Raw genomic sequence first — 130,792 nt, forward strand, 5'->3', positions numbered from 1 at the left:
CGACAGGACAGGGGATATAAAATCTAGGGTTAAAGGTAGTATGTGTGGGGTTGGAGTCCCCATTATTTTTCACAAAATTAGTGTTCCATTATAGACATAGAAACGATAATGGAAGATTCTTGCATAATAAAATAGTACTTCAACAGTTGTAACTTGGAGTACGTGTGCTAGCTAGCTACACTATACATATTTCATGCCCAAATATTGATTAGACGCATGAAGTTGGCTTGGGTGGTTAAATATATTGTACTTTTTTTCCATTTATCTAAAATTAATATATTAAATTAATAAGTTGATCTGCTTCATACAATCACTTTAATTTCGTCACCATTTTGTAAAAAATCGTTAAGAGGTGATGCAGCTAATCACAATAAATTAGTAGTGCACAAGAAGTACGCGCAAAAGCACTGACTGCACATAGAGTTTTTGTAAATTAATACCCACATTATAGTTTTATTCCTATAATGAGAGATTGCCTTCTTTGCATCATTATTTAAAAACTTTATTCATGCTCTTCAATTTAATTTAAATCCTTCTTTCCTGTAAGATAATAAACTGTATGCATTTCCCAAATACCTTATTGAGCTAAATATCTATATATCATTTTTCAGATACTTCATATATATCTTAAACTATTGCAATTGAAGGGATCTCATCTCCAATATTTTTAAATTACTTTTGATCAGATTTTGAACACAATTTCTGTGTATTAATTCTGAGTACTGATCAAAGAGTTAAGTACTGATCACAAATTTTCTTTAAATAAGTTCACATCATGATCATGAGGACACATGTCAATAAACAAACCCACCACATCTTCACTACATAAAGTACCCTATATAAATATACATATATTATTATATTTTGTATTTAATATTACATGTTACATATAATTATATACATACACATGACACATATACATGCAGTAGATGCCACACAACCTCCTATATATATATATATATATAAGCCTCATCAGTACTGTAGTAGCTGGCACGACTCCGCTTATAGTAGTAGTACTCTTCCCTTGAGGGCCGCTAGCTAACCGCGGGCATGGCATACCCACGAATTGGTGTCACTGGCGCCATACCCAATGGTGTCACCTCAGTGGACTGCCAGAAACAAGTCCGTTCATGGAGGTTTCTGCGCTCTCTCCTGGAGCTCCTCATCCCAACCTGCAACTGCACCACCTTCGTAGAAGATCAAGATCATATCAAACAAGAAGAAGAAGACTACTTTCATAGAAGACCAATTAGATCATACCAAACAACTGCACCACCCACCTTCATCAGTACTTCTTCCACAACCATCATCGGCACCATTTTCGGCTATCGCCGCGGCAAAGTTAGGCTCTGTATCCAAACCAGTACTTCCAATTCCATCATTAACCCAGTTGTTCTCCTCCTTGAACTGGCTGTCCCAACAACAACCCTAGCTAGAGAAATGCGAGGGGGTATTCTTCGAATTGCACTAGAGTGTGCCACACCACCGGGATATAGTACTGCTGGTGGTGGTGTTTCTGGCTCTCTCTTGTCCATGCCATTGTGGACAATGTACTGCAATGGGAGGAAAGTTGGGTATGCTGTTAAGCGGCAGCCTTCTGAGGCTGATATGGAGGCACTTAGGCTACTGAGTGAGGTTGTTGTGGGTGCTGGCATTATAAGTGGTAAAGAGCTTAATAGAGAAGATGATGATGAGGTATTGTACCTTAGGGCCAACTTTGAGAGAGTTTTCGGGTCAGCTAATTCTGAGTCCTTCCATTTGATTGATCCTGACGGGAGCAATATTGGTCAGGAGCTTAGTATTTTCCTTTTTCGCTCAAGGTGATCATGACCACCTAATTCCCATTCATGACTACTTAAAGATATTATAAATATATCCCAAGCAGTACTGATCTAAAGATCATCATGGGTTATAAACTATATTTAACCTGATCTCTCTCCATTTTGAGCTATGTTTTGTAGATTGGCTTTCATTTTATGAAGTGTGGCTTTTTTTCTTGTCAGGAGTAGTTGGCCTGAAGAGAAAGTTCATCTAAAAATCTTTTTTTTTTTTTTTAATCTTCCCTAAGAATAAAATGAATACAAAGAGTACTGCTACATCACAAAAAAAATTATATAAAAATAATTTTATAAATTGATGTGATTATATCTGATCTGTTAGATCTATTTTATAATAAAAATAATTTTATAACCTGATACGACGTTCACAGTAAATCATATCAATTTATAAAATTATTTTTATATATTTCTTTCGTGACTAATTAAGTATTTTTCAAAAAACAAATGCAATATTTCTTCCTGCATGGCCAAGATACTTAACCAATTATACCAAAGAGCTAGGAGATGAAAGACCGGATTGGAGAGGTTGGAGGTACGGCAGCAATGGCCATGGCCAATATATCATGATAGCTAGCATATCTCATGATCAAATTAAAGGTGAAAGTTGTCGATCATCAATATTTAGGTAGCCAATTTTCTGGTCCTTCTTGTGGCCCACTATCATCGATTAATTGATTGAACAGATAAAGATCAATTACTACTTGAATTAACAGATCTTCATGGAAATGATATATATAATTAATTAATTAATTTGGTCAAATAACATCATTAACTCACTAAACCTGCACCGACTTTAATTTTCATAATTAATTTCATGACAAGCTGGTTCATACAGCTGCCAAATTCTGTCTCATCATTTTTAATACTGACCCACCTACGTATATATATAATATATATATATATATATATTAATAAATTAGTAAAAACAAGATGGATTTTGCTATATATGCATTTACAGGATCGATCTAGTACGTACTCTTGATCATCAGGAGGCCGATCGAACAACACCAATATTTCCATGTGATCTCCACCACCAAGCTAGACTAGAACATGTTACTTTGATCGATTGATCGAGAAGTTTAATTTTCTAGATATTAATATCACATGATCGATATATAATTAATTAAATTATTCTTGCTTTTCTTTTTAATATATTAAGTACTACTTTAATTTGTGTGGGGTTTCCTGGCCTTCAAAATGGGCAAGCATGCAGTTGCATGAGCTGTTATGCTAGCTAGCTGATTCCCGGTGTCTTTCCACTAAGAAATGGGCATGAATATCCGACTCTGATTTTGTGAGATCGATGCACGTAGCCCTCATGTCATGTATATTGATCATTCGAATATATATATATATATATATATATATATATATACACTTTCGCTTGTCATGTATATACGTACATGTATTCATGTGACTTCTATATATTGTGGACATGACCACCTGCAACAAATTTCCTTTTGCGACGAATTCCTTTTCCGCGGATTAAAATTCATTGCAAATTTGCATCGTTTTCGGAAAATTTTGGACTTTCTGCATGCATGCAAAATGAGTACTGGTATTAATTTCCGTCCAATAAGTTTGACATAAACTCCATTAATATTACCCTAAAATCTCTTTCCCTCCCCTCAATTCACATCGTTCTCCCCCTAATTAGCAATATTATTTGAGCTCTTTACCAGAACAGAGACCCCTGCACGCAAGTACTGCAAGGCCGTGGGTCTCCTAGGTCAATTAAAGATGTGCGAACATGACTATAAATGGCCATTTATAATCGAAGCTCGACGTCCATTGCATGCATGGCCATGGGTCTCGATAACCGAAGCTCGACGACGTCCATGCAGCATGGTCATGGGTGGCTTGATAATCAATTAAATCCTGCAAATTAGCTGGAAGCTTTTCCAACACGGATTAGACACAAATTAGGTTTCGTATACTAGGTTTCATGAAAGAGCTAGCTCATGTTAGTTCGTGTTATTGTGATTATTAATGTTAATGTCACATGAGATCAGTTGTTTGATAAATTCCATCAGTCTAATTGTTAATTTGTCTCAGAAAAACTGCATATTTATATTAATTAAGAAGACCGGTCGGTGTTATGTTTTATATTTTCTATTAATTACACTTTTAATATGCACTTAAAATATAAAATTAATCACTGAAAATAATAATATGCAATGCCAGCAGGCAATTATAATTAAAGATGAAAAGATTTAATATTAAAATTAACAGGTATATATTTTTCATGGGTTTTCATGTTCCTTATTCTATTATTCTTTTTTTTTCTATTTAGTTCTTCGACTTTTTTATTAAAAAATAGAAAATCCTTCGTGCCAAGAAAATAAAATAAGATCATTTCAGTTTTGTTTATTTATTTTGAGATGTTCATATACCTAGCTATTACAGGTACCTTCTTTCTCACCTGAGCCCAGAGGCTCGGGCCTCACATCTATACGAAGATGGGCCTTTTAAATTGTGTCTTGGAGTTCTATTCAAGCCACTCTCTTGAACTAAAAACATTACATTCCACGTTGGAATTGGTAAAAGCCCAAAACCCTGCTCCAACCGGCCTCCAAGGCCTCGTATTTTGGCTCAACGGTATTCCATCTTAGAAAAACACTCTCTCAAGAGAAATGGGGATTGAGACCGAAGAAAATGTAGAAGAATTTCAAAGAATGAAAAATTATTAGAGAGAGAGAGAGAGAGAGAGAGAGAATTGAGAATTAGAGTTAGGGCGGTACAAAAAACGGCCACACCAGCAGTCACCAATGCGAACCGGCCGAAACTGGCAGAGAAACGGTCAGATGACGACAAAAAATATGAAAACCGACATCAATCGGTTCGATCTCAATTTGAATTTAGTTCAAACTGCTAAATTGGCCGATTATATATATATATTGTGCGTATATAAAACGACGTCATTTCACTTAAGTTAAACGACTTCATTTTAATTCTGACATTTATAAAAAGAATTATATTAAATGGCGGGCACAGTTTCTAGTCTTTCAACCTAGAGTTTAATAAACCCACCCACTCCCCTCCCTCTTCTTCTCCTTCCCGATTCTTCTTCTTTCTTCAAAATCTCTCTCCTCTCACATACGTAGCCCAGCAGCGTCATAGTTTTCTGCTCCTCTCTTCCTTCACAGGGCCATCAATAGAAAATTGAAGAATAGACTGGAATCACACCGACGCTGTTGGTTTACTTCCCCTAATCGGCTTGTTTAGCCAGTTCTAAACATCTAAAAAATTCCTCGGTGCGGCGTTGGTTTTGGACCGAAACCGCACCGACGACGTCGATTTTCACCCTTAATTAGAGTAGGCCAATGCTACAAAATATTATAAACTGATATTTTTTAATAGAATTACAAAAATAAGATTATAAATTGATTTTTTTAATGTGCTACGTTATATCTATTATAAATAATAATAAAAATTTGTTGGCAAGATACATTTCATGTGTTTCTTTGTAATGAGATTAGAAGTAAATTACCAAACTAACACAAATCCTAAACCATGCTTCCAAAGATGATAAAAAAGTAAAATGTTTCTAAATTCAAATTCAACTATAGCCAAATTGTCTTTTTTTTTTTTTTTTGTTTCCTAACATTTGACTTATTGTTGGAGACAATTAAAACTAAAAATGATTATATATATGTAGAGTTACTGATGTTTGATGAAATGTCTGCCTTACCTTCAACCAAGATATAGGCTTGTATTTATAGAAATGAATTTGTACAGAAGCTAGGATCACATATTTGAAATTACAACAGAATGTGATAAGCTAAATGAGATAAGATAAATACAATTGAAGTTTAACAAACTTTATCACTTATCACTATCATCAGTTTGAACTAGTCTTTGTGTAGCAGATAAGTGCAACCTTGATCTGTTTGTTGCTGATCTAGATGAACTATATATATATATATATATACACACACTAGGTCAGGAGCAAGTGCAAAGCACGTTTGCCTAGTTGGGTTAAACATGTTTTTTACAAAAATAATATGGTTTGTTAAAAAAAAACTTGATTAATGAATAATTTAATGCATAGAAACAAAAAAGCAAACTTTAGCAAATATCTTTGGATAATAATAGGTCGGTAAGTATAATAATTACATATTTGGATACATTAGAAAATAAAAAGATTAGTTCAAAATTAAAGTCGAGATACATTAGAATAACATAGACAAATAAAAATAGCACCATTGCAGCCACAATAAATACTACCACCACACTAAAAGAAAGCATAATACCAAGATTTTAACATCTAAGCATAAAGTAATTAAATAAATATACAAAATAATTACAATCTGTTCATAAAGTAGAAAGTGCAACATTATAAAATTAAAACAGACCATAAATTAATGCAAGTTTAGCGAATAAGCAACCATTAAAACAAACCCAATTAATTCAAACCATATGGCTTTCAGTGATAAACAAGTTAATTAAAACCCAATTGCACTAAAAAAAATCACCAACCCAATTTAAAACAAAGCTAATTTTAAAAACTAACTTATGGGAATTAAAGCCCACGAAAATGCTTTTTTTAACACACTTTGTTAAAGCTTTATCATAAAACGTTTAAGTCCAAAACAAGTTAAGCCCGTGGGCTTTAAGGGCATTCTTGTCATTTTGAAAACAGAAGGTTGAAGCCCTAAGCATTCTGCTCTGGCTGCTCTATAGCGAAGAAGAAGACGCGTGCGGCAGAGACTTACCCCAGGAAAGACAGAGGCACCAAGGGGGAAGTGACGCGACGGAGATGGGCTGCCCGATGGTGGCTAGACGACGGTGGAGAGCCCAGTAACTTCACGACTTTTTCCTCAGCCCGTTATCCCCTGTTTTCCCACTCCCAAAACAGAGCAAACCATAAACTCAAACCTGTTAGAGATTGGCCTCTGTTGATTTCAAACATGTTGGCCACCGTTCTTAGCTGAGCTTGGAAGTACCATAAACTCAACCTCCGTCGCGTGGTGCCGCTGCTTCTTCTTCCTTCATTGGGTAAGTTTCGGCCACCCAAAGCATCTCTCTCTCTCTCTCTCTCTCTCTCTCTCTCTCTTTCTCTCTCTCTCTCTCTCATCACTCTCTTTCTCTCTGTTGTTCAGCCGCTTGCCAACGTCACTCATCTCCGTTGCACGCCTCTCACGGTCTCACGATGAGTTCCCTCTCTCCCTCACGCCGTGCTTTCTTTCCTCCCGTAATCTCTCTCCTTTATTAGTTGGTCTCTCTCTCAACAATCTCTCTCTCAGTATTTAGCCGCCACCTCGCCGACGTAATCTTCTCCACCTCCCAGTTCTTCGCGCCACTCCTCCACTCTTGTTGAGTATGTACGTCTCTGTTGCATGGTTGGTCTTAGTAACGGGTGCACTGGAAGGGTAAGAGTAACGGAGTTAATTACAATATAAACGGAAAAACAAGAAAACTAACAGAAAAATAACAAAAATTATTGAAGGAATTAGATATCCACTTATTATAATAGAAAAGATATATATATATATATATATTTATATATATTAGGAAAGGACAACATGCAGTTGAATTTTACATAATTTTTTGTTTTCTATAATTTTACATAATGAATTATAAAAAAAAAAATTTAACTCATCATCTTCTATACTATACAATAATATGCGATTTCTCATTTTTATCATTCAATTTAAATATATATATTGATGTTTAAATATATGTGTTTACACATCAAGAAAAAAATAAGAAATCACATATTAGTGTGTGGTGTGAAGATGGTGAATATCATTTCTTTTAAAAAAATCATTTTAAATCTAATATTTTTATTTTAAATCTAGCCAATGACAATCCTAGTTTTATGTGTTTTTATTTATTACTACTATTAATAGTTGTGGTATTATTTTTTATCATTATTATGGTTGATGTAGATTCTATTTTATTTTACCTTGTATTTTATTTTTGGTAGGGTGTTTGTTCTATAGTGGTTTGTGTCTAATGTTTTGAGTGAGATTTGTTTGTTTAGGTTAGTATGTTTGTAAATTAGGGCCCAGCTTCTTTACCCTCTTAAGCCTGGGCCTCTAGGCCCACCCCAAAACTAAGTCATTTTGGTGGTTTAAGAATCAAATGGAACCCTAGGGTTCCATCTTATTATTCTCCTCTCCTTCATTTTGCCGTCGACATCACTTCCTTTTTTTTTTCTTCCGTTTTTTTATGCTTCATGTCGAAGGCTTTGCCTACTCCATTGTCGCTCTCTACCAACGGCTCACCACCACGCGTGAGCTAAGTAGAGCCCTTCCACCTCCGAAGTCATTTTAGCAGAAAACGTTCTCTCTCCCACACTTCATCTTTGACATTTTTATCGGTTTCTCTTCATTTTCGTTTATTCTCTCACGACTCCATTTGAATTTAGACGAACGACATTAACTTTAACGGAAAAATAATAAAAACTATTAAAACAAGATTTGTCGTTTGATAACCACTTTATATATATAAAGAAATTATACTGTACAAATTATACTATATCCTCAATCTTTGCGCTCTCTTCCCACTCTCGTTGAAACCGCAAATTTTTAAAAAGCAAACACTTATACATATGGGCCATACTTATATATCCCTAAAAATAAAGAAATTAAACTTTAAGTCCATTTGTTTGTATAGCTTACAACTCATTTAAATAAGTGAATTAAAGAGGTAATAACCATTAAGAATGAGATTATATGTTTAATTGTACCTTTTTTTTCTCTCTCTCTTTTCTTTTTCTTTTTCACTCCTAAATGGATATCTTTAAAGGTTTTATTTTTCTTGGTAAAACTCTCTTTTCCATAGAACTCTATAAATCTTGAGGACTATTCCATCATAAAGCACAAAATATATATTTGATCTGTTGAATTTGAAATTTTAATAATTTCTCTTAAAAGTTTAGAAATTTTTATTAGTAATCTATAAATGGATAAGTTTCTGACTGATTGCTTAATGTCTTAGGTTGAAAGAAAGATCGTGACAAGATTTTAGTAAAGAATCTGAATCACTCATGGATAATATTTAAAACTAAAAGAATGTGGGTTGATTTTGACAATTGATGGATTTGAGAATTGAAATATATACATAAATTTTCTTTTATATTTAGTAGTAATATTCTTCTAAACATTAAAGAAGTATACAATTAGTTATAATATGTCAAGTTTTAATATACTTTCATCTTCATGTTGTAGCTTTTCCAGAAAAGAAATTTTCAATTTGTTTCTGAAAATAAAAGTTTAGTATAAAACATAATATATGTATAGAAAAATACTAATTATATTTAAGAAAAACTTATAAAAAAAAAACTTATTTCTTTACCTGTCAGTTATTATGAAATTTGAAATTTGAATTTCAAAATAAAATTGACAAAATAAGTCTTATATGTAAGCCTTGATTTGGTTGATTTCACTCACTAATACCCCTGATATCATTAATGAGGACTTTTATATTAAAGAAACTGATAATGTTAATTTTAATAAATGAAATATTCTAAATATTGATGCTAAATATGGCTAACAAAGTCATATTATGGATTCATTTTATTTTTTCTTTATGTTCATTCATTTTGGAAAATGATGGTATTACTACTGACTCTTTTGGTCATAAAGTAAAGTTTAAATATGCTTCAAAATTTGATATTGATATTGATAAAAGTTTAAAATCTTTACTATACTAAAACAAAACATTTGAATTTCCTACTACAAGAAATCAAATACAAAAAGATTGCTGAACATTTTTTTGGTAAATTATTACAATCAAAGATCAATGATTTTAAAGAAAATTTGATTGAAGATGTTTGTTCTAATCTTCCAAATGCTTTCTGGCATAGGAAGAAATATGTTGTTATTTTACCTTATATTAAATATTTTTCTAAGAAAAATATTCCCACCAAAACTCAACCTATCCAAATGAATAGTGAGATTTTAAAAATTTTCAAAACTGAAATATAGGATTTATTTGCTAAGAATATTATTAGACATAGTAAGTCTCCTTCTTCTTGTGCTGCATTTTATGTCTAGAAAAATATAGAGATTGAGAAATGGACACCTCGATTAGTTATTAATTACAAACCATTGAACAAAATCTTAGAGTAGATTATGTACTCTATCCCCAATAAGAATGATTTGATTCATAGACTTAGTAACGCAGTAGTGTTCTCCAAGTTTGACCTGAAATCATGGTTTTGACAAATCTAGATTAATGAGTCAGATAGATATAAGACTGCTTTTATTACTTCATTTGAACATTGAGTGGAACGTAATGCATTTTGGACTAAAAAATGCCCATAGTGAATTCAAAAACATTATGAATGATATTTTCAATTCATTCACTCATTTCATTATTGTTTACATTGATGATATCCTTATTTACTCAAAATCTATTGATAAACATTAAAAACATTTAAATTATTTTCTATTATAAGACAAAATGGTTTTGTTGTCTTTACTAAGAAAATCAAATTATTCCAAACCAAAATTATATATATAAACATATCAATAACTGACATGTAAAGAAATAAGTTTTTTTTAATTATATTTAACATTTTCCATATATAAATTTTACGTCCAAATACGAAACTATGAACTACATTTAGTGTTTTAAATCAAATAAAATAATTTTCCATCTTTGTTTAATTAAAATAATAATTTTTACAGCTCTAAATGTCACTATTAACTTAAATTATTATTATTATTCATAAATTATCTCACTATTATTTATAAATGTCTCACATTTATTAAAAAGAATGCACAAAATATATACATCTTAAAACTGTATCTAATATCACTAAAAAATACTCTTTAAAAATTTATGCGTTTACGAAAAAAGAAAAATTGAAGAATTATCTCTAAACTTAAAGCCCTTTTATTTCTTTTTTCTCAAATTGTTTCCAAAATAGGTCGATGTCTGTCGATGTGTATTTACTGAATTCTATGTAATTATTATTTGAGTAATTCTACATACAACCGTGAAATGCGTAACCGTCGCGTAATCGCTTTGAAAAAGAGTGAGGTCCACTATTAAAAAATTAATTTTTTTTCATGTGGGTCCCATGTTTTATTCATTTTTTTCAAAACGATTACGCGGCGGTTACGCAATTCACGGGTTGTAAGTATATTTTCTCTTATTATTTTATTCAAAATTTTGAAAGTTGGTTTTCTGGGACAGTGCGTCTAGCCGGCAACTGCACCAAACGGTCGTCTGAAGTCTGGTAGTTGAAGATCAGCAGCAACAAAGTCCTTTGGAGAGAAAAGTTAAAACACCAACAAAACGGTTGACTCAGAGCCTCAACCATTAAGATCTCTCACCTTATTAACTCCATAAAAAACTTTAATTAATTTTTTAATCCACTTTTTTGTTCCCCATCGATCTGTTTCTCTCTCTATACCTTCTCTTCAAATCTTCAAACCACCGCCCCACGACACAAAATGCTTGCTTTCACTTGCCATCGACATCATCATCATCTTCTTCTTCTTCTTCTTTGTTCCTCTCTTTCATATTTGTGTATTTCTGTAGCTCAAGAAGTGTTTGGCTCTTATGGGACACAAACTTTCCACCATATTGAACGCAAGTAACATCCAAAGATCACTTCCCATTTCCCATCCCGCTCGCCAAACTCTCCTCAACAATAACGACTCTGGTGTACCCAGAAATGGAACTTCCAATTCGGTTTTCGGGTTTCTCCGCCGGCTTATGTCCGGAGGTGTGTTTCAGTGCTTTCTTTATTTACTTTATGTATTCTTTTTGGAGGGTTTCGATATCCACAGGAGGTGTGTTTGGTATGTGTTTGTGTTTATTTCTCTGTTAAATGTGTAGGTAAAATTGATGGGGGGTCACGGACCGAGGCGGAAGAGAAGGTTTACTCGTGGCTGTATGCCTTGGCAATGTCGGATAAGTACTTGGTCTTTGAGTATGTAGGATCCACTGAAAGAGGTGATTGTCTTCGTCTTTATTGTTTAATATTTTAGTTTCTTAGAATATCTTTCAAATTTTAATGCAATGCCAAGAAATTGAAAAATTGCGGTCGGACATGGTTGGCTGCGTTACCAAGTTGCTGCACTGGTAGCGAGCATGGATGTTTTGTGCGAAGTGAGCAGGGATCCTTCTTGCGAAAGGTTCCCCCTTTTAAAGGAAAAAGAATATCTGATAAGAAGTGTTCAGGATTGCTAGCCCCCTGCTATAGACCTATTCGATATGGTCTACTAGCCTCCCTAACAACCAAATTTTGTTTATTGAAAAATCAACATAACTTCGATCATGACTTCTTTTCCTTTTAATCTTTATATCTTACAATAGGAATTGTAATTTGTAGTGAAATGAAATACCAAGGAAAAAAGCAACTAAACTCATACTAATAGCATGAGTGAAGTTGATGTCGAATGCCTACCCCCGCCCCTCCCTCTGCCTCCCCTTCCTTTTTTTTTTTTTTTTTTTGAAGTAATGGAGAATGCCTACCTCAAAAAGCTGTTTTGCTGAGTATGCAATCAAAACTACTTTTTGAGGTAGAAATACTTCTTGTATTTCTGTGGCCAGATGCACTATTTCAACAGTGCACTGAAAGGTTTTATGTACCATTCCAAAAGTTGTATAGCCACATCTGGTAGAAATCATCGATAGAGGTTGATGTCTGGTGTGGATTTTTCTTCTTGTGCTTGGGCATTTCGAGCCTTATACTGTAAATGCAAGGAAGATAAACATCAAACCCCCATTTTCGACCAATACCATGATGTTTGGACACAGAGATGAGACATGAAATTCTCAAAATTCTCAAAACTACTCATAATTACATTCCCAAACATCACTCGAACACAAACCACTTTTTAATTTCAAATTTTTAAATTTTTCATCTAATCATTACCTCATCATTATCTAATCACAAAAACCAATACAACTTTTACAAACTTCAAAACAAAACACAAAAATAATACAAATTTTACAAACTTCAAAATAAAAATTTTATTCAAACATTTTTTTAAATTTATAATATTTTTATTCAATTTTTTCTCTCTCCTTTTCCAAAATCCAATAAAACATCTTAACTTAAATTATTTTACTACTATTCACAGAATTCTGAGATATTCCAAGTCTCCAAATGAGCCCTTAGTCATGGTATATTACCCTACCTCGGGTTTGTGCTACTTAATCAACAAAAACTAAAGATTAAGATTAAGAAAAGATGCAAAACAGAGAGAAAACTCAAAAAAATATTGATTAATGATAAAATTCGAAATTATGAGAGTTTTTCCTAAAATGAAAAATCCAAATTATTGCATGAAAATTAAATACATAAGTAAGTAAGAATCCTGCCAAAAATTTGGCCAAAATCAAAATCAAAATCACTTCCAAAACTTGAATTGAAATATTTCCTAAGAAGGCAAAAATGAATGTAAATAGATTATTTGGGAAAAAAACGAACTGATATTGCCCCAATCCAATGAAAATTAAACTTTTACTGCCATATTTGCGTAGATTTACGCTCTTAAGGTAGCTCAGTATAATCAACGTAGAATATGACTGGATACCCCATATTAATTTAGGTCTGCATCAGTCTGGCTCAAAATTGGCCTCTCTCACTCTCTCTCTCTCTCCCCCACCCCACCTCCCCTTCCTTTTTTTCTCCTTTTGTTCTGAAGTAATGGAGAATGCAGAATGCCTACCTCTGCGGCCAGATGCACTATTTCAAGCTTCAATGATTAAAATTGGATGACTTGGAGATAATACAAACAAATTAACAAAAAGTTGTTTGCTGATTATGATGCTATATTGCAAATGCACCAAGATTTTGCTTTTGTACGTTTAACAATTTGTCAATTTACCCATGAAGTTAACTTTTAAGAAATTTGTTTTAGGAGTGGATCTAGGTTCTTTTCAGTATGACATGAGATATTCTCAAACTTGATCACATTGTGATTCCCTTAAATACATATAAAGTATAAGTTTGTAATAAAATATCACTAGCTGAAGTAGAATATAAAATTTTCACACTGATTTATGAAGGACATGAAGAGCACGGGAATAGATCAGTAAACAAGCATAATTTATTTTGTATTATTATTCTCAGCATCTATTTATTAGGTTTTCTACCGATAATTTTCATAAAATGAACATATGTTGAGACAAAGAGGATCAGGTTCCAAAGCATTTATGTCTTCTGATTTTCTGATGGGAATGATTTTGTCTTTTCCTTTTCTACTTCACCTACATTGTCAAATTTCATTCTGTTAATTCTTTATTCTTACGTTATATTTACTAAGACACTTAAATTCCTGTGTTCTATTTCCTATGATGAGTTGGCCTTAGTTTTTCGTTTGCTTCTGTGCAGGCCTGAGCTTCACTGAAGCTGAGAGGAGATTGAGAGAAAATGGCCCAAATGTTCCTCTTGATTATTCTTTTCCAAGATGGTGGAATCTTCTTTGGACTGCTTTTTTTCATCCTTTTAATATCATTCTGATTGTTTTGTCTGTGCTCTCATACATAACCAGTGATGTTCCTAATGGATGCATCATGCTTGTATTGGTTTTTATTAGTGTCTCCCTTCGATTCTACCAGGTATCTCTTTGCTTAATTAGTTTGGTTAAATTGGTGCCATGCATTTCTTTTTCACAAACGTGATCTTTACTAATTCTCCATGTGCCTTTCAGGAATACAGCAGTTCAAAAGCAGCCATGAAACTTTCACAATTAGTAAGATGCCCAGTCAAAGTTCAAAGATGTGCAGGAAGAGTAGTTCAGACTGAATTAATTGTTCAAGTTGATCAGAGAGATGTTGTTCCTGGTGACATTGTCATTTTTGAACCTGGGGACCTTTTCCCTGGAGATGTGAGGCTGCTATCTTCAAAACACCTTGTTGTAAGGTATGCTACCCGTAAACATTTATCCTTTTCTGTGGCTTAGGGTTTTTGAGTTCGTTCATTACAGTTCATTTCATCACATCCTGTTTCTTGAACAGCCAGTCCTCGCTAACAGGGGAGTCCATGGCAACAGAAAAAACAGCTGACGTCAGAGAAGATCAGGGCACTCCTTTACTAGATTTAAAGAATATTTGTTTCATGGTGGGTATAATTGTCTGTTTATTTCTATTTTTGGTGAAGTTATAGCTTCTCAAATTTCCAAACTGGGATTTCAGTTGGGAAGAGTTTTCTTTGCATCTGGATTTTATTGGGAATTATCACGAATACAGGAGAAAATATACTAACCAGGAAAGGATTGCATGTTATCAAATAGCAGCATTTCCTGGAATTTTGCAAAAAAGAAAAAAGGGAGTTTCTTTATTTCTTCAATATTCACTGAGGTTTTTAATTTTTAAGTGGATATATCATACGTGATATGCTTAGGTTACATGTGTGATTGAAAGCAATGTGTGGCATAATGCACAAAGAATACTTTCAAGAATCCTCAAATATGGGGCTTTCTCCCCTACCTTTTATGGACCCATACTCCATGAACAACAGTCAAAAGCTTCTGGTTGTACTTGGTAGATTTTTGGCTCCATTGGCATTTCCGAGGAGCAGATAAACTTTTTTAAGCCTGTAATTCCAGCACTAAAATTAAAAAAGTCTTGATCAGGATGGTTAAGATAGGTTTTTTTATTTAAAATTTTAAAATTTCTTCTTTTCATATATAATCTATATGTTTTGACTTTTCATCTCATGTTATCTGAGTCTTTGATACAACTGTTTATCTGTATTTTTTGTTCTACCTTTCTTAACACTATAATGTTAAAAGCTATGAAATACTATCACCACAGGTCCAATTGGATATGAAACACTATTCACCATCATATAAACATATTTTTTCTTCATCCTCGAAACATAAATTATAGACTGTTAGTTCCTAAATCTAGGGTGAAATAACTGAAGATGTGATCTTTTGATGCTGGTTAGCATTCTTTTAAATTCTTATATGAACTGCTCTCATTCAAAGTACCAACTGGTGACAGAATTAGGGGGTTCATTTGTTTATTATTCTTCCCCTCAGAAGATCATCGTTACCAGACATACCAGATAAAGGAGTTAGTAGGGTAATTTTCTTTGATACAACAGAGTTTTTTATGAATCCAAGAACCCAAACTTATAAATAACTAATCAAAAGCATAGATTTGGGGGACCCAAGTGACAAACAGGAATGAAATTCTAAAAATTTGGCTACTGCACCTTGGCTTAGGTGGAGTGAGGTGGGTTAGGATCAGATAGTATCCATTCCTAAATTTTTCCTTACATGTTCCTAACAAGTCGGCCTTCTCATCAGGGATATGTTTTATTTTTCATCAGGGCCCTCTCATAATAAGTTGTCCATTCTTTGTTATATTTGAAATCATGAAAGTATATGGGTTATCATTATATTTTTCAGGGAACAAATGTGGTATCAGGTAGTGGAACTGGCCTAGTAGTTTCTACTGGATCCAAGACATACATGAGTACCATGTTTTCAGCCATAGGGAAGAAGAAACCACCAGATGACTTTGAGAGGGGTGTCCGGCGCATATCTTATGTGCTAATTGCTGTTATGCTGGTAGTAGTCACCATCATAGTCCTAATTGACTACATCACATCCTATAATTTGAGTGAGAGTGTTCTTTTCGGAATCTCAGTTGCAAGTGCACTCACTCCTCAAATGCTACCCCTCATTGTTAACATAAGTCTTGCTAAAGGAGCACTTTCTATGGCCAGAGAGAGATGCATAGTCAAAAGTGTAACTGCGATCCGGTACATGGGATCAATGTAAGTTTATACTTGTCGTATATCTGCACAATGCAGGGAATAATATAAGATTTAATTAATAATGCGTATTATTTTAAGTAAAACATTGATTTAACTAGATGAATTAGTGTTCATTTAGTAAGTTTAAATTGATTCCATATATTATTTATTTTTCCTTAAACAAGAATACAATTGGAGGAATGATGTGACTTTATAGAGGAGATAGTGGATGAAATGACTTCATGAGAGCAAGGCTTTTCTTTGATAATAATACAGTTTATAGATTTACTTGATAATTTACTGGGTGAACAATTACGTAAACACATATATCTACAGTTTTTTTAAACAAGAGCAGGGTGGTGTCTGTCCTGAAAATCATCATTAAACTTTATTCACTGAGTTGGACCAATGTGACCAGATATTTTTTTAAACTTAGCATTGCACCTGGCATGATTGCTTGAAATCATAGAAAAGAGTGGATAATTCTAAATCCTTTTAACTTCTTTTTAAATTTCAATTTATTTCTACTTTTTGGTTCTTTTTTATAACCAGGTCATAGAGATTGTCTAGACTCCGATGTTGATTTCCGAAACATTTTCTTTCATATAATCCAAGTTCACATCCTCAGAGAATAAAAGTGCAATTAACTCATTTTATCATATTAATAGGTCTATCCAAACAATTGGATGGAGGACGACAAACTGTTCCAGTACAACATGAATTAAGTCTAGGCAGAAAGAGATACCTTTGAGTCTTAACCTGGTTCCTATCATCCTCTGTAGTTCTTAATGCGACAACATTTACATTTTGAAACTACAACAGTCCAGTCTTATTTTTCATTCATATGTTTTTTTTCAGGGATATCTTGTGCATCGATAAGACAGGAACACTCACCATGAACCGTGCAATCATGGTTAACCATCTCGACAGCGAGGGTTCATCCAGAGAGAAGGTTCTACAATTTGCCTTCCTTAACTCCTACTTCAAGACTGACCAGAAGTATCCTCTGGATGATGCAATTTTGGCATATGTATATACAAATGGACACAGGCTCCAGCCATCCAAGTGGAGGAAGATAGATGAGATACCTTTTGATTTCATACGAAGAAGAGTATCTGTCATATTGGAAACAGACTCACATGCAGAATATGGAAACCTCCAATTATGTGATAGATTCATGGTAACAAAAGGAGCACTAGAAGAAGTAATGAAAGTTTGTTCTTTCGTTGAGCATATTGATAAGGGTGAAATTACAAATCTCTCTCCTGAAGATCATCGGAGGATTCTTAGTATGGCAGAAGAAATAAGCAATGAGGGACTAAGGACCATAGGAGTAGCAATAAAGAGGCTGAAACCGGTGTGTCTGGATCTCTTTTAATCTCTCCTGCCTTTTAAAATGTTTCAGTCCAATCCAGCAGTATTTGTGAACTTTACAACTTCCATTTGCTTTATATACGTGATCAAATTCAAATTCCACTAGTTGATATTCTGATTTCTTATTTCACATGAAAAATAATTAGTGGCACATTAAACGAGCCTTATTATATCCATACTTGAGGTCCTGATTAGAAAGTCTTCGAACTTTGTTTTAACTAAAACTACCACTGTAACAGAAGTTTGGCTCTCATAGTAGTTATCCACCGAGTTTGAATTATCTACAGTTCCAAGTTACATCTAAAGTAGGAACCCACATAAATTAGGAGCGTTACAGTTCAATAGTTACCAGTACCTGGTTATGCAACCTATGCAAATTTTACCCTTATTCCTATTTTCTCTTTGGAACTTTTTTTTTTTTTTTTGGCTGTCGTTTTTATCTTATATTTGGCAGAGATAAAAAATCTAAGAAATCTTCATTGTTTGGAAGGAACTTCAAGTACATAATTCTATCAGTACTTGGACATAGTTATAAACATATATGCACGTGTCTGTACCAGAAATCCTTATAACAACCTTCCCCAGAATCCCCACCTCCCTGAGGGTTATCATCGTTGCTCTTTTAGAATTAATGTGTTAGAGTTCCTGGGACTCATATTGATTCCACTTTTGATGCCATTATGCCAACTGGGACCTTATAGCATTTACTCATATTACTGTTTTATTTCTTATGTTGCAGAAAAATGGTGATGGAAACTTGGTTGATGATGAGACTTTTGAATCAGACATGGTGTTCCTAGGCCTCATAACATTTTATGACCCGCCCAAGGACACTGCAAAGCAAGCTTTGTGGCGGTTGGCTGAGAAGGGGGTGAAGGCCAAAGTATTGACCGGTGATTCACTCTCCCTAGCAATAAAGGTTTGTAAGGAAGTAGGCATCAAAACAACCCATGTAATTACTGGACCCGAGCTAGAGCTACTGGACCAGGATTCCTTCCATGAGACTGTCAAAAGAGCTGCAGTACTAGCTAGGCTCACCCCAACCCAGAAATTCAGAGTAGTAAAGTCATTGCAAACGGTTGGTAACCATGTTGTTGGTTTTTTGGGTGATGGTGTAAACGACTCCCTTGCATTGGATGCTGCCGACGTGGGTATATCAGTTGACTCTGGGGTATCAGTTGCAAAAGACTTTGCTGACATCATCTTACTTGAGAAAGATCTCAACGTTCTTGTTGCTGGAGTTGAGCAAGGCCGACTCACTTTCGGGAATACTATGAAGTACATAAAAATGTCAGTTATTGCCAATATAGGGAGTGTTGTTTCACTCCTAATATCAACCCTGGTCCTCCAGTATGAGCCATTGACTCCAAGGGAGCTTCTTACACAAAACTTCTTGTATAGTGTAGGCCAAATTGCCATCCCATGGGACAAGATGGAAGATGATTCTGTGAAAACACCACAGAGATGGTCCAAGAAAGGCTTACCCATGTTCATACTATGGAATGGACCCGTGTGTACTCTTTGTGATGTAAGCACCCTCATGTTCATTTGGTTCTATTATAAGAGTAAGAGTAACACGGTAGAAGATATGAGTTTCTTTCGTTCCGCTTGGTTTGTGGAAGGGCTTCTCATGCAGACTCTAATTTTCCACTTGATCCGGACAGAGAAAATTCCCTTCATTCAGGATGTTGCTTCATGGCCCGTCATCTGTTCTACAGTGGTGATTTCTGCCATCGGAATAGCAATTCCATTCACACCAATAGGGAAGGTCATGGGATTTGTTCACCTGCCATTATCATATTTTGGATTCTTGGTTGTTCTTTTTCTTGGATACTTTTCAGTTGGCCAGGTGGTCAAGAGACTTTACATCTTGGTTTTTAAAAGATGGCTTTAGATATCCCCGACTGAATTCACATGATGACAAAAGTGCATCTGCACAAAAAGCTGATAGGAAAGTGACATTGATTGGGAAGATTTTTCTTTGTATATTATTGAGTGTAACACATGGTAGCCTCGAGGTTTTTGCAGTTTTATCAACACTTTCAACTTGTACTCTCTGATTCAACAACATTGTTGTGCTTTGCAATTTTGCACATAACAGTATGAACTTGATGGTTTGAGTGGCCAAAAACAAAGAGAGTCAGCCGCATTGTAAATCTTCCTGTTCAATATGGGACTTGATGCAACTCAGGTGTGACTTTGCCTACTTAGAGATAGTTCTTTATGTTCCATTAAAAATCCCAGTGCTTTTTACCATTTTTAATTTTCACATAAGCTCATCCAAATGAAACTGCATCATAAACCTCCAACCGAGACCCAATTGTTATTATCATAGTTATTATCATTAGTGAACTTTCTGTATGTGCTTCATCAATCACACGATGCATCGAATACTGTTGTAACCTCTGATGTATGTATTCTTTAACATACACATAAATACAGTGAGGGACACACATAGCATTTGAAGTCTAATATATGATATCCGTTTGGACTTTGCTTTTAAAGATCATAGCATGCTTTATTATTTCTTTGGAGTACAAGCTCTACCTGTGTCTCATGAGCTTCTCCTGACCCAACATTGCTATATTCTTCCTCTCTCATAGTGGCAAAAGCTTACTCTCTTTGAGGGCAACCCTTTTTTGAAGCACAACTAGGAATTTGATAGCTGGGGTAATCTAGACATTGGATTAGAGGACATTCTTTCTTTACTTGCAAAAATGATAGAACAAAACTTTGATACAGTTGTTACACAAATTGCCTGGCTCTATCATTTGATAATATTTTTTTTTTTTATTCACCTCACATTTCAAAAATCGAGAATATATAACAGTACTGCCACGTAGGCAGGTTGTGTAAAAGCTATGTCCTTGTCTTCAAGTTAAAACAGTTCGATAATTCAGTCATATTATTTGGACCAACTTTATTAGAGTTCCTTGAAGTTGACTTAAATTTAATCTAAGGGAAACTTTCGTTTTGCATTCCTAAATTATCACTGCCTTTTCCATTTGCATCCTAAATTATTAAACTCTAGTAAACTACACTCATAATTATGATCTAAGTATTAAGTTTCTCCTCTTCCGTCCTGTCATGTGATTTTTACTGCATCAACAAAGATCATGAAAAACAAACAGGTGGTACAATCTTACTGGTCAATCTTACCATTCTGGGTGCATATTGCAAGAGCAATAATACTTTGGGAGTTTAAAGCTTAATATTTCCTTAATCCATTGATGGATAGGGTTTTTTTTTTTTTTTAATTGTAAATGAGGTCTATTATTTGAACTTTGAAGAGTAGAAGTTTCTGATATTAATCATTGTCCACTAGACTATAAATGTAAAGTAGTGACGAAGATGTCACTAAATCTGGTGAGCTTATTGTCGTAATAAATACAATATAATGAAATGTATTTTTTAGTTGGAATAAGTCAATAAAATAAAATGAGGGAGTGAGGTGGCTCAATGGAATACAAAGAGGGTGTTTCATAAAGTATATAGTTAAAGATAGGTTTTTACATAATTAATTTTCTCATTGAATGTAATTGGAGCATTTATCCAAAATGTGATTAGTTAACCTAACTCTCTCAGTTATATACATAATGAAACTTACCTGGAATTATAATTCCACTTAACAAGGAATCATCCTTGCACTTGATACTCAAATACACATTCATCATACTTATTCTCCCATATCACATACTTCACCCCATCCTACATCTCAACAATAAACTGTGTTTGGGAAAAGAGTTGTTCTACTTGCAAATCAGTGTGCATGATCTCTATACCTCTGAGATAATAAGGTTTGATTTACAATATAGGTTCAAAATTAAACTATCTTACAAATAGAATTATATCATATCAGTAATTTGAAGGATGTATCCTCCAAACCAAACTTACAAATATATTTCTTCTTAGAGAGAAATCCAAGGACAAGGGCACCCCATCTCTGTGAAGGCAGCCGACTAGAGATCAGAATTTTCATTCCCAATCTTAACTTGATTACAGCATGTGTTCCTGAAAATTGAAAAGGAAGCATAGGTCGTATCGGCTAAAACAACAATGAGCTCAGCAAAAGAAAATGACGACGAAGAAGAACAAGAAGAAGAAGAAAGACAAACAATATCATTTAGACTAACTACATTTTTAGAACTTTTTCTGAAAAGTACAAAATTTTAGAATATTACAACTATTCCATCTCCACTTTCCCTCTTGGAAGGGCCAAACAAACACCCTTTCCTTGCAATAAGGATACGTTTCATTAACATCACCGGTGACCAGAATAAACTCCCATCCTCGATGCCTTTCAAAGTTAACTCCTATATCCTAGAGCTTGAGTCTGAAGATTTTGGTTGTCTTCTAATAGACGGTCATATTCAAGAAGTAGATCTGCAGCTTGTTTTTGAAGGGATGCAACATGGCTTTCAGCAGTTTCAACCCTCTTATCCTTTTCCTCAGTTTCTAGCTTCAGCTTTTTCAAATTCTCTGATAGGGTTGCAATTTCTCCTTGCAGCAGCTTTATCTCCTTGGAAGCTTTCTCTTCTTTTTCTTTGAACTGAATATTTTCTTTTTGAAGCCTTTCAACTTCCTCTTTTGAAGCTCCCACACTACTCCTCAACTGGATAAGCTTTTGGAGATAATGGTGCATACGGTCAATCATGAATCCAAGAAATAGGGTAAAACCTGCAAAATTAATTGAAGGCTTTCAGAAACACAGGTTGGGCAGACCTGAAAGGAATTAAAGCAACTATAAAATTTAACAGTTGCTTCAGATATGGTCCTGTCAGCGATAGCAATGCACCAAACACATCACCCATAATAGAGGCATCGATTAATAGTTGGTAAAGGAAAACGAGGAAAACGCAGAATCAACTAAAATGCTCATTGTACTTTCTCAACTAAGAGCAGTGTGCTGATCTAAAAAATGATGCGTCACACTCTAATTGGCGAGCATGCAATACCAGAGAAGCTCAAATTGGAGAATATCGATCAAAACTAAGAGCCATGGCTTCTAACCACATTCCTACAGAAGAAAATATTTTAAAAGATAAAATGAAGCAGCACTATTCCATCTCTCAGCCTAGGGTAAAAGAGAATATCCTACATCATATAAGCAAAAGGTATGTAACCTAATGCGTAATCTAAAATAAGCATATCCTCCTCCTATATGCCGCCACCTTATTTAAGTCCCAGCGTAAGCAGTGGGAGCTAGCCCTCTATGTCTAGCTTTAATATTGAAAAATCCATACCAAAATCCTACTTATTCGCTACACATATGTTAGCTCATTAAAAATGTAAACTTAGGGGTACTACCCATCTTCGCAATCACTTGATCTCACTGCAATATTATATTTTTGCACTCCAAATGACATACAAACGCGCAGATTAAATATTTTTGTTTTGGTAGGTATGCAGATTAAATATTAGAATCAAACTATTGCAGGGAAATGAAAAGGAAAACATTGTAAATAGAATTTGCTGATAATCCAATCTTTTGAATGCTTATTGACCTTTCAGACTGACTACTGAGCAACTTAATGTATCAGACGGATTTCAGATAAATTAATTTTCTTCAAAGGAACATTTAGTGGATGAGCTCATTAGTTCAAGGAACGCGCTTGCAACTAACCAAGAATACTCTCAAGTAAAATTTGTCGCCATCTTCCTAAGATATTTGGAGAACAACAGATTAACATTTATTATAGAGTTGATACTTCAGCCAAATATGATCAATGCTATGTGCCCTTTCGTTCAACTAGTCTAACAGTCTTCAGGTCAGGCACCATGACTAAAATGGGTTTCAAAACAATGTGCACTGAAAGCCTGCAATAAACTAATCAACAATACATTTTGCAAGCTCATGATTCATCCAGGTTGATACAGTAGGATGTAATTATCATGATTATAATTCCTTTGACATGGTTAGATATGAATGAAAGAAAAACATCAGTGAAGGTCACATCATGCAAGATCCCATAGTGACATCCACCCTCAAAACAATAATGGGTTTAGGATGGTTGCTATTCTTCTACAAGTAGTACTGCAAAGAGAAAAACGTAGGTGGACTAGTCAATTGAAAGTGTTTGGAGATGAAAACATTAAGTGGGAAGTCTAGGAAGGTGCCAACAAGTTTAGCTGGTATAGTCTCTCGGCAATTAGAGACCATATTGAATCCACCTTTACCTAGGTTTGAGAGCTTATGGACAGGAGGTCCCAGCCTTATATCAAAAAATAAATGAGCCAAGTTCATTACAATGGTAGAAGCAGTAATTTGTCTTTAGATGATTGGCAATGAGAAAACTTATATAAAATAATAATTGGCAATGAGACGAGGATAAAATGATGGTGAACAAGAGTAGGTAGAAATATACCATGTAATTGGGATAGCAGCCTGCCAAATAGTGAAACATACATACATTTTTTTACTCGTATGTTTATATGTATCATATATTTTTTACACAGATCAAAAACAAATTTACACGTGGGGAACATATATGGATTAGTGAATAGAAGATAAAAAAAAAAATTAAGAGAAAAGTAGCATTTAATAATAGTTGAATTATCTCTCTGCAGTGTTCAATGTCTACATGGTTAAATCTACACCATGAACTGTAAAATATATGCACACAAACACACAACAAAACAAAAAAACAAAACAACACAATAACTGTATCACAAAGCAAGCACATTCCATACACAAGAATTTAGATGAATTTAGATGGGGATATTTTCTAGAAATGGTACATACAAAAAACCTAATATTTTAAAAAGCTTATAGCACGCTTGCTTTAATGAAATAAAGTAAAAAACAAAAAATTAACAAAAATGAGGTTTTAGTTCAAGCTTCTCCATTTAAGTCACACTCCAAATTGGTGCTACACCAAGGTTGTAATTACCGAAGGAGATCCAAGTCGCATCAGAGCATATACTCCAAAATGACTAGTCAGGTTGGAACCCTTTGGAATCATTATAGAGCAATAACTTCTCTCTCCTAAAAATTAAGGATTTTCACCTCCCTCCTATACTCAATCTATGGTATTACAATACCATTTGTGATGATCCAAGGAAAACCAACCTACATATGAATACTTATACTCTAAAACAACAGTAAAGATTACAATTGAAAATTTTTGGAATCGCTATAAAAAGCAATCTAAGGTTTTTTGGGATCCCATTCACCTCTTATTTGCATATGACACATATTTTGCAGGGCCAACCAAGATCGCATTTGAGCTGAGAGCTCTTCTTCATTACTTTGAAGCTGCTTCTGGATTGACAGTTAACCTAGCCAATTCAGAAATAGTCCCAGTGGGAGATGTTCCTGAGATGGAGACTTTGGTCCAACCTCTTGGGGCGTAAGGTATCCTTTTTGCTAATGAGATATCTTGGCCTCCCCTTGGGTGCCTCATTCAAGTCTAAATCTATTTGGGATGGGGTGATTGAAAAAATGGAGAGAAGGTTGGCTAGTTCGAAAAGGATGTATGTATTTTGGGGTGGGGGGGGGAGGGAGGGCTGGTTTACTTTGATCAAAAGTACTCTTTCCAGCTTAAAAAGAGGTAAGGAATTTACCGCCCACCAATCTTGTACCATGCACAATGTCAATACCTTACATTATTTCATCATATAAGCACAGATGCTAGCTTAACCGAGTTTTCTGTGATCATTCTTTTCTTTTCTTTCTTTCTGATTCTTCTTTCTCTTGCCTACTCTGTTTCTAGCAAAGCTTTTTTCACCAAAAATTATGATCATTAGTAGACACTCACATCTACACAAAAATGGCTATCTGGCAGCAACTTCCTTCTCCTCCCCCTCCCCAACCCCCCAACTTCCTTGAGCAAAAAATCTCATTATATTTCATCCAAGTCCAAGCACACAAACACACACGCACACATGTATGTACATATGTTTGTATACATAGAGAGTGTATAATATGTACACGTATTTATATGCTTAGTTGCATGTGCACATGTATTATCTATGCATTTTAAGGATGACTAAATGTATAATTGGTATATTACTTTCCCATACTCTTACGACTCTGGGGGAAAAAAATTATTTTTTCTCTGCTTCGGAAAAGTGACGTCTTGATGCTAAGCAGGTTTAAGTGAACATGAACCAGTAATTAACACGGGACACACTACTTCAATAAATTTCAGTATTTCACTAGGAAGTATTGTTTTATTATTATTATTTTTCTATCTGTGTAGAACTGCATAGAGGTGAGATGTCCAAAATCAGAAGGTTGAGGATCATATGATTATTTCAACTTTCTGCAAAAACACCACCTCTTCCAGTTCAAAGGGCCTCGAGTATCTCTAGCCAGCTACACGCATATGCTTTGCCAATGTACTCCATCTAGGGCCACATTTTACGGTAAGCTTTTATGTCGTTTTCTCATTGTCTCGGCTCACATGGCTCTTATCTAATTTCAACCATTTTTCTAAAAGTAGTTTAGACACTTTATACACTTAGCCTACATAATTAATTCAGTAACAATCAAGAAGCACAGCCTCAAAATAAAAAGAAATTTAAATGCCTCATTTAATAAGGGGCCTGGGTGGAAGGGGGGAAGGGGGGAGGGAAGCGTACTTTTCTTCTTGCTATCAACACTTAGTCGTGAACCTCAGTCTTTTCGATTTCAAACCATGGCACTGTGCAAAATATAAATTCTTAATGGTGAAATAACAAACAAGAAAACGAATCCCAAAAGGAAAGAGAGAAGAAACATACTCATGAGAGAAGCCTCGAGCAAATGGGTCCTCCATAGAACCTGATCCATGGGTGACATGGTACCCAGCTTTGCACCCTTGTTCTGGATCTTAACAATGCTCATAAGGCTGGACAGGAGAATCACAGACATAGTACCAGCTATGGTTTTCATCGTAGCAGGACCTCTCCCCATCTTCAGTTGATCCAAAGTCTTCATCACAAGCTCTCTCAATGGCCCAATCTTGATCAATAGAAGGAATGCCAGAACAGCCTCAGCGAACAAGACCAAGAACAGCAACTGAATCATTTCTCTGCTTAAACAGAGCAATACAGACCTCGTTGCGGCTTTGAAAAACCCTTTAGTTTTCCTCAATGCCAATTTACAGAAAGCCACTCAAAGAAACTAGTTTTATGCTTCAAATAAACGAATCCATACATCCCTAGACCCATCCACTAATAGAAAGAACAAAGAAGAAACTTCCTATTGCAACAAGAGCAACACCCGAATTACATCTGCTCTCAACAAAAACAGGAACCACTAATGCAAAGCCTTAATCTTTCTTAAATGGGTTTACACTTTTCACAGAATTTAAAGGAATCCCACCTCACAAAGGATCAACCTGGTTTCATCCCCAAGCAATTGAGGATTTTAAGGACTGTACAGATCTGTGCATTCAGCAGTTAATGGTAAGAAAGAAGTTCTTTTTTTTGCAGAGAGCACGGTTAATTATTGGAAGATGGAAAGTTCTGCTTTTATTATATAATATTATTTTAATTAAAATTGATATTTATATAATTGGTTTTAATTATATAATATGATATAATAGAAAGAGATATGTCATTTGTACTCCAAAAATTATAACAATTTTCTAAAAAAACTTCTCTATAATTTCCTCTTTTAAACATTTGACTTTAATGAAAAAGAAATAAATATGATACGTGATTCCACAATTTCTGTGGTTGGATATTGAAATTTACGTTGTTTATAGAGAAATATTTATGATCTATTTATTGTAGTTATATATTTAAATTATAAAACATATTTACATTAAATAAATTATAAAGAATTGAATTTCAGAAAGAGACAGAGAAAGGAAAAAAAAATAGAGAGAGAGAAGGAGATCAGACTCATAGTCACAGACTCACAGTCAAGAAGTGGAAGACTGGAAGGAATTAAGGGAAGAGAGACGAATATTATCGTGAGTAGCAAAGCAGTATAATTAATAAGAGAAAAATACTTAAGGAAACGTTTGAATTTGAAGATGATTTGAGATGAATTCAGATGGATTATGAATAGTAATAAGATGAGTTGTGAATAGTAGTGAAATTTGTGAGTTAAAGTTGCTGAATAATAATAAATAGTAGTAAGATAAGTTAAGATGAGTTGAAATAAGTTGAAATGAGTTACGAATCCAAACGTCAGTAAATTCTTTTTCTCTATATTTATTGTTTTAAAAAATATATATTTTCAACAGTTTTTTGTTTGTTATTATTTTATAAATACAGATTGGCTTTGAACGTACAGAGTCACAGACAGAGGTGCTGTTTCCTATGCATGTGTGTAACTGTGAAATGCTGACAAATGTAATGTATTCATTGGCTGTTGTACCTCACTTTACATTGTTGGCTGTTGCACTCTTAGGTCAGGTCTGGTTTCACGAATCTTTGAAAAGATGTCATTCTATCTCAGATTATTTTATCTTAAAATAAAAGTAATTCAGATTTTTTTTAATTTTTAAATAAAATATAAAAAATAATTTAATTTTTTTTAATTCTAAAATAAAAATTATATTAAAAAATTATATTCTAAACCTCTTTTAATTTTATAATTTTTTTATTTAATTTTTTCTTTCTCATTTTCTAAAATTCTATAAAATTTTTAATTCAAATAATTTTTCTATTATTAAAAAATTATTTCATTACTATTCATAAATTTTTTATTTCATATGTATAACTAAACGAAACCTGTAGCAATCTCAATAGATAGTGTAAAATATATGTATTACTAAATATGTAAACTCTTGTCCAAAAATCAGACCCAATGGATTATGTAAATATATATTTCTTCCATTTATCTAAACCCGCTACATATAGCAGCTGCTCATCTTGTAAATATTTTTTTATTATTTATATTTTATTTCCTCCATTTCTGTTTACTTTGATTTTCACAATTTAAGCAAATTCTTTTTATTAGTTTATCATCTAAAAACACCTCTAATTTTCCTAAAAAAAAAGAAAAAAAAACCTCTAATTCATTTTCTTCCACAAAATATCTTAAAAGTATTTTGGGATTTCAAAAGTGGAATCCCAAAACAGTTTGTCTGATTTGTATATTTTTGCATCATGTCAAGTGTTTGATTGTTTATTGCATCCATGGATAGTGCAACAAGTTCAAATACTAACACTAGTACTAGCTTCCCTACACCTACCCCTATACCCATGGGTTCACCAAAGGAAAAAAAACCCATTTCCATTGTGGGGGAACGCTTAAACAAGTTAGAGAGTGACGTCAATTACTAATAAGCAAAGTGTAATTATTATGGTGTCGTTTATGGATGTCACTATAAACAACATAATACAACCCAATTGAAAAATCATTTAGAAGAACAGTGCAAGAAGAGTCTAATAAGACGTTCTTTACTTGAAAAGAGTCAAACCTAAATTAAAGATTGGACTTAAGAAAATTGTGAATGGAATAGTGGGGAAAGTACGTTGAAAGGGGTTTGTGAAGTATGACCTGAATGGGTGTATGCCTCATTTAGCTCATTTGATCATAATAGATGAGGTACCCTTTCGATTTATGGAAGGTGAAGGGTTCCAAACTTTTGCTAAACACTTGGAACTTATATTTAACATTCATTCTCGCTACACAGTGATGAAGGACGTTCTTAAGTTATATAGTGTACATGAAGATTTGTTAACAAACTTATTGAATGGTCAAAAAGTTTGTCTCACCACTGATATATGGATATCGGACCAAAACTTGAATTATATATGTTTAACTGCTCATTTTGTAGATACTAATTGGAAATTACACAAAAAGATTTTCAAGTTTCGCCAATCACAAAGATGACAACAGTGGGAAGCTGGTGGAGTCCATGATAAAGGAATGGGGTTAAGCAGGTGGTGACAATTACTATTGACAATGTCTTGTCTAACGATACTGCACTTAAGTATATGAAGAATAAGGTTAGATAGGACTTCATGTCAATATTGGGAGGTCAGTTTTGCATATTTAATATTGTGCACATATCCTTCATCTTATTGTGACTGACGATTTGAAAGATTTTCATGGGTCGGTTGCAAGAGTAAGAATGCGGTGAGATTTGAAAGATCTTTCCCGGCTAGGCTTAAGACATTCAAGATCTTTATTTGTGTTGTGGGCATTGAATGTAAGAAGATTTTGTGTCTTGATATTCATTCATACAAGATGGAATTCAATCTTTTTGTTGTTGGAAACAGTCAAGCAGTATAGAAAGACCTTTGATGCCATTGGTGAGGAGGATATATAATATGTCCATCACTTTGAGGAGGACAAAGGAAGATCTGGACAACCAAACGATTATGATTGGAAAAATATCTAGATTTTTGTAGAATTTTTTAGCCTTTTTTATGAGATGACATTCACAATTTTTGAGTCTTTGTGTGTAACATCCAATGAATATTGTTAAAAAGTTTGTCAGGTGAAAGAGCAATTGAATGAAATGTGTGAAAGTGTTGATCATACTTTATGAATTATGACATTAAGCATAAGGCTTAAGTATAAGAAGTATTGGAGATATTTGAGTAGGATCAACATTTTGCTATATGTGGCTATTTCTCTTAACTTGCGGTACAAAATTGCTGCATTCAGGGGTATTAATATAGAGGTTCCACCAACCATTGCATTGCTTCCTCTCAAAGCCGATAGGTTGAAAAAGCATAAGTGGATATAAGGTTTGGTAATATCCTTGAGTTTCAGAAGAATTTAGACAGTCAATTGGACTTCGTAAGATAATTGTCGGCGAGCATACAACTATATGCAGAGCAATTTGATATCTTATTTTGGTGGAAGGTAAATACCGTTAAGTATCTCGTCTTTAAAGAGATAACCTATAGTCTTTTGGCCATCTTTATTTCTATTGTAAACTCAAAGTCTGCATTTAGCACCGAAGTGCATATTGGATCTATTTTAGAGTTCAATGTCTTCTGACACTGTGAAGACTTTGATTTGCACTTAGAGTTGGATCAAAAGGAAGTCGATTCAGGTTCCGAAGGTGGTAGGCTTTGCAAAGAGTTACGCGGAGGAGGAAGTTGATCAGCCTAAAAGCGGTAATTGTTCTTAATTCATTATTTTGCTTTTGCTTATAATAGATTGTGTTATATTTATTTGACAAAGTTAATTTCAAATTCAATTGTTGTTTGGAAAACTTTAGAAAAATAGGCTTCATCTCATTCTATATCAGCCGCAATTTGACTTTAATACACCACTATTAGTTTGTTAACTTTTTTAGTTGATTATTTATAGTTTATACATATTTTAATAATGTTATCAATTTATATTCTCATTTTTTATTATTTTTCTCAACTTTTATGATGTCACTTGGAGTAACCATCTCATCTTGCTATATGTTCATGTTGTTACCTTTATTTCTTTCTCTTTTTTTTTATAAATGTATTTCAACTCTTGAAACATTATTATTCATTCAAGTTATTTGACAATTTCTAATATTTTTAGATTAATTTGTAATAGTTTCAAATTAATGTGTAATAATTTATACTACTTGTAATAAGTTAGAATTATTAGGTAGAACTTAGAACTTAGCATTTTTATTAGAGAGAACATTTACTTTTATGTTTTATGCATTAATTTCAATTTTTGGGCAAAATTGAAGTCAATTAAGGTTATAGGCCAAGATTGGCTCAAAAAATGGATTCTATACCCGAAATGGTCCAGAAACATGTTATGGGCTCAATGGGTCAATGAGTCCATTATGGGAGCTAGACAGCCCAAATGGCCAATCTGCTCTCAGCATCTTAACAGGGGCACCCGTCCATGAGGGGCGGGGCCAAGGGATAAGGGCTGCCTACCCAGGAGGTACGGATAGCACCCCTAGCTAGTTGTAGTGTCGCAATTTTACAACAATAATGCAATTTTGCTATTGACAATTAGGGCTATGAATGTTAGACTTATATAAGGAATTATTTTCTCACTTATCAAAGGGCCAAGTCATTAGAGTTGTCATTCTTATTTTGTGCCAATAGAAGAATTCTTTGGAGCCTTTTGCAAACCACACAAATGACAAAAATGATGCTCTATATGATCTAAAGAGAGTTTGGCTTCCACAGTTCCAAAAAAATCAAATTTGAAGATGATCAGAGTTTTGATACTATTGAAGTAGAGACAAACAAGTCATTTGTAGGTAGAAGTTTTTGTAAAAATAGATGAATATAGAAGATTTGTAATTAAACTACTTATAATTATTTTTTTTCTAATATTACTCTATTTGTGGAAATTGGTGAGAAGAAGTTTGAAATTCTCACACCCTCTTTTTTTTAGTGGCATCAAATGTTTAGGATTAAAGTCTCGACTAATTTTGAGGATACACAACCCTTTGACAATAAGTTTTCTGTAAGTGTATGTTAGATGATTTAAAAGGCAATGCTCCCAAACCGATAATCTCTATAAATTATTTGCATCCAAAAGTTCAAACCTTATATTTAGAGAAAGTAGGGGTGTAACTGGTCCGGTCCGGTCTGGTTTTGGACAAAATTTAGGACCAAACCGGTATACACCGGTTACCTTTCTAAATCGGTACCTCCGGTTTTACCGGTTCCGGTCCGGTTTAGTCCAATTTTTTGATTTTAATAGTATTAGTATTAAGGCATAAGATATAATTAATATACTAATATATATTAGTATACTAATGTATACTAATACTAATTAATATACTAATGTATATTAGTAATACTAATATATTATGTATTTATTAAAAGGAATATGTTGACAATTTGTTATGCCATAAAATGTTATTAATATATATATTATGTTTAAAGCATATGATAAATAAATTTTCATGTTTAAGATTATAATTTTATATTATAAATTATAATAACATTATCTTATATCTAATTATAATTTATATTATTATACGTATTATATATATAAATTTTATATAATATAAAAAATTATATATAATATTAAAAAAATTATATAATATTAAAAAATTAATTTAAAATATATAATATAATGAACCGGTCCGGTCCAGTTCTAAAAAGTGTAGAATCGAAATTGGACAGGTACTAGCCGGTTTTGGAATTACGGAAACCGATTCCACCAATCCGGTCTGGTTAAATTTTACACCCCTAAGAGAAACTATACCATTCAAACAAAAGTCGTTACCACTTGAATCAGTTCCTAAAGGCTTTTTCCTTGCATCCGAGACTAAGGCCTGGTTTGGATAGTGAGTTGAGATGAGATGATTTGTGAATAATAGTGAGATGATTTGTGAATAATAGTTAAATGGTTTGAATTAAAATGTTTAATGGGGTTTTAGAAAATGAGAGAAAAAAAAATTGAATAAAAATATTATAAAGTTAGAATATTGTTATAATATAATTTTTGTTTTGAAATTTGAAAAAATTGATTTTTTTTTTTTTGAAATTTGGAAAATTTATAATAATGAGATAGTAATTCAATAAAAAAAATGAAAATTTGAAATTAAAAAATGTTTGTGTTTTTGGTGTTTGTATATTAAGATGAGATATGATAAGATAAAATGAGATTAGATGAGATATCTCTCTATCCAAATCAGGCCTAAGGCTATGTTTGGATGCTAAGGTGATTTCAGATGATCTATGAATAGTAATGAACTATATGTGAATAATAGTGAAGTAGTTTTAATTCACTTACACAATCCAGCTCTTAACCTAAAACAACCACATAACATCTTCATGCTAAAGCTAACATATAGCAACTATAATGTAGTTGAGCATTTAGGGTAGGTAAGAATATGTACATTATCGATGAATTTATTGGTAACTGAGAAAAAAATGTCCAACTTTGTATGCTAGAGCCTTTATCTAGCAACTATAATGTTGTTGTATTTAATGTAGACAAAAGCAGAATATTTAGTGCAAATTTGAAGTATACTTAGTCAGCTCTAAACTTATTTGCAACTAACTCTGAACAAAAAGACCAATTTTTATTATATTGCATAATAATAATAATTTCAATAGGAATATTTTTTTTATAATCAAGTTTGACCCCATCAAATAAGTTAACCAGACTCTATGCCAACATTATCTTTACTTCATCGTAATGGGATGAAAGTTGTATAACAGTGTGGTATATAAAATTTTCTTTAAATACACTTGTTAATGTACAATAAGTATGTTGGCATATTCATGTGACAACCTGTGTTAAATTGTGTTGTGACAATGTTAAGTGGGATAAAGTGAAAATGAATTGAAGTAAGCTCAAGATGGATCGAGTGAAGCTCATACAGAGAGTTTGCTCGATAAGGCGTTTGAGCGAAACTCATACATAGAGATCGCTCAACACTCGCTCGACATGACGCTCGAGTGGACATTCATACAGAAAGTTCACTCAACACCCGCTCGACATAGCGCTCGAGTGGTAACCCATACAGAGAGTTCTCTCAACACCTGCTTGACATAGCGCTCGAGTGGTAACCTAGACAAAGAGTTCGCTTAACATCCGCTCGACTTCTGGCTTGAGCAAATCTTGGATATAATGTGCACTTGACACTCCACTCGAGCAGATGTTCAAAATATGACTTTGACTAGGGTTTCAGCCCCGTATTCCATTGTGGCTATAAAAGCAAACTTCAGCTCAGTTCAAACATGTGGAGATATAGAGCATAAATAAAGGGCCTTTTAAGAACACTTGAGAATACCATTCCACATCCAAAACTCATTTTCTCTTAAAAAATATATCTCCATCTTACAACACTTAAGATCAAACACTGTTGAGTCTATTGGTGTGAACGTGTTCGTTGGCCAGAAGGGATTCCGGAGTTGCCGTTGAAGCAGGTACCGAGAGGTTCTGGTGGTGAAACTATAGAAAGGCTGGAGTTCCGAAGTTTCATGCGTGCAAAGATCGAGTGGGTAACTCGTGATATTGCAAGGCAAATTTAGCTACTACAACTACAAGGGTCTTGTGAGTATTTCTAAATTAGTTGTAACAAACTAAATTTCTATAGGTGATTTTAGGAGGTGACTTACACTCAGAGTGGTTTTAAATTTTGAAAACGTTCTTCAAATGAGTTTTCACTTCGTGACCAAATTGTTGTGTTGATTATTTTTATGTGATTTTTTTTATTGATTGACTACTTGTTTGACAAAATTTTTAAATAGTGCAGTAAAATTGAATTACACCTATTCACCACATCTAGGTGTTGTGTTGAGTTAGAACTACTGATTTTTCAATTGTTATTAAAGCGGATTCACTCCACTAAGTTTTAGTTCTTGAGTGTGATCCTGTATTAGTGGTTAGAATGGATAGGTCTCAATCACTCTCATCACCACCATATTTTGATAGTAGCAACTATGCCTATTGGAAAGTTTGAATATAGCTTTTCTGAAATCTATAATTGAACAAGTATGATTAAATAATAAACATGGCAAGAGAGTGGAACCAGGTTGTTACAATCATTGATGGAGTTGAAATTTCCAAAAGGATTGAGATTGGACTAGAGATGAAAGAAATGATTGTAATTGAAATAGCAAAGGTTTGAATGCAATTTTCATGGCCATGTTACCTGAGGAGTTCAAGCGAATCTCCGTGTGTAAAACTGGCAAAAAAACATGAGATATTCTAAAAATTACCTATAAAGGTACAAGGGCTGTAAAGAATTCCAAACTCCTAATGTTAACCACTAACTTTGAAGAACTCAAAATCAAATATGATGAAACATTTGATGAGTTCTATGCCAAGCTGAATGACATTGTCAATTCAAGCTTTAATCTAGGTAAAAAAATTCCTGAAAATAGAATTATGAGAAGTATCCTCATATCTCTACTTGAGAGATTTCGTCCCAAAGTCACTGCAATAGAAGAGAGTGAAGACTTGGACAATATGAGAATTAAAGAGTTGGTGGAATCTCTTCAAATTTATGAATATACTTTTCCTCTGTCAAATAAAAATAAGCCTATTGCTCTCAACACAGTTAGAGAAGAGTCAGATGAATCATCTGATGAATATACCATGAGTGATAAGGAAATAGCCTTCTACGTTGGAAGATGAAATTGTTCACATTTAGAAATGGCAAGAATCAAGGAAAGAACAAGAAATTTTTTGAAAAACTCAAAGGAAATTCTAGTTCAATAGGGAAAGGAATTCTAAGAAAGACACTAGAATTACTAAGGGTGTAACCGGTTCGGTTGAGTCCGGTTTTTGAGAAATTTTGGAAACGAACCGGTATATACCGGTTTTGAAAATTTAAGAACCGATATGGACCGATTCATCCCCAAAATCGAACTTTTAATTTTTTTGATATATGTTTAATATTATAATTTTTTTAATACTAAACTTAATTGTGATAATTTAGTATTTATTATTAACAATTACTAACTTTTTAATGTTCAATTATAGTAGTATAATATAAGTAGTGTCTAAATTATTAGTGAAATTAATAAATTTGAATAATAAGATTAGAATTTCATATTATATTAATTAAAAATGTAGCATATAATAAATAATAATAATATAAAAATTATATATAACATAAAAAATTTAAAAATATATCGGTCCGGTTCGGTTTAAACCGGTTTTCAAAATATCAAAACTGGTTTAGGACCGCTTTTTGTTTTTAAGAACCGGCACCGCCCCGGACAAGTTACAAATCGGACCCAACCCATCAGTTCAATCTGATTCAACTGATTTTTCAATTTTTTTCTTACAAACCGGACCAACTTTGCCTCTCTCATTTTTCAAAACACAATAAATACTTAACTCAAACTATCTCACTACTAGTCACAAATCATATTACTACTATTCACAAAATTTCCATCTCATCTTATTCCCTAAGCATCCCCTTAGGTCTAGGGAAGTCATCTAGTGACAAGAGTGGCCTAGGCTATTTTGAAGAAAGATCTCATGCACCTTATACTTCTTAAGCCTCTCTTGCTAATGTGGTAAAAATAGAGTTTATTCATGCTTCTTTTAAAAATAAAACTGCTCACTCTCTAAGAAAGGAAAGAAACTCATGTGTGTCCTTAACTCTGTTTCACCTCCCAAGGGTCAAAGAGGTTGCAAAACGAGCCCCGTCTGTCATCATTGTGGAAACAGTGGTCACATTCGACCAAATTGTTTTGAATTTAGAATTCAGTTTAGGAAATCGAAAAGTCTCTCTCAAGGAAAGGACGTTAGGATTTATGAAGTCAAGTTATGGTCTTAACCAAACAAATTGATATGATCAATGTAAAGCTAAACCAATTGACTACTAGCTAGAGGGCTAATAAGGTGAATCCTCTAAAAGTTAGACAAGTGTGGATGAGAAAGGGGGAGAAGCAAGCCAGACATGGTATTTGTGTTGTGGCCTGACAATCATGCATTTATGCACTTTACACATGTTTAGGTTTTGTAAAGTTTTCTTTATTTTTTTATATTTTTTGTAAATCTATTGTGTGTGCTTTAATTCATGCATATTTATGTTATTGTGTACATGGATAGTGTTGTGCACATAGATGTGATAGAGGACATTAGTGTTGACAATTCAAAAAATTTAAGTGCATATATCTTTTGAAAATGGCATCATATGCCTATATAGTCACAAAGGTTCGGGACATGTGCGTTATTAACGTTTTTGCCTCCTTGTGAGATTTTGGGGAGGCAATCAGAGGTGTAAGGGAGCTCTACTTGTATATAGAATTAACCACGGGCTAGATGACCTCATTATTTTTCTTCCTGTTAAAAAAAAAAACCTGGGGTCATTTATTACCCATTGGACATTTCTAATACAGGAATTCAAGCAGAAGTTTCTAGGCCCTAACAGCATTAGGTTTCACTTTCAGTATCTTGAGAGAGTTTCTCAAGTCTTAATGATTTCTTGTTACAGCTCAACCCCACTCACGTCCTCAAGCTGAAACTTCTTGATTGAGTAAGGACTATCTGAACACGCACGTCTGTATTACTTATGATACTTTTTATTTGCTACATGCGTGATTTATGTGAGTATGATGCTCTTTTACATTTAAAGTATATTTTAGATTTTAAAATTGACTTCACTAATATTTGGACTCAAACCGTGTGATATCAAGTTTATTGCCTGTCAAAACGAGCTTTCGCTCGACGCAGTGCTCGAGACATGTGTCTCTCGCTCGAGCGGTCATTGCTCAAGTGGTTGCTCGAGGCATTTAAACTTCACTTGAGCAAAGGTTTAAAAGCATTAACTCTCCAACGCCGCTTGAGCATTTCGCACAAACACCTTAACCACTACATGATCTTTCTCTCAGTTTCTCACCTCTATGTGTGTTTCTCACTCGATTCCTCTACAAAGTCCTCTTCTAATCACGGTAAGTGCATTCTCAACCCATCAATTTCATCAATTTCATTTTTCTTGCATTAGGTTTTTAGATGCATTATTTCGTTTTGATATAGGGATTTCAGTATTAGGTCCCCACAAGTTAAATGTTTGGTCCCCATTGACTTTCATTACATCCATTTGAGCATCATGTATAATTCTTGTTTGAGTTCCCTATGCATTGAACATAATGTTTCGGATTGAGAAGTGTATTGAACATAAGGGTTTGTTCATCACGTGATCCATCCTAATCTTAGTTTGGGAGGTATTTTTGGTCTTATTTTTATGTTTTAAAGAATCTCAATCACCATTGAGTGATGTTTTGTACTTAGGAGGGTCATGAAACATGCATGGAGTTTTAACTCCCACCTTGGCATAGAATGCACACCAAGTGTTCGATAAAATGTCTAAATGGTGCACTTTGTTGCATTTACATGTTTTTCCTCATTTAACCATCATGCATTGGTCTTGCATTGATCATACACAATTTTCTCACTTGTCCATGCATGTAAATCATGTTATCTAAGGCATCCAAAATGAGTCATCTCATTTTAGGCATGTTAGGCATTTTGGGTCTGATAAGCATCGCATGCATTCATTGGGTCATTCACGTCACTCTTGCACACAATGTCTAATGGTTATTATTGTGTGGACTGTCTACAGAGTGCTACCATGTCTCGGCTTGTGCGTACCCAGTAAAATGCTCCCGCTCCCACACAATTCTATGATGCTTGGCCTAGGGAACTTTATGTTTAAAACTTCTCTCATTGCACTCCGATTGTTGGGTGTGAGATTTCTTTGAGTGAGCTTCATGAGACCATAGTGCCTTGCATCTTTGAGTCTCGTCAGTGGGTGTCATTAACCACTTGTCACTCCTTCCCTTCTGTGGAGTTAATTTGAGAGTTTTATTCCAATATTCACGTCATCTCGGAAGACAACTCATTTGAAATTAGTCTACGTAATATCTAATTCTGAGTAACTCTAGGCATGCTAGCTGACTTGCTTATTGTTCCTCATGTGACCAACTCCCTTATCCCTATACTTCTACTTCTGCTCCCAGTAAGGCCGCCATTACTACTTTCTTATATGTGTATGAATTAATTTGGATGGTAAGATACCACTTCATATAGTTGAGTTTCCACTTGACTATCTCATTCTCAGTCGAGTAGTGCTCACTAATCTCTACCCTACAGCCCATCAGAGTGATATAGGCCTAGAAAGAGCTAGTATGCTCTATGTTCTGATCAATGATGTTCCCATTAATTTGGAAAATCACATTTGCTGAGTTATTCTTGAGGCGTTTCAATCTAGCAAGACACTGACTAGATTACATTTTCCATGTCTTATCACGCGTATTACTTTGTCCTAGTTCGTCGCTATTTCACCTTATGAGTCCAGAATTACTCTTAAGGCTCCTATTGGTCGTAAGACCATCCAATTGAGTCGTGCACATATTCGTCCTCATCCATTGGATGTTGAACATCCTCCTTGACCCACTACTCAATCATCCAATTTTCGGTCATCCAGTTCTGCTTCATCCAGCTCGACACTATCCATTTTCGCACCAGATTCTACTAAGTCGATTACACAAATGTTGCTTGATCACTTGAACCACATGGATACTCATCTTAATACATTCATGCTCTCTTTGATATTTTGGATGCTCGTGTAGATAGCCTCCAACAGCTGGTAACACAAAGCTTCAACGACACACATAAGATCCTAGCAGCCTCAACTGAAGAGGATGGTGAGAATTGACTGCGAGAGCCCTTTGTCATTTCGTGACAAAAATGGGGAGTGGCATATATGTAGGGGGTATGATAGGATACATTTAGGGGGAGTAGTGTTTAAACAGAGGGAAAATTTTGAAATTTTTTTGCGAAACACAAAAATTTTATGTTGTTGTATTCCTTAATTAAACTCAATGTCTAATTATTTCTTAATGATCATTTCCTTGATGAAAGTTACATTTGTCATGTCTAGGCTATTGATTAAACAAGTGAGTATTTTTATGTATCTCTATGTTTTTGGTGCATTTACCTATTTGTTAAGTGATTGTAGAAATATTTTACTTTTCAAAGAATGTACTTGTACCTAGGAATCCTGTGTGGGGTGTGTCAGGATTAGGTTCATGTATAGGTTAGAGGTTTTGTTATAGAAATTCCAAAAGGGAAGATTGTTAGAGTAAAATAAGTGTGTTGCCATATTCATGTGACGACATGTGTTAAATTGTGTTATAACAGTGTTAAGTGGGATAAAGTGAAAATAGATTGAAGTCAACTCAACATGGCTCGAGCGAAATTCATAGAGAGAGTTTGCTCGACACTCGCTTGACATGGCGTTCGAGCCGACATTCATACAGAGAGTTTGCTCAACACCCGCTCAACATAGCGCTCGAGTGGTAACCCAGACAGAGAATTTGTTCAACATTCACTCGACATGGTGCTCGAGCGGTAACCCAAACAGAGAGTTCGCTCGACACCCGCTTGACTTATGACTCGAGCAAATCTTGGTTATAACGTGCACTCGACACTCCGCTCCAGCGGATGTTCAAAAATATAACTTTAACTAAGGTTTTAGCGCCATGTTCCATTGTGGCTATAAAAGCAAACTTCGACTCAATTCAAACGTGTGGAGATACAGAACAAAACACAAAAGGCCTTTTAAGAACACTTGAGAGAAATACCATTCCATATCCAAAGCTCATTTTTTCTTGGAAAATATATTTTCATCTTAGTGCACTTCAAATCAAACATTATTGAGTCCAGTGGTTTGGACTTGTTCGTTGGCCAGAAGGAATTTCATAGTTGCTGTTGAAACAGAGATCGAGAGGTTCTCATGGTAAAACTATAGAAAGGTCGGAGTTCAGGAGCTGCATACTTGCATAGATCGAGTGGGTCACTAGTAATGTTACAAGCCAGATTTAACTACTACAACTACAAGTGTCTTGTGAGTGTTTCTAAATTGGTTGTAACAAACTGAATTTCTATAGTGGATTTTAGGTGGTGACTTACACCCGAAATGATTTTAGATTTTTAAGACGTTTTTCAAATGAGTTTCCACTTTGTAACCAAATTTATGTGTTGATTACTATTATGTGAATTGTTTTATTGATTGACTACTTGTTTGACAAAATTTTTAAATAGTGCATTAAAATTGAATTACACCTATTCATCCCTATAGGTGTTGTGTTGGGTTAGAATCACCGATTTTTTAATATTATAATTCATATAATTCCAATAAGACTGCATCTCATCTAATTGTAAAAAGTGTTTTGATAAAAAAAAAAAAATAGATAATCTGAATCCAAAAGTGAAGCACCACATCATTTTCTTAATCATATTCTCATTTTTATTTTAGATGCCAAATTTGTTCAGTTTAAGTTAACTCACATGCTTGTGAAGCTCTAGAATTCTAAATTGGTCTTATTTATTGGCTCGTTCTCGAAACTTGAACAACTTGGAAACCAACTTGCAACTTGCAAAACAATTTGAGATTTAAAATTACTAAAACTAATATTATTGTATACCCATTTTGGATGCCCAAGTAATATGTAGTTTAATTCCATTCTCATGCTTACAGAGCACTTCAAGTTTTAGCCCACAATATTTATTGGCTCGGTTGTTGTAACTAGAATAACTTGCATCCTTATTGTCTAATGAATATGCATGAAATTAGCAACATTGCTTGTTTAATGATGTTAGCTCAATAGAAACTCTCTCTTATAAACTCTTCGATGTAGCACAATGGTTTTAAGGCAAGTTCTGCATTCACACTCGTAGGGCTACTGGATTGAGAAAATTTGGATGATGAACTCATCTCAAGTGCCTTCGACATCCAAACACAAGTGCTTTTATTGAATGTAATTCAATTTTCAACTCATCTTTAGGCCCCACACTGACAAACATCATATCACATTTTCTATATTTCATTTTCCATACATCGATTTCTTCTTTCCATCTTTGGATTTTTGTGTTTCCATCTGCTGGCTTTACACAAATGTGAAAGAATGGAACGCGGTTGCATGGTTTTTATTTTTTTTTGTTTACCGGTTGCGTCAGCTGTGACATATCATGTTAGGTGGGTCCCATATTTTACAATTTTATATAAATATATTTAAACTTATTTTAACATCCAAATACTAGTGGGCCAGTTTGGATTCCAAACTTATCTCAACTATCTTATCTAATCATTACAACTTTTCTAAATTTCAACACAAAATATAATAAATAATTTAAATTTCAAAATAATAATAATATTAAAAAATAATATTCTAACAATATTTTATTTAACTTTCAAATTCCATCTCAACTCAACTCAATTTAACATCCAAACGCAGCTTTAAACTCATCTTAAGTGGTCTCCACAAAACTCACTCAATCATCTCAACTTATTACTATTCATAGAAAACTTAACTCAATTAAACTCAACATCCAAACGCAATCTTAACATATTCAAGATGTACTCGTGAAAAACTTATTATTGAAAAGCTTATACATTCGAAGATTAGTAGAAGATTTTTTCTAGATATCTTTCGTCATCTTTAAATTATAAATTACTTCTATAATCACACCTTGGTTTTTGTATAAAATAACAAGTGGTGCATGGCACGTAGGTTTGATGGACTTAAAAATAAATAAAATAAAATGTACTTGATGAGCTTTAAGCATTTATAACTCTATTATAGCCCTAGTGTTGCAACCTTGGAAATGTGGAATCAGTATTTATTGTCACAATTGTCATAGGTCGTTGTGAAAAGAAATTTCAACCATTAACAACCTCGATGATATCATCCAATATTATTAAATTTTGATATTCCAAAAATATGTTAAGTGCAAGAAATCTTAAAAAAAAAAAAAAAAAAAAAACCAACCCAAAATCAAATATCATCATATTTTTTATGCTACTTAGCAGGAATGATGCTAGATACAGTCTTAAGTTTCGTTTGGATACAAAAACGATTTATATCATTATTATAATTTTTTTAAATTTTCACACAAAATATAATAAATAATTAAACTTTTTTAAATTATAAAATAATAAAAATATTAAAAAATAGTATTCTAACAATAATTTATTCAACTTTTAATCTTTATAAAAAATCATCTTATCTCATCTCACTATCCAAACGGGACCTAAGCTCCACCCACTAGTTTTGAAAAGTTGTAGGACCAACTATTAAAAATAGATTATTTCACGTCAATATCAAATTTATCTATTTTTTTTTTTTTTTAAAAAGTATGAATGATTTGCATACCTTAAAACAATACAAATCCATTTTTCAAAAAATTATGATCATATATTTATGATGGTGTACAATGATATCTAATGAATTTTTTTTATAGAAAATATAGTACATAATCATTTGATTTTCGTTAATTTGAAATTCTTGCTCCGATTATAGATTATTATATTTGTATACATAATATTGTATTGTTATTGTAATGCTTAGTACATAGAGAATAAAAATAATAAAAGGTTGCCGGCTCTATAGCGGCACTGTGCGCACTAAACGATGGATGGAATGTTCTAAGTACCTAATTCAGATTATTGAAGACTGATTATTAAATTAAAATTAATAGTTGTGCGTCTTTCAACTTTTGAGTGCCTTCAGGCTTTCATTTCTTTCATTTTTTTTTAAATATAATAATTTCGAGAAAAAATCTACTTTTAAAAAATAAAACCTTTTCAATTCATTATTTAGCTGCCTATTTTGGACGTTGATATCAATTTAATTGAGTTATGAATAATAATATTTTATAAATTTTATTAAAATAAATTTAAATTTTTATATTAAAATATATAAAATAAATTAAGATGTGTCGAACTTTTTTATATAAAAAGTTAAAAAAATAATAAATATCATTAATGATTAGTTTAAGATGAACACAACCTTAAAAGATTTGATTATATATATATATATATATATATATATTAAACAATCCTCTTTAATTTTTATTAGAAGTTAGGCGGTCTAATTTGAAAAGAAAAATTATAATATTAAATATTTATTAGAAAATCAATTGCATTCAAATAGCACATTCTAATTACATTAATAGAATGCATAAAAAATACATAAAAATGATTGTATATATAATTTTTGTAAAAAAAAAACCTTAAAAATATTTAGAAATCTGAATTCAAAAGTGTTGTTTTATATTCTTGTTAGAAATAAGAAGTCATTTTAAGAGAAATGAAATACAAAGTTTTATTTAATTGCTTTCATCAAAATGATAAAAAAAAAAAAAAAACTTTAAAACATAACTTTTGTTACTTACTTTGTTTATAAAAGAAAATGTAGAATGGATTACTATTCTGAGGAATTGATTTTGAGTAAAAATAAATAAAAACAAATGTTCACCACAAACCTTTGGTTTCATAGTAGAAGGTAATATTTACAAAGAAAAATCAGTAAATATTTTCCTGATGTTTATAATTTATATAAGTTGGAGTTGAAGAAAATTGAAATTTAATGGTAATTGACATTTCTGTTAAATTTATTTAATTGTTAATGGAAGTAAGAAATTGTGAGAAAAAGAAGAAGTAGAAAACACTGATTTAAATTTATAATAATGGAAGGTGGGTGGCAGATGCCAGCAATGGTTGCAGAAGAAGCAAACAAAACAGAGGACCCATTTAAATGGAAGAAGACAAACACAGCTTTACAATGGTCCTTCAATGGATGCCTAATTCAGCCGCCATTAACAGTAACGGCGTTAACTCAGACCTCCCTAGTCTCCATATTCGCTTCTCTTTATGCCCTCCCAATCGAAAGCTCAACTACCTCAAACGGAAACGGAGAATTTGTGGAAAATTCAGCGAAAACCTGGTCATTGACAAATTTTTTTTTTCAATTTTGACACTTTACACGCTAGAGAGACGTTTAATTGGACGGTCAACTTTGATGTCCTCTGGCTGGAAGCAGTTAAAATTTCTTTGACGCCAGCAATGGGGTGAGAGTCTGACGCAGAGAGACATTTGAAAGAGCTTATAGTTTGTACACAGAGGATGAGAATGGTCAAATATGACCGGTGGCGCCGGTCAATGGTTGATTAAACTCCTCTTTAAAACTCTCTGTCTCTCTGTCTCGCTGTCTCTCTCTCTCTCCATTTTTCTCTCTGGGTCAGCTTGGTTGTCTGAATAACTGCGGTGGGTTTGATCCTAGCAGTTGAATCTCTTGAAAAATCTTGTTTTTTTCATTTTCAAGCTCCGTGGACAGGGCAATGGCTGTAAGCGTACCTCTATTTTTTCTTCCTCTCTCTCTCTTACTCGCTTTCTCTTTCATGCAATTTCTCTTTTTGTTGGGAATGTATTGCTTTTCTGCTTGGTTGCCGAGAAAACTGAGGGAAAGAAAACAAATTGATTGTCTGGGTTTTTTGCATTATGTTTTGAAGTCGGCTTAGTTGAACGGAATTTTTAGTGTTTTTATCTGTTTCCTCGTTTGCCAAATTAACAACCCAATACAGCATATGCAGATTTTTTTCTGGGTTTGAATCATTTCGTTATGTTTTGATGAGAGATGCTACGATTTGTATAATTTACTTGCGAATCAAGAAGCATTAGCAAAATTGGGGATTCAGTCTATCTGGGTTTGTTTTGCTTGGTTTTTATCTTTTCTGTTTGTTTGGAAAATATGGACTAAACAGATAACCAAACACCGGTGCTTTGTCTCACAACAAACTATTTCAGCCGAGATATGATGTTGGAAAGTTGAAGTTTGAATTCTGCACTCCTTTATCAAAAAGAAGAGTTTTGAACTCTTGCTTGAATAATGAGTGTGTCTGAATTAAATAAAAAAGGGGACAAATACAACCGGCAGTTTGGGTGTCTTTGAGTTGTTGCATGATGCGCTTGCTTTGTTGATTTATGTAGGCTTCTTTCTCTGCGTATTTTTGTTTAAGAAAGTAGCCATGTTGTCAAGTGGTCTAGTTTGATTTATCTGGATGAGTTGTTAATTACATTTGTGGTTGTTGCTGTTTCATTCTTGGAAATCGAAACTCAGGTTGAATCGTTATCGATTCTGATTCGGATGTGGTTGACATCATATTTTGGGTGTCCAAATGAATTTACAGTGTCGGACATTTTTGTGTCAGGTTTTTATACAATGATACTATTCTAAAGACTTGTCGTGCGTGTATGCATATATTATACATATTTCATACTTCTTAACCCGTTGGTCATGGGAAGTACTGTTCCATGTACTCTGCTATGTTTCCCCCTAAACTGAAGCGTCATGTCCCATGTTAATGAGGAAAAGCGCTGCCACTCCCTTTTCATCAGGACTGGACTTTGTGGTACTAATGCTGATTTATTTCTTAGTTTATGAGTCAAGAGATGGATTCGGAACTTTACTGGAAATAAAGTGTAATATATTCAAATCTTGGTTATGATCTGTAACGGATAGGGTAAAGCCTGACAAGCTTAATCAATTGCTTTACACCCATTTTTTTAGAGAATGGGGAGGACAAAGTTTCACCCTATGCTATATACCCACTAAGTTCACCATATTTGTTTTTAATTGGTCCCTGTTTCCTTTCATGATTTAAAGTGCCATATTTTGGGTATATATGATGTGTCCACAAATACTAAAGATAAATCAGAAAATTCTTTTAACTTAAAACTTGTAAACAAGAATAATATTCTATTCCATCATTTTGTGTAATTTAGTAACTCAGTGGTGGAGAACTCGTGATTATTTAGTGACTTTTTTCATTGTATGGTTAGTCCTATAGTGTAATTTGATATTCGTTAGCTACTTATCAAAAAAAAAAAATTTTGATATTCGTTAGTTAATTCATATCTACTGCTATCTCCACTTTGGTACTGTTTGGGTTAAGGTGACAAGGATGCCTCCATAAGATATTGGTTGTGCAGAGAAGTAACACAATTGGAGTTATCTGTCTTAATTCTGTGCCAACAAAGCATATGCCAAACAATAATTTTGAACAAATTTGAGCTTGATACTAGTGAATGCTGTGTAAGTCCAAGTGTTATCAGTTGACTAACGAGGGTTTGGTCAAATATCTCCAGGGTTCCATCATACCCATATTCTATCATTCGGTGAGGTTTGGAACCAAATTGTGTTCCAGTCTATGTTAACAACCTGTAAGACCATCTCCTTATTCACTACTTGTCTAAAATTACCATCTCCTTGTTCACAACCTGATGTTAGTTTCGACTATCAAAAAAGAGATAAGTGGCGATCATGAACAAAATTAACTTATCTTTGCTTTAGGGATCATTAAGACACCTTATATTCCTGCAACCAACAGGAATAAGAGGAATGAACAAAAGATGAACACTCGCCTTCTGACTGGACGTCCCCCTTCACCCTTATTGAGGAAAGTGTTTAGGCAACAGAATAAGAGAATTCATAACATTAATTTTGAAGGAATTTGAGCCTGGTACTAGGAAATGCTGTGAAAACATTATGTTGCATTGGGGTATTTGTTTGTCTTAGAGATGCTTACAGATTAGTTGAATTGATTTACTTCATACAAGAAACTAGTCATCAAGTTGGTAAGACTTCTCATATATGTCACCTAGCAAATCTTTTTGCTCAGGTTTGACTCAATGGGCAGTCATAGTATCCAGTCATTATTGCATACTTATTTAGACGGTCAACTTAAGCATTGAAAATTGTTGAGCAAGGCATTTTTAACTATTTTTTGGGCCAAAATGTAAATGTTACATCTGATAAAGATCAAGGCGCTCTTTATCGAGCCACCATCCCTTACCTCATTCTTTCGATGGTCAAGAAAGTTTATAGAAAACTGTTGAAACCCAGATTAATTCCCTGTCTCGCAAAGTCTTGAGCAGTGAACTTGATGAGTTTAACGGTTATTTATTAATTCATTTTTTTGTTGGTTGACTACTGGTTACTTGGGAATGCTTTTTGGTTTTCTAAAAGGAACTATTGGAAGAGGTCTGAAGGACAACCATATTATTAGTGTGTTTTCTTATTGTTAGATATCAAAGAATATTTATGAAGATAGCCTGAGCAATATAGGATGACAATTAATTAGGTGAGGTATTTGAACTATCAATATACAAGGGCTGTAGGTTCTAGAGTTTCTCTACTCGAGAAGGCTAATTCAAGAATACTGAAGGGTTTGGAACTGAAATAGGGCAAGAAAAATACAAATCAGAAAGTGCTGTCTAGGGTTGTGATGGTTTTGGGTGTTACCTGAGGTGGGTCTAGGGTTTTGAGAAGTGGATTTGATGGATTGATCAGGGCTTGAGCAGTCTGTTGCAGTTCAAAATCTGAGGAAATATAGAAGAAGAGGAAGAAGAAGGAATGTAATCCTTTGAGTCTGACCTGGACCTTCTAGGAGTTTGACACTCTTGGTTAGAGGATAACGAAGTCTCGTTTCTCACCATTATATAATAGAAGAACTCACCGACAATATCAATGATGTATGTTATTAATGAAATTGAAAGAGTTGCATTGATATAGTTAAAACTCTGTCCGCCTTATCCTAGTAGCACTTTGTTCTAATGAAAAATTACCAACAGCAAACTAGTAAAGGAAAAAGCTCCCAGCCGGTCGGGTGAGTTCACCATTTTTACACCAGCCACTAAGGATCTGCCACGTAAGAGACTTATCAAACTATGCTTTACACCCACGTTCAGTAGATTACATTTTCAATCCCCCCCCCCACCCCCCCCTCTAAAATTCGCTAGAAGTTCAAGGCCTTGAATCCACTGTGCCCTTGGAGGTGATTTCTCTCCCTTTGAATACCGTCTGTTATTCTTATTATTACCCATTTGGTGATTCTTAATGTCTCTTTTGGTTTCTGGAGAAATTTTTGGGATTAAAGTTTTAGTTCTTCGGTATTTTCTTTTTGTTTTTGGTAATACTAGAGTGTGCTGCTCGTGTAAAAATGGTTTTGTCGTTTCTTGTACTTTCTTGGCAACCAACCAAAATGTGGTTAATGCTCTTGTAATTCTTAGACCAGTTCTTGTACATGGAACTTGATATGTATTAAAAAAAATTGTAATGTTGGGATGCAGAGTATATGGTTTTAAAAGTGTAGCCCCACCATTTCTATCGCTGCATTTTTTTTTTTTTTGGGATGCAGAGTATATGGTTTTTCTATTGTTATATGAGAGAATGAAATGCCTAACAGAATTATTTAAAAGTGTAGGTTGCGCCATAGAGGTCCTGATTAAAAGTGTAAATCTTCTTTAAGAGTAACATTATGTAGCTTGCAAGCACTCGGTTTCAACCTAAGTGGGTGGTGTTCACGTTTCTTGAATATAGTTTAAGCTCTTATTCTCTTTGAAAATTTCAGTATACTTATTTATAGAGTTGGTGGAAATCTTTACTTAATTTTTAGAAAATCTCAGTGTAGAGTTTTGGAACTTTGTTCTTAGGTTAATGGTGAGATATACAACCACAAACAATTAAGAGAAAAGTTGAAGTCTCATCAGTTTCGAACTGTGTTTATTTTTCTTTTTCTTTTTTTTTCTTTTTTTTTGGGGTGGTTAATGAGGGCAGATGGGGCTTTACTAGTTAACTTGAGTTTGAAAAAGAGGACATGAACTCAGGGTTCATTCACTGAGAAATAATGCTTTAAACACGATGCACTAAGCTAGTTGACGTGAGAGATTTGATTTTATCAAAAAGCCTGAGCTTTTGAGATTGTACAAGAGGAGAGACAGCCTAGCTACGAGTTCCAGGTAAATGAACACAGAGAAAGCGAATGTTGAGCTTCTAGCGGATTTTAGAGAGAGAAGAGGGGGGGGGCTTGCAGGCAACGGGGATAGGGATAGGGAGAGAGAGGGGGAGGGGAGGGGAAGAGATCGAAAAGTGTAATCTACTGAATGTGGGTGTACAGTATAACTTGTTAAGTCTCTTACGTGGCAGATCCTTAGTGGCTGGTGTAAAAATGGTGAACTCACCCGACCGGCTGGGAGCTTTTCCCAACTGGTAAATCATAGAAACTCCTATTCCTCTATATTTTTTGGGAGGCATACTGTAGTGATCATATGCTGAAGTTGTCTAGATACCAATTTTACATGCCTATGGATGTAAGACATGTCTAAAACTTGGCAACAGCTATATGGCATCATGCAATTTGGTTTCTTGTTCTTATATAATGTTACAATCTTTTTTGCAGTTCTAATGATGGATATTTCAATCTATAATGTGCATCCACTGTTAATGTACTGCTTATGGTAGTGCCTTCTTAATTCCTTCTCAATGTTTAATGAGATAATCCGAGGTTTATTGCATGTCAGGGGACTGTTGTCATTTCTGTAAACGAAGTTTTTTTATTTTATTTTTTAATGTTAATTATTATTTGTGGTCAACAAGAAAGCTCTTTCTACAAGCACTTTAAATTGGCTTTTATAGCCTAATAGCACACTGCTGTTTTCATAATATAATGTTAGAAGCATGTTTTTAACGTTGCAGCAACGTTCACATGTACCGAAATTTGGCAATTGGGAAAGTGAAGAGAATGTTCCTTACACGGCCTATTTTGATAAAGCTCGCAAGGGTCGAGGTGGGACCAAGATGATGAATCCAAATGACCCTGAAGAGAATCCTGATTTAGTTTCTGATAATTCATCTTCAGCTCATGGTCCTGCTGCCAGAGCTGAAACTGAGGAACCAGTAAGAGAGGGAGCTGGAAGATCAACATATGAACGGCGGAGCAGGGAAGAAGGTGATGTCAGGCAGTTCACCGACTCTCCAGCCCGTCATGATAATTCAGGCAGCAGAGCTCATGGAGGCCGTGAAACCCATAGAAGACCTGCAAGGCCCAGCACTGGATCTGAGTACAGTGTTGAGCGTTCACCACTCCACAGCCATGCAAAGGTCCCAGTGAGAGATGGTGGGGTCAATTCATACACTTCAGAAGGAAAGTCATATGATAGTAGCCATGGTACTCCTGGAAGATACCGAAAACCAGAGACTCGAGGCGATGAAACGGTAAATTTTCTTCCTCTCATCATTTTTCTGCCATAAATATAATAAACTAGAAAATGTACATTTGATTATTTTTATGCTAGCTGAAAAGGAAAGAAAGGAATGATGCGGATTGGCAAGTAGATTTCTAGAAGTAGTTTAATTTTGCAGGAAGTTATTTTCTCAAGAAATAAGTTGAGGGTAAACTCAATTTACCTCTTAAACTATCTAGCGATGTTTCTCCTCAGACTAGAGGGAAATTTTTTTGCTTAAAAATATTTTTTTGATAGGTAAACAAATATATATATTGATTAAAAGTGTAGGCAATAGCCCAAGTATACGGGACATATACAAGTGTACCGCCTAAGCGTGATAATTTAGAGATACAAGAAATTCATGGAAGGTCATGCCATGAAAATCAATTACAATCGACCAACGTAGTAAAGTATTGAAAAATAAGTTTCTAAGCTCATCCATTGATCGTTCTTGATCTTCAAAACATCTTGCATTCCTCTCCCTCCAAATGCACCACCATAGACACGTTGTGACCATCTTTCATATTGGTGCAATTTGAGAGTTGCCCCGAATGCCTCTCCAAGAAGCTAGAAGATTTCTTACCCTTCTCGGCATCACCCAAGCTAGTCTTAACCGAGCAAAGACTTCATTCCACAAAGTCATGGCAATTTCACAATGAAGTACTAGGTAGTTGACAGACTCTCTACTCTTCTTACACATACAACACCAATTCATGACTATGATTCGACATTTCTTCAAGTTGTCTAGAGTCAAGATCTTCTCCAAAGAAGCCGTCCATACAAAAAAAGCTGCCTTTAAAGGTGCCTTTGTCTTCCAGAAGCTCTTCCATGGGAATGGATTTGTGTTGTGCTTGGTCATGGCGTGGTAGAAAGATCGGACTGTGATTAGTTGCTTTTTATTTGAGGCATGTGAATCCTGATAGTTTTGCTATTTAAATATTGAAGCGACCTATTATGTTTTTCCATTTTTTCCCAAACTATCAGGTAGTGATTTATATTTTGACAGACTTGGAAACCAAGTTTCGTGAAATCATTTGTTAGTTCACTCTTAGATACCTCTGATTCAGTCTTCTGTTAAACCTTGTCAACTGTTTTGATTCCTATCTGGCAGCCTGAAAAAGGTGCTGCTGTTCCAAAATTTGGTGAGTGGGATGAGAACAACCCTGCATCAGCTGATGGTTTTACTCACATTTTTAACAAAGTGCGGGAAGAGAGGCAGACTGGGGTGGGAAGGGTACCAGGTTCTAATGGAACACCATACAACAACACGCGGCGGAGGCAAGATGCTGATGACAATGTTAAGGTTTGTTATCATTCATTGATTATCGTTTTTCACAAATGGCTCATATTCATGTGCTTTTTGGTTTTAACGGTACTGATCATTTGAGTTTCTATTCTCATGCTCAATCTTTCAGAGTTGCTGCTTTCCATGGCGCAGAAAATGATATATCTTTGGATTTTTGGATAATCACAAAGTTTGTGGGACTTGTAAATACCTTTGAATGCTCGCTCGGAGCTGAGTCAGTTCTTTGCAGTTCGTTCATTTGGTCTGTGTGCGGTACTTTGTATTAATAAATGTACAACCGTGTTGTTAAAACTTGCCTTGTTTTGGTGGTTCTTTTTTACCTTTAGCTGCTCTAAGTTGTACTGTCTATATTCACTTTTGCAAGTTTATTTGCCTGGAAAAGACCAGCTACAGATTCTTTTATTCTATTCCAATCTATTGCGGCGACTTTCTATTTGTCCTTGATTTCATTTCTTTCTCATGTTATATTGTCTTCGTCACCTTACCACAATTCAAAAAAACTCAAAACATTATTATCTTTATAACCAGTCCAGATTTATTTGTTATTTTTTTACTTAACTGCTAAATAAATATTATTATTTTTATATTCTAACAATTTTTTAAAATTCTTGTACAAATTATAATAAATAATTTAATTTTTTTAAATTTTAAAATAATAATAATATTAAAAAATAATATTCTAATAATATTTAAGAATATTATTTTTTAATTCATTTAAAATTATCTCATCTCATCTTATTTCATTATCCAAACGAAGTTTTAATGAAATTTTTTGTTTAAATTAAAATTATTATTGAATTTTAGAAAGGGAAATAAAAAAAAAAGTTGAATAAAAATATTATAAAATTAAATTTTTATTATAATATAATTTTTATTTTAAAATTTGAAAAAATTAAATTATTTTTTATTTTTTATTTGAAAGTTTGAAGAAATTATAATATTTAGATGAAAAAATTAAAAATTAAAAATATTTTATATTTAAATAATATTTGAAAAAAAAATTATAAAAAATGTTGAGACGTATCGTCGTCAAATGTCAATCACCCAAAGTGAGCTCACGCTAGCGTCGACCACACCTTATAATTTCTCATTCAACAACGTTGTCAGAAATTTGGAGCAAAAATTGGCGGCGATTTTTAAAAGTTTCCGTTAAAATTAAAAAATTCACAACGCAACGGCAAGGCATTCAGAGATTAAAAACAGTTCAACTTCAAAGTTAAATTGTTCGAAATCTGAAAAGCTCACTCTCTCCCTCTCTCTCCAATCTGATTGTTTGGAGCTGAACGCAGAGACTAACTCCAAGATTTTCCTTCGGGTTCGTCCAAATCTCAGGTGCTTCACATTCCATTCCTCATTTCATTTTCCGCCACTTTCTTTTTCCCTCTTTCACCTTGTAGTTTCTACCAATTCATTTTCCCCCCTCTCTCTCTGTGCTCTGGTCCCTATTTAGCGTCTGCTTAATGTATTCATCGCTCAATTCATTGGTTAACTCCTTCGTCAACTGGAAGTTAAATAGGTAAATCTGTTTCCTAGTAAAAAATGTTCTTAAGATGTTAGAATCTTGGTTCAGTTCATAGATTTAAGATGTTTCTTTGTGAAAATGATATACTATTTCCCCTTAAAGTATGGTACCCATTTAATCAAAGCCAAAGCAGCTTATGGCCTATGCGTAATTAGTAGACTGATTTAGGGTTTTTGTTTCGTTCATAAAAAAAAAAAAAACGAATCGATTTTGGTTGGATCCCCATTTGAGTCTAATCATGGTGAGGGAGCAAAGGATTGAGTCATTTTATGCAAAGATTCGTGAATCTGTGGCAGCTTCTTCGTCATCTCCTCTGCTAATATTTCCATCCACATCTGATGTAGACTCACTCTGTGCCCTCAAGATAATTTTCCATATCCTCGAATCAGATTCCATTCGATACGCCTGTTATCCAGTCTCATCATTTCAGGAAATTCACAAATATGTTGGGCCTAGTTTGTCTTCTTCTGATGAGCCTGTTTCAATTCTTTTGATAAATTGGGGTTGCCATAGAGACTTAAGGAAGGTCCTGAATTTAGGCCCAGAAGTTCATGTTTTTGTGGTGGATAGTCATCGGCCGATTCATTTGCACAATTTGAGTGATCAAAACGATAGGGTGGTTGTGCTTTTTACACAGGATGATGAACACCAGACTGATTTGGCATACGATTTTGATGTTTCGGCCCTGGCGAATGCGAGTGATTTGAATAGTGATGATGAGGCAGATGAGGAATTGAACAGTGAAGATGAGAACAATAGTGAAAGCGATGAAGAGGTGGATGGGAGCGGGTCAAGGAAGCGGAGGAGGGTTTCAGAAGAAAATAAGGATGACCCTGTTCAAGTATTCTGCAAACTGAAGAGGGAGTATTATTATACGGGTACTTTCCATGGAAAGCCATCTGGGTGTTTGATGTATGATTTGTCACATTCTTTGAGGAAGAATACAAATGAGTTGCTTTGGTTGGCTTGTGTTTCATTGACAGATCAGTTTGTTCATGAGAGGTTAACTGATGAGAGGTACCAAGCTGGGGTTATGGAGCTTGAGCAGCATATCAACAGTTCAGGGAATTTGGATGCCGTAACATTGGTGACTCTGAAAGATGGGACAAAGATTCGAGCACCCAATGTGTCTAGAATTGCATATGAAGATGAACCGAGACTGATGTTGTTACAGGAGTGGACTTTATTTGATTCAATGTTGTGTTCTTCGTATATTGCAACTAAATTGAAAACATGGAGTGATAATGGAATGAAAAAGCTCAAGCTTCTTCTAGCCAGGATGGGATTTGCTCTTGTGGATTGCCAACAGAAGTTTCGGCACATGGATCATGAAGTAAAACAGAAGATGAAAGATGAGTTTGATCGGTTTTTACCTGAGTATGGGCTTGCTGATTTCTACTACAGGAGTTTCTTGCGGTTACACGGTTATCACTCAAGGGTGTCAGCAGCAGATGTGGTGTATGGGGTTACTGCTCTGCTTGAATCATTTGTGAAATCAGATGCCTCTTGTACTTCCAAGCAGTTTGGCGTAGCTTATGATGCACTGTCCTTGAGCAACCTTGATAAGCTGAAAGCTGGAATGCAACATGCAATCAGAATACAAAGGGCAATACTTAGACAAGGAAGTACATCAATTACTAAGAGTGGTTGCATAAGAAGTGGAAGAAAGTTTCGGTGGGTAAAGCTTGAAGATTCGGTGGATACAAAGCTTCTGGGTTACCCCCAATCTCTGACTAGATTTTGTCATTTTGTGATGGATGCCTTGCGAGAAAAGGGAGCAAAAATGAAGCCTTTGCTCTGTGCTTGCTTATCACAAGGGCCCAACAAGGTATTGATCGTAGGAGTTTGTGGGAAGCCTCGACTTGGGGAAGTTCAAGGAAACGCATTTGGAATTGCATTTAGAAATGCAGCTAAGGAGATTGGGGCTGAATTTTTCCATGAATTGTTCGAATCTTCATGGATTGTCCTGGATGCAGCTGCAGTCAATTCCTTTATGGTTAGGTTGTCTGAAAAACTCTGATGTAGAATCATCACACATTTTATCCAACACACCCTCAGCTTCTTTAAAAAAATACCTTTTTTCCCCATCATTATAGCATATCCGAGTTGATTGATAAACTATATGCTATAATTGATTTGTATTGAGTAAATGTGGTTGTCCTTTTTTCTCTTAAAGTTTACTCCTGTATCATAATTTTCCTTTCAAACATTTTCTCATTGGCTTTTTCTGATTTATATAATATTTCTTCGGGGCCCTTTTCTGTGAACATCATGTAGGCATATGCTATCATTTGTGTCTAAAGTATGATAATCTTCTCCAATCAATATCTTATTTACATTGTATTAATTCATTTTTTAAGAGGCAAAATTATAGCCATTTAAGTATGGTTGAGTTGAATATTATTAATGCCCCTAAAAGAGTTGAATATTATTATTAAGAATGGACTCCATTTTAAAAAAACAAAATTAATGAACCACTAAATTGGTCCTTGTGCTTTGTCTTAAAAATTAAACTACTCATGTGCTGATGAAATTAATCATTCCGTTTAAAATTAATTACTACGTTAAACTTTGTTTCTGAACCATATGGCAAAATTTTTCAAAAGCTGATGTAAAAACAATTATATTCCAAATATAAAAAATTAATAGTTTTTAGTAAAAGCAAGAATAAAAGTTTTCAACTTCTTTTTTTAATTATTTTAAAAATAAAAATGGCCACCATCAGTAGTGTTGTATAGAAACAGACGGAACTAGCCGTTGTTGACATGAACCCATGAATCGGCAGAGAATCGGTTGGCCTGCAATAGGAAATTGATGAAGTCAACGTTGGCCAGTTCGGTCCCGATTTGAACTAGGTTCAAATCGTCGAATCGGTCAATATAATATATATTTATATAAAATGACATTGTTTCACTTAAATGAGTTGAACAGCGTTGTTTTATATGTACCGTTTAGAAAAAAAACTTAAAATGAAACAATGTCGTTTGGTTTAATACACCAAACTAGATCGTTTGGATTTAGGGTTTAAAAGTTAAAACCCCTCCCCCTCTCTCTCTTTCTCCTGATTCTCTATTTCTCTCAGATTCTCTCTCTCCTCTCTCACACAGTGCCGTCTATTGGCTCATGTCTCTCTCCTCTCTCACACAATACCACCAATCTCTCTCTCTCTCATCGTGACCACTATTCTCTTTGGACTCTCTTATTGCGCTACTAACGGGAAACCGACAAATTGACTAGAATCACATCAAAATTGAGCATGTTTCCTCCTTAATTGGCCGATTTTAAACATGTAAAAAACTAGTTAGTTCGGTTTTAATTTTAGACCAAAACCGAACCGAATGTATTGGGTTTCACCCCTAACCATCAGTGTGGCAGGAGGAGACCCTTCCTCCACGAGATTGGCTTATATTCATTTAAAAATTGAGTATTGCTACACAACCTCCATTACACTCCACACTCCATACTTTTTTAAATTTTTTAAATTTTTAATATTTTTTTTTAAATTTTTTTTGAGTTTATTCTTTTTAAATTATTTCAAATTTTTTATTCATTATTCATATAATAAATATTTAATAAAAGAAAAAAATAATAAAAATTAAAAATAATGTAGAGTGTGGAGTGTTAGGAGGTTGTGAAGATTTTTTGTTAAAAATTTATAGGATATATCTTGTTGAAAAGTGAATGAACAAGATTAAAAGATTGTCAACTTATTTTTTCACTCAAAAACATGTTTGTATATTCATTCTTCAAACAAGATGGAAGCCAAACTCTAGTGCCACGGGCCACTTCTGGGCACTGGGCATGCCATCCTTTGTTTTTCTTTTTCTTTTTTTGCTTTTATTAATTTTTCAAATAAAATATTTTAGAAGTATTATATTAACTTTACACACTGGCTTGTGAATAAATTTTTCTGATGAAGTACCGCATGAGTTCATAATGTTATGGGTGGTGCTACAGCCCCCGCTGGGAGCTCCCAGCGGGGGCTGTAGTATTATTTAATATATATTTTGTTTAAATATTTTTAAAAAATAAAATAAATTTAAAATATTATTAAAAAAATATTATTTTAATCTAAAAGTAAAAAATATATATTAAAAAATACTTTCTTAATTATGAAGTAAAATAAAAAATTATAAAAAATATTTTTTTATAATTTTTTATTTTACTTCAGGATTAAGAAAATATTTATTAATAATATTATGATTTTTTTAAAAAATATTAAAAATAGTCATACTACAGCCCCTGTTGGGGGCTCCAGTTGAGCTTAACATGTACTTTTTTATGTGTAATTTTTTAATTTATTTTTTATATAGATTTTTTTTACACTTATAAATATTTTTAAAAAATAAAATAAATTTAAAATATCATTAAAAAACACTTCCTTAATCAGAAAGTAAAAAAAAAATTATTAAATATTAATTTTTATTCTACTTCGTAATTAAGAAAATATTTTTAAATAATATTATAATTTTTATTTTATTTTTTAAAATATTTAAAATTAATAAAAATATCTATATAAAAATAAATTAAAAAAAAACATTAAAAAATGCTACAGGCCCAGCGGGAGCCCCCAGCGGGGCATGTAGCATTTTCTATATTTTATATAACTATAGTTTAAAACGTTAGTATTTTTATAAAATAATATTATTTTTATAAATTATTTTATATAAACACCTTTTATTTATTTAAAAGTTAGTTACATAAAATGCGGTAAAAATGCTTGTATATATATTATTTTTAGGAAAACACTATTCTTATAGAAGATTTTTACCGAAATCTTTTACCGAAAATTTTTTTAATTTTTTTTTTACTTAATGATTAAGTAAATATTTTTAAATAAATATGTGATTTTTTTTATTTTTAAAAAATATCTAAATACTTTTAAAAAATGGTGAAAGAAAAAGTTAAAAAAATAAAAAAAAGAGTTTGAACGGTTCGGTAGTACCGAAATTTTCTGTGGACGTAGCAACGTCCCGCCCGGCACTCGCTTGGGGCAGACAGGGCCCACCGTTTGTCAGGGGCGGCTTGCATGCACTAGGTTGCTAGGGGATGGAGTCTAAGACCACTTTTATTAGTTAGTTAAAAGTTAAATTTATTGAAGATTTGACTATTAAATTATAAAATATGATTATATTAGAATAGTTAAATTTTAAATAATTAAAATTTAACTATAGTTATTTTTAAAATTATTTTTAAATTTAAAAAGAATTATTCATTCATCAAATACTTTTTATAATAATTATTTATCTCTTCCTTTTAAATGATAATTGAAAAAATATAATTAGAATATGATTACTTATTAATATATAATATTATGAATAGTAAAATATGATAAAATAAAATAAATTTATAATTAAAAAATTAAAATATTTTTGAAATTATTAATTATTCATTACTATATAATGAATAAATAGATAATTTAATGTGGAGATTTGATGTGAATAGTCAAAGTTAAATTCATCTTATATTATTTTATTGTCATATAATGAAAAAATGATTATTCCAATGTGAAGATTTATGTGAATGAAATAGGTAAAAATTAAATTCATCTTATATTCATAAAAAATATACTTTAATTTTAACTAATCCAATGAGAGTGCTCTAAGCAGGTTTACTTGGATTTTCCTCCATCCACCTGGCCCAAAATCATATATATTAAACAAATAAATTCTTAAGTATAAAATGACAGTATTTTGAAGAAAATAGTTTTGAGGTTTCACTGCGTACCATATAAAGAAAACTTGAAAATACTAACTCATTGTATAATCTCTTATCTCATTTCTTCTCTCTCTTCCTCCACTATTATATTCCACTTCTAAGTTGTGTTTGGATGTTGAAGTGAGTTGAGATGATAAAATATTGTTAGAATATTATTTTTTAATATTATTATTATTTTAAAATTTGAAAAAGTTAAATTATTTATTATATTTTGTATTGTGATTTGAAAAAATTGTAATGATGAGTTGAGATGAGTTTGGGATCCAAACGAAGCCCTAGGCTTCGATTCCATCTCTTCTTCTATTCACCTCCTCCACCATCTTCTCTCCTCCTCTCCTCTTGGGGTTTTCTTCTTGAAGTTTGTGATTGGGAGACACCCATGGGCCACAATAGCCCGAGGCCACGAATGATTGTGGATTTGCAAAGAGACCCACGACCATTCGTGGCCATGGTTCTTTGCTCATACCCACGACCATGACTAGCCAATATTTTCTACCCTGAACCATAAGCCACGACGTGGCCGGGGTTTATTCACGCACAACCACAATAGGGTCATGGATCTCTATAGAGACCCATGGGCACGCCATGATCCTTTGCAAGGGCCCGGGGTATGGGTAGCACTCCTACTCTACATTACATACTATTTATATAATATAATTTAATTTAAAAGATAAATTTTAAAATTTGAATCTTATAAATTAAATCTGACTATTTAAATAATGTGGATGATGTATAAATTAATAAGTCTTAAATATATTATTCTAATTTCAAAAAATAACTGCAACGCGCGGCATATGGTTCGTCCGCGTAAGTAGTAACACGTGTCCATCCTACAGAGCAGGGCCACGTGGACGCCTGACTCCTCCCTCCTCCCTCCTCCGTCTGTCACAGTGAGCCTCCCTCACAGGCTGTCCCACTCACTCGTCCCTACCTTCTATATAGCAGTTCGCCAGTTCTTTTCAATCATACTTCCCTCTGTTCGCTGGAGTTCTCTCTACAAGGATTTTTTCGGTATTTGCATGTGTTTGTATGAAACCCGAATCTGAACGGGATCATTCTGTCTTGCTTTTGAAAGTCCCGGAGTAAAGGTACCTTCTTTTTTAGTTCCATTTTTTTTTTTTTGTTTAAAAAGTTGGATTATTCTTTTGTTTTGTTTCTACTAATCAGCTTGTTTTTTTACTCGCATTGTGTTAATTGATCGGGCTTGCATTAGTTTTTCTCCGATTTCGTAATATCCGACCTTTCTTGGCGCAAGGGAGTTAGGACTTAATTGTTTGTACGGAAAAGTCGATTCTTGGTTTCTTTTTGGGTTATATGGATGATAGGATTGATTCTTTCTGAAGTTTTGGAAACATAGGGTGTTTGTCTTTGAACCAAAAGGTCTTCAGGAAAAAGTCGGCATTTTTCTTCTTTTTTCTTTTCCGCCGAGTATCGCTGAGATTATATATATGTATATATTTGTAAATGGATATGATTTTCTAAATCCTTCTTCAGGTGCGGAAGTAGAAGTAAAATAATTTCTGTAGAAGGCTACAGAGTTTAAATTAAGAGGATTCTGTATTTTTCCCAATTTTAGTATTATTGTGTGTACTCAAGAGTTTGGACCATGTTTTTTTGATAGAAATTGGCTCGATTCGAAATTTCAGTTGTATGAAATTGATAACCTCTTCATCTTAACATAGGTGGTTCGGTTGTGTTGTTTTCTGTACTCATAATTATATGGGTTAGATTTGTGGTACTTTAGAAATATCTGGTTAGGAACTTAAGGGTTCGTTTGTTTTTAGAGATTAGATGAGATGAGATGAGATGAGTTGAGATTAAAGTTAAAAAGTTGAATAAAATATTGTTAGAATATATTTTTTAATATTATTGTTGTTTTGGGATTTGAAAAAGTTGAATTGTTTATTTTATTTTGTGTGGGGATTTGGAAAAGTTGTAATGATGAGGTGAGATGAGATGAGATGAGATGAGATGTTTTTGGAAAACAAACAAAAAGAATGAATTACCCGAATACTTGGTACATTTTTTAAAAACAAGGATAATCAACTATTATGGGAGCAGATGGCATGTATGTCACACATAGCCAAAATATTGGGTAAAAGGTCTCAAATCTAAATATATGATCATGGGGACACTGGTTTCATTTGTTGCCGTCAACATTGGGGCTGTTTTCCTGAAGACTTCATCGCATTATCTATGTATTTATAGAATGCAGTATGCTTTCTTCTGGCTGAGTATGTCCCCGAAAAATAAGTGATATTACCATCTTGCTTTATGTTCTTCAGGCTTCTGACTTGGATAGGGACTCAATTTTTCTAGCATGATTACTCAGGCGGCCAGGGGGGCTCCTGCAAGAGGGAATCATCAAAGGAAGATGGTTCTGGATTTAGACCTCAACATGGCACCACCAAATGAGAATCGGGATCTGGAGGGCCCTTCAACTCAAGTGGAGCATAATGGAACTCAAACTGGCCCACAAGGGCGGTCTGCACCACCTCCTTTGATTGATGTTGAGGCCATCGATGACGATGTTGTCGAGTCCTCACCGTGGGCTTTTGCTCAAGTATGCCTCTTTTGTTTCATGTGAAACTGTTTCAACTTTGATATCAATGTGGTTTGATATTTTCACAACTAATCTTATTAACTGTTATTTTTAATGTTAGGCCAGAAACAGGTCCAGAAGGAATGGTGGAAGGCGTGTTGTGGATGTGGATCTAGGTGAGCATATTGTACTGTCGTTTATTCTTTTTTTTTTTTCTTAATTGAGAGCTTTTGGATATTTGGATTATATTATTTTCCTCATCTGCCCTGCTTTTTGCAAAATTTGCTATTTATTTGTCAATATGTTAAGAAATATTTCCTCATCTGCCCCCCACTTATAAAAAAAATGTTATGAAATATGAGGATTGACGTTGTTATCATCGTATTTGTCTGTGTGGGGCCTAGTTATTTATCTGCGAAATTTTGGTTTCTTTATGGCAGTATTTTTCTTATGTCTATTCCTGCTGATTGGCTAATGATGAGTGGATTAAAGGACTCAATTCTTGGAAGATGCATGCTTTAGGTTCCATATCTACAAATGCAAATTTTCAAAGCTTATTTTAGCTTCTATGAATAGGGGATGACTTTTACTTATTAAAAAAAAAAAAGAATAGGGGATGACTTTCTGACCCTGCATGATGCATGGATAATTGAGGTCAATCTGTAGAGCAAAAATAAAGCTAAAAATTCCTTCTGTCTTGACCTTTCTAGATTTTAGTGTGCTAGAAGGGGAGCTGAATATGCAAAGGGGAACATCTTAAAAGAAAGAAAATCGAAGAAGATATTTTAGGAAAATGAGTTAAGGGCAATGTAAAAAAATAAAAGAAATATTTTTTCAAATTTTCATTTATATGATCCAAAATTATTAATTTTTTTCTTTTTTCCAATATAATCCCAAATTCATCGGAACCCAAAGTGGCATCTTCAGTAGAAGCTGTGGTTGTAGAAGAATGTATTTAGGTGTTCTTCTGTATACTTCCTGTGTACTTGGGCTATGCCTATTTCATTCATATCAATAATATTTATCTCTTATAAAAAAAAAAAAAAAAAGGTTGTGGTTGTAGAATTCTGTAGCCCTTGATTAACATTCTGGAGACATCAGAGCACTCCCAAATTACATTAGAAGAATGGTGCAAAGATAAGATCTTTTTTGTTTACCTGTATAAAAAAAAAAGATCTTTTTTGTTTATGTGAGTGCATGTGTTTTGTGCTCTTGTCTTGTCTCGGTAATTTTTCCTATTTTAGAATTGATGGAACTTATTGCTTGCAAATCGTGCAACTTTCTGAGCGGCAATGGTGGAATCTTGGGGTTTCCTCCTTTCTCATGCTCTTTTGGTGGGAGAAAAGCTTTTTGATTGAGTCACAGAAAATATCATGTTCATATTTGAGTATCCTGTATATATTTTGTCCTGCCAGTAATTCTTTGTTTATATTTTAGAGGGGCTATTTTTTCAAAATTGTACTCTATTCCCACTTCCAAAATAAAAATAAAAATATTCTACTCTATTCCTAAAGAACTTTATCATACTAACTGAGCCTGTGCTAGCAAGTTGTAGCAGCCAAATGGTCTACTGACCATTTTATTCTACTGCATTCATTTGCTCTTAGCTGGATATACACATATGTAGTATTTCAAGTTTTGGTCACATCTATTTCTCTCTCCATCACTGTGGTCATTGCAGAAACAAGGACCAGGGTGGTTACCCAGAATAACCGTGACAGGCGAAGAGATCTGCCCCGCCAAACAATTTTTAATTGCGATTTGTACATAAATTTGGAAAGCAGTAGCAACACTACGGTAATAACAATCCTCATAATTTAGGTGATATTGTTTCATTTTCTGTTGAAAATGTGCTAGTTATTTAATGAGTTTAGGTCAACCAATGGTTACGGATGTCTGCATGTATATCCAATATTAGTTCCTTCCTCCATCTGCTGAAACTTTTTGTACTTTATTTTATGATGTTGAACCTTAGCAAGGGGGCCCTTCGGACACACACATGGGTTGTAATCCTGGATATATATAACCCCACCTAATCTTGTATGAAAGGGAACTATTGATGTGGAATTTTTTTTTTTTGATAAGTAATAAATTTTATTCAAAGAAATAGGCATAAGCCCAAGTACACAGGACGTATACAAAGGAAATACCTACAACTTCCAGAAACAAAAAAGAAAACTACCACAATAAAGCTAAAACAAATGCAGAAAATTATCCGCCATTACAAAAGCTTTAGCCCAAGAACTCAATACTCAAGAAAAAAACCCTAAGATCTCCCAAAGAACGTTCTCTATCTTCAAAGCATCTCCCATTTCTTTCGAGCCAAATGCACCACTATTGATGTGGAATTAAACCCAAGACGTCTAAGTCTACCATTCATCCCAAGCCCATCCTTTGACCACCAGGCTACACGCATCAGAATGAAATGCTTTATGCTTAACGAAGACATCTACAAATTCATTTTTCTTTTCAAGGGGTGGGGGAACAAATGACTAAAGTTAAATGTGACTGATCTACTACTGCACCTGAACATGCTCGAGTTAAATCAATGTAGGTGTGGCATTCAGATCCATTGGTTTGGTATTGAATTCAGGATGGAAAAAGAAAAAATCACTCGTCAAGCTAAAAATCCCCAACTCCCTTTTTTTTACCCATTAAAAAAAAGAAAAAGAAAAAGGAAAAAATTGAACTCCTTTTTAATCATATGTTTTGGTTACTCAGATCTGCATTTATTTGATTTTAATTTGCTGGGTTTTGACCCAATCCCACCTTTTTTTATGATACATTGCAGCTGTAGGGTTCGGATGCTTGAGTTTTTTTAACTGGTTACTGATGTGCATTCTTACTTGTCTAATACCCCCAAATTGTGTGGTTGGTTCAAGTTCTTTTGGATTATGGGCTTAGATATGGCTTGGGCCTTCCTTGGGTTGGTACAACTTGCTAGGTTACGATAAATATAATATGGTAGAACTTGGGGTTGGGGGTTGGTTATCTCCTTGGGCGGTCGAGCTAATCGCATAGATATTGCATTCTGGATTGGTGAAACGACATTAGGTTAGCACTTTTGTTTTGCTGGAAATTAATTCACTCGCCTATGTTATATGGGTTGCTAATGCTACGTGACCCAAAGGCCATAGGATGACAATTCACTTCCCACTTCAAACCTTATCATTGAGGCTTTACTTCATAAATTACAAATAAGCGTATGAATGTTGGAATTTGTATTTTCTAATCACACATCTTGATTTGTACCTGGCAAGTATTCTGTGTTACTAGCCTTTTTGTGCCACGTTTGGCATGGATACTTCATCCATTTGGAAATGGTTCTATAGCATATAAAATGACACAAACAGAGGTGCAGCTGGTGAAATAAATCTCCTGTGGTTCTCACTGGGTGCAAACAATCTCTAGGGGCATCGGAATGAGGGATTTTCTCCTTGAATTACCCGATGTGCACTTACGGGAAACTCCTTGCCGAGGGCCTGTGCAACCCTGGGATTAGTTGGGACGTTGTTCCCAAACACCTGGAGTCAATCAAAAAATAAATAAATAAATCTCCTGTGGTGTGTAGTTGATGTCAATGGCATGCTGGTTTGAAGTAACTCCGAGGCCTTGATTTTCTTATGCAATGTTAGTCTCATGGTATGATAACGGTTTTAATAGTGATGCCTTTTTATCAATCCTCTAATTGATCATGAACCACGTCATATGTTATTTAATGGATTTTCATTATGTATTGTGGACAAGAAGTCTTTTAGTTGTCTCTAATCTCTAGTTTCCGTTATTTGATTTCAATTTTGATTTGCATAACTTTTATAGTTTCTGTAACAGACATGAATGTACGATTTATGTGTGTTTATGTTCCTGCACATGCATGTGTATGAGGTTGGATACTAATTGTATTATTTTATTGGCAGAGAGAGAATGTGACAAAGCCACCTTTACCACCAAAGGAGCCCACACTTACATGTCCAATTTGTATGGGCCCAGTAGTTGAGGAAATGTCGACGAGGTGTGGTCACATATTCTGTAAGGCATGTATTACGACTGCAATGCGCACGCAGAGTAAATGCCCCACTTGTAGGAAACCCATCACAATAAACGAGCTCATTAGAATCTTCCTGCCTTCAAGCAGTTGAGGCTCAGGCATTATATTTGGTTGTGTAAGTTTTCTACGGTGCTTTATCTCTTTGAATTCATAGCAGTAGTACAAGTTTACAACACAGTTGGGTATATGTCTATAATCCTATATGTTATGAGTACACAGTAGAAATGAAATAAATTTTGTAAATAACAAATTACTTGTGTTTTAAAATCCATTTTGGAGGGTGTGTCAGTGTACTGACAAATATTGAACTTTTAAACCAAACAAACCAGTGTATTTTTTTTATTATTATTTGAAGGGGTTGAGGGTGCTAATCACTTGGAATTTGTTTTTCCTGAGTATGATTTCACCCAAAACCTGATGATTCCGGGGGAGTATCATCATGCCCTATGATAATGACATGAATAAAATAGAGAGCTCGCCCATACATGACACTCACAGCCACACACATGACAATGAAATAAGATATGGTGCTTGTGACCATAGACGGTGTTTGTTGATCTGGCAAATACTTGTTCGTCTACAACTACTGATAGTGTTGCTCTTTTACCTACAACAGGATTGAAACAAACTGCTGCCGACTGAAAGGAAAAGGGAACCAATTGTTTTGGCTTGTTAGGACACAATGTTCTTAGTTAACTTTTGGAATTTTCTGAAAATATTGTGTTCTTCAAGCTAGTATACTTAATGACAGTGGTGGGTTTGGTGCTATATTTTTGAGTTATTGTCCAGAACAAAGTTATGTTACTATATTGTTTTAATGTAGAAGCTGCCTAGTTTAGGTATTTGATGGGAATTGGCGTTTGGAACTGGACGGTCTACTGAGGTTTAGAGTAATTGTTCACTTTGATAGTGGAAACTATGCTATGTGAATCTCTTTTCTTTTCTTTTTTTTCTTCTTTTTACAAGGAGGTTTTTTTTTTTTTTTTTTGGTTAAAAAAGAACAAAGAACAAAGAACCAGCAAACATCAAAATCTGTACTGCAGAAACAAAGATAGAAATTACACGACATCTAAAACGTGGGACCTTGGCAATATCAAGCCTGTACTATGCCAAAGCATAAGATTACTGGAGTCGTGAAAATGAACAAAACAAGCTGTTCGGTACAGTCAGTGGCTCCTAGTTTACAAGGGTAGGTATCAGCAATGGCATTCCCTTCCCAGTATCTTGTGTCGAAAAGAGTAAATTTTGTAGCAGATTGTAAATGGAGAGTGGGAAGTATATACATATACTCTGCAGATTCGCACATTTGTAAGTTGTCTGTAGTTTGGATACAACACTCTCAATCTATCTTATTTCATTTCATCATTACAACGTTAGACTCTAGCTCATTAACTATTTAGTTTTATATATATAAACATGCGTGCGTGTTATAGCTCAGGCCATTTGGTCATAGAGATTTTCCTTCAAATCCATTAATATCAACTTTAGGAATGCCCGGGCCGTCATCTTTGGGGCCTCCGAAACCAGAAATGCCTCCGAAAGGACGAAAACCAGGAAGGCCTTTGAAAGGTGTACCGAAACCAGGCGTGCCTCCGAAAGGACCGAAACCAGGAATGCCTTTGAAAGGTGTACCGAAACCATGGAATATTGATGACGGCCAATGAGGAAATCCCCAGAAATTCTGAGGGTTGTAGACCATGATCTCATCATCATCGTCATATAATTTCTTTGGCACATCTCTTCTCCATTGTACGTACGTAATCTGATCTAATTTCTTCAGTGCCATTAATGAGATCAGAAGTTACTGCATGCCATAAGAAATAGAATAAGAAAAAGCGACGCCTTAATAGCAGCACTGATCGATCTCCTCCATAGTACGTAATCTGATCTATCGAGCTTTCTATCAATTAATTAATAATTGGCTTCGTTTTTCGTGGATAGAATTGTTTCGAGGCTGGCCATGCAGTTGCAGTACCCAAGCTAATTTATACTGCATGCATGCATGCAACTCCTGATCAAAACTATAGGGCGCGCAGTACCGTTTGTTACTTGTTTTATGAAATGAAATTTAAATCGTGTGTTAATTGGTTCGTTCATGCATGCATGCAATATATATATAGTACGCATGCATGCAACGCTTTTGGTAAATGGGTGGCTCTACAGCTTATTGCTGGGAGCTCTCCTGTTGGGGCCCCTGCTATTACATTTTATCTATATTTTTTTTTTACTTTTTTTTGTGTATTTTTTTAACACTAATAAATATTTTTTTTTAAAAAAAATCATAACATCATTAAAAAATATTTTCTTAATCATCAAGTAAAAAAAAATTAAAAAAAATTCTTGGCAGGAGGACTAGCATATATAAATATATATATATATATATATAAATATAACAAGTAATGAATGAGGGACGTCATGATATATATATATATATATATATATATATATATATATTTGGTTAAATATTATATATATAGTTGTTTTATTAAATTTGCACGGGCCATGTTTTCTGAATCGTCTTATAGGCACAAATGGGAATAACTAGCGAGTGGAAGGGATAGGAGTTAGGCCAGAATCTGGCAAAGAAAACCTCTCTCTCTCTCTCTCTCTCTCTCTCTCTCTCTATATATATATATATATATATAATATATCATGCAGCATGCTCATGTACATTACGGGCTAACTATTGATTCGAAAATCTTTTTATTTATTTGAACTAGCTAATCCGATTGTAATTTGTAACCCTTTTCTTTTTCTTTTTTTTTTAATGCTCCACTCATCTATCACTATATCTTTAAGAGAAATATTCTAGTCACAAAGTGATTATATAAAAATAATCTCACAAATTGATGTGGCTTGATATAGTTTGTCAGATTGTAAAGCTACTTTTATTATAAAGTAAATCTGACGGATGATCACATAAAGTCACGTTAGTTTGTGAATTCATTTTTGTATAATTTCTTTATGGCTATAACACTCCTCTATATTTAATGACTTGACATGAACCTATCTTTGATACCTGACTGTTATATATCTATTTTTTTTTTTTTATCCCAAACCTGTAAAAATTTTAGATACTGATCGAGTTGATGAAGATAAACCATTGAGTACTAACTAGTTTTGGTATAGTAACATAAATCTTGTTACTGATGCATGATATATCTTTAATATATCGTTTATGTCTAACAAAACATCACCCAATTAATATATATAGGATGACAAATTAAAATGTCTCAAACCTTTTTTATAAATTAATTTCGTATCGTGAATCTATTACTAATTACATAAATTTCCAATTAAGCTGCATCTTTTTTGTATTGATCTATTGAGCCAACTCATCATTTCATTAATATGTTTTTCATTTTACTTAATTTATTGATCTATTACAAGCTAGCTTTCACATGCTAATTGACCTTTAATTCATGTATTAATGTCTTTATTGACCACATGAATAAACCCACTCAATTTTTTACACGAAGAGCCATTAAATATGATAATTATTATGTTGGAGCAAAATTCCTTTGGAGCAGAAAAGGGGAAAACATGACGACAGAACATGAAAAACTTTGAGATCTAGAAAAGGTGGAGCCGACCAAATTAAATCATCTGGCAGGTTTCTTTCTCCACACAGTGCGTCCTCGGTTAATTTCAAGCCCATCACCTGACAATCTCAATAAATGTAAAAACTGAGGCAAATCTTCTTTGTATTCCTTTACATCAGCAGACCCATTTTTTTCTTGAAGCTCAGAAACTGCTGTAGCATCCACAACTGGTTCCACAGTGGTAAGTGAATCAACTAGGTCATCATGTTGGCACTCCCGTCTGTAATCTAGGGTAATGGTTTGCAGTTCATGGCTATCAATGACTTCTTGTGGCATGCTCTGGCAGAGAAAATGTATGAGCTTTATAAGATAGAGAGGAAGTATCCGTAATAAGACAAATAAAAAATCTGTTTATTGATAAATAAAAAACACAAGACAAATAAAAAATCCTTTTAAGAGTGAAGCTCAGGTTCTTTAAAAAGATCATGGGCACCAAAATCCAAATTTTACTTCAGAATGAAGCTATACATGATCTTTTTTGTTGGATGGGGAAGGCGGTAAGATCCCCCTAAAAATTAATTCGTTTAAACCTTTCAAAGCTGATGATAAAAGATAATTGCCAATCACATCATCAGGCATACCATGTAAATTGCTCTAAAAGTTTCAAAAGCAATAGTATAATATATTGATCACTTGGATAGGCTGGATCACTCTGGTAAGCAGTACTGTTTCTAATTTGCTTGCGTTTTCTCTCTATTTCCCATATCCCATCAGTGTAGCTTATCATCTTGAGAAACTTTAGCAAGATTTCTAGTGGGGCTGACTCAGCAATGAATTCAACTACAACCTCGTTAAGTGGTCTAGGATGTGCACTTCGATTTCTCCAGGTGGTTTGGTGGTTAGAAACTTGTTATTATTCAACAAAGCTTTGTTGGGCAAGTGTTTATGGCCTTATACCATGAAGATTGGAGAGAGATTCCTTGTGGAGATTGGTGGTATAAGTCAAGTAAGATAATATGTAAAGAGATTGACATTCAAATAACGCTAGCAGGCCTTTCAGATAGGAGTGTAGAAAAACATTAGGAGAGGATGGGGGACTTCTCTCATTTTATTAGAAGGTGGGAAATGGGTCTTTAGGCCTCGTTTGGTTATGCAGTTCAGATGAGATCAGATGAGATATTTTGTTGAAAGTTGAATAAAATATTGTTATAATATAATTTTTATTTTGGGATTTGAAAAAATTGAATTGTTTATTATATTTTATATGAGAGTTTGGGAAAGTTGTAATGATTATATGAGATTAGATGAGATAGTTTGGTTTAGTGTAACCAAACCAGCCCTAAGATTAGATTATGGCACAATATGTTGTGTGGAATCAGCCTTTAAGGACATTTCCAAACAGGCATTGAATGGTAGAACTCATGCAGATCTCTGAGAATAGATCCCAATGAAATGTTACATCTATTATAAAGTGCATGATTGCGAAGTGAGGATGATCTCTTAGTTCCTCAATTGTCTGTACTCCTTCAGGTTGATATGAGGTAGAGCTATTAAGATCTACTGGACTCCATCAGAAAGACAGATTATTAAGTTCAAGTCCTACCACGCAGTCTTCCCCCAAGATGACCATCCTTTTCCTTGGATGAATATTTGGAGAAATAAGGTGTCATCAATGTAGCATTTTTTGTTTGGATGGCAATTTCAAATTTAACACTGGGGATAACTCGAGGAAGAAAAATTATCATAGAAATGTAATGGTGTTGTATGTGTAAGCAAGGCGGAAAAAGCATTGTTCATCTTCTGCTTCACAGCAATGTGGTTAGGAATCTATGGGCATTGATATTTCTACCTTTGGGATTGAGTGGGTCATGCCCAGTGGGCGGTGGACTTGATGGCTTGTTCTCATGGTCTCCTTAAAAGCCATAGCGATTTTGAGGTCTGGACGATAGTACTAGTGTGTTTGATGTGGTGTATCTTTTTTTTTTAATGATGGGGAAACCACCCCACGGCAGAGCCCTTAGGACTCACCCAGGGAACCTTAACCCCCGGGGAGACTAGCATAGCAACCCACCGCCATGACCTCCCACTTAAATGGCAGTTTGATCCCAGGGGGAATCGAACCTGTGATATGGGGCTCATGCACACAAGTTTGCCCTTACCACTTGGGCTACCCACGGTTGGGTTGATGTGGTGTATCTGGCACTGGCACGTACATAATACTTGGACCTCTGAAGATTCTGAGAGGATGGTATCAGGCTTAAGAGCCATTATGTTCAATTCTATTTATGTTTGGATGGAGGCGCACAATAGCTCCCATTCCACTAGGTTTCTAGATTTCATGGAATTGTGTTATTTTTCCTCATCTCTCCAGTTGGGCGTCTTCTTTAGTATACTTCCTATATATTTGATTTGTGTCCATATACGCTTCAAATTAAATTACCTAACTTATCAAGAATCAGCAAGGCATTCAGATGCCCAAGAAAGCAAAGAGATGTTCCATTAGGCAAGTTCCATTAGGCAAGGATATTATGCCATAGAGTGGAAGAGCCCCCTTGACGGAAATTTTTTGCCTAGCAAATTTAAACTTTCATAGTATATTCTGGTACTTAGTAGTACTTCGGCGTATTCTGTGTATACTTCATGAGTACTTGGGCTATGCTTTTTTCTATTAATAAAGTTTTACTTTTACTTATCAAAAAATAAAAAAACTTTCATAGAGTATTTAGTCTACAGACTCTATAGAACAAAATAGTAATGATGTTTGATCTTCCTACTTGTGGACTATCACATGGCCATCCCTGATTCAAGGAATATAAAGGTTATGGGTATATATGAGGATTACTTTTAGTTAAGAAATAAATTGGAAAAGGATTGCAACAATTAAAAGCAAGCGTTGGCATCTTTATAACAAGAGTACTCAACTATTTATAAAAGGAAACTTCCACTAACCTCTAGAACCCATCCAATGTAGGTGACGTTATTAACATGCTGGTTCATGTCCAGATCAGATCGTCTAGGCTAAAAAGGATCAAAAACATACTCAGACCTCAGAAGACTGATTAAAGAATTTAGATGAACCAGATGATCTTACCACAAGTCCCACTTTAGAATTCTGAGCAGGATCTTCCAGTTTTGGTATTTTTTTCAAGCTAGTACTATTCTCCTCTGGAATTGCTAATCTGCAACACCAAAACAAGACCAATTACTGAAAAGAAAAAGCCACTCAAAGTCAATAAGGTGAATGGGAATAGGATAAGTTTTAGAGCTTTAGAGTTAAGGAGAATTTATCATCAACTCAAGCCATGTTGGTGATTATATCTTGTAATGTATAATTAGACTAGCCTCCACCCCATATGTAACGGCCTAAGGGAAGGTCCGAACCACATTTGGGCCTATACTCCAAAAGAACTAGTCAATGATACAATTAGAGCCCCATTGGAATCATTATAAAGAGCAAAAACTTCTCCTCCCAAGCAATGTGGGATCTCCCATACACCACCTATACTCATCAGTCAATACGGGGGGTATCACACCATAGACCATTTCCAATAACACAAAAAGAATTGTGTGTTGCAGTAAAACAAATCAGTGGTATGGCACAGCTTCCATGCAACACCACTGATTTGAAGAATACTGGGGCACAAAAGTGTTTTCCTAGTGGTAAGGGACTTTCGAAGCTTAATCCTTGGCCCTTTCAAACTTTATCATAGATTGGCTTTACATATTTTCTTTGGTTATGCATAGGATATATAGGCATATATGTGTATGACCAATAAAGATGTATATATATATAGAGCATATATGTGTATGACTAACAAAAATATAGAGATAATACATATAGGCATGTATGTGGATGCTTGTGGTACATGGGCTTTGCTTATTTGATTCGTATTAATAACTGTCTTTCTTACTTAGCAAAAGAAAAATATATGTGGATGCTTGTGTGTGTGATAAGTCAAATCCTTTTATGATGCATATCTACATATCCGAAGTGTTAAATTGGATCTGTTGTGACTTAGCTAGGATAATTTAGTATGCAGTTGGGAATTTGTGTTGCATCAATTATGTGATAAAATTAACAATGACGCATCACGCATCCTAGCATCTGTTACTTTTCCATCCTTTTATATAAAGTAAAACTCACACTTCATTAAATGCTTGTCATAGTAAAGACCAGTTTGAATTCACAAAAGCATTGCTGCTCCAGTTGTATGCTAACATCTGATGATGTGTTTGAACGTTCAACCATCAGTATCCTTTTAATGATTTAGACAGCTTACCATATCAACAATAATTCTCGTACTTAGATTACTCCTTTTGTCTGGATTAGGATTTCACTTATCCGCATCATCCACCCCTCTTTTCCTCTTACATTTAGTTAGCAAAATAAATAGCTCTTTCTCGTACTCTTGCTTTTAAGTTCCTTGTGATTTGATGCAGTTCCAACTGCTTCCCCATAATTTCAAGCTGATTTCTCCAAGGCTGGCTAAGAGATTTTACTGTGACAAGATTTGGTACCTCATACATAACTACAGAAGAAAGGATAGCATCTCAACACTACATATTGTAAAACTATAGACTCCTCTTCGGACAGTCCTTTTCATTTTCAATTTATTGATGAATATTTTCTGGGTATCTGTAATTTGTTGACCTACCTTAAGTTGACCTTGTCTTGTCACGCAGATAACAGAAATGAGAAAAAGGGTTTCAATAATAAGACAATAGAATATACCGAGAAAAATCATGTCATCTTGCAAACGTTAATTATAACAGAGCATGTATTCCTTATGCATCCTACATCTTATAAATTTTATGACATCGCATGCCAGAAAATATGGTATTTTAGGCCAAGAGCAAACAAAAACCCCCTACCTGAGTTCACGTGGGCAATAAACTAAATACTCTTCCCGGACATCATCGCTAACTTTCTGAAGTCGTCTGGTTTCTTGGTTCATCATAACCCACTTGCTGAAACATAAGGTTCACATGTCAAACTGTGAGAAAGCATCTCAAATCACATAGAAAAATCAGACATGAAAGGTCAGAGACGACGTCAAGTATTCCTAAGAAGTCAAGTTCTTGAATCATCTGAAAACAGATGTTCAATAGCTTCCACAACTGTAATATTCAAATCAAAAGGAGAGTATCAATCAAATAAAAAGGAAAAAAAATCAAGACTGATAATTAAATGACCATATTCTAGCACACAGTCAGACTAACACACGTCAATCATTAAGAGAAACATCAGGTACAACTAATTTTTGTTTCTGCATGATAACATGTGACCCAACTAAATTGGTTTCTAAGGAATTGACAAGTGTTGTTCCAAGCTTTTAATATTAAAATATATACTTTTAGAGGATTGATAGGAAAAAAAGAAACGAGATGACAAGAAATAAAATCTCAGAACTATCACAGTTCAAGAAAACACACAAAAGTCAATGATGACTCGTCAAGTTTCATTTGATATGTTCTATGATGGCAATTGTAAGCAGAAAATCATGTTATATTTTCTGGAGAAGTTTGCGAGATTAAAAATTAATGCACTAAACCTTTAATGGTATTGATACAAAAGTTTTTGAACTACTCCATCGTCTGTTTGCAATCCATAAAGGTTCTATTTCTTTCCTTCCAAATCCACCAATGAGACAAATGAGAACCATCTTCCACAGTAGTACAATTTGCCGGCTGACACCTATCCTTTTCCAAGAATTTTAAAAAAATAATCCACAATTCTTCTAGGCATGATCCACGCCAATCCAACCCAACTAAAGAAGTCACCCTACAGTGCACTAGCAATCTTACAACGAAGTAGAAGATAATCAAAGGACTCTCCACCTTCTTACACATGCAACACTAATTACCTATTACGTCTTTTTTTTATCAATAAATAAGACTAATTACCTATTACGTCTTACAGCAATCTAACATGGGCTGCAATGCATGATTATAACCATACATGATAAAAGTTAAAATCATATGACTTTTTCTCCCTTTTGCAATATGAACCGCATGTATGAACAGAGAAGTTCCTCCATTCTATTCACACACGTTAACCATGAACTATGCTTTGACTAAACCCTTCAGCTTTACATTGGGAGTGAGAAATAGGAGAAAGAGGGTTTTATCTGAAAGCATGATTAGTAATTTTTTATAGGCAAACGTAGCCATCGAAATGATTAGTGATTGATACATGTACATCCAATGATCCTCAAAGAAGTGACACTCAAGGAAAGGAAGCAGGGTGAAATGTGATTAAATGCGTGTCATAGAAGGATTGACCCCCGTCTTATTCTCTATCACAACTACGTTTATATCCCCTTATAATTCTGGCTTGCATAGCAAGGACAAAAGGAAATGGCAACTCAACGTGTACCTTGTTGCTCTTCCAATTACTTGATCGGTAGCATAGTCCTTGATTATCCAATCACGTCTAGTTCCAATTCTTCCATCCCCTTGGCACCAAGTTTCAATTTCAACTACATCACTCCTGTCCCATGCACCCGTATATTGATTTAAAACTTATCATGTAAGAATTCCAAATTAAAAACAGAGCAAAGAAGAAGAAGAAGAAAGCTCACCAAGCAGGGTATCTGTAGATTTCAATGTGCATGCGAGCAGTCACCCATATGAGATGCATTTTCCTCATGGTGGGGGTCGTCGCAAAACCATCTGTGGAAAATCCTACATTTTGAGCATGGTTGCATCCAACTTCCTACATCACAAATTTGGGAGGAAATTATTATATTGCAATTCTTAGGGAAAGTTAAATCATTCTCTGCTTAAGGTTAAAGGCACTTCTACATCCTGCATAGATGAATTACTATTAGCAAAATTAATTCTATTAAAATGTTTCTGAAATGAAAACCAAAATTTCATCTACTATATGGGTAGCATCAAACACAGTGGAACCTAAACTTAAAATTACCAATTTTTAGGAAAACGTTATGCTGACCACGAAACAGAATGTAGATGAGAATTTACATGCTCACACTTATCCAAAAAAGGAATTTACATGCTCGTTGTTAGAGAGAGAGAGAGATTTACATGCTCGCTTTTCATACGGTGGCATAGCAAATGAGTGCAGAGGTTAAGATTTTTTTTATCAAAAGAATTTATTAATCCACGTAATTAGGCAAAGTCCAAGTAGAAGTATAGAAGAGAATGAATACAGAGGTTAATATCCATCTAGCATATACAACCGGACCGTATGATTGAAAGCAGGCTAAAATGTTCAAGCATCAATAGTTTCAATGGGCAGAGACGGCGACCTGTCTGAGCAAGTCAACAACAAAGAAAGAAGCATACCCAGTTGAAGCCATGAAACATATACAGTTGCTAAAACGCAGAAATTTGCCAAAAGAATAGATGGATTTGGTACTCGACTTAAACATGAAAAATAAATAGAACTATCCATCCCATCGATACAATTTTTTTAAAATTTTATATAAAATGTAATAAATAATTCAATTTTTTTTAATTTTAAAATAATAATAATATTAAAAAGGAATATTTTTTTCGATTCATCTAAAATCATCTCATCTCGCAGCTCTTAAAAACAACCAACGATACCCAGTTGACAAAGACCCAGAAAGAAATTACATACGACCTTCAAAACTTGAAATGCACATTTGGACATGCACGTTACTGATAACATCACCAACAAACCCAGACATCAAATGTCCAATAACACCATCAAAAATTTGAAATTAAATCAAAACCCGCTTGAATAAAATATGATGTGTTTTTAACCTGCAAGAGATTGGCAATGGTTTCAACTGTAGCGGTTTTGTTAATCCCAACCTCATAGCACCTCACTATGAACCTCTCCTTATAAGACAACCCGTCCTCCGTCAAGCTTCCCAGCCTCAACCGGTCCCCCAGGCTCGCGGACCCGGATCCGACCACCCTGTCCGACCCCAAGACCCCGCTGGAGCTTCCTGCTCCACCCCGCTCCGACAAGACAGCCCGGACCAGAACCGGAGGTTTACGAAGTGGCCGGCACCAAATGGCGTCGTTTATCCGGAGAGTGGAAGTACAACGACCCAGAAAAGCGCATTGGGCTAGGGCGTGAATCTGACCATTGCTCACATTGCAGGAGACGTTCAGCATCTCTCTGTTTCTCAAGTCTCCCCCTTCCAAAACCCAGTTCGTATGTTCTGTTGTGACTTGTGAGTGCGAGTTTGCTTATTTATGTGGTTTTAGAGAGGTACTGGCAAATCTGGTATTGATCGATGGGACCGAGGTAGCCCGATCTAGAGAGAGAGAGAGAAATGCCTGTAGACGAGAAATTTACGAAGAATCTCGCAACCTTCTCGCACTCCACGTTATATATTTTTTTTAATTTTTATTATTTTTTTATCAAATATTTATTATATAAATAACAAATAAAAAGTTTAAATTTAAAATAATTTAAAAAGAATAAACTCAAAAAAAAATATTAAATTTTAAAAAAATATAAAATATAGAGTGTGATAAAAGTTGTATAACAAAACTTTTTAATGAAAAGTAATGCTACATACAATTATCAAATGAGATAAAAACTGTAACGTAAATTTAGATAATTTTATCTTTAAAATTATAAAAATATTCTTTTTAAAATACTATTTTTTTTATTTAATAAAGAGTTTGTACATACAATTTCAAGTGAAGACTATAAATAAATTTTCTCTTTAATGAATCAATATTAGTTATTTTCACACCCTGAAGATACTATTATTTTCACATCTTACATATTATATTTTTCGTGAGATAGAGAATAATAAATAATAATTAATGAGAAGAAATTTTACATAAATTTTACATCTTTTTAGTTTTTATCAAGGAAAAATGGTTTAGGCCAAATGGGATTTTTTTTAAGTTCGGCTCCTCCATACCTTGCTCCAAATTCTGAGTCATTTTCTGGTCGAGAGGTATCTAATTTTGAAATTCCAAAGATTATTTTTTACACTAATATTTAAATAATTGGTCAGAAAATAAATTTTATTAAAAATTTTATTAATTTGAATTTAAAATATGAAAACAATAATATTAATACGCAGATTAGTACGCAAACTTTTTTATACATAGTAAAACTCAAAAATTAATAACATAGATCAAAATTTAGCCTGCGCTTAGATATTGAGTTGAGTTAAGTTATTTATAAATAACAGTGAGTTGAGATGACAGAGTAAATTTTATGTAGTCCACCTCATATGAATTAAATGTGTTTGAATATTAAGATGAGTTTAAATATATTTATAAAAAGTTAAAACGTATAAATAAGTGTTAAATTAAAAAAATATTATAGATCTCACGTATAAAGAGATTTTAAATTAAAATAAATTTAAAAATTAAGTGTTTGAATATTAAATTTAATTTAAAATTAGATCAAGAATTTATTAACGAAACGGGGCTTTAAGGCCTTGTTTGTTTTTCAAAAACATCTTATCTCATCTCATCTCATCTCATCTCACCTCATCATTACAACTTTCTCAAATTTCCATGCAAAATAAAATAAACAATTCAATTTTTTTAAATCTCAAAACAATAATAATATTAAAAAATATATTCTAACAATATTTTATTCAACTTTTTAACTTTAATCTCATCTCATCTTATCTCATCTCATCTTATCTCTAAAAACAAACGGGCCTAAGTTGCATGAAAACAAAAATATTTGGTACATACGCATATTAATTGTTTGGTGGAATGCCCCAGAAAGTCAAAAAGTAGTTTAGTAGAAAAGGGTCATTCAATGAAGTGTAGCTTACAAGTAGTTCACTTCCCTCTCTAGGTGAGAACACACCTAGTTAAGGACTTCTATGTAATTATAGCCGCCGCCCGCCGGATACAGCCTGAAAAATTATTTAAAAACAAAAGAGTGAAAGAGTAATCCTGAAAAACTATAAACACGTGTCATTTTTTTATGATATTTTATATAATTATACTTTAAAATAAAAATATTTTTATAAAATATTAATACCACTTTACAAAAATATCTTTATTTTAAATAAAATAAATTACGAAAGAGCAGAGTACTCACGCTTTTACGTGGTCTGCAATACGTAGCAACGTGGCATGCCTCAATTTTATTTTTAATCGATGAAATTTTAAAATAAAAATTATATTTACAGTCACTTTTATTATAATTATAAATGACTCATTTATATTTTACCTTAGGCTTCAATTTGTATGGAACCCCGCCCCTGAAACTCATATAGATACGAAGTCAAAGAAGAGATTGCAAAGCAAGAATGTCAAGATCTAAAATTGGAATGGTGGAACTCCAAACTCGGGTTTGGGTCTTTTGTAGGAAGAAGATATAGCTTTTGGGACATTAGCATTTTCATAGGCTTGAAGAAGAGAGTTTGAAGATGCAAATAACAAAGAGTATACAGGCAGAAGGGGCTTATGTCAAATTCAATCGAAATAAATTTCTGTTTGTTAGCCATCCCACATCAGTTTTTTTTTTTTTTTTTTAAATAATGGTAGTATGCCTCTCATTTTGCTTACTTATTTTATCTGTTCATGTATTTATTTAAAAAAAAAATTTATTTACTGATTAAAGAAGTGACTATTAGTATATTGATATTTTTTTATTTTTTTATTTTTTTAAAATGTTTAAAAAAAGTTTGAAATAAAAAGTAAAAAATAAAAAAAATACAATTTGACTAGGGGCAAACAAAGTGGGTAAATTAAGGGGCATAGTAGCACTACCCTTTTTAAATAACATTTTTCTTTTGTAAGATATTGTGTGTCCATGTATTTCGTTTTTGGAATTTGAAAATTTAAACTTAAGAGCACTTGTAGTGAATTAGTCATAGTTAAAATTTAGCCAAAATTTGGATAGCTAGCTCAAAATACACGCACATCAACTCTCTAAATCTATCAGTAAATTTAATATTGAGATTTTGATTGGCCAAATGTAGCCAACCAAAATCGTTGGCCAAAGATTTTTTTCACATTAAACATTCTTCCCGCTCAGACGAATTTTGGCACTAGCATCTAGCAAAATTCATATATCCATTTCACAAAAGCCCCAAGAAAATACACATCTCCATTTCTACACTTGGCCACCGTCGACCGCCACAGCCAATTGAAAGTATCGGACAACCATAGAAACCGCCGTTGAACGCCTTTGTTAAGCCCAAGCCGACGGGGGCACTTCCTCCCAGCCCCCCCACCTCACACCATGTGGAGGGAGGGTTTCCAACCCCACCCCCTCCCCGCTACTGGGGAGTGAGGTTGAAACCGCACCCTACTCCACCCTCCGCTCAATCCAACGAACCATTGGATCTATTAAATTTTTTTTTTCTAAAACGAAGTTTAGACCCAACTTATAATATAATTAAATTTATAAATTAAAATTCATACATTCAAAAAGAATATAAACTCATTAGAGTTTTATTTTAGATTGTCTTGGCCTGCAATTCATTAACTTGAATTCAACTTTAAGTTTTTAACAAATTGTATATATCTATATATAATATATTTATATAAATATTAAAAAGATTATTTTTTATATTAAATAAGGGAGGAGTGCGGGGCGGGGCGAGGCGAGGCCCCGCTGTGGTTAGCCCACCCCCTACCCCCTTTAGGGATCTCCCATGCAGGGCTAAGCCCCCCACCCACCCATGCTGCCCACCTCCAGAAGTTGTCAACGATTTTGCTTCCCATCTGCTTTGTGATTCAATAATTTTTCTTCCCTTCTACTTCATGCTATTTGGGATTTTTGCTGGTTTTCAGTTGCATATATATATATATTTTTTTTTCTGATTTTTGCTGGTTGTTGGTTTTTCAGTTGTTGATTTTTTGCTCATTGTGCATATTCAAATGCCCCTATTGCATTCGAGATCATCAAAGTTGGGTTTCGAATTAATTTAAAGGTAAAATAGATATTATAATGAAATAGTGATAAATTTAGAGAGTTTGTTATTTAGTGTTGTTGAAAAATGGCTAGCTAAGTTATAAAAAATGAATAATTGCTAATAAATTGCTATTATATCGCCTCAGTCATACTGCTGATTTTGTCCTATTGATGTGACACCACCACATGGTGCCATGTGTCTTATTAAAAAATAAAAAATATATATTAAAAACAAAACGGCATATGAAAACACAAAAAGATGAAGATTAGGTTCTCTCCATCCCTTTTTATGTTTGTGATTTTAATTTCTTTTTAACAAATCACATGACACCACATGATGGTATCACGTTAATAGAGCATAATGAGTTGTATGATTGGAGCGGCATAGTAGAATTTCTCTTTATTTCTTCACAAAAATTTATGTGGCATTAAATAAAAAATAAATGTTATAGTCATTTTATGCGTCTATGTCTCTCACTTGAAGCCCTCAAATTTAAGCTAATAATTAAGAGAGTATTTTTTTTTTAGATATTTATGGTTAGTATAATCATATTGACCAATGAAATAACATAGAAGTAATGTTTTCCATTAAATATATCTTATCCGTTTAATTGAAATAAAAACGATCATATTTCAATGTTCACGTGAATATTAATTAATATTATAAAACACAGTATAGAATCTACAACATTTAATGTAAAAAAGGGAACCCAAAAAGGTTTTAAGGGATTTATTTTACAATTAAATAAATCATATAATTGTGTCATTCTATTAAAAATATTCAATTTAATGTTTTTTTTTCTTTTCTTTTATTTTTAATAAAATGATGCAAGACATATTTCTAAGAAAAATATTAATTTTTTAAATGTACTAAGCCAAAATAGTAAAAATTTCCTCTTTAAAAAAGTTGATATTTTTTTATTTTAATTTTAGTGGTTTATATATATAATATTATTTTCATTATTTTTATTTTCTTTAACTATTTTAGAATTTTTTTTTTTTTTTTTACTTTGCCTGTCAAGTAATAAGTGTTGAACTGTCACTGATATTTATTTGGCTTTCCTAAATACTAACAAACAAAATCTTGAAAAATGAATTAGTTTTATTGTTTCTAAAATCACATGGAGTGAAAAATTCGATCAAACTTCAATGAATCTAATACATGAACAAACCTATGCTTCTTGGGCCTGATGCCGGAATTTTGAAATTGGGCCAAAATTGATGCAGGATGGAAGCTCATAAGGGTGGATCCAAAATGAAAGGCCCAGTTGGATTCTGTTTAGCCTGTTTTGGTGTTGGACTAGCTGCTGTAGATATTTATGAAACAAAAATATTGACACATAATTTTTTTTACAATTCTTTATAAAATTATGTTTTAAATGAATAATATTTTTATAAAATAACTTATAAAAGTAACATTACTTTACATAAATACTCTCATTCAAAACATAATTATATAAAAAACTATAAAAAAAAAGGTTATTCGTGTATCATTACTCTTTATGAAAATAAACGGCAAGTAATACGAGCATTTTGGAAAACGCTACGATCCTAAGAACAGATTTTATACCTTAATCCTTCAAAGTATCCTCTATTTTGTGATATGACTATTAACGTCGTGTTTCGTGCACCTTTGGGTCAGGTTTCAGAAACTCGAATTTTTGAGCTGTCACCTGCACACTCTAAGGAAATACGGAAAATGGGGGCTTTGGTGGTGGCCGGGGAGTTTCCGATGCTAAAGTCAGTATATATTCTTAATAGTTTGTGCGTAAACTTAGAGGAATCATATATAACTTTTCGTACCTGGAGATAAACTTTTATACTAGGTTTTTCGAATGGGACAGCTCATCGTAGACTTTGAAGACCCCTGTCATGTCTACTGTTCGTTTGGTCAGAATCCATTAATGCAGCATGGCTTCTAGGGCGGCATCATTAATGCAGCGTGGTTTCGTGACTTACTTTGCCCAAAAATGTTATTCGTCATTCTTTTTCATGCTTGTTGCTAGGGAATCATGAGTTTTTCATATTTCTTGCCTTTCTGCCAGTGCAAATCCCAGATAGTAGCTTGCCATCGGGGTGGTGTCATGGCGGCGAGTCCCCTCTGCCCCAACCATCCACTTTCCCTTTCCCAGAGGGTTATTCCCGTGGGCCGAATACCCTACTAAGGGCCCATTGACTTCCTTTAGCGGAAGGTCGTAGGGCAAGGTTGGGCCCTCGGACTAGCCTCCGTAGTGGTTCTTCATGGTTTTGCTTATAGGACCTATGGGAAAAACCCCCTTACAATGACCTTTATTGAGACCAACATTTTGTTGCCTAAAATGGGCTTGCATCTATTTGCAAGGTTGTTCTTTTGACACATGAAAAAAATTGTCAGTATTTTAATTTTTTTTGTATAGTTATAACAAGTCTCGTAATAAGTGATGTGTTGATAATCTCAAAATATAAATCATGGGATTATCTATTGTGAAGAGTTGCACGAATAGAGAGATGATTTGCATCAAGAAAGTGACTATGAAGGATGCATATTTTATTTTTAGAATAATATTACTTTCACACTAGATCTTATCATCCATAATTAGATTTGTTGATATAACACATTTTAAGTAGTTTCACACGATAAAAACTTAAAATAAAAATAAAAAATCCTATTTATGGTTATTTTTTCAACATCTCCTTAAGTAGTATTAAATAATTAGTAAATACGTTAAACAAAAATAATAATTTAAAATATAAATAATTTATAATCTAACATATTATATCAAATCACATCAATTTATAAATTTATTTTTATAAAATCTTTTTTATAACTAAATATAAATTACGATAGAAAACACCTAAACGAATAAACTGAACATTATTTGTTTAAGTTTAATGAAAATGCTAAGGACAGTGCTAGAGTCACCGAGAGGTGTTCCGACATTACCCACTAATAAGTGCTTTTTGTACTTTTTAATTTTGTGTATTTTTTAAAGTATTTTTAAAATTATTTTCATTTTTTTTTTTAAAAAAAATACTTCGTTAATCATTAAATTAGAAAAAATAAAAATCGAGAGAATTCATGAAAGAGTCTCTTGGTGGTTTAGCTTTTTCCAAATGCTAAACACATGGTCCCGTGTTTCTGTCCAAGGTCTAATTCAATGTCATTTGAGCCGTTACCCGCAGATGAAACTGAAAGGACTATGATGTCCATGAAAGAACAGAGAGACAGGACATCACGTTTCCCCAACTTCGATTGATAAACAATTCCCAACCCATCTTAAATCGAATGGAATCGAATCATTAACTTTATCATCACGATGATTGTCAGAGGTCAGGTCAAAGATGTCACCCCACACCCTTAATATTACAAATTCCTATGATAATTTTGAGGAGGCGGAGGAGGAGGGATCATCATCGTTAGCATCTCCTCGTTATTTTATGGCCTCAACCAATCCACCATTACACGAGACACGACATCTTTATAGATTTGGTTCAATTTATATGAACCAAAATATCAAGGAATCACGTGTGAGGGATTATGTCCTAATTACCAATAATATTAGTCTTCATTTTATATTTAAATTTTATTATCAGTTCATGCACTAAATTTTACATTGATCACTTACATTAAGATTCTCGTTACTTTTCTTTTGTATTTTTTTAAATAGAAAAAAATAAACAAACACAATATTAAAAAATAAATAAACATAATTTTTTTTTTTAAAAAAAAAAAAAAGGTCTTATTGGTAGGCCTGTGCAAAAAACCCGTTGGACTGCTTAGTCTGTTTGGCCTAATTAGATTCGTCCGATAAAAGACGGTTTTGCTTCAATGTCAGTTTGAACCCGAGACGGGCAGACCCGACTCTTAACATTCTTAAAATGCTTTAAGTGTTCAAATTGATCAAACCCTAGCAGCTAAGAAGATGAAAGCGCTTATGCTATTGAAATAAAGAACAAGAAGAAGAATGAGTTGCTGCAGTTCCGTCGCAAGGTCGAAGATGCGATTATTGGGAATTGTCTTCTTGGCAAACCAGCCAAGAATCCTTCAACTACGCAAGCAAACCCAAAGACAAAAGAACAGCTAGGAGATAGTACCACTTGGGGCATGCCTTTATTGCCAAGTAAAGGTCACGCAAGGACCGATGTTATGCTCTTGAAATTCTTGAGAGCTAGAGATTTCAAAGTTCAGGACGCTTTAATGTTGTTGTTGTTGTTGTTTTTTTTTTTTTTCCTAATTGGGTTTGGCAATTCCATGGTATTTAGAGGCAATTCGAGCTCAAGAGGTCCTGGCATGGTGTTTCTGATGGATTAAGAAATAAAGGGTAGCTTTGTTGGGGTTTTGTTTTGTTTTCTTGGTTTTATAGTTGTTGGAATCCATTGCTATGAGAAAGAGAGAGGTTCTTGTTTTGATTGAATTTGAAGCTTGGTAGTTGACTTGAAAACAATTTTGCAATAAAATTTTGGTTTTGAGTATTTGAGAAATTTGAGAATTTAGTTTTTCGTTTTGCTAATGGGGAATTTGTGGATTCTGGAGTTTGAGAGCCTAACGAAAGTTTTGTGATTGAGGAATTGAGAAAGGAGGATGGATGATTCTCGATTTGGTGTGAATTCGTTATTGTGCAAATATTATTAGTCATTTTTAGACCCGACCCGCATATTACGGGTCGGGTCCAAAACCAGGACATGTTGGACGAATTGCAGGCCTACTCATTGGTACAAAAGATAAGTGCACTTTATGTACCTATCATTTTCCTATGTATATAGATCCACATTATCATGATTTTCCAAATGAGCAGTATTAAATGTTACATAACTCATACAACGTGTTTTATTTATTTGAGTCGATAGTTGAAAAAAATCTCTATTCCGCAAGGTTTTACTTTGTAACAAATCTTAGAACATGGAAGATTTGTGTTATTTGGACGAAGTAGTAGGATCTTTAAACTATCATCCAAATGTAGAAAAATGTGGTTCATATACTAAAATCTTTTGATAAAGAGGTCCCCAAAACAAAAGGAGGGCTTGATCTATGAGAGGTGATCCCCATAAGTACTCAAATGCCACAAGCAGGCAAAAAAATGCAGCTCAAATCTTCAACTCGTGGCTCTATCTACTTTTCAATACTCAAGAACACTTCGGAGTCATTTGGATTCAGAGATGAGTTGAAATAGGTTGAGATGAATTGTAAATAGTAGAATAAAAGTTAAATTGTTTATTATATTTTGTGTGAGAATTTAAAAAAGTTGTTTTAGATTTTGAAAAAGTTGAATTGTTTATTATATTTTGTGTAGAAATTTGAGAAAGTTGTAATGACGAGATGAAATGAGTTGAGATAAATTGATGTGAGTTTTGAATGTGGCCCAGAATAGAGGTCACGTCACATTTAATGCGGCCCAGAGCAGGGGTTATGTCGCATTAAATGTCTTCCAGAGCGCAGGGCACGCGGCATTAAATGCGGCCCAACACCAGAATGGTACACAGAAAAAGTTAGGCATAATCGTCACTCGGTGAGGAAAAAACACGTAAGCTGCTCGGTAACACGACCCGCGGGGCAAATTGTCCCGCGTGACACGAAATCCAACCACAAGAAATTTCTAAAAGGTAACTATAAATAGGGGTGACCCAACAACGAAATGGGTGATGAAAAAATACTCACTCTAGCTTTATCTCTCTGAGTACTGACTCAAGCTTCGGAAGATTAATGGACCACGAGGTCCCCTCTCCATTTTTAACTGTGTAAGATCGAGCTTGCATACTAAGGGCAAGTTTGAGGGGTGAGATGAGAATTTTGTATTTTATTTTTAAGTTTAAAATATTATGTTTTAATATTATTATTGTTTTGAGATTTGAAAAATGTGTATTGAGATTTGAAAAAGTTGAATTGTTTATTATATTTTGTATTGAGATTTGAAAAAAATATAATGATGAGATGAGATGAGATAAAAATTTTATGTTTTATTTTGGTTACCAAACCTGCCCTAAGAGTGAGGAGTGACCCAAACCTGCAAAATGCGACATTAACCATTAAAGCCGTAGATAATCAATTCTCAGCAAGAATATAATGTTGTAGATACTTTCATGAAGCAAAACGTGGGTTCCAAGTTCCAACTCTACGTTCTACAACTACTTTTCAAACACGAGTACTTTCTCCTACCTTCAAAAATGTCTCATTCGAAAAGGAATGGTCTTTAATCTGCATTAAATACCTTGTCACGTATCTTTCAAACAAAAACAAACCTTGTCACGTACCTCACATGTCTGTCGGAAAACGACGACGGTGCTACTCCCACAGAAGGAGTCCACCGAAACCACAACCGAATATCAATTTTTTTTTTTTTTTTGTCTTTTGTTTTTTTAAACATTTTTTTAAATTTATTAATTATTTCTTTTTTAAAAATAAAAAATATATATTTATTTTAAAATAATTACTTAACAATTAAGTAAAAAAAAAAAAAAATCCATTTGGTGGCCAACATCGGTGACCACCTTATGTGGGAGAAGCAATTTCCTATATTTAATATAAGGATAGTCAATAATTAGTCACATCGTGTAAATATAGAAAAATTTTAAAAAGCCTCTTATTATTTTATAAAATAAGAGAATAAAAAAATAAAATTACATATTTTTAAATAGTATATAAAGTGTGAGACTTCTGTATAATATAACTCGTAAATATATGTACAATCTCAAGGATCGTTGATTTTTTTTATTTTTGCACTCAACTCAGTGATTGGTTTAAATTTAGAATTATTTTAATATCTAAATATCAAACTCTCAAATTATTAAATACGTTTTAACTTAAATTTTTTTTTACATATGAGATTCGTAATCTTTTTCAACTTAAAATATTTTTATAAGTAAGACCTCAATATTTTTTAATTTCTCATAAATATATATAAACTCATTTTAATATTTAAATACATCTAAATTAATTTTAAATAAATTTACATAAATTATTCTACCATCTTAACTTAATATTATTTATAAAAAATTTATCTCAACTCAATATCTAATCACAATCATAATCAATAATTAATCAGATCTTGCAAATACGTGTACTTAAAATATTATGATTAATATTGGAACGTCTGTAATGCATGCGCAATCACCTCTTCAATATTTCAACAAAAATATATTATTATTTTATTTTATATTTAAATCATTGGGAAGAGCTCATCTTTTCCTTGTGAACTGCAACCCTATCCTCACTTTAATCGTGCACAGTGTTCCGGAGTACTCTCAGCAAATGTAGCCTTTTCTTGTTTGTTTGTTCAAAGATGGGACTGCTTCTGCATGTGATGGTATCCTAGGATAAGCATTCACACGTACAGTTCTTTTCCTATGCTACACATTAAAATATTAAATATTAAGAAGTGCAATGTATTGATATAAGAATAAATATGTATAGAAATTACTATTAAGAATATTTATTTTATACACATAATATGGCATCATCTAGATCATATATCTTCTCAAGTGAGTGTTAGGAACAATTAACTAAAAGCAACCACGCAATAAGTGTAAAGTATGCACTGTTATAATAACTTCTCTCTAGCATTACTCATTGATATAAATGTATTACATAAAAATAAATTCACAAATTGAGATAATTTTATGTGATTTGTTATATTTATTTTATAATAAATATATATTTATAATCTGATATATCATATCAAATCACATCATTTTATAGTTAAAGTATTACATAAAATGTTACTTAACATGACAGCATTAAATAGAGTAAAAAAACTTATATATTATGTATCTCTCTCTTTGAATTATAAAAAAAAAACTTATGAAAAATTATAAATAAATAAATAAAACCCCAATCCGTATGGGTTAATTGGTTGAGGGTTGATAATAAATGCTGGTTGTTGTATTTATGCATGATGTGTGTAAATGTGGTGGTTGGTCTTTGCTATAATTGCTTCATGGGACACTGCGTAATTTACTCTCGCTGTGTATGGTGGTTATGGCGTTAAATGCTGTTTGTGCGATTTACACCATAAATGCTGGTACAAAGTACTTAATTTTTGTGTGGTTTTGCTGCTGGTTTTGCTGTCTTCATATCATTCATATATATATATATATATATATATATATATATATATATATATATACACTAAGTGAAACGTGTAATGCACGTTTGCTTAATTTATATATATATATTTTGTTAAGAACTAATTTTTTATTAATAAAAATGTAATGTTTTCAGTTAATTAAATAACGATGTAATATTTATATAATTTATAAATAATCATACACTGTGATATATTATAAAAGAAGAGTATTAATAAAAACTATAAATGACATGGTCCTATAAATAAACATCGTTCATAATTTTATGAAAGTTGTTTGAAATAATTTTGATTCTAAGATAACGATCTAGTATTTTTCTCATCTTGCATTGCCTCAATAGAGAGGACGTTAAAACGCCTATGATGACGATCCAACATTTTCCTTATCTTGCATTGCCTCAATAGAGAGGACATCAAAATGCCTATATTTTTTCCATTCGGTTTCTTTAGATCTACATAAACTTGAATTTTTTAACTTTTTTTTATAATTTCTCCACAACGCTTTTAATATATGTTCGATGTTCCTGCAAAATAAAATTTAAATAGCTTTACATAATTAATAAAAACCCAATTTCCTTTTTAATTAATTCATTATAATCAAACTCAATTTTTGAATAAAAATTGTAAAAGATATCTCTTCTGTATGTTCCATCAACTCAACTACTGAGCAACCAAATGCCTTTTCTCCCACTTCACCAAACATAGTAGCAGCTAGTTTTTCAATATTATCGTCCAGTTTAACATATGCCCTAGCACTTTAAATGCATTGAATATATTATTTTAAACTTTAATAATGTTAAATTCTAAATTAAATTAGATATCAATTATAAATTAAAATTGTAAAATACATACAGTATTTTGCAGACCCTTTGGCTTTTGCAATATATACATTACAGCCAACACATGACATGTAATAAAATATTTGGTCCAAATCAATCACATTTATCTTCACCTCTATCTAGAATTTTGCTTTTCACGTTAAATGATAATCAATTTTTAGAATAAATTCTTTTGTAAATATTTTAATTTATTACTAATAAAATAATATTTACCGTCATGTGTTGCAAATTTTAATTTATTAATTTAATTTATCTTCGTTTGTAAATTTTTTTTTAAAAATTATTTACATAATCTTATCACTTTTCATTATGTTAATGGAGGAAGTTACTGTTTTAACTGTTGGATACTGTTCTACACAAGTAAGATGAAATAAAGAAATAACAATTATTTCCTACGCTCAATTAAATAAATAATCAAATGATAAAATACTATGAAATTGAAATCTAACAAAAGCATGTTTCAATATCACATACAAAAATGTTTTTGAAACTATTTGCCAAACTTAATTTCCCATTCCAAGCAACTATCAACTATTTTTCTACTAATTATTTAAAAAATTCCTCTACTAATTTTTTATTTGGATGTTATGATGTTTTATTTTTATTTTAATTGTTGATTTTTAGGGGAAATGTGATGGTTTGTGAGTGGACTCAGATCACCTCGAAATGAATAAGCAACTTGCCAGCCTGTCTGCAGGCCTCCAAGTTTAATTAATATATATCCGGACTCCCCAATTCCTAAAAACTTTTATAAATCATGCTAACTTTATATATATGATTAGTTTTATTCATTCAATGTGTTTGAATGTTAAAATTATTGATTATATGTTTACCAATCATTCTCTTAATTAAATTAAAATTTATGATAAATTATTTACGAAGAAAATAACTATTTATAACATAGAAAATAGATTCATTTTTATAGAAAATAACTGATCATAAATAAACAGATTTTTGTAATGAATTTCTTTCTTAGTTGATCAATGCATTGCTCCACAAAATTCTTGATTTAATAATATGACTTGTGTGAACTATATTTTTGTTATTTAAATTTGTTTTTGGTTTTTGAATTATGGAATTTAATTTTATTTTTACTATATATTATTTCACTCTATTAAACCCTATTTCGATTTTCCATCCTCATAAAGAGATCGATCAATGCATATGATTTGTTTCAGTCGGTTTTCAAAATCAATAGGAAAAAAATATAACTGAAACCGGCCCATTAGAGAGCAATTTAATAATCAGCACAAAAATCAATTTGCAAGGTCTATTAAATTTGCAGGATGGGGTCTATTAAATCATTCATTATTAAATCTGCATTAATGGGTCTATTAAAGGACGGTAGAAGGAGCAAACCGTTCTTTACAAATTTATAGGGATAAAATCGAAAAGCAAAATAAAAGATGAAAAATTACTATTAAAATTACAATAAAAAAAAGGCATGACTGAATTAGAAAAAATGTGTTAACTTTAACTTAAAATAATAAAATTTGTTAAAACAAGAATTTCTGTTAGATAGCGACTTTATATATATAGATATATATATATATATTGTGTTTATCTCTTTTCAAATCGGATCGGAGAAATTGAGTATTAGAATTAAAAAATTATAGCGAGCCAGACCCCTCCAGCTGCTTGTATTATTGCTCGCTCGACTTACGTAGCTAGCTGTGGTCATTGCTGGTCTCTATCTTGTTTAGGTGCGCCTATGGATCATCCTTGCTGATTTCTCAGAACATACTTTGATGCTAACAACTCTTTTCATAATACATGATGTAAAATGAGAATATTTTTATAATGTGATGTTACTTTTATATGATATTTTATAATAATATTTTTTATTTTGAACATAATTATAAAATATATTATAAAAAATATTATGTATTTATTATTTTTCTATATATATATCGGTGCTGTTTTTAATAAAAAAATATAGAGTTTGTACAGTATATCGATACTAATATATAAGATATTTATTTATGATATAAATTAAAATCGAAAATCATTCTTATGGGACAGGTAATATTTTTTTTGAATAAAAAAAAGTCAGTATCGAGATGCGGGCTCTGTTTTTAATATGGAATTGTTATGACTTGAATAACAGAACCAAAATCTCACTGTCAACAAGTCAACAACCAACCCAAAAGAAATCACGTGTCCCAAAATTTCAGAAAAGTTTGAAATAAATAAATAAAGATCACGTGTCCCAGCATGCATGATCTTTTGGGATGAAAAATCCAGCTATTGATCACTACGTACAATCAAGGTCATACATTCAGATTCCTCAAAAAAGGTCCAGCTTTCAAATTGTGAGGTTTTTCTTTTATTTTTTATTTTTTTATAATTCAGATGGACCATTGACTTCAAAGAGTACATAAAAAGAAGAAACGAGTAGTGGGACGCTAGCAGAAGACTACTTAAGAAGGCCGCGGCATTAATCTGCACGGAGAAGGGAGGCCTCCTCCGGCTCACGCAAAATGGAGGCAGAATTAGAACAGAGGAGAGAGTTGGAGGAAGAGGCAGCGGAAGGCGGCGGCGGTGGAGAGTTTGATTTGCAACGAAGGCAGCCTCGGCAGCATAACAATGGCTCTACCACTACAGTTACCATTAATGTCATGGGTACCAGTACTGCAAGTTTATCCTCCTCCTCCGCAGAGTACAGTCTTGAAGCTGACTTGATCTCTCAGCTTGCTGAAGAAGGTAAGGGAATTAAAACAAAAGTAAACGTCTTTCTGTCTTTTGAGTTTCATAACTAACCATAGGAACATCATGAAAACTAGCCAAAAAAAGCAAAGGCTTGCATTTCTGATAGATAAAAGCTTCAGTACTGCATATGGCAGTGTGCTTTATCCTTCATTTTTTGGGTGGCTCTACTGGAGTTACTGTTAGTTATATTAGTATTTTTTATTTTTTATATGTATTTTTTTTAATGCTTTTAAATATTTTTTTTAAATTAAAAAAATTACAATATTATTAAAAAATATTTTTTTAATAACTAAATAAAGTAAAAAAATTAAAAACAGCCACCAGCGATAGTCCCAGTCGTAGCTTTTTCCTTATTTTTTTCTCTTTATCAAAATATATAAATTGTGTTTGGTTGGCTTTTCTTCTTTACCTTGAAAGCAGTACAAAATTAACAATGTCATTCTTATTTATTCAGATTTCGAAATTATATATATATATATATATTGTATAAAAATATGTGTCTCTCTATATTCCTACTGGAAGTATAGTCTAGCAATTCATAATTTTTTTTCAAGTCCAATCCAAACATTTTTTTAAATAGTTATTTTTTTTCCTATTTTTTAAAAATAAAAATAATCTAGTCATTTACCTGGATTTTTGTTAAAAGAGAGAACACAAAAACCAAAACAACCCAGAAAGCACCTTTCACAAAATAACTTTCTCAATTCTCAATTTTATACAAACTCCAATGCAAATTACCTAGATGTTTGAACATATGATAATCTCATTTTTCATCATCCTAGTAGATTTTCTTTATATATAATATATATGTTTGTGCCATTAATATATATATATATATATACACAAAATATATATATGTTTGTGATATTAGATAATTAGAGATGATTTATGATATTTTATTTGTGAATCTATCTTCTAATACCACATCATCAAATAATCAGATGAGAAATTGTACTATGAATATATATGTATATAGTAATGGCACAAACATTCTGCCCATAATTTGGACATGAAGTTGTTCAAACATAGTAGTTACTTGCTAGGTGGTTTACAGGTGAATTCTCGTATGAATCTTTCGCATTAACAAGTGGAGAGGTTAATGTTAATGATTCCATTAATAAATCTACTACTCCTGGAACTGGAACTGTTATGGTGGATATCGCAACAGAAAGTTTCGGCATTGAAACTATTGACGAGCTATTCAAGCCGACTGATCCTCCACCTTCCAATAAGAACTCATCAATTCAGGAGCAAATTGCAGCTGAGACTTCTATCGATATTGGAACAATTGAACAGGAAGGGAGGGTTGGCATTGATATCAGAGAGGAGATTGAGGAGCAGAAAGAGACCAGAGATTATTTGTATCTTGAAACGGTATACAAGAAGCCGGCTACATCTGATTTCTACTGCCCCAACTGTCAGGCTTGCATCGACAAGGTTCTTATACGCAGTAGATTAGAGGAGGAAGAAATTAGGTGCCCATCCTGCTTCGAATTTCTAAAACCTCTAGGTACGTACGTTTTACATTCTGATAGTATAATGGAAAATACTTGGGCTACAACATTAATTCTCAGTAGGTATCCTTCCATCCAATGTTCCTTCATTGATTCTCGATGTTAGTGTGTGTGTGTGTATACACCACACATCATCTTATTTTGCAATTGGAAAATGCTTGGGCTACAACATTGGGTACTAAATAGACGTATAAATTAACTATGAACTTCTCTAAGTTTTTGAACTAATGGGCAAAACTTTTCATTCAGTTTTGTTTTTTTCATAATCCATCTACAATTTTTTTTTTTTTTTTAAAGCATCTGTTGCGCACACAAAATTTCCTAGACTATATGACCCTTCTTCTTCTTTTTTCATTTTTTCATATTTTTAACCTTTTTCAGCACAATCCTGGCTTCCCAAGTGGCGAGGAACGCAACAGACACCGCATCCCCAGAAGCCTCATGTTCCGATCGATACCATTATACAAGGTTCATTAATATTTTGGAATTCTGAATTACTTGTATATATTATTTTACTCATTTTTATTATTATTATTATTATTTTGATAGGATATACTCATTTTTATTAATATTAGTATGTTAATATTAAACTTGGAAACTTGGAAATCCTAGAAAGGTTTGTCTATGGTTTGCCAGTATCTCATCGTGTTTTTTCCTCATGCTTTGCTTTAGATTTCATATGTTGTCTTCGATGCATTGTTATGCAGGAAATGAAGAGCCCACTGATCAATTGAAACCAGGTGATACTTCTCATCGAACACCATCATCGACATCGAAAGCACGGACTCCCACTGCTGTAAAAGGGGAAATCCCAGAAGGTATAGTCTATGGTTTGCCAGTATCTCATCGTGTTTTTTCCTCATGCTTTGCTTTAGATTTCATATGTTGTCTTCGATGCATTTTTATGCAGGAAATAAAGAGCCCACTTATCAATCCAAACCAGGTGATACTTTTCATGGAACATCATCATCGACATTGGAAGCACGGTCTCCCACTGCTGAAACAGGGGAAATCCTAGAAGGTATAATCTGTGGTTGTCTGTATCTCATCGTGTTTTTTCCTCATGCTTTGCTTTAGATTTCATATGTTGTCTTCGATGCATTGTTATGCAGGAAATAAAGAGCCCACTAATCAATTGAAACCAGGTGATACCCTTCGCCCACCATTACCATTACCAGCACAAAGTACTCCCGAACAAGATGGCACTATAAAGTTGGAAATCGTAAAAAGTTTGGTCTATGGTGGTTTAACTGAATCAATCACAAGCTTATCTGTTGTGACATCTGCAGCCAGTGCTGCTGCTTCCACATGTACATGCTTACTCTTTTTTTCCCTTACTGTTCCTTTAATCTGTTGTGACATCTCCGTATATGAAATAGATGCAACTACTTTCTGTTTGGCATTAGCCTATTCCAACACCATAATTTGGTACATAGCTCATTAGGCCCGTCTTACCATACCATATAACCATCATATCATCTCATATCTTTATTTTGAAGATTTGTTATCGTCAATAGTTCAAAACTACATTAAACTATTTTGAAAACTAATATAAATGCATTTAAGTAAATTCATCGTACTTAGAATTTTGGTATAAATAGTAATTTAATAATAACATTAGAACAGTGGTCCTAAATAGCTTAATCAACATTATGATTGCCTACCTTATAAATTTTAGCACATAAGGTAATAAAGATGCATTGTATTTTAATGTATGTGTAAATTAAGTTAGAACAGACTACATGTGGTTATTCAAAATTAGAGCAGAAGTATTATTTTTCATTGCCTATTGCATATACATTTTCGTATCTTAATCTCTGTGTGTGCGAATTTGAATCATCTATCAAAATTTTCATTCTTTCTCAAAGATTGTTGACAGTTTGATGTTTTATTTTATTTTGGTTATAATTGAACGACTTTCTGATCACAGTGAGCATTCTAGTCTTGGCATTGGCAAACCTGATTGGTGGACTTTTCATCATTGGTCATAATGTGAGTTTTCCTTTCCTTTTCCTTTTTTCAAAAGTTCCATTGCAGATCTTAAAGAGGAGCTTCATACAAAATCCTCATTTCTTTATTTTTGTTTCACAAACATCTTTGTCTCGCTTCTCCAACCATTAATGTCAAGAAATGTATGAGGGGTGAGAATTTTTCACCAAATGACTTGTCCATTAATTTTGATCAATATACAGACAAAGATTGAGGCTTAGAACCAAATCATCCATGCATGTAGCCAGTACACTCGTATGAACATCATTTACTAGAGATCATCATTTGAAGTCCCCCCATGTAAGCCAGTATGAGTTTTTGATAGATTCAGATATTCTGCAAAATTTGAGATAATTTGTCCTAGAGATGATTGAAATTAAGTCATAAAAAATCTTCAGTCATTAGATGTTACATAGTTTTTACTTATTTCTATTAACTTAAATTTTTTAGACTAGTGGTGATTTAACATGGTATCAGATGAAGATTCTGAGTTCAAATTTTGACTCCACACTTTACTACGTTCGCTGGGGTGGTGAATATAATTGAAATAACTAAGTTTTTTCTTCTCATCAACATTTTTAGACAAGTGGTGATTTAACTGTTATAGATAGTATCGTTAATTTAATTAAATGGTGTCGTATCGAACTTGTTTATGTTTATATAACTTTTAAGCTTCTTGGTCTTGAACTTTCTTCAGCTTAGGGATTTGAAGAACGAACAATCCAGAGTGACCTTGAATGAAGCAGAGGAACGAGTGGATCGGTACCTACAACTACTGGGGCAGAAAAAGAACTTCATAATTCATGCCTCAGTTGCAGTAATATCATTCCTTGTTTTTGGCTTGGTGCCTCCAGTGGTCTATGGCTTCTCATTTTATAAGAGTGACAATAGCTACCTTAAGCTCGCAGTAGTTGCGGCAGCTTCTCTTATATGCATCACAATACTTGCCATTGCCAAGGCTTACATCAAAAGGCCAACCAGGTGGTACATGTATTTGAGAACTGTAACGTACTACGTTTCGCTTGGGGTCGGGGCCTCTGGCATTTCTTACTTGGCAGGTTACCTGTTCAAGTTACTCGCCGATAAGCTAGGTTGGTTCGAGTCAAGTGCAGCTGTCACTCTGTCCCTTCCAGGGATGAGTTCAGTGCCATCTGCACAGGTATCATCCTATTAATATCATGGCATCCAAACATGACTTTTGTAGATGCTTGTAGTGCCAATCCAAGCACATTGTCGATGGCAGAGATCTAATTATTATCATTATTAGTCCGTTTTAAGTCCCACTCCTATTCTATTCTATCTGTATGATGCGAATCCTGAGTCAGAACTGCATCGTATTGATGTCATTGGACAAGAAGGTTTTGAATAATATTAGCTTCATTGCTGCTTCCAATTCCATTTATCATGTTTCAGGCTGTTTTGGAGTGTGCTCATAATACCGCTTCCCACTCTAAAATAGGCCTGCAAGGTGGAACGTTGAATGTCATAAAACACTTGATTGAGTCTTCCTTAACACCAATTGTATTTACTTTAATTGACAACTCACGGTCCGGCATGAGCAACACTATCAAAAGAAAGAAACTCATTATTTTCACACCACATAATTTTAATTAGTTTAGAAATAATAATATAAAATATGATGTGTGGAGATGATGAATAGTAAAACTCTAAAAAAATCAATTCTTGCCCGCAAAAGGAATATGGTATCTTATCAATTGGTTTATTATATTGTCGTCATTAAAATGTTTAATTTTTTTTTTATTTTATTTCTGTTAGAATATAATCCGACATTGGTTAGTCACCTGCTATCAGTGCTTGGAACTTTCCATAAATAGCATCCAGTTAGACCATGGTCCCACATTGGCAAGTCTTGTGTCATTGGAGCGAAACAAATGTGACGAACATTAACCTTAAGACTGATATGGGGAGACCCCCCCAAAGAGAGGAACTCCTTTAAAAAATTGGCGTATGCCGCTATTTGCGGCGCTCACACGGTATTCTTTAGTAAAAGGCGAAAGAATAGTTCGCTTTGTGCGCACCGCGCGGCTGCGTGATCTTGAAAGGACTGCTCGCTCTTCGTTTTATAATTGCTTTCCTGCGATGACTTCGTTGCTTCTTTCCGGTGTGGGATTCATTGCCTGTGCAACAATTTCAAAGATTGGGGGCCTTACACCTGCTATAATTGTATTTTGGGCTTTAATGAACGTTTGGAAATTAAAAACTTTCTTTCAAAATCCTTCCCCTTCCACGATGATAGTATGGACTCAATCTCCTTCTGTACACTTGCACTTGCTATTATATTGGGTATTAATGCATTGGGAAAATTTTGAGCACCAAGGCTTGGGCTTCAGCATAGAGCTCCAGGAGATTTATTTGAGTAATGCTAGGTACAAGTTTTAAATAGACAAATTTTATACTAGTCATTTGTAAAAAAGTAGATCTTACTAATAAAAATTAATTTTTTTTATACTTTTTTAAAATGGAGTCCACTTTTTTTATTAGGACTTGCATAAAACTTGTCTATTTAAAACTTGTATAAATAATTTCTTTTATCTAAAACCTTCCTTCCCAAGTTCTCTGATATGCCAATTCCCAGTTACTTTGTAAGAATGTCTGACATACCATGCACAACTTGCCTATAGAGGATTTGTTTTTAAGTAAGGGATTTGTGAGGCATCCAGGTCTGTACATCTCTTGTGCTTCAAAGTGAATAATACAGACTTGGAGTAGACAAATCATCATCACTATAAGTTATACTATTTAAGTTGCTAGCAAGAAATGCCAAACCTAAAATTCCATCTCCATGAAAGAAAAAAGAAAGAAAATGCAGTATTGAATTTGTCACCTGGATGAAATATTTTATTCACCATTGACAACTTAAACAGTGTATGCACATAGTCACGACAAATTAGTTACAGTATGTACCTAAATGGAAGATCAAATGGGTATTAATTTAAACACTGTAAAAACACTATAATCTTGTTGTGGACTTCTTTTAGGGTATCGCACCAAGAATCAATCAAAACATCCATCTCGGAGAAGAATGAACGGCACTTTGCCGGGGTCTGCTGGGCTGCTGCTCTAAGTTGTTTCGCTTCTTCATAATTGAGGATACGGTTGGGCTGAAATAGTCGTTACTCCTTTGAGAAGTTGCTGCTTGAGAATACATCTTCCTTCCATGGATGAAACTCCTCTGCTTTTCTAGGAGGGCCCTGCGAGCCACTGAGTTCCTTTGGCCAATTCCCAATCTATTGTAACTTACACAACTCTGGCTCCGTCCCACTTGCTGAAAATTTCCCTCTCTCGGACCTGTATAATTTCGGCTCTCAGCAGTTTCTGCAGAGTACATGGTCTCTCCCTCACTGCTATACCCATTATGCATCTCTGAAACTTCTATTGGAGATGAATTAGACTGGACCTCGCTTTGTGCCCCATTTACAGAACCTGTCGAGGCAATCTCAGCATCAGCACCAGGACTGGTGACTCCTTTATCCTTGATTTGGTCTGCTCTCAATGGGCTATGTGGAGGAAGTTCCTCGACCCAATTCTCATCAGAGCGAAGGGGCACTTGTTTGGCTGGCTGAGGCAGTACTCCTGCCCTGGTAACAACCTTTGGAGGGAAATTAATATCCAAAAGCTGAATCGGTGCACTACCTTTCTTCCTAATAGGAAATGAAGTTAACTTTGGCGATTCATATATTTCTGGAGTCAGAATTCCCTGCACGTGGGTTGCATGCAAATCACTTGTCAGGGTTTCTCCTTCAACATTGTTTGCTCGAGCAGAACAGCTTGGTCCAGGATAATCCCTAGCTTTTGAGATTATATTTGACGAAGATGGGGTTCTATCATCATCATCAGCTTCTGTTGACTTAAAAACTTGACGCAGTGTGAATGAAGCACAAGAATGCTCACTCTTCTGACCAGCAGACATCAATCGCATGATTGGCAACTTTGGTTTGTTAAGTTCATCGAGGCTGCCTTCCCAATGCTGGTTTAACCAATCACAGACGATTGGAATAGGAATGCCAAATAGCATAGGAAAATCCTTCTTCCAAGATGACGAGGATGATGATGAAGTTGAAGAGGACTTGGTATTTGGAGATGTGGCTAGTTTCATAGGATCGCATATCACGAATGCAAGATTGCCATGTACATCAAATCCAGCAGACCCAGGACTCCATGATATTCCATCTGTAGAAAGTTTTATAAGATTGTCAGTGGCTATCACCACCTTCCCTTCACCAACTGTTAATTCCTTTTTCTCCGTGTAGCCTAAGAGGTAAACTACACTTCCCAGATCAAGATTTGGTTTAGAACAGGCTTTCAAGTAGTGAGGCTGCTGCCCCTGGGCATTTAAATCTCCGTCCATGGCATCTAAACCCACTATTGTAAGATCTAAAACAGAGCTAGTGATAAAAAACCTGCAACCAGTCAATGAACATGAGAAATGCCAAGGAGAACTCGTAATGACACAGAGCCTAGCATAATCCATGACACATTCAGGATGAACGTCACCAAAATATGACAATAGAGAAATAGTATAAGAGATTAAAATTATCAAATCTCATTCCTTACATTAGCCTACAAGAAAGGAGTAACCATCCATGATTCTCAATAAAAATACAACAATAATTGAATCGATAATGTTTTGCAAGCTTGCATCATTTTTTTTATAGGTACAGGCTTGCATCATTAAGACAACAAATCCGGTATTGGTTTTTTTTTTTTTTTCTATCCTATTTTGACAATAGAATTTTACTCGAGGGATCTGGGGTTAGGATATTGCTCCTGGCAGAACACTGTTACACAGCTACTCATTGACAAAAAGGCCAACAAAGATAAGAGTTACTGAAAATAAAATCAAATGACCATAAGACAGAAATTTTAGAAGCCCAGCCCCAAAGATAAAAGAAAAGGCCTCCTAATCAAGCACTAGGCCTTGAATTATTATTATTATTTTTTAATTCGAGGCCTTGAATTCTTTGATCAACTGAATACACCTCCAACTCTAAGCACGACCTATTTATATTCTAGAGTTCCTTTCTCTCATTGACTTCATAACCAAAGTAGGGAAATCATTAGCCGCAAACTACCTTTAGGGTCAGAGCACATCTACATGCCAATTAGAGGGAAATTTATTGCACTGCCAAAAGATATAAAAATGTCATGGTTAGCCAGTTTCCCATAATATCTGGCCACAAAAGAGGGGGGTGTTTCTTCAACTTGGATCACTAAGGAATTTATGATCAAGGCATGCCTGACCCTCTATGTCGAGTCAATCATTCTAATTTTACATATATTTCAACGATGTCTAAAAAGAATAATCTGCCAGGAAAATAAATTATGAACAACTAGAAAAATTCATATAATATAAAAATTTGATAGATATTATCGAAATTAGATAGATACCATCTAAATAAAAAATGAAAAGAAAGGGAACAAGGAAAAAATAAATCCAAGTTTTAACGGTTAAATTCATATAACTTTTTAAATTAAGAAAAGATTTACTGGCTTGTCCACACTCCACACTCTCAAGTCATTCAGGCCACTGTCCATCAATCACTTACTTATCACCAGTTCCCATTTCACTGCAAGTGACTCAGCAGCAGCATCACACTCCCGAATCATAATTATCATTTCAAAAAAGGACATGAATACAATCAACTAATTAACATATATACTTCATTGGTGCAAAATCACAGGGCTATAAACTCTAGATTCTGGGTCCTACAAAAGTGAACACCTTCACACTTACTACACCTACTACAACTTTGCTCACAGATGAGAAGTTTACCAAACTATGCCCATAACCCAAAACAACAAAAAGCAACAAACCCAAAACATTAAATCCCTTCATTCAACCAAAACTTCCCCAAAGAAGAAAGATAACAACTTGACTAATAAACTCGGGAAGTACTGCATAGTCTGCATTTTTTCAGCAACCAAGCGGAAACGAAAACCCAATACCTGTGAGGAACAAGGCTCGCGGCGACACCGTTTTGGAGCCGGATCTCGAGACTCTCGGCAGATGCCACCGACAGAATATTGGCGTGGGTGGTCAAGAGCAGATTGCGTTGGATCAAGAATCCGGTGCCGGCGCCGGATATTCTGGCCATGGCAGAGGCTTTGTTACAGAAAATGGCGGCTTTCATTCTCTCGGACTTACCCACGCCTTTGCAGAAACACAAAGACTCCCTGAGAACGCCCATTTTGGGATGGTTTTTAACAATGGGTTTCGCTCAGAATGGCGGATCTGGCAAGAGTGGCATTGCCATTTGAGTATAGCTTGTTGGTATTTATTTGAGCTGGAATTTATCGGAAAAACACTCGTCTCTGAGACCGAGAGAGAGGTGGAACCGTGGCCCTGTGGGAGTATGGAGAAACAGGGATGATGAGTGTCTTTTTGGAAAGAGTAAGTAGGTAAAGTTACAAATTATACATTTTTACTGGGACGGACCTCTGACGAAGTACTCGTGTTGCACTCCTAAAAATAACAAATGAGAAATAAAAACATCAGCTTACATTCTTAACATATCGTATTGAGTTAAAGAAAAAAAATAAAATTCTGAAGGATGTGCTACGGCTTTTAATGCCCAGTATTATCCTATATATATGTACGTATATATATATATATATAGAGTTATTTGCTCTTTTTTTTCATATATATATATATTTTTTGAAATTTATTATACATTAATCAATATTTACTCTCATATTTCATATTTATAATTTTTTATAAAATATTTTTTATAAAGTATTGGAGTTTTCAAAGGATATAAGAATATTTTTCACAAAGTATAAGTGTGAGATAATAAATAATATTTAATAAGAAGAATTTTTTAAAAGAAAGAAATTAATTTTTATATATATTTTTATAGTGGTGTTCAATTTTTTATAAAGACACTGCACGTGATTTGTCATCTCATATTCAGAGTATTCAATGGATTGTACACATGCTACAGCACAATTATTATTTTTTTTCTTTTTAATTTTTTTTTGGTCTAAACTTTAATAGCTGGATGGTATTTCTAAATAATTGTTATTATTTATTTTAAATTGTGTTGACTAAACCATAGTATTATATGATTTTAAATTACTTAAATATGCATAAGTTTATTCAAAATATATCATATTACTGAAATAATAAAATAAAAAGTAAAGAGTAGTAATAATAAAATATAAAATCAATTACAATTGCTCCTTTTTCATTTTCAAGTAGCTGTTCTTTTACTTTGTTTTCTTAGGCTTGTACTTCATTGAAGGAAGAAAATATGAAACAATAATTGCATTAAGATACATACATACATTATACATACATACATGGGTGGGTAGAATAGAATAAAAATAAAGAAAAATCTATTCATCATCTTCACATCATTTCATGATGTGACATTAGATGATAAATTCACTAGTAAAATATAATAAATAATCTTTAATCATTTAATATCATATCATAAGATAGTAAGAATTAAAATGATGAGTAGCATTATTTTAAAAATAATTACAAGCTTACGAGGGCAGACCGTCCCGTATTAGGTTTGGAGGATCATTACAGCTTGGAAGATATTTACAAACCTGACAGCAAGTATATATGAAGGCATTGCATTGACATAACATGTGGGAGAGGTCCCAACTCCTTAGAGCCTCTAAATTGATCGATATTGACACATTTGATGGGAATACTGTTAATTACTATCCTCCATGCTCAGCAATAAAATAAATTAACTACCTTACCACTTTTGGTGACAGAGAAATGGTCTGTAATAGCTTATTGCAGTCTATTTCTTATGAAACCAGAATAGTCACACGTATCAATACACATATCAATACACTAATATTTACTTCCTTAATTAATAAATAAAAAAAATATATAAAAAAAATATATGAACATTTAAAATGAGATGGCATAGTAACATTATTCTTCATATATAATGCTTTGAGGAAATCTCTGTCCACATTTGAAAACATTTATTGGATCCATCATATAGAGTAAGAATGTGAGATCTCATTCACTAACCTATAATCGCTCGGTATATCTATTTCTATATTAATTATAAAGAATTTGGATACAAATATTCCTAAGGAAATCATTAAAAACATTTTTTTAAAGAAAGGAAAACTAATTTTCATTATTTACCAAAAAAAATTTCATTCTCTATCACACCTTAGACAATTACAAATAGATGAGTGCTACAACCACAAAAAGATTACATAAAAATAATTCTATAAACTGATGTAATTTTATGTGACGTCAGATCTACTTTATAATAAATGTAACTTTACAATCTGATAAATTACATCAAATCATATCAATTTATGAGATTATTTTATATAATCACTTTGTGGATATAATATTTTTCCAAATCTGCCAATACAAAATTTTTGTCTAAAAATAGCAGTTCACCGTCCCACCGACAGATCGAACAAAAGTCAAGCATCCTCTAATCAATTAGAACCCACATCAATTCCTTTTGGCTTCAGATATTTCTTGGCCTCAATGATATCCTACAAAAAAGAAACCTTACAATTATGACTCTGCAAATCGTGATAACAAGTATATTCTTGAATCATGGAGATTACGAACAAATAAAAAAACAAAAACAAAATCTGCTCAAAGCTTTTTATATGTAAAAAAATACAGTGACGGTGGTGGACATGAAGGATGCTGCCGTTTAGTTGATATTCCAAATAAAACCCCAAAGTGAAGAAAACGGATACAATCCTCTCAACCCCATCACCAATTGCCTTGAAGGAACAACAGCTTGTTGAACCACATCTGGTGCTTCCAATCAATTTTGCTCCACAAGACTTAAACATATTATTGCACTCTCTCCCTCCTTTATATAAGATGGAAAAAAGGGATGATATGTAAGCATTAAAAAAAAAATCTATACAACCTCTTACTATTCACACAACTTCCACACACCACACTTTTTTTAATTTTTATTATTTTTTTCTTTTATCAAATATTTAATATATGAATAATGAATAGAATAATTGAATTAGTTTCAAAAGAATAAACTCAAAAAAAATTTTAAAAAAATATTAAAAAATTTTAAAAAATATGGTGTGTGGAAGTTTGAGAAGTTGTGTAGCATTGCTCAAGCATTAAAATAGGAAAAATAAATAAGTATATAATCTATTCTTTGTTTGATAAGTCAGTCAGTTTTATTAAAAATTTAAAAGCACAAATGGGGCGCAACTCAAGTACGGAGGCTGTATACATAAGAAAACATTAATGCATCTATAGGATAGCAAACATTAATGCACGATAAAAGATGAATATATTTATTAAGCAACAAATTTCAAATTTAGGATGTTTGTCACAGAATAGCATATAACATAACCTTAAAGAAAGGAAAAACTAAGTTGGTATTTCTGGTATATACATGAAAAATCTGCGAAAATTTGTCATGCAAATCATCAAGGAAAACAGAATACAGGCCTAACCCAAGCACAATTCATTGAAACATAAAATATGTGATATCCTATGTATCAAGGTCTTAAGGCCGCTGGTGGATTGGTGCTACATGTGCAAAAAGGATAGCAAAACGGTGGATCATCTGTTTCTACACTGCAAGCTGGCCAGGACTTTATGAGACAGTTTTTTTTGCAGGAGTGAGATTAGTATGGGTCATGCCTAAAAGGTCGGTGGACTTCCAAGCAAGTTGGAGAGGCCTCCAAGGCAATCCACAAGGGGCAGCAATCTGGAAGTTGGCTCCTATATGCATGTGTTGGTGCATTTGGAGAGAGAGAGAGATGATAGAAGCTTTGAAGATCACAAGCAAGCAATGTTATCTATAATTTTCTTATTTCTTAGCAGGCCAAGTGTCCATAATTTTCTTATTTTGGTTGTAAATCCTAGTTAAATGTTACTCATGTATTCGTTCCATGTTCTGTTTTCTCTTCCATAGTTTTGCTTCCTCATCTTACTCTATAAAGATAGAAAATAAATTGAAATTCCACCTAAAAAGTAGGAGCAAGAGGATCGTATGTCTAAGAATCTCAAATCTGTTATAGCATTCCTTTACATGCAATAAGGGCCATAGAGAAGCATCAATTTACAACTAACTAGACAACGCCAAAAGCGCAAGTTGAATCAACATGTACATGTATGTGTTCTCTATAAGCTTTTCCATGTTCGGCTGAAGTATGCAGCAATATCTATAATAATGCAATTCACCAAGATATTAACAATGTGTAGAGGCATAGCCATTTTCCCTACCAAATTACAAATGAAATCCTTTTTCTTTCTCACCACCTTCCTCTCCCCCCAGCCCGTCTCCCTTTTCTTTTTGAGTTCTATTTCTTTTACCATCAGATCCAAATCCCTGGGGGGCCATTTTAACTCCAAGGACCCTTTTATACTATGTATCACACAAATTCAGTTCGAACAATATACACAAATTAAAGCAAGGACATTCTTTTTTTTTTTTTTTTTAATGTGGATTGAAGCAAGGACATTATTCATCAACATCTCTCGTTATAAATCATACAGTTGTGTAGTCAAAACCTTACCATTCACTTAATCAGCAAAATAAGTAGCAGCCATTTCCAATCTATCTACATTAACCAAACTCAAAAGCAAGTTACATGAAAAATATACTTTTGGCTGTCTGAACACGAAGTATGAGCAATCAGTTCAAAAATACTCAAAAGCATATAGCCATTGGTGTCAACGAAGATGCATGTTTTTTTATCAATGAAAGCAATTTGGCATAAAGGACAATCTTATGCCGCCATCAGAGAGGGTAAATCATAGAGTAAGTTATTTCACTGTTCCAGTAATGTAATAGTGAAATGGAACTCAAAACTCTGGCAGTTTCAAGTGGAATCATCCATTCCTCCAATCTTAAGCTCCTTAATCAATGTATTTGATAAACTAAAGAACATAATTATAACCCAAACTTAGAGAGCACTACGAATGTTTTCAACGTGCCAAGTAAACCCGTGGAAAAAAATGGAGGGATCCTAACTCTATTTGATATGGATTTTCTTTCTTTACATGAAGTTTACGAATTCCTAACCAATAGTTCTTTATTCATCATATTCAATATTTTCTAGGCCAGCCCACCTAGCACACAGATTCAGAACGGTAAAATCATTACACTAAATGTGACTTTAATCTCATGGTTTTCAAGATAACAAATTGCATGTCTAAACTTGAGCCATAATAGAAAAGGACAAATAAAATGGAAACATTCAAAAATAGAAAGAGAGAAAAATGGAATCAACTCAAGCAAATTTGTGTAGAGCCAGGGACCCAGCTATTGAGTAATGAATTTCAATCACATTCACATCCATAACCAACAAACAGATAGCATACTACCGATGCAAAAAAAATAAGAGAGTGAAGGGATCTATCAACTATACCTTTCTATATTTTCAATAGAAATAATCCCAACGAACCGTACCTCAATACAATATGCCACAATCCCAAACAACTATCAGCGTTAAGTAACGATGGAAGTGGAGAGCAGGTGAGAAAGAAAGAGGAGTTTGTAGACTAGATGAGGTAACGTTAAGAAGGGGCGACGAGAGAGGATCTGTCACACTTCATTGGGGTGAAAAAAAAGAGTTATTCTGGGTATCAGCCCATAGCCGCAGCACACTCGTGCTGTGGTTTTTTTTTTTTTTTTACCCAATACACTTAGTGTGCAGCGATTGTTATGCACAATAGAGTGCTATTTATATTTTCTCGAAAAAAAATGGTAACCGGTAAAAGAGAAATACTGGGCATCAGCTTACAGCCGCAGCACACCTCATGTGATGTGTTTTTTTTTTTTTCAACACTTAATATATTGGTGTGCAGCTGATGCAAATATTTTTCTCCTATAAAATGGGGTTTGGTTAGGTTTCGTATCGATTTCATTTTTTTTTTCAAAATTGATGAAATTAATTTATATTTTATTTTTATTTTTTAATACTAGATCGATTCATATATATTTTAATTTTTTTATTTTGTATAAAATATTTTTATATGATTTTTTATATTATATATAATTTTTTATAAAAATTATATATAAAATAATTTTATATTATATGATAAATTACTAATTAATATGATATTAAATTTTAAAATCATATATAAATAACTATATATTATCACTATACTATATTATATTAATAGTTATACTAATACTATATCACTATATATTATAATATTATATTACTATAGTCTATAATATAATTATAATATACTATAATATATTATCACTATATTATTATATACTTAATATACTATTTTATATATACCGAAAAAATCTAATCGAACTGGACTAGAACTAGTAAAATCGGAAGTATCGGTTTAGGAGTGTAACTGGTGCAGTATTGGTTCTTTAAATTTTAAAATCGGTATATACTGACTCGGTTCTAAAATATGTCTAAAATAAGACCAAACTAGACCAATTACATCCCTATACTTTAGTATATTTAGGGGGATGGATCGAATTCTTTGTGAACTTTGGTTTGAGGGCAATAAAGATTTTGAGGGTTGGGCTTTGTGGCTTTTATGGGCTTGGATTTGCTTATATCCCCACGCATCTTTAATTGCTATGAGTTTGGACCTAAAAGCCCATGGCCTCTTCTTGGCTTTCCGCAGGTCTTCATGGGAGTATATGTACTTAGCTAGATAGTGTAATGAAGAGTGATGCTACTCATCATCTCAATTCTCATCATTCTCTCATCATCCATTATGTGACATTAGATGATTGGAGACTAATTATTATATTTCATTTGTAAACCTATCATCCAATGTCACATCATGGAATGATGAGAGGATGATGAGAAAATGAATGATGAATAGATTTTTTAGTGTAATGAATTATTCTGAAATGTTATAGACATTTTTGTCACTTACCACTTTCTCTCATTTTCCTAGAGGAGCTTCCCTCAAAAAGAGTAAATCATTATTATTTTTATTAGAGAGTCAATAGAACAAATACAAGAAAATCTCAAAATTCTCCATCAACGTGTAATTGTTGGATGGAAGGATTTTGAAGAAAAAATTATTCATTTGGAGCAACACCTTTGTGCGATGCAGGAAGAGGAAAAATGAGCCAAGAAGAGTGATCCAATGAGATTCATGTTCCCTCTATTCTCAGAAATCTGAAATTATTTTCTCTACTTTCAAATCTCCCTTCTCCTTCAATGGCATAATTAACAAAAATTACGTTGTGGCCAGAAAATGAGGAGACCCAGCGCTCAGGATTGATCTTAGCATCACATACTCTTGCGTGAGTGTGTGGCCATACAACCATGTTGAAATCAATACACCATCATATATGAATCTCACCAAAGTATCTGTTGCTACTGAGAAAATCTCACCAATGGAAGGAATCCCAAACAAAGGGCCGCATTTGATATGACATCATCCATGGAAGTCCGTCCAAAATCTATGAGGTTTTTTTACTCCTCTGGTGGTTGATGCATACTTGGTAGGGCTCTTCGAAGACACTAACATGTACACCATACAAGACGAGTGAGGCCAGTACGTGTGGAAGAACTAGAATGAGTACTTGGGTGAAGGAAAGAACAATGTGATTTCTAGCCAAGGCATTCTGATTTGGGCCAGCGCAGGGAGCGTGGTTGGTTGACGCGATGTGGTTCTAAGATTTTTAGAGTTTCGGACTGAACCGAAAAATACCTGGTCTAGTTGAACAGGCTTATGAAACGACACAATTTAGATTAAAAATTAATCTGAACAACATTATTTCAATATAAGGGTTTGTAAAAATTGTGGTGCCTCCCCTCTTCTCCCCTTCATTTCTTCCTCTGCCCAAAATTGAACCTAAGCACCAGCCCCTTTACCCCACACTACAACATCCATTGTTGGTCTCAACCAGAAAACTATATGCCCACTTGTCTACGCCCCACACTATCATTTCTTGGTTTTTCATTCTAAGGTACCGACCAATTTTGAGCTAATATTTTTTATATTAGCATAATAATTTTTTCCTCTAGTTGAACAACGTTATTTCAACATAAGGGTTTGTAAGTCGGTCTAGTTTAACAGGCTTATGAAACAACGCAATTTTGATTAAAAATTAATCTAAACAACGTTATTTCAACATAAGGGTTTGTAAAAATTGTGGTGCCTCCCTTCTTCTCCTCTTCATTTCTTCCTCTACCCAAAATTGAACCCAAGCTCCAAGCCCCTCTACCCCACACTACCGCATTCATTGCTGGTCTCTACCAGAAAACTATATCCCCACTTGTCTACCCCCCACACTGTCATTTCTTGGCTTTTTACTCTAAGGTACTGACCAATTTCGAGCTAATATTCTTTATATTAGCATAATCATTTTTTATTTTATTGTAATTGATCAATTGATGTGTTTGAGATTCTGAATGGTGGCAGTAAGCCAGTAAGCTTATAATTTATGGTTGATGTGCTTGAGACTGAATGCACTTATTAGATTATAAAGAGTTATTTATTTTAATTTCATTAATTTTATGTGTTAGTTAATTAATTGTCTATGAGATGAAATAGATTATAAGAAAAAAAGAAATGAAAACTTTTAGAAATAAGGTTATATACAATAAGGTAGTTGATTAGTTTTATTTGGTCAAATTATAGATGATTGATTAATTTTATGTGTTAGTTGAATGATTTTACTCGATTAAATTATAGATGGTGAATTCAAAACTGTTGGTTCCAATTAATATGCTTAGAAAAGGAAGGGAAAAATCTGCTTAAAAAAATAAATTCTTAAAAAGAAAATGCGATGCTTAAAAAAAAGTGATAAATCAGAATTTGTTTTAATGTAATATTTATTGTAATAATTGGATTTGAACATTGTCATTTTATATATGAATAGACTTTAATTAATGCAATACAAGGGCAACACATTTCTCCACTCCCACTCAATGTAAATACTAAATTTATTTGTGGGTGAAGAACTAGTTCAATAGTTTGTGATCACTTCAGAGTACAAAAAAGTGATCCAAGTAAACATAGGGCTGCATGTAATTATTTTGGTGCAAATTATCTATGTGATACGAAGGCGAATGGTGCAAAATTCATGAAATATCATATTGAACATCAATATAAGTTTTATAGATATGATGCTACGGATAAGACCTAAACTACCTTAGGTTAGAAGGCCGAGTATGTAGAGACTAATTGTAAGGGACTTGTTCCAATAGTCTTTAGCATTGAGGTTTATAGATAAGCCCTAACATAAATGATTATACTCAATGAGTTGTCATTAATGTTTGTTGAAGTTGAGGGTTTTAAAAGAATTATGATTGTTGTTCAATCTAAGTGGGTAAGAATCTCGTCTCATGTTATGGTTGCCAAAGATAGTTATACTGTGTATTTGTGGGAAAATAATAGGTTAAATAGTGCTCTTCAAGGACAACAGATTTTCCTTATCATGGATGCATAAACATCCATGCAAAACCTCAACTACATGTGTCTCACTACACATTCATTGATGATGATTGAAAACTATAGAAAATGATCATTCTTTTTGTTTAGTTGAAAATCACAAGGGTGATGCATTTGGTAGGGCAATAAAGATGTACTTAATTGATCATGCAAATTCGAATAACAAAGCAATTACCTTTTGGGAAAAGAAGACCAAGCATATAATGGAACATGAGTTTTTGCATTTGAGATGTGTCCACCTCTTAAACTTGATTCTAAGTGAGGGGTTAAAAGAGTTTGATGAATCTATTGCCAAGGTGAAAGGTATTGTGAAATATGTTAAATCATCTCCACAAAGATAGAGTACATTTAAGTCATGTGTACAATTTGAAAATGTTACCTGTAAAAGCCATGTATGCCTAGATGTTCCAATTGTCAAAATACTCAGCAAGAATTGTGAAAATCCAGTCTGCCCTTGTGCACAGCCTCATTCTGATTAAGTAGGCAATATGCCAGTCTTTACATGGTAAGAACTATACATGGTCACAACTCTTAACTATTAGCATCTATACATGGTAAGAATAATTATTAGCATCTATATATGGTAAGAATAAGTATATTTGAATATCTAATAGCTATGTTAACTTCACCCCTCAAATTGATGCTAGTAAGTCAACCAACAACAATTTGCCAACAAGAAATTGATGTTGTTGTCGAGTCATGGCTTTGGTAAAGATATCAGCCACCTGGAGATCAGAACAAATGTAAGGAAGAGATATCACCCGACTTTCTAACATATCACAAATAGAATGACAGTCAACCTCAATGTGCTTGGTGCGTTCATGAAAGACGAGATTGGTTGCAATCTTAATAGCACTAGTATTATCAGCATGAAGAGGGATATAAGTAGTCTGTGGAAGCCCAAGCTCTTAAAGAAGACCGCGTAGCAATACAATTTGAGGACAAACAGTAGACATGACACGATACTCGGTCTCAGTGGAGGATTTAGAAACACGATCTTGTTTCTTACATCTTCAAGAAATTAAGGCACCACCTAAAAACATACACCAACTCGTAGCAGATCGACGTATATCCGAACACCCAGCCCAATCAGCATCACTATAGGCAACAAGTTGAAGTGATAAGCCTATAGGAAATAATAACCCACAAGTAGGCGACCCTTGAAGATAGCAGATGATGAGTTGAATTGCAGCAAGATGGAGATGTCGATAAGAAGAAATAAACTGACTGACCTGATGAACGACATAGGAGATATCAGGTCGAGTAGTAGTTAAGTAGATAAGACTCTCAACCAGGCCTCGATAAAGACTAAGATTATCCAGAAGATCCCTTTCATCTTTCTTGTATTTGACATTTACCTCTATAAGAGTATCAACAGAAGAAGTGTCCTCCAAGCCAGCCAAGGTAATAAGATCTTGAATATGCTTATGCTGGTTCAATAAAATACCATTGGCCTGATGATGAACTTCCAATCCTAAGAAGTATGTGAGTTGACCAAGATCTTTCATATGAAAAGTTGCATGCAACAACTGCTGAAGCTTAGTAATCAAATCACAGCCAGTGCCGGTAATGATAAGATCATCCACATAGACTAAGAGAATGACTATACCCGACGCTGACTTGTAGAAGAAGAGAGAAGAATCATAATGACTTTGTATAAAACTAAAGGTAAGAAGTGTACTGCAAAACTTCTCAAACCAAGCCTGGGGAGCCTGATTGAGCCCACACAGAGAACACCTTAATTTACAGATATTATGAGGAGAAGAAGTAGTTATACCAGAGAGAAGTTTCATGTAAATCTCTTCTTGGAGATCACCATGAAGAAAGACGTTATTCACATTCATCTGATGTAGTTGCCAAGACTATGAAGCGGCAATAACTAAGATGGTTCGAATCGTGGTCATTTTGGCCACAAGAACAAATGTCTTCTCATAATCAACCTCATATTCCTATTTGTTACAGAGAAAACTCATTTACTCCCAATAGATTTGACTGTAGGAGGATAAGGAACAATATCCCAAATGTGATTCTTCTCAAATGCTTGAAGTTCTATTTGCATTGCATTTTACCAACACTCATGTTCCATGGCCTGTTTGTAGCAAGAGAGAATGAAAATAGAGGATAAAGTAGCTACAAGAGAGATAGGATATGAGAAACCATACCGATCAGGAGGTCAAGATGGACGAGTAGACTGGCGAAGAGTGGTGGAAGCAAGTGCAAGATCAAGCGCATGTCAAGATCGGATGGGGCACAGAAGAAGTGGAATCAGACTCATGTCGACTACATCTCTCATACACAAGACTAGGTTTGGACCTTTCCACAATTGTCGAAGAATAAAAAAAGTTAGGCAGAAGAGATAAAGATATAGATGACAACGCAACATGAGATGGAAAGAAATGTTAATTTTCAAATAAACCACATTCCTAGAAACTCGTATATGATAAGCATGAGGATCATAACAAACATAACCCTTTTGAGATATAGCATAACCAAGAAAAGCACACGTAACAGATTGAATAGTAAATTTATGTCGTTCATGAGCAGGGAGATGCACAAAACCAACACAACAAAATGCCTGAAGATTAGAATATGAAGGAGAATGACAAAACAACTTAAAAAATGGAAAAACATGATGTAACGTAGAAGAGGGTAAGCAATTGATCAAATAAACCGAAGTAGAAAGTGCTTCACACCAAAAACGAGAAGGAATAGATGAGTCAAGTAAAGGGGTTCTTACCACATCAAGAAGGTGATGATTTTACCTCTCAGCAACACCATTTTGTTGCGGTATCGAAAGACAAGAATGCTGAGAGATGATCCCCTTACTTTGAAGAAAGTTCTAAAACTAATTAGACATATATTCTCCACCAGAATCAGAGCGCGAGACATTGATACTGGTAGAGAATTGTGTCTCCAGAAGTGTAAGAAAGCGCTTAAATATGAAAAAAAAACTTCAGCATTAACCTGTAAGAACTAAACCCAAGTAAAGCGACTAAAGTCATCGATGAAAGTAACAAAGTACTTGTAATACGCATAAGAAACAACATGTGCAATCCTCTAAACATCACTATTAATAATATCGAAACATTGTGAGGTACAAGATGCATGATGAGGAAAATTGAGAACTTTACTTTTGCCAAGTTTACATGATGTACAATCAAGAAAAAGATCACGAAAAGAACATGCTTTATTTCCCAATAAATCATAATTAAACAAAGTATGAAATACATCAGAGTTTGGGTGGCCTAGACGTCTATGCCACATCTTATTTCTAAAACCAACAACATTACATGCAAATGAAAGTAAAGAAAAACTAGGACTAATGATGGAAGGAGAAACGTGAAGAGGAAAGAGGCGTCCCACTTTAGGCCCATTCGCGATCATCTTCCTTGACACTGATCTTGCACAATACAACCAAAACGAGAGAAATGAACATTATAATTATTACCAACCATTGACCAACAGAAAGAAGATTTGTGCAGAGTTCAGGAGACACAAAAGTATCATTTAAGGAAGAGGAAATATCACCAACAACACTGATAGGCAGAGAACTACCATTAGCAGTGTTAATTTTTAGATTTCCATCATAATTTCTGAAATTAGAAAGAGGAACAACAGTATTGGTCATATGGTTAAAGGCTTCGGCGTCAAAATACCATGACTTAGAAGAAAATTTATGACTATCTGAGAGCCTAAAAGCAGAAATGATCATCTGTTATACTATTTCAGGAGTGAAGGTGTTTGGGTTTGCTATGGTTGTAGGAGTAGGAATAGGAACAACTGGCGAGGCAGCAGGCAATGCATCAGAACTAGAGACACCAACGGAGGCATGATAAGTAGTACCTTGCTTTCTTTCAGGTCGATTGGGACAAACAGAGATTATATGACCTTATTTCTTACAGTAGTTACTAAACTTCTTGGGACAATCCCGAGCAATATAACCAAATGTTTTACAACTGATTACACCCAAAGAATAATACGGTAGTTGTAGCACAACTTTGAGGTGTTGATTCCACAAAGAGACAAATTAAAAGAATAGTAGAATGAACAAAAAAACTAAAAAAAATATTAAATGATTAATGGAGAACAAAAATTAATTTTAAATGTAAATTAAAGTGAAGCAAAATGACTAACGGAAAAAGTACTCAAATTTGACAAACAGTAAAGAGTCGGGAATCCCTTGTACAAATCTGATATTTTAATTATTCTTAATTTATTGAATAACTCAATTGAAAACTCAATTCCCAAAATTCTCAATCAGAATGTATATATTTATAAACTAAGATTCAACCAAGTGTAACCCTTTGAAAAATCATTCATCATTTTTAAAATACGTATATCATTATCACTATTGAAAAAATCCAACGACGACAATATACTCAGGATGCGATATTGTAGCAAATAATTAAATCAATATAGATAAATAATTTATCCAAATATAATCAAAAAGTTAATCCATTCAATAGAAAAAGTATGACTGAATCCATAAACATAATAAATTCTATGATTATTCGAAGAAGAAAATATCAACAATGAATTGAGAATAATAAAACAAAAGAGTTTTAGTAATTGAAAATCAAATACATAAATTAATAATATCATCTACTATGCAAGTTCATCCCTAACCCTACTTGAGAATTTAGTTACCAAAAAATGTAATGGACAACAAAAATCTCCAAAGAAAAATAGAGCAAACGGTAGCCATCCAACTTTTTTTCCAAATCTCTCTCCGAGAGTCCAAGCCAAGCCAAACAAAAAAAAAACCTTTTCTTTTTTCTTTCTTACGTCTCCCCAAAAAACAAAAAGGAATACCAAGTCAAAGCAAATTCAAAATACTCTCCCTTTCTTACGTCTCACACCCAAAAAGAAGTAAAAATCAATTCAAACTCATTCATCCCACGTGTTGCGTTCAACTTTCTTTCAAAATCTCTACCTTGCATCTAAAATTGAAACTCCAAACAAATTTGCTCATTTCCCAGCTTCTAAAGTCAAACCGCGTGAAAGCTTGCATGTAGTTCCCTTGCTAGCTTGTGCCAAATCCTCTCTAGCCTTGCTTTTACGTCCACAGAAATAATAAATTAAATAATCTCAACTTGCATCCATTGGTCAAAACGAAAAGCAGATTTAATATGATAAGTTGCATCCCAAGTCAAAATGCATGCATATCATTTTCTTTTATGGTCTCTGAAATTAAACATAAAAATGTATTTAGAAACATTTCAAAATAAATAGAAACTAAATCCAAGGATATAAATTAATTTAAATAATTTCTATTCACATTTTAACATTTTAGTCAAATAATAGAGTATTTCAAGTGCACTCTCGTACACTCTTCAACAACTAAAGCACTGGACAACACGCATGTCTCTACCCTTATTCCTCCCTTCTGCTGCATAAACCACAGTAACAAGTGCACTAACATTAGCCCGATGTTCCATGGCAGCCTGAGTTACTATATGCTGCTCCTCACGAAGAAGTTCACTCAAACAAGCATCCACAGATGGTATATGATGACGATTCATCAGATTAGAATGAACAATTTCAAAATGAGAACGGAGCTTCAAAGAACCGATCTCTCTTACTTGTTTCATGCACTGGTTGAACACTAGAGAGAGTTGCAATGAGAACATTAGCATAAACAATGTCTGAATAATCAGCCCCAAGATTTTGAAAACCAAAGAAATATTTCTCAATGGGGAGACTTCCTTGTGTGAAATTAGCCATCTCATACTCTAATTGAAAACGTCGAGTCATGTTGTCCTAATTGTAAACCTTGCTGAGGTAATTCTACATGTTAGCAGCAGTTTTATAGGACCTTAGATTGAGAACAATGTGATGCTAAACAGAGCCAAGAATCCAGGTCATAACCCTAGCATCCTTGATTTCCCACTTTGACAAAGTCTCGACATCTCGAGGTGCAGGATCACTCCCATCAATATGACCCCACAATTCATTCATTTTGACAAATAACTGAAATTGAAACTCCCAAACATAATAATTTATTGCCAATAAATCTAATATGGAACGATTCTAACTTATTTGATGACATAATGCAACCGAGAGACAAAAAAATGGCCCACCAAAAAGTTGTTGCAAGAAGCATAAATATATATCTACTTATATATAAAGTGTGAATGCTTGAGGAACAGTGTTTTCGTCTAATATTTTTTCTCGATTTTACCTTTTCTTTTATATTTATTTTCCATTTTTATCATTGATTTCTGTTATCTTGTTTATAATTTTACAGTTTTACCCTTCTCTTTTGCCGACAATTTTTTTTTTGTCTTTATCCCTCATTTATTTTCATTTATTGCTATTTTTACGTTTTTATCCCTCCATTTGTTTCCAATTTTCTAATTTTCTACTCTTCTTCCTTTGTTTGCCGACTTACTTTCGTCTAGTATTTTTGTTTTCAATTTTGCCCTTCTTTGTATTCTTAAATTACAACTTTTGTTTCACATTTTGCTTCACCGCCTAAATATTATTGTATTTTTACCTTTACGATCTTATCCCTTCTACGGACTGAAACTGACTAAAATATTATTATCTGTTTGTGCTCTCTCTATTCTCACTTTCTTTAAAAAAAAATCTCCGTGTGTTTCGAATTGCTTCTTCTCCTGAATCTTGGCAGTGCTAGGTATGCTTTATATTCTTTCTTTTCTCAGTGTTGTAGAGTGAATTTCTTACGCTATAATCACATTATATGCATATACATGACAGCAAAAAAAATCCAAACAGAATAAAAATCATATCTGCATATTCGCATATGATCAAGTGGATCAATACTTCACATAAAAAAAATACCCCAACAAAATCAAACAAATCTATACGGATATACATCACACCAAAACAAACCCAATTACAGTGAATAAAATCTTCCGATTTTCATAATTTCAGTAGGAAAATCTTCTGATTTGCTCGAAGTTTAGGAGAGAGGGAGAGAAGCAACGAACCGATGTACTGACAAAAAAAAAAAACCCCAAATAGCGTGAAGAAGCATATATGTCGCCATATGTATATATCTACCCACACCTTTAATATGTTTTCAAATGTTTTTTAGATTAGGCTCTGAAATTGACACATAATTTATAATCTTCCATAACTTTATGTCGTCTGGTATGATGACATTATTAAATGCAAAAATATATTTAAACATTATTAACACCAATTCTATTCATTTTTATCTAACATGTTCGATGAATAAACCTTGAAGAGATTGGAAAACATCCGACAATAAAAAATTGGTATAGTGCTCAATCAAATGAGAAAAAAGAAGAGATCCGTCGAAAAAAAAAAAGAGAGAGATGCTGAGTTGAAAAACTTCCAAATAATAAAATGCCAAAAACACAATCTCAACATGCTCTCTCTTTTTGTTCAAACGACAATGGAGCCATTTTATATAAAAGAAATTGGACCGTCTTCGAAAATCAATTCTTTTGAAACTAACATCCATAACTATACCTCTACTTCAATGTTGTGTGATTATATTTATTCATAACCCTTTCTTATTAAAAAAACATTTCCTCCATTTTTTCTCTTTATATTCACTAAATATTAAAAATAATTCTTCCATATGTTAATTATCTAAATGAAGAGGAATTCAATTTTGAAAGCACGTCAAATTTCGGTTCGGGTAATGTAAAAATTAATACATTCTTTCATTAATTCTTACATCAATATTTAATACTTTATCATCAATTAATTTATTATTATTATTTGTTTATATATATAGGAAAACAACAAGGCAAATCTCTTTATTTTAAACAAATATCACACGCTATAATTCTTGAACCAGATTATTTACTATTAATACCATCATGTAAACATTATAGAGCAAAAAAATTTTATCATGAACCAAACGGTTTTTGTTATGCTGATGGAACCATATCATTAGCTTTTAGTCAAATTCTTGATCAACTTTTTGAGTTATTTACTTCTAATTCAAATGAATCTGAAAAGTTTTGTACATATATGCGTACATACAATAATAAATTTGCCTTCACATCATTTGGAGTTAAGTTCGATACAAATTTATGTAGAAGAAACAAATGAATTTACACATTTAGAGTTCAAGGATAAATCTATCATTACATTAATGATTTAATTCCAGAATATGGATGTCCATATTTACAGCTATACTTTTATGATATTGAACACGAATTATAAAATCGTGTTAATAATGCAGAAAGATTAGATCCTTCTATTATTAGTCAACTGATGGCTATACTCAGGATTAATCCATATAGTCGTTTCTTCTGAAATTTGAGCAACATTCCAAATCTCGAAAATCATATAATTTACATAAGATCAGACATTGGGTTGGATCAATATGTTTATAATGCCCCATCAGTATCACAAGTTGCAGCTATTTGGACTGAATCTGACAGTTATACAAAAGAAACAAGTCGAAACATTATTGTTCATATTGTTCAATATTATAAATCGAAACATTATAAATCATATTGTTCAATATTATTTTGGTTGTTATGATCCACTTCAAAATTCATTATTATTTCCTCTTGGTGATTCTGGTTGGCATGAAGGAATTGAAAAATTAAAAAAAGTAACAATATTATTAGATAATCAAACATCAACACTAACTGATCCCCAACAGTTAAATAATGCAGAAGAAGTACTTCGAACTAAAGATGAATGTAGTAATACTTTAACTCTTTTAACTTCTTTATCTTAAACTTTCATATGTTTATATTTATAAATTTCTTTCCATAATTTTTGTAGTTTTGAAGAAGAAGAGGAAACAACCAACAGTTTCATACCGTGAATATTATTGTTTCAAATTACAAATTAGACAACACAACAAATCAATTCTAGTAATATATGGTTGTTCATTACAACAATTTGTTGTTGACATATACATTAAAATTGAAACATCAAGACTAAATTATTCTCGTTCAAAACAACAAGAAATTAGATCAGATGTATATTAAGGTATTGTCGATAGTATTTCAATTGGAGAAATTAACGCCTCTAAAATTGGAAGACATATTATCTTACCTTCATATTTTATTGGAAGCCCAAGAGATATGCGCAAGTGATATATGGAAGCAATGGCCTTAGTTCAACGTTTTTGCAAACCTGACATTTTCTTAACTATGGCATATAATCCAAGTTAGAAAGAAATTTTAAATGAATTAAAGCCACATGAAGAAGTTCAAAATCATCCTGATTTAATCATGCGAATCTTTAGAGCAAAATTAGAAGATTTAAAAAATATCTTTGAATTCTTTATTAGAACTATTTTTGGAGATATATCGAATTATTTAGACAATTTAGTTGAAATGACAAATCGAACTATATTAACACAAAAAAATCAATCAGTTGACGAAATAAATGCCATAGTCATTGAAAAATTCCCTGGTGACATGGTACGATATTACAGTTTTGATGAAACAATTTATATATCTGAACAAGGTGTTATGGAAGATTTCTTAAATACTTTAACACCAAATGGATTGCCACCACATGAATTATTGCTTAAAAAGAATTGTCTAATCATGTTACTTAGAAATATAAATCCTTCAGAACGTTTATGCAATGACACATGATTGATTTGTTGCAATTTTAATCGTAATGTCATTGATGCAGAAATTTCAGTTAGTCATCACAAAAGAAAAAGAAAATAATGGTTTTTCATTTAAACGAACGCAATTCCCTATCAGATTAAGTTTTACAATGACAAAAAATAAATCACTAGGACGAATATTAAATTCTATTGAAATATATTTATCTGAACCAGTATTTTCTCACGGACAATTATATGTGGCATTATCAAGTGCCAAAACTACTAATTTGGTAAAGATTCTTGTAAGGCCAACTACAATTGATAATTAGGAAAGAATTTACACAAAAAATATTGTGTATAATGATTTTTTAAAATTAACAAACTCATTATGATGCTATATAAATAGTTGAATTTAATATTTTATTTATTCTACTCAATTAACTTTCTTAAAATGTTGTTATTATTTATATGTTCTATTGCTTTTTTTAATTATATTATAGAGTTCGTAATATATATAATAATATTTCTCTGTCTTCTAATTTGTAAATACAATAAATATGCAGACTGTTTATGCATCAATCAAATACATCACTCCAATTACCAAAAACAAAAAATAAAGATACTCGTTGCAGAAAAATCACCAAAATGAATTGCACAAAACTCGCCAACAAAATATCAGAACTTCAAACTGATAGATCTTCAGGTATCAATCATTTTGTATTTGTTATATTTTATACATTTTATTCTATAAATATTTTTTCATATTGTATTTATTTTATTGTATTTACTATTGATACATAAATATTTAATTATTTAAATTTAAATGATTAGTTCTTTTGTTTATTTTCTTGCAGGGAAATCGATTGCAAGCAGTAATATTTGATAGAGATATTGATCTACGTGATGATACACTGCATGTTTTTCAATCTTATTATATATGTAATGCATATGTGAAAGCAATAGATCCAAGACACATAATAGAAGCGCATCAATATCAATGGATAATCAATTCGAGAACAATTATTGAAAATCTTGAAGATGATGAACCAGTGCTAAAAGCTCCAGAATACAATATCATCTCTTTCAATGAGTTTGATGCTTATAAGGATACTGATTTTGAAATAGGTAATTGTTACATTGGTAAATATTTTATATATTTATATACTTTATTTTCTTATGAACTAACAACAAATATTTTGATGAAATAGATATTTTAACTGTTGCAATCCAAATGATGCCACCAAGAGAAGTCAACACTATCCACGGAAAGACAACAGTTCAAGATATACAAGTTATTGATGAAATGTTTAAACACCCCCAATTACATTTACATTATTTTTTGTTTAATACGTTATAATACTTTTATTATTACAAATTTAATTTTAGTTATAACTTGTATAGCTTGAAGCATTTGCGTTTAACAATGTGGGCTCGATTTGTTTATGACGAGTGTCAACAAGATTCAAACATTATTACAGCAAAACCAATAGTCCTTGGAATGCGAATTAAAATTGGTTCTTATAATGGTACTTCTCATTGAAAATAATATTTTTTTTTATTATTTATCATATATTTATATATTTGCTAACACATATTTATAATGTAGGTCTTTCTCTATCATCAAAACCAATAAGTGTTTTCATCATTGATGCTCTTTAAGCACCTGCAGTTTCATTACGTACATGGTAAATCATTCATTATAACATAATATCATATACTTTTAGTATATATTATTGCTTTTTTTACTACTTATGTTGTTTTAATTATTAATTTAATTTTTTAGGGCAACACAAAATGATGAAATGCTAGAAGAAATCATTGCCCATAATTTAGATACATCAAGATGATTAACTTCAACCAGTGCCATGCAGACGATAACAAAAATTTATGAGATTGCTGAAATTATTAATTCCACAGAATCAATGGCGGTATAACTTTCATTTTTAAAACTAAATTATTTATTTATATTTAAATTCATTTTACTACTACATTCATATTATACATTTATTTATCATTTTTTAATGCAGAAACCAACATTCACAGTTAAAGGAAAATTTTTCTTACTCGACTTACATCAATTATTCTGTTACGTGTCTTGTGCAAATTGTAATAAAGCAATTGGATATGATTATAATGAAAAATTCTTGTATTACAATTGCAAAGATATGAGTATCGGACAACCACGGTAAGCATTTTATCTCATTATTTTAAATGATAATTTTTTACATGATAAATATAACATAATAATTACCAAAATTACGCAATAATAATATTCTTATTAATTATAATTATCAAGTTTATATGAAAATAGAGGGTGATACTGGATGCATATCAATTGTTGTTTTTGGACTGATGGTAGAAGAAATACTGAATTCTACAGCTGTTGATCTCTTTGAATACACAGGCGATGTAAAATATATGTTTATAAGTTTATTCAAAGAAACTTATTGGATTATGTTGTATAATTTTTTCATTATTATATGAGCATCTACCGTATTTAGCAAATATTGCAAGTACAGTTTTAGAAAAAGAATGGATTATACACTTGCACGCAAAAATGAATCAATATGGACGATTATGCCAAAATAAACTCAACGTGTTCTCCACCAAATGTATAAATCAAGCTACATCATAGACACTTTAAATCTCTTTTCGTTAAACTTGTCACTATTTTAATTATATGTTTGAATAGGACGTTGACTTGTATGTAAAGTTTATATTTGTTTCTTCACTTTTAAGTTCATATAAACTTCTCACTGTTGTAATTATATACTTAAATAGAACGTTAACTTGTATGTAAAGTTCATGTTTATTTTATTTATTTATATCATCTGCACGTTGCCCTTGTCAGTAAATATATATATATATATAGTGCTGAGAATACCAAGATCAGAGAAGACAAACAAATGCCGAAAAAGGAAGCCACGGAAGAACAGAAAAATAAATTGCACAAAAAAAAAGCACAAACCAAAAGCGGGAACAAACTGCACTAATGTGCAAAACAGAACCAGGAGCTGCCATAGAGGGTGTTGAGATACACCTGAGAACCAGAAACAGCCAACTGAGGCGCTGAAAACCACGAACCAACCAAACTCCAGCAACATAAGCACTAAAAAACAAGAGCCCAGACCTAGAAACTAGACCAGAGAGCACCGACAAAGAGAGAAAAAGCTAAGATCAACACTGTAGGCCCCGAGAACAACATAGAACCACAAAAGGTGCCAAAATCACCAAAGAAAATCCCTGAGAGAAAAAAAAAGATTTCAAAACAGGTAAGAATTACGAACCTCCTCTTAAAACCATATCAAAATACTCAGCAAGAATTGTGAAAAGTGAAAACCACTCTGTCCTTGTGTGCAACCTCATTCTCATTAAGTAGGTAATATGCTAGTCTTTATATGGTTAGAACTATACATGGTAACAACTCATAGCTATTAGCATCTATGCATGGTAAGAATAACTATTGAGTATATACGGTAAGAATAACTATTAGCATCTATATATGGTAATAATAAGTATATTTGAATATCTAATAGCTATGTTAACACCAACTAGATGGAACTTTATCTATCTTATGTTGGAGACGATTGAAAATTTTTGAAAGACTTTTGAATGGTTAGAGGAAGAAGATGTGGGATTCCTTCCTAGTATTGGAGAGGAGGACGATGATGATAATGATGATGAGATGAGGAGGAGAGCAAAAAAGGATGATTGTGATAAAAAATAAGATTGTTTGTGAGATTTCTTAAACTCTTTCATGATGCAACCTTGTGTTTTTTGGGTGGCCAATATGTAATTTGTAACTCTTTTTTAACGAAACTAGTTACAATTCAAGACACAATTGATATAGAGTGTGAAAAATAAGGAGATGTGTTGAGCTTAATGGTAATAACTATGAGGTAAAGATTTGACAAATATTATGGTAACTTTGATAATATGAATATGTTGTTGTATGATAAGTTTATTCTTGATCAATGGTACAAGTTGCAGCATATCAAGTTTTCATTGGAAACAATGTATTCTCGTGATTATACAAACACAATTTAGCTGAAATTGAAAGTGAAAAATGATTATACAAATACATTGAATATGAAAATGGCCATACTTCTTGTCCCCAACATCAATGCACAAGTTCTCAACTGAATATGTAACTAGTACATGTATAAGAGTTGAGGATAGGAAGACACTCAAGTTGGCTCAATTTAAGCAACGGTTGTAATAATAATAATAATAAAATTAGAAGCAAGTCATAATTGGATAAATATCTATTTGAAAATTGTTAGAAAGATAATGAGAGTTTGACATTATGACTTGGTGGAATGTTAATTTCGTTAGATATCATATACTTTTAAAAGTTGCATGCAATGTTCTTGCAATACCAATATCTACAATGGCCTTTGAATGTGCATTTAGCACGGTAGGTCGTGTATTTGATGCCTTTTGAAATAGTTTGTCTCCAATTATGGTAGATATCTTCATTTTTGCACAAAATTAGTTTCGTTCTTCTTCTATTATGGGTATTTAATAGATGCCATAAGGAGATTTTGAAAAACTCAATATGGACATGTAACAAATTTATTTATTTTATATCTTTTTATGATTTATCAGTTATATGAATTTATATAATTTGGTTTGTTTAGTTTTTTATGTGCAAAACTTGTGGGGGATGTTGAAAATTCCGCAGAGGAGTTAGAGACAATGTCAACACCAATTAAAGATAATTAAGGTGAGAAGAATATACTATTGTACTAGTTATTGCGTTAGCATCAAAATATTATTGAAACTCAGATATTTGATTGCTATGTTATTTGACTCTTAAGTCTTAACCGAGAGGTTACAAAGAATAAAAGAAAGACACATATCAGAAGGACACATATCATTCATTGATATCGTTAACATTTATAAAATAAAAAGTGTTTAGTCAACATATAAGTTAGTGCTAAATAACATTAGGAAGTTTCATTGTCTAAATAAATAAGAATAAAATAAAATAAAATAAAATAAGTTTTGAGATAGATTAACAAACCTCTTAATCAATCAAAGTATGAATAAGAGGTTGCCAACTCCCAAGGGTATGTTAGGAAGATTGGCCAAAATTTATACCTAACTCTACCCAAATTCCAAATCGTGTCGACCTATTTATTTTGTTTGATTTGAATTTTTTAAAGTTTCATATTCCGACTTGAAATCAACTTGAAATTGTCTCACTTCTCTCTTTTTTTTAAAGAGAAAGTCCCATTGCTCTCTGAAAGCAAAAGTTCCTCATTCTCTTTGTCCTCCTATTCCACCGGAAATGATGATGGTGCCTTGCTCCCATCCTCCTTTCCATTCCATTTCTATCCTCCTCTTGTTCCATTTCTGGTAACACCCCGTTTATAGGTTTTTCTTCTCTACCAGTTCAGTCTAGGCTCAATCTACTACTTTTCGGCCACTGATTGTTTACACGCACCACACTATGCAACTCCTCATTCGTCGATTTACTACTATAGTGCAAAAACGAAGCGAAAATCTCGACAGGTGACTCTCACGCACTGCCATGCGCCACCACGTCGAAACATCTTTGACGGCTATACGTATCGTACTAGTAGTTTCATCATTCCAAGATCTATTAGATCTGACCCATCCCATCTCACTATCACCGATGCATGGACTCCACATGCAGTCTCACTTGAGTGCAAAGAAATTCGGCTACAAGCAGTTCAGGCTATTTATGCTGTTTATTCCACTATTGTTTTGCTTTACTTAATCGAAGATTCTGAGGCTGGGGTATTGATCTCTTTCAAGAACATCTCAGAGCAATAAACTGTAGTGCATCACCACCAACCACTGCCTCCAACGATGACACTAAAATTCGTGCAACGAACTGTAAAAAACGTCATTTAAGACGGTGCCTTCTTTGTAGGGAATGGATGATGATCAAATATTTGGTCCCAAAATTCGATCTATTTTTTTACTTTTGCACTGTATTTGTTGTAATGGTTGGAGAATCCCACCCATTCCTCATGTATCTTGATCTATTTACATTAATGAAATGCTTGTTTATTAGAAAAAAGAAAATTGACTCGAAATTTATAATAATTAATATTATAAAAGGTTTAATAGCTATATATTTTACTTTGATGTGGAAGCCTAATAATGCTTTATTATGTTAATATTAATAAAATTAGCTAAGGGTGTGCATCCGGATCCGGATCCGGATATCCAGCCACAACCGGATCCGGATCCGGATTTTAAAAACCGGGCGGTTATCCGCCCGGATTATTCTGGATTTAATCTGGGCGGATAACCGGATTAAATCCGGATATCCGGTTATAACCGGATATCCGGGTTAAATCCGGATATCCGGATTATAACCGGATTTAATCCGGGTTAAATCCGGATTTAATCCGGTTTTTTTTTTTTTTTTTTTTAAAGACAAATTTATAGTAGGTTTTTTTAAAACAAATTCATCCAAATACATTCATCCAAAGTGTGTATGTTGTTCTTGCCAAAGTACTGCATATATATTACAACTAATTAATATACAGTATCATGCAAGTTCTTGCATTGAAAATTGAAATGCTCTCCAATTTATTTCAGCTCCCAATCTTTTTCTTCCATCTTCCTTTCCAACTCATGTATGGCTTGTTCCATTTCATGCAATTGCTCCTGCCAAAATAAACCCAAACTTAGAACACCATGAGAATTATTGGGCAGTAAATGCCCATTAAAAATAAAATTAATTTAGCATGAGGATCAAAGAATCTCATGCAATGAAGATGATACCATAAAGACAAAAGGCTAAAACTGTAGAGAACACAGGAGTAATTGCTTTCAAGGTATGATAATATCATATTCCATTAAATTTAATATTATTGAACAGACATGTAATCAAACCAGACACTTGCGGTGCCATTCACAAGTATCCCTGCATGGCTCACAGATTCTTACCATCCGTTATAAAAGGCAGGGAGGATGAGCTCAGTCACATAAATTATTTTCCTCAAATAAAGCTGAGGTAATAAAATTATAACTCCCACATTCCTGTGAGTATACAACAGTTTCCATCTAGCTTCATCTTTCTTGGTCTGCTGCTGCATTTTTTCCTTGAAATGCCTATAAGAGAGAGAGAGAGAGAGAGAGACCCACCTTTTATTAGCATTGGACTTCGAAAGCTAATTAATAAATAGTTTTGTGTATACGTGAAAGCACTTGATAATAATAATAATATAACATCTAAAAGTTACATACCAGTTGGGCATTACATCAAACATCTAAAAACAGAAGCCCATAGGAAGAGATTGAAATAAATAACTCTCAGTCCAGAATAAAAAAAGAAAAAGACACTACATAACATCTAAATAACAGAACCTATGAATTAAGAATCTAAATACTTCTTCCCTCTAGAAAGAACAAAAATAAAATAGAAAATGAAGGAATTAAGCGTTACCAGTAGCTTTATGCCGCGGCCTATGGACAATGTTGCGGAAAATAACACGAGGGTCCGTCTCTCCAGCCCATCTGAAAAAATTCACAAGCAGATATTAACTTATAAAGATCAAAGACATGGTACCAAAACGAATACAATGTATACACACATACAAATACATGGTCCAGCACAGTGGTGTTGGAGAAGTTTCCAGCTCTGCAGCAACTAATTTGAGTTCAAATCAAACATTACTGCATAAGGCAGTTATTAGTTGGCAATCATTCTTACTACAAATATTATTACAAAGAACTAAGAAACTCATGATGTGGTTAAATTAAATATGGCATGGTTCCGATAACTTACTGCATAAGGAGAGTTTTCAATGCATAGGGTGGGAGTCCATATTCTTAAGTTGCTGAAGTTGAAGGAAGAGGGTTACCTTAAGCAGAAAAAAATGTAAAGGTTAAGTTAAATGGATAAATTAATAATAAAAAATCAAACTTAACAAATAAAAGTGTTTACCTTCGGTGTCAACGCGTTCTACATGCTCCTCGACCTCCCAAGAACTAAGTGGTTCACAAGTCAACCAATTTTGAGTGCAAATTAGTGCTTGGACAGTCTCCGGAGCTAATGAGCTTCGATATGGATCTATTACACGTCCACCGGTACTGAATGCGGACTCGGATGCGACGGTGGAAATAGGGATGCCCAATACATCACGTGCGATCTCCGCAAGGATGGGATATCTAAATGAGTTCTTCTTCCACCAATCCAAAATATTAAACTCGGGTATTTTTGGTTCAATCACATCTGAGAAATACCTATCCATGTCCGAGCTAAGTACTGAACTGTTTTGCTTCTCAAGATATTGCTCTATAGCTGTATCAAAATCTTCACAATCCAGGTCATCAACAATAATGCTTGAGGAACTTCTATGGGCCATATCTCCACTACCTAGCCCATAAAACTCATGGTATTGCTCAATCAAACGATTCATGAGCAATCTTACTTTGGCCTCAATTCCATCTCCGCATTCATCCCCTTTGCACCTTTTTAACCAATATGACAAGGCTGTAATCTTATATCGAGGGTCAAGGACAAAAGCTACATAAACAATCATGTTCATCCTATCTGTTTTCCCCCAATATTTATCAAACTTAAGTTTCATATTAGAAGCCATCTTCATCAACATATCATCCTCACTCTGACCCATGTTGTTCAAAGTGTTCTCAATTGTACAAATTTGTTGAAACAACATATTAGAGGTCACATACAATGAGCCAGAGATTTTCAAAGTGGCATCATAAAAAACTTTTAGAAACTTAATAAAAATACGAGCCATTTGCCAATCTTCAAACGGAGGCGCCAAAAGTTGTGACTCCTTCACTCCCATTAGTACGAAAGCTCTTTCGTATTTTTCAGCAATACTAAGCATTAGGTATGTTGAGTTCCATCTAGTAGGAACATCTAGACACACCATTTTTCCACACATAATATTCAGCTCGTTTGCACACGTTTTAAACATATCAAGCCTAGCCGGTGAGGACCTCACAAATCTAATTGCTTCTCTAATCTTATTTACAGCATCATGAATAATTTTTAAACCATCACATACAATGAGGTTTAAAATATGTGCAGCACATCGCACATGTATGAACTCACCTCCCAAAATTGTGAACTCATTATCTCTTATGTTCCTCCTCACATGATCAATAGCAACATCATTGGAGGAGGCATTATCCATGGTGATCGTACAAATGCGGTTAAT

At 33.4% G+C, this 130,792-nt stretch overlaps 9 protein-coding genes and 1 non-coding gene across 15 annotated transcripts; 6 read left to right on the forward strand and 4 right to left on the reverse strand.

Moving 5' to 3' along the window:
- The first annotated feature begins 1,050 nt into the window (after positions 1-1,050).
- On the forward strand, positions 1,051-1,824 carry LOC108998248 (protein MIZU-KUSSEI 1-like). The gene has a single exon (XM_018974746.1). The coding sequence runs from the start codon at positions 1,051-1,053 to the stop codon at positions 1,822-1,824; it is 774 nt and encodes a 257-aa protein (XP_018830291.1).
- A 9,322-nt stretch (positions 1,825-11,146) lies between these two features.
- On the forward strand, positions 11,147-20,082 carry LOC108998275 (magnesium-transporting ATPase, P-type 1-like). The gene is made up of 8 exons (XM_018974788.2): positions 11,147-11,523; positions 11,637-11,753; positions 14,143-14,369; positions 14,462-14,673; positions 14,769-14,871; positions 16,169-16,539; positions 17,377-17,875; positions 18,632-20,082. Exons 1-8 carry the CDS (start codon positions 11,358-11,360, stop codon positions 19,784-19,786), a joined length of 2,850 nt encoding a protein of 949 aa, XP_018830333.2. The 5' UTR covers positions 11,147-11,357; the 3' UTR covers positions 19,787-20,082.
- Positions 20,083-21,558: 1,476 nt separating this feature from the next.
- On the reverse strand, positions 21,559-27,324 carry LOC108998208. Of its 2 annotated transcripts, XR_001997290.2 has the most exons (3): positions 26,617-27,320; positions 22,074-22,569; positions 21,559-21,903 (listed from the first exon to the last, which is right to left on the reverse strand). XR_001997290.2 is itself a non-coding variant. In XM_018974707.2 (2 exons), exons 1-2 carry the CDS (start codon positions 26,900-26,902, stop codon positions 22,199-22,201), a joined length of 657 nt encoding a protein of 218 aa, XP_018830252.1. In that variant the 5' UTR covers positions 26,903-27,324; the 3' UTR covers positions 21,989-22,198. The 2 variants fall into 2 exon arrangements, 1 of the variants encoding a protein (XP_018830252.1); XM_018974707.2 differs by lacking the exon at positions 21,559-21,903 and having other exon boundaries at positions 21,989-22,569; positions 26,617-27,324.
- Positions 27,325-44,907: 17,583 nt separating this feature from the next.
- Positions 44,908-52,809, forward strand: LOC108998274 (RPM1-interacting protein 4-like). 2 transcript variants are annotated; one of them, XM_018974787.2, is made up of 5 exons: positions 44,956-45,349; positions 50,243-50,300; positions 50,539-51,057; positions 52,180-52,371; positions 52,484-52,809. In XM_018974787.2, the coding sequence occupies exons 2-5, from the start codon at positions 50,298-50,300 to the stop codon at positions 52,511-52,513; spliced, it is 744 nt and encodes a 247-aa protein (XP_018830332.1). In that variant the 5' UTR covers positions 44,956-45,349; positions 50,243-50,297; the 3' UTR covers positions 52,514-52,809. The 2 variants fall into 2 exon arrangements, with proteins under 2 accessions (XP_018830331.1, XP_018830332.1); XM_018974786.2 differs by lacking the exon at positions 50,243-50,300 and having other exon boundaries at positions 44,908-45,349.
- Positions 52,810-53,577: 768 nt separating this feature from the next.
- LOC108998230 (cell division control protein 45 homolog) lies at positions 53,578-56,127 on the forward strand. Of its 2 annotated transcripts, XM_035683329.1 has the most exons (2): positions 53,578-54,774; positions 54,880-56,127. In XM_035683329.1, the coding sequence occupies exons 1-2, from the start codon at positions 54,135-54,137 to the stop codon at positions 55,914-55,916; spliced, it is 1,677 nt and encodes a 558-aa protein (XP_035539222.1). In that variant the 5' UTR covers positions 53,578-54,134; the 3' UTR covers positions 55,917-56,127. The 2 variants fall into 2 exon arrangements, with proteins under 2 accessions (XP_035539222.1, XP_018830276.1); XM_018974731.2 differs by having other exon boundaries at positions 53,578-56,127.
- A 4,446-nt stretch (positions 56,128-60,573) lies between these two features.
- On the forward strand, positions 60,574-67,119 carry LOC108998222 (E3 ubiquitin-protein ligase RNF4-like). Of its 3 annotated transcripts, none has more exons than XM_018974725.2 (6): positions 60,574-60,702; positions 61,900-62,177; positions 62,278-62,332; positions 63,838-63,953; positions 66,074-66,319; positions 66,821-67,119. In XM_018974725.2, exons 2-5 carry the CDS (start codon positions 61,935-61,937, stop codon positions 66,293-66,295), a joined length of 636 nt encoding a protein of 211 aa, XP_018830270.1. In that variant the 5' UTR covers positions 60,574-60,702; positions 61,900-61,934; the 3' UTR covers positions 66,296-66,319; positions 66,821-67,119. The 3 variants fall into 3 exon arrangements, with proteins under 3 accessions (XP_018830270.1, XP_018830271.1, XP_018830272.1); XM_018974726.2 differs by having other exon boundaries at positions 61,934-62,177; XM_018974727.2 differs by having other exon boundaries at positions 61,947-62,177.
- Positions 67,120-69,669: 2,550 nt separating this feature from the next.
- Positions 69,670-78,049, reverse strand: LOC108998294 (oleoyl-acyl carrier protein thioesterase 1, chloroplastic-like). The gene is made up of 7 exons (XM_018974811.2): positions 77,499-78,049; positions 76,328-76,461; positions 76,123-76,236; positions 74,619-74,714; positions 72,838-72,925; positions 72,696-72,764; positions 69,670-70,085 (listed from the first exon to the last, which is right to left on the reverse strand). The coding sequence occupies exons 1-7, from the start codon at positions 77,856-77,858 to the stop codon at positions 69,807-69,809; spliced, it is 1,140 nt and encodes a 379-aa protein (XP_018830356.1). The 5' UTR covers positions 77,859-78,049; the 3' UTR covers positions 69,670-69,806.
- A 14,774-nt stretch (positions 78,050-92,823) lies between these two features.
- On the forward strand, positions 92,824-98,099 carry LOC108998214 (membrane protein of ER body 2-like). The gene is made up of 8 exons (XM_018974716.2): positions 92,824-93,193; positions 94,254-94,709; positions 95,095-95,181; positions 95,421-95,531; positions 95,624-95,734; positions 95,826-96,023; positions 96,644-96,705; positions 97,400-98,099. The coding sequence occupies exons 1-8, from the start codon at positions 92,971-92,973 to the stop codon at positions 97,874-97,876; spliced, it is 1,725 nt and encodes a 574-aa protein (XP_018830261.1). The 5' UTR covers positions 92,824-92,970; the 3' UTR covers positions 97,877-98,099.
- A 532-nt stretch (positions 98,100-98,631) lies between these two features.
- On the reverse strand, positions 98,632-98,750 carry LOC118344097. The gene has a single exon (XR_004797863.1). It is a non-coding gene; the product is annotated as a U5 spliceosomal RNA (small nuclear RNA).
- A 766-nt stretch (positions 98,751-99,516) lies between these two features.
- LOC108998209 lies at positions 99,517-103,165 on the reverse strand. Its single transcript, XM_018974708.2, has 2 exons — positions 102,670-103,165; positions 99,517-101,123 (listed from the first exon to the last, which is right to left on the reverse strand). The coding sequence occupies exons 1-2, from the start codon at positions 102,909-102,911 to the stop codon at positions 99,722-99,724; spliced, it is 1,644 nt and encodes a 547-aa protein (XP_018830253.1). The 5' UTR covers positions 102,912-103,165; the 3' UTR covers positions 99,517-99,721.
- Positions 103,166-130,792: the final 27,627 nt, after the last annotated feature.

Source organism: Juglans regia, chromosome 12, assembly GCF_001411555.2.
Source record: "Juglans regia cultivar Chandler chromosome 12, Walnut 2.0, whole genome shotgun sequence".
NCBI classification, from domain to species: domain Eukaryota; kingdom Viridiplantae; phylum Streptophyta; class Magnoliopsida; order Fagales; family Juglandaceae; genus Juglans; species Juglans regia.

What these genes read in the sequence shown, in the direction of transcription:
- LOC108998248 (XM_018974746.1), top strand. Translation starts at nt 1,051, where the DNA reads ATGGCATACCCACGAATTGGTGTCACTGGCGCCATACCCAATGGTGTC.
- LOC108998275 (XM_018974788.2), top strand. Translation starts at nt 11,358, where the DNA reads ATGGGACACAAACTTTCCACCATATTGAACGCAAGTAACATCCAAAGA. An exon ending in TAAAGAATATTTGTTTCATG is followed by an intron (nt 14,872 to 16,168) that starts GTGGGTATAATT and finishes TATATTTTTCAG; the next exon opens with GGAACAAATGTGGTATCAGG. An exon ending in ATCCGGTACATGGGATCAAT is followed by an intron (nt 16,540 to 17,376) that starts GTAAGTTTATAC and finishes GTTTTTTTTCAG; the next exon opens with GGATATCTTGTGCATCGATA.
- LOC108998208 (XM_018974707.2), bottom strand. Translation starts at nt 26,902, where the DNA reads ATGATTCAGTTGCTGTTCTTGGTCTTGTTCGCTGAGGCTGTTCTGGCA. An exon ending in GCTCGAGGCTTCTCTCATGA is followed by an intron (nt 22,570 to 26,616) that starts GTATGTTTCTTC and finishes TTAATTTTGCAG; the next exon opens with GTTTTACCCTATTTCTTGGA.
- LOC108998274 (XM_018974786.2), top strand. An exon ending in AGACTCGAGGCGATGAAACG is followed by an intron (nt 51,058 to 52,179) that starts GTAAATTTTCTT and finishes CCTATCTGGCAG; the next exon opens with CCTGAAAAAGGTGCTGCTGT. An exon ending in ATGCTGATGACAATGTTAAG is followed by an intron (nt 52,372 to 52,483) that starts GTTTGTTATCAT and finishes TCAATCTTTCAG; the next exon opens with AGTTGCTGCTTTCCATGGCG.
- LOC108998230 (XM_018974731.2), top strand. Translation starts at nt 54,135, where the DNA reads ATGGTGAGGGAGCAAAGGATTGAGTCATTTTATGCAAAGATTCGTGAA.
- LOC108998222 (XM_018974725.2), top strand. Translation starts at nt 61,935, where the DNA reads ATGATTACTCAGGCGGCCAGGGGGGCTCCTGCAAGAGGGAATCATCAA. An exon ending in TGTTGTGGATGTGGATCTAG is followed by an intron (nt 62,333 to 63,837) that starts GTGAGCATATTG and finishes TGGTCATTGCAG; the next exon opens with AAACAAGGACCAGGGTGGTT. An exon ending in AAAGCAGTAGCAACACTACG is followed by an intron (nt 63,954 to 66,073) that starts GTAATAACAATC and finishes TTTTATTGGCAG; the next exon opens with AGAGAGAATGTGACAAAGCC.
- LOC108998294 (XM_018974811.2), bottom strand. Translation starts at nt 77,858, where the DNA reads ATGCTGAACGTCTCCTGCAATGTGAGCAATGGTCAGATTCACGCCCTA. An exon ending in ATCTACAGATACCCTGCTTG is followed by an intron (nt 76,237 to 76,327) that starts GTGAGCTTTCTT and finishes TGCATGGGACAG; the next exon opens with GAGTGATGTAGTTGAAATTG. An exon ending in TATTGCCCACGTGAACTCAG is followed by an intron (nt 72,926 to 74,618) that starts GTAGGGGGTTTT and finishes TTGGTGTTGCAG; the next exon opens with ATTAGCAATTCCAGAGGAGA.
- LOC108998214 (XM_018974716.2), top strand. Translation starts at nt 92,971, where the DNA reads ATGGAGGCAGAATTAGAACAGAGGAGAGAGTTGGAGGAAGAGGCAGCG. An exon ending in CTCTCAGCTTGCTGAAGAAG is followed by an intron (nt 93,194 to 94,253) that starts GTAAGGGAATTA and finishes GGTGGTTTACAG; the next exon opens with GTGAATTCTCGTATGAATCT. An exon ending in GATCGATACCATTATACAAG is followed by an intron (nt 95,182 to 95,420) that starts GTTCATTAATAT and finishes ATTGTTATGCAG; the next exon opens with GAAATGAAGAGCCCACTGAT.
- LOC108998209 (XM_018974708.2), bottom strand. Translation starts at nt 102,911, where the DNA reads ATGGGCGTTCTCAGGGAGTCTTTGTGTTTCTGCAAAGGCGTGGGTAAG. An exon ending in GCGAGCCTTGTTCCTCACAG is followed by an intron (nt 101,124 to 102,669) that starts GTATTGGGTTTT and finishes GACTGGTTGCAG; the next exon opens with GTTTTTTATCACTAGCTCTG.